General features: G+C 37.3%; 7 protein-coding genes, 1 long non-coding RNA gene and 1 other non-coding gene across 10 annotated transcripts in view; 3 read left to right on the forward strand and 6 right to left on the reverse strand.

Annotated features, from left to right (window-relative positions):
• The window catches only part of LOC115918739 (stress response protein nst1-like), a 7,704-nt gene extending 3,633 nt beyond the window's left edge, over positions 1-4,071 (reverse strand). Inside the window, exons 1-5 of the mRNA XM_030988846.1 lie at positions 4,035-4,071; positions 3,394-3,464; positions 2,522-2,662; positions 1,439-1,679; positions 281-703 (exon numbers count right to left, since the gene is read on the reverse strand). Of these exons, the coding sequence (XP_030844706.1) occupies positions 281-703; positions 1,439-1,679; positions 2,522-2,662; positions 3,394-3,464; positions 4,035-4,071 (913 nt within the window). The remainder of the gene's footprint in view (positions 1-280; positions 704-1,438; positions 1,680-2,521; positions 2,663-3,393; positions 3,465-4,034) is intronic.
• Positions 4,072-4,210: 139 nt separating this feature from the next.
• On the reverse strand, positions 4,211-18,148 carry LOC105438920 (zinc finger CCCH domain-containing protein 11A-like). Its single transcript, XM_030988847.1, has 11 exons — positions 18,025-18,148; positions 15,696-15,782; positions 11,515-12,759; positions 10,741-10,860; positions 9,877-10,033; positions 8,959-9,111; positions 8,042-8,197; positions 7,125-7,310; positions 5,938-6,377; positions 4,749-5,482; positions 4,211-4,415 (listed from the first exon to the last, which is right to left on the reverse strand). The coding sequence occupies exons 3-11, from the start codon at positions 11,566-11,568 to the stop codon at positions 4,211-4,213; spliced, it is 2,205 nt and encodes a 734-aa protein (XP_030844707.1). The 5' UTR covers positions 11,569-12,759; positions 15,696-15,782; positions 18,025-18,148.
• Positions 18,149-23,357: 5,209 nt separating this feature from the next.
• On the reverse strand, positions 23,358-42,497 carry LOC583254 (branched-chain-amino-acid aminotransferase, cytosolic). The gene is made up of 10 exons (XM_030989450.1): positions 42,339-42,497; positions 33,327-33,410; positions 31,038-31,238; positions 30,072-30,182; positions 29,478-29,597; positions 28,101-28,264; positions 25,973-26,201; positions 25,329-25,397; positions 24,611-24,757; positions 23,358-24,090 (listed from the first exon to the last, which is right to left on the reverse strand). Exons 1-10 carry the CDS (start codon positions 42,384-42,386, stop codon positions 23,995-23,997), a joined length of 1,269 nt encoding a protein of 422 aa, XP_030845310.1. The 5' UTR covers positions 42,387-42,497; the 3' UTR covers positions 23,358-23,994.
• Positions 42,498-48,308: 5,811 nt separating this feature from the next.
• LOC100891962 lies at positions 48,309-62,764 on the forward strand. Its single transcript, XM_030988848.1, has 12 exons — positions 48,309-48,421; positions 50,090-50,260; positions 53,223-53,357; positions 55,053-55,158; positions 55,858-55,969; positions 57,826-57,903; positions 59,017-59,135; positions 59,625-59,743; positions 60,429-60,504; positions 61,105-61,176; positions 61,678-61,817; positions 62,439-62,764. The coding sequence occupies exons 2-12, from the start codon at positions 50,093-50,095 to the stop codon at positions 62,589-62,591; spliced, it is 1,278 nt and encodes a 425-aa protein (XP_030844708.1). The 5' UTR covers positions 48,309-48,421; positions 50,090-50,092; the 3' UTR covers positions 62,592-62,764.
• A 5,361-nt stretch (positions 62,765-68,125) lies between these two features.
• On the forward strand, positions 68,126-95,492 carry LOC594151 (tetraspanin-11). Of its 2 annotated transcripts, none has more exons than XM_793600.5 (8): positions 68,126-68,206; positions 86,077-86,196; positions 87,241-87,438; positions 88,002-88,076; positions 89,201-89,305; positions 90,350-90,535; positions 92,529-92,612; positions 93,389-95,492. In XM_793600.5, exons 2-8 carry the CDS (start codon positions 86,116-86,118, stop codon positions 93,431-93,433), a joined length of 774 nt encoding a protein of 257 aa, XP_798693.2. In that variant the 5' UTR covers positions 68,126-68,206; positions 86,077-86,115; the 3' UTR covers positions 93,434-95,492. The 2 variants fall into 2 exon arrangements, with proteins under 2 accessions (XP_798693.2, XP_003728549.2); XM_003728501.3 differs by lacking the exon at positions 68,126-68,206 and adding an exon at positions 81,380-81,495.
• A 1,230-nt stretch (positions 95,493-96,722) lies between these two features.
• LOC115925491 lies at positions 96,723-98,260 on the reverse strand. The gene is made up of 2 exons (XR_004064751.1): positions 98,098-98,260; positions 96,723-97,111 (listed from the first exon to the last, which is right to left on the reverse strand). It is a non-coding gene; the product is annotated as an uncharacterized LOC115925491 (long non-coding RNA).
• Positions 98,261-99,327: 1,067 nt separating this feature from the next.
• Positions 99,328-105,505, reverse strand: LOC115918740 (proton-coupled folate transporter-like). Its single transcript, XM_030988849.1, has 5 exons — positions 104,974-105,505; positions 101,758-102,042; positions 100,743-100,952; positions 99,761-99,892; positions 99,328-99,428 (listed from the first exon to the last, which is right to left on the reverse strand). The coding sequence occupies exons 1-5, from the start codon at positions 105,503-105,505 to the stop codon at positions 99,328-99,330; spliced, it is 1,260 nt and encodes a 419-aa protein (XP_030844709.1).
• A 7,791-nt stretch (positions 105,506-113,296) lies between these two features.
• LOC115925492 lies at positions 113,297-119,108 on the forward strand. Its single transcript, XM_030989451.1, has 3 exons — positions 113,297-113,458; positions 115,516-115,653; positions 118,352-119,108. Exons 1-3 carry the CDS (start codon positions 113,404-113,406, stop codon positions 118,567-118,569), a joined length of 411 nt encoding a protein of 136 aa, XP_030845311.1. The 5' UTR covers positions 113,297-113,403; the 3' UTR covers positions 118,570-119,108.
• Positions 119,109-122,064: 2,956 nt separating this feature from the next.
• TRNAK-CUU lies at positions 122,065-122,137 on the reverse strand. Its single transcript has one exon. It is a non-coding gene; the product is annotated as a tRNA-Lys (tRNA).
• Between the last annotated feature and the right edge of the window lie 22,042 nt (positions 122,138-144,179).

The following is a 144,179-nucleotide window of genomic DNA, read 5'->3' on the forward strand; positions in this document are numbered from 1 at the left end:
CAGTTAAGTACAAAAAAAAGTTAATACCACAATGAAGATGGAAAATGTAATTGCAATTTTCAGTAAGGGCAATGTCCCTGTAACATCATAAACTTTCAACTAAATGAAACTCTTGGGATTTAAATCGGTGGACTGGATTAACAAAAGTTGTATGAAGGCTACTGATTGAATTAAAATAACAAAAAAACAATTCTGGCCTAAAAACAGTCACAATTGTCAATCAGGAAGTTTAGTGTCCCAAAAGTTTCTGCGTTTAGACATACAGCTACTTGATACATACCTATGTTAGTTGATGATATCCTTGCAGCTTGGTTGACTGGTGCCGACTCCCAACTTGGGCCAGCATCCCTATCCGCTCCTGTAGTACATGTAGCTGAAGAAAGGTTACTAGTCTCTGGCTCCTGGACTGGTAAACTATCAGTTCTCTCACTACCTTCCTGTGCTGAATCCTGTGCAGTAACTTGTGAGACTTGAGTGGCACCAGTCTGCTGCTGCTCCCTGAGTTGCTTCTCTCTCCTGATCTCAGCCAGAGTCTTGATCTTGATCTGAGAGGCGGATGCGGAGTCTGCCCTCGAGGTCACCTGACCACCAGGCCGCTTAACGATTGGCTTGGAGAGGGCGTCGTCCGACGAAGAGGCCGTGTTCCATAACCGCGCCCTTCTTTCTCGGCGAATTTCGTCCAAGCTCTTTATCTCTTCCTCGACTATTGTAAGAATAAATGAAGCCCATTTTTTACAGGAGGAAATGCAAATTGTATCTTACAGTAGTGATCCAACATAAGATCTGACTACAATTACTCAAGGCTTACTTTGTTAGAGTAAAGGTCACATTTAGATTTTAATTTAGGTTCAGGGTTAGTGATAGGTATAGTCTTAGGTCTTTGGCTAATATTAGGAAAGTTGAAATTGACCATGAACCATTTTTCGTCCATTTTGTTCACAACGCAGTGTTGTTGCATTCTTAATTATTTTGTTTCCCAGTGAATTTGTCTTTTTTCAAGGTTCATATTCGCCACTAATTCATGCAAAATGAGGACGTGCAATTCATATACAGCAATCATGGAAAATTTGCTCAACCGTAAGTGTACAAGATAAAAAGCCTCACACAAATATAAATAAACACTACTAACTTGACAAATAACAAAATTACAAACAACCGATAGCCAGTCTTCCGTGTTCATTGTGGTGGAGCCACTGCATGAAATTTCCACAATAACAATAATGTCATATTGAAGACCGTTAAAGCCTATCTGCACTAGTTTGGCCAGGAGGGATTAGATGGTCACTAATGGTCACTGACAGGTGTTTATCAAATCAGCTCTCAATTAACATAAGAAAAAGGGAACCATGTTGGGACTAATGGTCACCAATTAGGCATTGTTTGCTATATAGAGGGCGCAAGTAGATTTAGGTAGTGCAGTGGGGCTTTCATACTATACCTTTTGTTGCTGTTTTCTTTTCTTTCACCGGCGACTCCTCTGTCTTGGCTTTTTCAGGGGAGCGGCTCCAGATCTTAGATCTTCTCTCCCATCGCTTGTCCGCCTCTTTCCTGTTCCTCTCCTCTTCCTTTATCTCCTCGTTCTGCTCTTCGCTTCCGGACGCTCCACTCTCTTCGCTGGACATGTCAGCCTTTTGACTGAGCCGTTGCTTTTCAGCTCTGATCTCAGCTAGACTCTTGATCTAGTGATCATAAAAATAACAAAGTAATGAACATTACTAATGATCATAAAAATAACAAAGATAGTACATTACTAATGATCATAAAAATAACAAAGATAGTACATTACTAATGATCATAAAAATAGCAAGGATAGTACATTACTAATGATCATAAAAATAACAAAGATACATGTAGTACATTACATTTTGACCTAGACTGCTGCAAAATACACAAATGTGAGCCGCTTTCTGTTGCAGTATATTTTACACAAATGAGAACTATTTAAAATATAATATACATGTATGCATTAAAATCTCTGAAGGCAGTGCATATTGGAATTTCTTTTTTTTTGCATTTAGCCTTTCACAATTTCACTTGAACAGGTTCATAGATGGAATATTGTGTCGCTAGAATATAAGTGTGTGGGGATCTACCATTCAACCTTTGCATTTCAAGTCAAGTGCTTAAAAACCACTTGACTATAGGCCTGTCTTCATCAGTTCAAGATTGCCAAATAGCCTGCTTTTTTTGATTTTACAAATAATCCCGAAGTTACAAATGGCGTTTTCATCAGCTCGAGATTTGACCTCATAACTTGAAACATGAGCTCGAGAAATTAGCTTGAGATATGAGTGCAAGCCTTCGGCTGGTGAAGAAGCACCGGACAAATAGCGGGATATTTTGCAAACTAGCCCAAGATATCTCAGGATAACTATCTCGACCAAATATCCCGCGAATTGCAACTTCGGGCTGACGCAAATTAACTGGAAAATTTGCGATCGGGATAGTTCAAATAGCGGAATATTTGGCAATCTCGAGCTGATGAAGACAGGCCTTATGACACTCTGCATCATCTACTGACCTTGATTGCTGGAGCGTCATCCTTGGTTACGTCTTTCTTTTGTTTGATAACGTTGAGGACCGAGGCGGTTCCCTTGTTGGCATTCTCTACAGACTTACTGAGGTTCAGACGACGTACCTTAACCGCTGGCTTCTCACTCACCTAGAGACGTGGACGAAGACATTTGAAATTTGTGAGGTTTTGTTTCCCTTGAAAATGGTTTCTCAATGAAACATGTGCTAAAGGAACCTGTTATTAGAGTCCACCTGCCTATGAAGACCACTTTTCGTATCACCCTTGGGTGGTCTTTATAGACAGGTTTCCCTGATTGTTCAATATAGATGTTTGTTTTTTTTTTTTGGGGGGGGGACTGTGTTGCAAATTACATTAACAAGGTGAATATGGTCAACAAGATATTGGTAAAAATTGTCAGCAAAAATGATCAAAGTCTTGGCTATATATTCTTTTGCTTCAAGACTTTGTTCATTATTTCAATTCCTTTTTTAGTGTACCCCAAAGACTGACAGGTTCTGATGCAAAGCGTTTCTAACTTTTTTGTTTTTATGCACATAAACTTGGGGAAATTGGTGAGATTAAAGTAATTTTATATTTGGGGATAGGGAGGAAGCTATGATGCAAAATGAAGCAAAATCTCAGCAACATTTGTGTGTTTTTCTTTGACAGAGGGGACAGTTTGTGTTCCATTTTCTACAGACTTCAAGATGTGCACACTGCCTAAATCAATGCTCCCCTGCCCCTTACAACTTTCCAACTGTAGAAATAAGCTTGTGTTTTAATAGGCTTAAGCCATTCACGATACTATTTTGTTACCAGAACTCTACAGACTAACTTTATCAAGTTCCATGAATATTACATATTTCAAAGCTTCTTACCTTTTCAGTGTCTTCACCGCTGTCTATGGTTATCCGTTGTCGTATAACAGATCCCTGGTTCTCTTTCGAACCTGCAGAATAAAATGAAGTTCTTGTCTTTGAAACTTCTTGTCTTTGAAATTTCTTTAAATACCTTTACACAAGGAAAATAAGCTCAGAAGAGGTGTCAAACTCTCTGAAAATACACAGTAATGAACAGTGCTACATGTTGTATTCTATCAATCTTAAGCCTATTGTAATGCACACTTTACATGAAATAAAATGTGGGGGGAGGGGGGAATAAGGAGGTGTACAATCCTCTCCAATGTCCATATCGAAATGCTATATCAGTTTGGTACACAAAATCAAACCAAAACAAAGTATTGTTATTATTATTATTTTTTTTTTTTTTTTTTAATGATACTGGTGCAACTTGTTATGCTAAAAAATTAGACCATTGTTTGGATTTAAACTTCATTGGTGACTAATGTCATATATAATGTGTACTTAATTTCAATTTTGGCGTTACATTTGCCCTTTCATTTCTTTATTTTCTTATTGTTTATCCTTGATTTGTTACTCTCTTTATTTGTCCTTAAGCTATATTTTTACCAGTCTTCTGAGTGCATCAGTTGGTTTGGGGGAGGAACCATTACGATTACAATGATTAAGTTTGCTCTCTTCTTCCCTGGGCGCCATCTTTTACACTTAGAATATTGCTACAAAATTTGTCTTTGTGTAATTTTGTTCTCATTTTGTAATCACCATGATTATATTGTCATATTTCTTGAAAGTGCAGAATAAATAATAAATAATAAATATCTAGACATAAATCAGTTCATATTGTACCTCTAGCACTAGCAGCTCCTGGTGGCTTATAGAGAGCAATTTCTCCTCTCCTCTTATTCCTTCTCTCTGCAGCAGACAGGACTCCTTTTCTTTGAGCTCCTTGCACACTGTCTCTGTCTGGAGCCTCACGAGACTGGGATGAGACTGGTAGGCGGCTTTGCTTCGCTTGTCGTATCTCAGCAAGAGTCTTGATCCTGAAATATGAATTTTTAATCAATACTACTGAGCTGAAAAGATATCATCATCACCATCTCATAATCATCACTATCACCATCATCTTCGTCACAATTACCATCGTCATCAAAATCATTACAATCATCATCATCATTATCGCTATCATCACTATCATCACCACCACCACCATCAACATCACCATCACCACCACCAACACCACCAACTTCACCATCAGCATTGTAATCTCTACCGATTTCATGAAATGTATAATATTTTGGCAGTTGTCTACAACTTCTTGATATTCCACTTCTAGAAAACTTTGAGTCAACTTCCATACATTTCTTAAGACTTACTGAATCTTTTCTGGTGCCTTCTCCTCATCACTCTCGATATCAATATCACTCAGCTCCTCCTCCTCCTCGTCTTCCTCCTCATCTTCCTCTTCCTGCTCTTGTGAAGATGATTCCTTCTCCTTGTCTGAAGCCCAATCCTCACTTTCCGAGTCTGAGACGGCATTTCCGAGCCTCCTCAAGAGTTTGTCCCTCTTGATATCTGCCAAACTTTTTACCATAATCCCAACTCTGGGATTATCTCCCTCACCAGCCTCAGACAATGGCTTGCCTAACCTAGCAGTAAGCCGTCCTTTCCTTTTGGCTGGATCAACAGAGCTATCGCCAGCTGCATCTGCTACAACAGCAGAGAAAACCTTTCCCAAACGACTTGCTAAAGATGTCTTCTTGATGGCAGAAGATTCATGGACAGCAGTCTTCGAGTCTTTGACGTCTTCACCAGTTCTTATAACCTGTCCCAATCTGGCTGACAGACGCCCTCTAGGGCCACTTGAGGAGGAAACCTTATCCTCGACCCGGTCGTTGCTTTCGGCACGCTTTCCCAGCCGATCTTTCAGTCGGTCCATCTTCATTTCCGCGACAGTCTTGATCTTGATGGAGTCCAGTCCTGCCGAGGTCTCTGGATCTTTCCTTGGCACCCTCTCTCCACCTCCACCCATCATAACCCTTCGTGTCAAGGTCTTCTTTGGGGCTTCCTCCAGCTGGTCCTTCTCTGCTTCAGGGTTTCTTCGCAAGACCTACAGAACGCAACAATGAAAGCATGAGATGAACCCAATCACAGCAAAAAAGTGGAAGTTACAAACTGATTTAGCCGAGGACGCAGGTTTGAAACCGAGTCACGTCTTTCGGATGGTGATGTTAAAGGTCGGTCCTTAGACGTAAATAATAGAAGAAGATTGTAATAATTCTGAGCATGTATAAGTTTTTTTCCTCCTCAAGTTCAACATATAAATATTTGAAATGTTTTGAAAACCTTGTACAATTTTCTACATGTACATCATCTTTAAAATTTGAACAGTAGGAAACTAATGAATGAAAACTTAGACTGAAACCAATCCTTCTACCCCCGTACCGACATCAGCCGGTTGCAAAGAATTTGTTTGCATACTGGCTCAAAACCTGTTTACAGACTGCCTCAAAAATCATTGAAGTTAATGATACTGTACAGGGGTACACAATCACATACTCGTACCTTGAGCCGCTTAGCGATGTTCCCTGTCTCTTCATCTTGGTCTAGACTGCTTCCCAGCCTCTTAAACCTATCCTCTCGTAATTGGGCTAGACTCCTCACTCCAGGCTGTTGGACACGCTGAGAGACATTCACGACCTTTGGAACCCCTGTCTCTTGATCCTCTTGGTCTGGCCTGCTTCCCAGCCTCTTGAATCTATCCTCTCGTAATTGGGCTAGACTCCTCACTCCAGACTGTTGGACACGCTGAGAGACATTCACGACTTTTGGAACCACTGTCTCTTGATCCTCTTGGTCTGGCCTGCTTCCCAGCCTCTTGAATCTATCCTCTCGTAATTGGGCTAGACTCCTCACTCCAGGCTGTTGGACACGCTGAGAAAGACTCACAACTTTCTGACTGACAGGTTTCACCAAATGCTCCTCTATCTTTGTTTTGCGAGAACCTATACCAACAAATGATGGGGAAACAAAGAGATATAAATTCTACAAAGCAGTCTCACCAAACATTTGCCTTTAAGAAAATAAGTATCATAAACAGATTAAACTGAATATCAAATTTGAATGTCTAAAGTGCCGTCTGTTTCAGTCAAATAACAGGTCTATCAAAGTTACAAGGTCATATTGCCTGCTAAGAGTATTAAACCCATTCCTATGTCATTAAACACACAATTTGTGCATACAAATCAGCGGTACCAAGGATATCTCATTAATGTCACATGTCTATCATTATTTATGCATTCTCTTGATAAACGTTATGGATCGGACAATCTTGTTACATAGAATGTGGAACAATAAAACAATAAATATAAACAATAATAAATAAACTCCCATTTTGATGAGAGATGTATTTAAGCAACTCATATTTCTGCATAAAGAGTCTCTGATATAATGTTAGTTAGTTAGTTAGTTTATTTCTTTATTAAAAAATCACACCCGTCATCAGACGGCCGGCCTAAAAAGGCCTATGAGTGATACATCAAAAATAACAGTCATAAACAATTTGACATGATAACATAGTACAAATATAAGTATAACATAATTACAATCACAGGGAAAAAAAAAGAAAAAAAAAAAAAAAAAAAAAAAAAAAAAAAAAAAAAAAAAGAAGAAAAAAAAAAAAAAAAATGCGAAACTAATTTTCTTATAGTTACTACTCAAATTGGCAACAATCCTCAAATCGGATGACTTACTGTTGTTACTGACAGCAATTATTCTCCTCGACGAAGAAAGAAACATCTGTTCTTCTTCTTGTTCTATATCTTCTGCATCTTCCATCTCTATATCCTCCTCCTCCTCTTCTTCCACATGCCCTCTCTCTAAGTTCTTCGCTCTGCGTATTTCAGCCAGAGTCTTGATGCCAAACGAACTAGGCTTTTCTGCTTTAAAAATCCAATTTAGCAATTGACATGAAGCAACAAGGAGTAAGAAATTAGTTTTTGCTTTACTTTCCCCATTAGCTTGAGTTATCACAATCTCAATCTAAGAACTTAATTCATTAAAAATTATCAAAATTAAGCAACTTTGGACGCCTGGGATAATGATATGCTATCAACATAAAGCAGAGTAAACAAATGAAATGTTATTTGTTGGTTATTACTTTTAAGTTGGACCATTACATTCAATGAATCTTGAATTCATTATAATGAATTCATTATAGCTCAGTAACAGAAACCTTTCATTATTGCTCTCAGGGGACAAATTTTCCCACAGCCCATCTCTATATTCGGAGTTGAGACATAAAGACAATTTCACATAGATTCATATTATTCTGCAGAAACTGGTGTATATACTTTATAAAAAAATATAAATTGGTGTATACTTTTACAGAAACTGGTTTATATTTTGCACAGATTGGGTTGTATTTTGAAGACATTGGCCTGTATTCTGCAGAAACTGTTCTATATATTTTGTAAAGACTGGCTAATTCACATAAATTAGTGTATACTTTACAGAAATTGGCTTTTATTTCGCACAGATTGGCTTGTAATTTGGGGGAAATTGGCTTGTATTCTACAGAAAATGGTTAAATCTTGCAGATATCGGCTTATTTTGAAGACGATGGCAGACGTTAACATCCATTTTTTTAAACACAAGCTATTTATCTAACCTTGAGTCATGACGGGTCTTGCTTTGATGGTAGGTCTGATTGTGGTCTGTCGACGTGGTGAGATCTTCTCCTGACCTAGCGACGGTCTGAGCGGGGAAATGATGACTTTCTTATTGGGGCTTCCATCTACACTCATCGTACCAAGGCTTTCGTCATCTAAACAACATGGGTTCAATCAAACAAATTGTATGGTTTTAGTGAACTGTAAACAAACAAAAAATCCATTAACTTTTTCCTTTATGTCTGCTGATAAATGGCAACATACAGGGGGTGTACCAACAATTTTAAACAGTTCAATCCAAGCCATAACATTTACATACTATATTAAATAATTCTACTAATTTGTGATAAATAGACGAGCAAGGCTTGGAAAATATGGTTTGAATTTAAATCCATCAATGTGTATTGTAAAGTTAAACATTTCAAGGTTCCCTCTTTCGGTCTTCATCAGCTCGAGATTGCCAAATAGCCAGCTATTTCTGATTTGGGAAATAAGGCCGAAGCTACAAATCGCGTCTTCATCAGCTTGAGACTCGACCTCGAAACTTGATACTCGAGCTTGAGAAATTAGCTTGAGATATTTTGCTCAACGTTCACGCATAGTGTGAGTCTTCGGGCTGGTGAAGACGCACAGGACAAATAGCAGGACATTTTGCCAAATAACGGGATATTTTGCACACTAGCTCAAGATATCTTGGGATGACAATCTCGACCACGTATCCTACTAATTGCAACTGCGAGCTAATGAAGACACAAATAAGCTGGATAATTTGCGATCAGGATAGGTGAAATAGCAGGTTATTTGGCAATCTCGAGCTGATGAAGACAGGCCTTATGATAAGGTCCGAGGAATGTCGGATCACAAACAACACACAAGATTACTCTGACTAGATTTGTTCTTTTTGTTTGTTTCTCACCTTCACTGTCCATCGGATGGAACACGACTGGACTGACCGTTGGCAGGGCTGGCAGGTCATCCAGGGACTGGACGGCTGGAGCCTGGACACTGGGTGCTACCATTCTGGTTGCAGGGGTGGCTGGACTGAGCGCTGGTGGGAGGGGCTTGGTCACTGGGAATAGTTAGATGAAGTATGTTACAGTTAAGGCCCCACTGTACTACTTGTAGCTATTTGCTCGCTCTATGTAGAAAGCAATGCCTAAGCGGTGCCTGTTGGGTCCCCCATGATCCTCTTTTTCTTATATTAATTGAGAGCTGAGTTGATGAGATAGCCAGTGACCATGCTGGGTGGTCTTATCCCTCCTGGCAAAACTAGTACAGATGGGCTTTAAAGCTAACATTCAGTTTGACTTTATAAGGAAAATTTGAAGGAAACTGACCAAATATAGTATGACATTCTACACACAATACATGAATAAATGTCACTTTTTTATAAATTTATTTCAACTTTTTTGCACATTATCATCTGCCAAAAAAAATAGCAATTTTGTTCATTATATGGTTAAGTCCATGGCATGTCCTATATGTTACTAACCTAAAGAGATTTCTTGATTTGTATTATGAAATTCTGAATATAAATTGACATAAAATATCATTTTATTGATGTTTTGTCTGATTCACAGTCATCACATATCCTGAAATCTGAGATGTGGGTGATAACATAAAGGACAAAATAGCAAGGACTTGCCAAACTATTTGTAATTTTACTTCTTACAATGTAATTTTTTTTCTTTATTCATTAACTGAAGATTTTCATTTCACATTCATATCAAACAAAAACAGATAATACATTAGGAACTCTAAACAAAGGTTTAACAGTATATTTGTTGTTATCTTCTAGTCAATGCAAACATAAAATTGTCCATGTTCACATTACCTGGACCAACAATGGTTGGTATCCTGTTGATAAGGGATGTGGAGGCCGACGGTCCTGATTCTGTGGTTTGTCTCTTAAGATGTCTGAATGGGCAGTGGGGTTTCTGACATCCTGTCGGTTGACTCTCCCAGAAGCAGGCTATCTCAGAACGATTCTTCTACAAATGCAAACAACAATTTTCAAATATAATGTACTTTTTTTTATTGTAAGAAAAAAAATAGAATCAGAATTATTATATTTGATTAGATTTCTGAAGGAAAAAAAAATGTGTCTGGCAATGAGGATCAGTCTGGAAACAGAGTTATAACTAAAAGCAATTGTGAGACATAGCAAATACAATAAGTACTATAGAAATGCCTGGAGGATTATTCCTCTGAATTCACTGTTATCTCCACGTTGCATTATAGGGGGCCTTGTGGGGCAAAAAAAATTCATCTAAAAATGAATCTCTCAATTTGACCAGTGACTAATAGTTTTTTTCTGATATCATTTAGTATGTGTAAATGGTCAAAAACGGAACAAAGTCTTATGTTGTACATCAAATTTTATGCAATGAGGTGTCGTGGTTGAGTGGGTACCTCCCTTGACTGTGGATCACAAGGTCTGCGGTTCAGGTCCCGCCACGACACTTATGTCCTTTGGCAAGACATTGATCTACATTTGCCACGTTCAACTCATGTGATGTAAATGGGTACCTGGCAGGAATTGATTCCTAGCTAGAAAAGCTAGAGCGCCGTAATGGCAGCCATGCTATTGCCAGGGTAATAATCGGGAGCACCAGGAGTGTCAAGTCCGATGAGCGCTATACAAGAACCAAATACTATCATTATTGTTTATCAATCCAGCATTCTATCAGAAACTTACCGTTATCTCCATGTGTCTGTAGGCACAGCTTGGTCTGTAGCAGAAGCCTTGCTTCCAGTTGATACAGGTCACTTCATTGCCTCGAGCTTCTTCAACATGACGGTAAGGACAGGCCGGGCCCTATACAGTAAAAAATACACAGAAAATTTGAAAGTATATGACATCACAATGAAAGTGCATGACATCACAATGCAAGTTTATGACATCACAATGTAAAAAGCCTAATCATCACCATCATCGTTAATCATGATAGTAATCAAGATTCAAGAAGAAATTAAAGGGGATTCAATTCATGCAAGAATATTCTTTTCAACACCATTAATGAGAATTAGCAAGAAATCTCATCATGGGAAATTTAAAATTTCATTTCCCCTTCCAGATAAAGCAAGAAAGCTTTTTTTTTTAATTTTAAGAAGAAAAAAAATTATTTAAAAAAAAGCATCAAAATTAATGTGGAATGCACACAAAAACACTCACCTTAATAATAGATCATCTTTACATGCATCAATTTTCTATTATTTTTACTTAAGATTTTTAAACTTGGTGAAGGAAATGTTTTTGGAAATAAAAATATGAGAAGATGATTCTTTAAAAATCAATATCCTTACCTAACTTCTTTCAAAAGCATAGGGAAAACATGGGGAACTTATGAACATACGTACATTACATGTACAGGTATGTGAACATACATATGTAAAAATTCTGTAATTTTTGATCCTTTTAATTTTGTATAAATCTACTTCCAATTCAAGTGTTACTAAGACTGATCCTCACCTTAGCACAGTTAGAGTAGTAGAAGTAGTAGCAGTCATCTCCCGTAGTAGCCATAGTGACTGGCTGCTGATGCCTTCCTCAGAGCTGAATGACGACAGGAACAAGATGTAAGTAACAGGTGTCGATTGCCGATTTGGAGTGCTAAGAACTTCACTGATTTGACCACCAGCGATAAATGGTGGCATCCAGATGTGGAGGTGTAAATTGGCAATTTGAAGTCAGTCAACTTTGGAGTGCTGGGAACTTTGCTGATTGAACACCAGAGCTAGATGGTGGTGTCAAGATATTGAGGTGTCGATTGCCGATTTGAAGTCAGTAACTTTGGAGTGCTGAGAACTTGACCGATTGACCACTAGAGTTAGATGGTGGTGTCCAGATGTGGCAACCTTCCTTTGCCGCAACAAAATAAAAGTCTGTTACAAATTCTATCAAATTAGTGTTGATTGACCGGTTGTTAACGATAAGAGTCTGGTGTGGTGAATGTTGAATATACTTTCAGTTGTTGCCATACACAATAAAAGATGTGCGAATGGTAAAGAGATGGATGTTCTGTAGATGATGAAGCCTTATGGCCAAAGTTCAGTATATCCTCTCTTTTTTTCTTCTTTTCCTTCCTATACTTTTGAGGGGGTGGGATTTCAAAGCTTTGTAGCATCAATTGCAGATGAGATGAATTCGTTCTAGTTTAGGTCCAACATGAAGACTACCAAGTTGTCACGATGCATATTTAGGAGAAATATTTTATCCAGAAAGATATAAAGTTCAGTTGCAAAATCTCCAAATGAATTCTAGACTACACTGTAGGATGAACTTAATAGTAATGATGAAAGTCTACATAAAGGTGTAACTTTGAAGTTGAACAGGTAGAAATCAAGATGAAACAGGTCCTTGAAGAAATGATGAACAGGATGAATCCAAGACTAGCAGGTCATCAAAGATTTAAGTTAAATCAAGCTGAATCCAAGACTAAGCAGGTCCTCAAATAAAATTGAAAGGGGGCGAATCCATTTTGAACACGATGAATCCCAGATATGGATCCTCACAATCGTTGAGCCGGCTAAATCCAAGGCCTTTACAGCAATGTTGAGCAGGCTGAATCCAAGGCTAGGCAGGTCCCCACACGGATGATGTAGAGGCTTGATCCAAGGCTACGCAGTATAAGTCCTACGACTAATAGAGATGCACATTTAACTCCGATATTCCGCATTCACGTCTCAAGATCGGCCTGATGAAACGCAATCGCTACTTCCAAATTTTGAAGGTTCCCAAATATATACGATTTATCCAAGAGGAACCTTACACGCGGTTTTCTTCCCAGTAACATGTACATGCATAATGTACAAAAGGCGCACGCGGAACACGAGGATGTGAGAACGCGAAACCGAGAATAGACAGAAAGACTTTCTGCTCTGAAGATCCCGCGGCAGGTTTACCACTTGCGTATTATTCACATCATATGCGTTATTCAGCGTAACGGATGCCCTATTCCCTGCGGTATCTTATCAATCATATCCGGTTCATAATGCGATTAAAATATATTGATTGCCCCACAAAATGTGCAAGGTTAATATAAAATCACTCTCTTAAATTTGTAAGATCTTTCTTCTGGAGGCAAGTGTGAGCTATTACGAATGAGTAGTAAAAGTAGACTATTTCTACAAGAGCATGAACATTAGCCTAGTCAATCTATGCGTACTTTGTCCATCACAAAAATAAGAAATATTAAAAATGATCATGATAGAAGTTGAACAACGATCGGGTCTTCTCACGCGTATATCACACCTCAGGTAACGACCGACCTAATACTTGTTCATGGTTGACCGGAACTATTAGAAGCAAAGCTAACAACGGTTATTCCTGATAATGATTGATTCAGTTTTGCGAGCAGAATGTCCCAAATTCTTGGGCGATATCGGGGCCAATTTTCACACAGTGTCAGAGTCAGTTCGGGGTAGATGCTGATCAATTTCAACTTTACGTTTCAAACAAAAATAATGGTTGGCCACCTTCAAAATATGTTGGGGTAGGTAACTGCTTGTGGACATGTGCTACCATGTTACTGCCAATTTTAAAATGCTTCACAGAGCAGTTCCCATCATGTTTGGTCACTGGACAAGGGCTTAGAAGGCCATCGATTGCTTGTAGATGTGACATTACAAATAGATGCTAATAGCTGCTAATCTTGCTAAATTTATAGCTGTTTATCCTGCACACATGTACAAATATATACACTTGCACAATGCCTGTCGTCAGCAAACTTACAAATTTATGCCACATTTTTTCTTTTTTATCAGCATTTTTGTATTGGTGACTGTTCTTTGCAGTATGTCTTTTGAATGAAGGTGAAATTTGAGCAATCACATGTCCGTAGATCAGCAGAATAAAAAAAAGTTGCATTCACTATTCCACTCCAATGTTCTATTCAAAAGATAAGTTTCTCCAGATTCCTCAATGGTTGTCCATTGGCCAACAAGCCCCCTACGTACTTCCAAAGAATCACAGGTTGAATGCTTGTTGTACCCTCGCACAAGTACTGCAGTCCACAATTCCTCAGAAAGTTGCAGCAAGTCGGTTTCATGTTTTTATTTTTCAGTAAATCCAGGAATAGAAACACTTTTTGCCAACGGTCAATAACAGAAACGAGGAAGCTCGATGTATCACAACTGTCAGGGGTGATGCCTGTGGGGCTTCTCGAATAAGTCTATGGCTTCTTTAGAAAGCCGCACAAAGTCTGCTTGAAGCTACCATTTCTCGCTTCATACATGTGTAGCATGTATTTATATGTCAACGGCCAAACACAGAAATCGCGACATTTCCGGGCGGTAGACGCGGCTTCATTTACGGTAAAGGCACTCCGCCTCTTTTGATACGGTGTCCCTACATTTCGCTTCAAATTACAAACGGCTCAACTATTATCGGACGCTCCGAATTTATTTTTTATTTTCCTCGATATTGCTGGAACTCACACTTGCCTCATCCCCATGTGTGCTACACTGTAAAGCCCTTCTCTACTCAATAAACAGTCCTTTAAAAACACAATCCCCAGTGCTCTAGGCAGAACTACTTTAATAGCGTCCAGATCCATAATTCCTTAAGATATTACAATATAATTCACCTCTGCTGCATATTCCCTCATATTTTATTCAATAGAAAATTATGTCTTCATTGGGATATCTTCTCTTATGCGCTTAGAAATATGATATTAAGCAGTTAAAAAAATGTTGTGTCACTTGCGTTGTATTATTATTATTTCTCTAATACTGGTCAAAAATTATTTGCCTGCTCCAAAAATCCTCTTTATTAGTGCAATCTCCCTTCATAATAACTGCCCAAATTTTAATTTTAATCATAAGTTAGATCATCATTTACAAAAAGTGGAAAAATAAAGTGCTCTAGTTTACAGTATGTTTAAGATCCCTTTACTTACCTCATTCCACATGCATTTTTACAATGTAAACATAATAGGATATTAATTTGATAAAGTTTGTTCCTCATACATGTGCTTGACCACACATCTGTGTCAACAATCTAGATTGGGGGATAGGGTCCATATAGTTTTTACATGTAGCTGTTGCAGTTTTCCTGTTTTAGAGTTACAGTTTCTAAGAGTTTTGGAATTACTGTATGTTAGTTTCAAACAAGGCCCTAGCGGGGGAAAACTTATCTTCTAGCAAAAAACCTGGAAAATCAAACAGGATTTAATTCGACTAGAAATGGAGGGAAACGTAATTTTCAATTTTGTGTCAGGGACCCCTTTCTTTCATCTTTCCTAATGAAGAGAGCTGGATCAGAAACAGAGGGGGGGGGGGGGGGAGAGAAATATAAAGAGAGAGGCAGGCAGACAGAGCAAGACAGATAGAGAGAGAGAGAGAGAGAGAGAGAGAGGGAGGGAAAGAGAGAGAGAGGGAGGGAGAGACAGAGACAGAGACAGAGAGAGACAGAGAGAGACAGAGAAAGAACAAAAGCATTAAAGAAAATCAGCTTGCAGGCGAGGATGGGAAATAAGACTTCCTCCTTAGGCAAGGCTATAATGAGCAGCACCCATCTACATGAAGGTGACTTTCATCCCATCTCTAAGTGATCTTCATCCATGTAAGTGACCTTCATCCATTATCAAGGTGACCTTTAGGAGAAGTGGAGCCCAGTTCCTCCATCTTCATCTCTACCTTCCCTCTACTCACTTTAAGACCCTGCATGCTGGATGTGATTGGAGACGGCTGTTTCTTGTTGTTTCACGCTGATGTTGAGCTTTAAAGGCTTAAATACACCTGTTAAATCAAAAAGAAAATAGAACTTTAGGAAGTCACGGTGATGAAGTCACAGGGGAAATATGGTGAAAGAAATTTTCAAAGTAACTCCTATTTTAGTATATAACACGTTGTGTGTCCAGACAGGATTATCTGACATTTGATTTTTAACAGGAATTTTGAAAAATGTTTAAAAGCAATGCTTCTTAATCTTTTAAGAATACATGCATGCATGTTTCATGTTTGACACTATTCTAAAGTCAGAGGGAAAGGTGCTCCTGTAATCAGTAGGGGCGCTGGCCCGAGAATAAGGATCTTCCGCATAAACGAGGATCATTTTTGTGAATGCGGACAGATGCGTCCGCAAAAATAAGGATTGTCCGCATTTTTTGCCGACGATTCTGATGCGCGCGTTGGCGATGCAAAAAATAGATTCCACAGTGATTTCTTGATGCATTTCACATTGACTTTGTACAGAGACTTTCATGTTGTGAGCGATAAATCCTTGGGAAGACGGATAACCCATAAAAGTAGACGGTGAACTGGGGGTATTTTATTACCTTTACCTTTACCTTTACCGCAAATACTGGAAGAATGCTGAGACAGCAGTCGAGCTTCCAGGTCTATCTTCTTGGTCTATCTTCTTGCACTCATACTCTTTAATAATAATTCTCATTATATGCAAGGGAGGCAGAGGGGCAAGAGGTTGCATCTTGACTGGACAATGTACCATGTACAATGTCCCAGGAGCAAAGAAATTGAAAAAATCAGTTCGAGTATTGAGAGATATGACACTGTTCCTTCCAGCAACGATCAAGCCTGGTTTTGAAGGCGTCTATGGTGGGAGCCTGAACTACTACTTCAGGCAGAGAGTTCCAGTCGTCAATCACTCTGTGACTAAATGTGTTCTTCCTTACATTTGTCCTACACCTCGGCTTTGAAAGCTTGAGACTATGCCCTCTTGTTGGTGTGTCTGCTAGTTGGAAGAAGTGGTCAGGGTTGAGTCTGTCATGCTCATAAATGATCTTGTACACCTGAATCATGTCTCCTCTCCTTCTCCTGTACTCAAGGGATGGCAAGTTTAGGCATTTAAGTCTCTCTATGTAAGGTAGGTGTTTCATTGTGGAGATCATCTTTGTTGCTCTCTTCTGTACTCTCTCCACAGCTTTTGCGTCTGAAATGTACCTTGGCGACCAGATTACATTTCCATACTCAAGGAGGGGGCGCACTAGTCCCTTAAACAGCTTGGGAATGGTGGATGTGTCATGACACTGAAAGGCACGTCTGATGCTGATCAGGACCCTGTTGGCCTTGTTGATGGCATACGACACATGGCTGTGGAACTTCAGTTTGTCATCAACAAGTACCCCCAGATCCTTCGTCTCTCCAACTGTTCTCAGGGCTGAACTCCCGATTGTGTAACGCCAGATCCGTTTTTTGCATTACCAGCGCGCGGATCAGAAACCCGAAACTCGCAGAGCTTCATTTTTCAGGAAGCATTTTGTCCGATTTTACGAGAATATCCTTATTAATGCGGACGATCCTCATTCTCTGGCCAGCACCCCTACTGGTAATCTGTATTTTCCCCGATTTGAGCTTGACAAATTCAGAGATTTCAAATTCAAGATTTTCCACTGGGAACTTCACCAGGGAAAAAAGGTTTTAAAGTTTGGAACTATTATAGGAACTGAAGTAGACTCTCCATTTTTTGTCTCTCCCTCACTCACACTCTCTCTCTCCAAAGTAAGATGGGAGAAATCAAAAAAAAAAACCAAAAAAAAGAAAAAAAAAAGCTGAAAATTGAAACAGTGGGAGTGTGGGACAGTGAAATAGACTATAAACATCCTTGCGACAAGTTTTGTCAAAAATTCATCTTCACATTCAATCAAAATTCACAATCTTGACAATTAAAGGCACAATTCTTTCTGGAACTAAAAGTTAGGTCTAGAGGTCTACGCTTAAAATTTTATGATCGAACATCTCATTTTCGTTATTTTCAAGAAATCAAACCATTCCATGGCACTGCCACAATTCAAAAAGTTCTAAATGACGAGACGAAGAAAAGGGACTGTTGCATGCTGATAGTACAGTAAATGCTACAGAAAATGGTACACACACACACACTCAGCTCAGCTCACTCAGTCACTGGCACTGTGCACTGTTGGCAGCTCAGTTCCCCCTCTCTCATTCTCAATCTCAATTCATAAGCTAGCCGATACATTTTTACAAAAATATAGAAATAACAGAGTGGCTAAATATCTACCTTTCAAAAGATAAATTGCTGCATCATGCTGATGATCCTTGTTCCTGTTTCATGGCCTCTTTTTTTTAGCAGGATACACTTTGGCCAAATTACGTCGGCTTGACGTAACATGTATAAAACGAATCGTCACGCGTCGCATCCTTGTTCTATACCAAGCTCTAGTCCCAAAGTAGATTCGCCTTCACAGTTTCGCTCTAAGTTGTTGTTAGGACGAGTTGAGATTCGACAGAGAGCACTTGCATATTGACAAAATTGCATTTTGTTCTGTTTCCCTTCCTTTAATACGAATACTTATAATGATTTGCTAATGAGGATATAGTGCATGATTATATTTTATTGTAGCTTAGTTTGGTTTTTAGTCCATTTTGATAATTCTCTCCCCTCCCCTATAAATTGTTCATTGACCTTCATATTTCATTTCTTCCTTTCACATGCTACTCTATGATGACGTAACAAAAGATGGATTTCATATCTTATGCCTAAAATTATTGCTATCATTCTTTCTGTCTCCCCCATTTTTCTTTTTATCTCCTTGAAAATTATTGATAAGCCCGGCCTCATTTCAGAAACATAGGTAAAAGCTAGCTATATTCTGATGTGCTTTTTGGTCTGTCATATACATCTATGCTTTCAAATATCTTTTTTTAACTACCGGTATGTAAAACAAATACCTTGATCTCTTTCTCTCTTTCTGAAGAATATATCCAATCACATATTTACCGTTCTTCCTCTGACTATCTTGTCTGCCGATCTTTCTTTTTCTACTGCAAATCTTGATTTGTCCGTCTCTATTTCATCTTGTGTTATGTCTCTATATTCTATATTTTCTCTGTATGTCATGTCCCAGTAAGTCTCTTTCTTATTTCCTCTTTCTCTACTTCTATCCTTTTCTCTGTCCCTCTCATTCTCTCTCTCTCTCTCTCTGTCTGTCCCTCTTTTTTTCTCTCTCTCTCTAGTCCCTTTCTCTCTTTCTCTCTCTCTCTCTGTATTCTGTCTCTCTATACCTCACTCTCTGCCTTCCTTCCTCTCTCTATTTTGTATCACTATATCTCTTTCTCTATCCCCATTTCAAGCTACTTTCTTAAATATGGCAACTATCCACTGTCCTTACCAATATAAAATCATGTCGCAAAAGAAAAGATGATCATACAGCATGACATTAAATATATATTCTTTATTTTTCACATCTCTCATATTATTCGACAGCAGTGCAAACGTAAAATATATACAGTCAACAGAATGCGTGTAAGATACCAAGTGTGTGCTAAAAATATGACTTATAATACCGGTAAACCATTACCACGATATTGCAAGTGGAATATAATTCACTTAGAAGGACACAGTGTTACATATAATATTACACCAAAAATATATCACTTGCTTAAGTTAAATAAACACCTATTGTGATTCATTAGTCAGCCACTCTGTACTTTTCAGTTGTTTTGTTGATATGCCAGGCTAAACCTCTCACAATATCAGCCTCGAAAGGATTGGTTGAATATCTTAGACACGTATATGCGACCTCATCCGACAAATTAAGGAGATATAATTCCTGATAATATACATTCTTGCTGTTATGTCAGGCAGAGTCTTAGACCAAGCACATGAATAAAGATTTGTTTACACCTATATATTTTTAAGGATTTTGGCATTTTTTAAACATTCTATATCTACTTCTATTTTTACAAAAGTTCCATATGTGATACAGCATTTTGCACACATTATTGTCTCACCACAGCCAAGTGCACACACAAAAATAAAACCAACAAAGCTCATTTGAATTGAAACCCCTCTACCTTATCTAAAGCATGAGCATATCGTTACAAATATCAGAGAAAAATGAGAAAATAAATTTATACTATACAGTTGAAGACACAAAAATACCAATAATCTGAAGAACATCTGAATTTATTCTTGTTTCTTGTTTAAAACGTAATAAGCATTATATTGAACGTACAAAACTGAATAAATAGCTTTAAAATATCTGTAACGTTTATCTCCATTTTCAGCCTTTTCATAAACACATACATTTATAAAACAAAAAGAGAAGAAGTTCAAATTCCTTACTGATACACTATAGTCTAGTTTCCCATGAAAATAATTCAACAAAAGTGAATCAGGCACATATAAACACACATATAATTGTAAAATGACACTGTTATCATCATCATTGGATACAAGTCCCCACAACTTCAACTTAATCAAAATATGAAATCAATTTCCCAGACTCTATATTGTTTCCTCCATGAAAAAGTTCTTGATAGACATCAAAATTTCATTAAATTTTTTATTCATTTATTCATAACGTAACTTTAAAAAAGTATAGAGGAAGAGTAGTGAACATATGATCACTGTTTTTTTGTTTCCTTCTAATATTAGATACACATATCTAAAACTTATAATTACACACATGGTAAATTATGTTTTTCAGATCAAAATCTTCGCCGTATCAGAGCTGCCATCAAGTAAAATAAATACATAAAATATTGAATTAACCTCTTTAGCTGCTTGTAAATTGATTTATTCACACTAAAAACTTTATCAGCTGTGCAAAGAATTTTTTTTGAGAACATATTTGCCGAACTTTTGCCCAAGCCTCAAAGCACACAAACCTGCGGAGAGGGGAATCCCCAAAAATAAAAAAGAGTCTACTACAACAAAATGACAGTTGATCATACCAGATGTGAATCAAATACTGTGGTACCGGTAATTTGATCTGAAAGGAAATATCAGAATTGCTTATGTGCCCTAGATTCTACCCATACTTACAGAATATTTGTAGAATTTCATCTGAATTCCTAATTGATTATATGATTTTCCATGAACATTTGTGTTATGAAAACACCTGATTTTCTTAATCATTTGCCTACTAGTACTCAACAAAAATGAAAGCAGCACACCAAAATATTTTTGTAAGAATACACTGTGCAATAAATTTAGCAACAAATATATAGCAGAAATAGTACTAGCAAAGAATATTGACCACCTTGAATACTTTTGACCAGAATAACCTCATATATTACTATTTGATAATTCCTTATTTCTACACTAAAAACAAATTTGTGCATAAGGCGACTTAAATATTGTAACGCAAACCATATGAGACTGTTACTAATATTTAAATAAATGAATGGACAAATGAATTCAATGTATCAAATGAGAATAACCGTCCATTTCCCCATTGCTGCACACAAACCATTTCATACTTCTTCCAAGGGCAAATGTACAGGTTTTGAATTTCTGTGTGTGGACCACCCTGCAGAGATCCTGCCATTTTTAAAATTTTGTTTTGGGTATTTAAATCATTTCATTGAATCAAACAAACAGCAAAGCACATAATGACATCTGCTGATCACATTTACATAAAAGGAACAGTATGATTCTTTTTCATAACAGTACATGTATGCAAGATAATGAATATGTTAAAAAGAATATAACAATAATAACCAAACAATTTAAAAAAATTAAAAAAATTAAAAAACATAGTCGTTTCCATTTTTCCCATTGAAGGCATACTTCCCAATTGCGCGAATCCATTTCCAAACAAATTTCTTATGATTTTTCTCAATAATCCCCTGATTAACCATACCACAAGTGTGTTTAATCATGCAATCATAAATAATGTATGCCTTTCCAAGAAAGCAATACATGTATATATGCCAGATACAATGCTCCTTTATCTTTTGTTATAGTTTGAATATGCTCAATTGAAGAAAAAAAGGGTTTCTAGCACATTTAGAAAACCTCAGACCCTTTAATTGCATTCTTTCAAAGCACACATACAGCTCAACCAAAACTCGTGATCATCTTGAAGCCTCGTTCACATTTGGCGCAACAAAATCATTTTTTTGTATAATGACGTTATATGATGAGTCAAACCTGCTTTAGCGACACCTGCATAGAAAGACCACCTGTCTACAAAGACCACACTTTTGGTATACCCTTGAAAATGGTTTCTCATTGAGACATGTGTTAAAGGAACCTGTACATAAAGACCACCTGCCTATAGAGACCAGTTTTCTTGTCTTCCTTGGGTGGTCTTTATAGACAGGTTTCACTGTACCATAGAGCTCACTGAATACATGCAGGACCTTTACACGCAGTTGCCAGTCATTTACACGTTTTAAAAACGTACTGCCGGCTTTTTTGAGGCAGTTCACCTCGTCGTATCTGAACAAGCCTTTGGGCGTGTCTCTTTAATTCACATTACCGTTCACATGCTTCCCAAAAACAAATTACAATCGAGATTTCAACCTTGACCGGCTGAAAGCTCGATCCTGATTGGCTGATGGGGAACATGTGATTCAAATATGAATCAGTCATACATGTCGAGGTGATAATAAGCACTAACTCTCAAGAATGATTTGTGGCTGAAATAAGTTAACTGACAAAGATGACTAGCATGAAACTTGCCATCATGAAGGCCTTTCTGATATTTAAACGATAAAAAGGCCAAAAGTGGGACTATAATAATGATATTTAAATCATTATTTAGCTGTTACAACAAATTGATCGAGACACACAAAAAAAGATGCACAGCACGCAGAGAGCACAAATACATTATAAAAATAAAATTTATCTCATCTTGTTCCAGCTTCTGTAGGCATCCACATCAGGATAAAATAAGGAACAATATTTTTATTTTTGGTATCGCCTTCGCCTTTCATTTTTACAATTTTCATCACTCCTTTCTTCTTTTCTTTGTAACATACCGTCTGTTGAGAACCAGAAGGGTGTTAACTCTGTGATAAAGGAAATGATTTAATACCCTTCTGGCACTCAGGATACATCCTAAGATACAAACACGTTGCTTACTCTCAATGCAGTTCAGAATTCATGCAATTTTCTTTGCCTTTCTCTTTTTTATATGGAAGAATCCCACAGCTAAACTAAAAAAATATGCCAAAAAGAAAAAAAACTTTTATGACTCCAACTGAAAATAAACAGCTTCAAATAAAAAAAAAGGTTAAATACTTTCAAGAGGGCAAGAACACAATTTGTAACAACTTTTGTTTCATTTCCTACAATTCTCTTATGCAAACAAAAAACCAATGAATATAAACAATCCTTTTGTGCAACAACTTTACAGTGAGCTTAATTTATAGTAAAAGTTAAAACCAGTACCATGTCACTAAAAAAGGTCTGAACTAAACGTAAGGTGAATGGAAACATGAATGCATGTGATATCACATAATTTTTTATTGCTATTTCAGGTTTTATATACAAAATACGATATCCAGAAATAGATAAAGCAGGGTTAGACGCTAACAGGTGCCCGGATTCAAGGGCGTCTACAATGTAAGTCCGGAGCCCCCAAGATTATTAATTTTTAAATTTTTTACATAGGGCCCATCCGTAAGGACTTTAACAATTTCAATCGAGACCCACATCCAAAAAAAAGTTAGTGTGGGGCCTTGGAAACAGAAAGGGCCAAAGCAGACATGTTAACCGACGTTTCTCCACCTTGAGAAGCGCAACTTTCAATGATTTTGACGTTTTGTTTACCAGTTAACCCTTGGCATACCCTGTATGAACACTACATGAATTAGAGGATTCAGTAGTCGAAGGATTGAGAGAAAAAGTTAGAGAAGCATTATAGCCTGAATACTTGGAAGAAAGATATGACATGAAAATGTAAAGATTGCCTGACCTAGCAGCTAGGCAAAAACAAAGCCTAACTATCGAATATTACCGATAAAGTTAAAGGAACATATCACCATGAATACAGAGAGGGAAAATATAAATAGTCTAAAAAGATTGCACAACCAAGTCATGAAGCAACTGCATAGTACATTATAAGAACGAGCCTTGACTGAACTTGAAGCACTTGAGATAACAAGGTGTTGGATCAGGGGTGAAGTCGGTTACTATATCGATATACAAACGGTCATCCGTGGCAAGGACTGGACCCATCTCGATGACCTTTGATCTCAAAGGTCAGTGGCCTCTGGGGATGAGGAGGGCTTCTGTTCAGTTGACCTTGATGCTGGTCGTCTCCTCGTCGCTGAGCTCGAGGTCGATCAGCTCGTCGATCTCCATGGCCCAGGGGTGGCTGACCCTACCGTACTGTGGGGAGAAGAAGACACAGAAATAATAGTGACGATGATTATTGATGATTCTTTTACCTGACTGCTAAGAAAGCATGTATATGCTTGTAAGTAAAAACTAGGGGTCCAATGGCTTCAACTCCTCTCTAAGTAACTTAATAATGAGGATAAATGCCTTACCAAAGGGCAGCGAGAGATATTAGAAAGAGATAGGGAGAGACAGAGAGTGAGACAGAGAAAGAAAGAAAGAAAGAGAGAGATAGATGGAGGGAAAGAAAGAGATAAAGAGAGAGATTATACATACCTGAATACCTTTGAGACAGAGATAAAGACCGAAAGAAAGAGAGAGAGAGTGAGAGAGACAGACAGACAGACACGGATAAGGAGAAAGAAAGAGATAAAGTGAGGGTGTACACACCTGAATATCTATAAGACAGAGATAAAGGCAGAGAGAGAGAGTGAGAAGGAAAGAGATAAAGAGAGACAGATAGAGATAAGGAGAAAGAAAGACAAAGAAAGAGAGGGTGTACAGTACATACCTGGATATCCATGAGTGTATTGTAGAATCTCTTGCACAGCTCTGCTCCATTATCCATGGTTGGGATATCAATCATATCTCCCTTGAACAAGACCTTACCGATGGGACACACCACGCAGGCAGTACCTGCACCAAAGAACTCTACGATCTGTATGACATGAGAAAACATATACCTATTGAATCACAAATTTTGCTCGGCGTAAAGGTCGTCTGTAGAGCTAGTTAGCGTGAGTATGGTAAGGTCGAGGTAGTGACCATCTGAACGATAGTCGTGTTAGCTACGTCAACCTTTACGCCAACTGATTTACTCCTGGATTTTGACAGGAGGGTAGCGTTAGTTGACCTTGAGGATGCTCTCGCTTTCACAAGGATTATATAACCTAACTTTTAAAACTTCCGGGGTCAAACCTACAGTGTTCAGCATATGTAAATTTTTTGATGTCTTAAAGCGATTTTCTGAATGGTTTAGGAATAAAATGAAAATTGAATTTAGCAAGGTTTAGATGTGAGAGCTGGGTTGAGGTCGACTTGTGCGGGCGCCACCCCTTCCGAAAGTTACGCCGAGTAAGACGAGGTTGGTGGAAGGTCGTGTTAACTTAAAAGGACAACTAATGGTGTAAGTCAAATATTTATGGAATATTTATTGCTGCAGGGAAAAACTTATGCCGACTAGGAAGCCACGTCTGAACATGGCTATAGCAGTAGATCATCTAACTTACCCTCTTTTCAGCGAGAGCCTTCTGGAATTCAGCCATTGTGATCCTGCGCTCGGTCACCTTGAAATCTCCCTGTTAGAAGAAAGAGATAAAGTAATAATAAAAGATTATTCAAACAATTTATTGCTGTCTGCAGCCTCGAGATCACTGGAGCGAAGATAGGTGACGATGAATTGCCAGAGTCCCTATTCATTGAAGGATTAATCTTTTTGTATCCAGACAGATTCTTTCACCTTTTCTGACCAGGAGTGTGTTAATACCAAGCTTGTCTAATAAATGTTGAGTTTGGTAGAAGCTTCATAAAACTACATGCTATGACTACTCCAACCAATGAAAGTTTTCTCTAATAATAAAAGGTTTATTTACAAGTGGACCATACCATGCTACTTATACAAAAGCCACAGCCGTGATAAGAAATAGAAATAAATTTCTTGCATGCCTAGCAGAAGGATGCAAACATACATTTTGGTCACATGTATCAATGGTTTAGTTTTGTTATGGCGACCCCACCACAAGCCTCCTGCTTTTAGAGAATTTCACCTCCTTCCAACACAACATCGTAAATATCATCAATATTCATGAGGTGTTCATTTTGTTTTTGTGAAGGAAATAAACATTTATTGAACGAATCGAATAGAAATACGCACCCATTCCCTGGCAAGATCAAGCAAGCTACGACGGGTCACGCCGGGGAGGATCGTTCCGTCGAGGGGAGGGGTGATCAACTCCCTCTCGCCCGCCTCGTTGTCCCAGTAGATGAAGATGTTCATGGTGCCCACTTCAGTCAGGTAGTGCTCCTCTTCATACAGCCATAGGATCTGCTGGCAGCCCTTGGCCTCCGCGTCGTGTTGGGGTTTGATGGTGGGGGCATAGTTGCTGAAAAAGGAGAGGAAAAGGCAATGTGCGTTAACTACATGTAACATTGATGATAATATAATAATTATAATACTACCAATCATAATGATGATAATAATAATACCAATCATAATGATAATAATACAACATACAGGTGTAGTAGTCAAATGGAAAGAACATTCCTCTCTATAGATAGGTTGTCTTAAATGTTTGGAGGTGTTTTAGTGTTTAGGTTTAGGTTTAGGTTTGTTTCCAGTACTGTTCAGTGTTCAAATTTATCTTTTGAGAAAAATGCTTTTCATGGGAAAGTGGTCATTAAGCACACATACATGTAGCTGCATTACTATCCTGGCTGTGTATTAAAAGCTGTGCTATTGATTCTCAAAATTTCAAACACTACTGTACAAAACTCAACTGATTTCACTAAAAATCGGTACTTTAGTGACAATTGATGACACCTAAATAGTAGTAAAATACAATTCAACTTACCGATGTTAGAAAGAATAATTAAAAAATTCAAATTGTAAGTCTACTGTCATACTTGCCGATCAGCCACATCGGCCACATCAGCATGATTGTGTGCATTTGTGTATAATGAGTGTATTGACTATTCATGTGAACAAATGCTGCCTATTAACACATAGTGCAGTGCTAGAGGTCAATACGCATTAGCATTGACTCTCTTTGCTTTGCTGGAGTGGTCATTAAGGTGGTTACGACCAAATCCATTATCATCCATCGCATTCATTAGGACGTGTAATAAAAACCCAGCTATCAAAGATGCTGGCAACCCTTGACCCAGGTGTGAAATTGGGCATTCACAGAACAAGCATATAAAGCATGTAAAGGAGGGGGAGGGGGAGGTGTCTGTGGGGTGGGGCGATCTGATACATGCTACAATTACATTACCAACAGATTTTATTTGGTCAAAGATACAGGGTTATGAAAAGAGTTGCAATCGCACGTCTGTTTAAAGGGAAACCAATCTTTGTAATGTGTTCAATACTATGAAAGCAAAAACATGAGAGAAATTCTCTATGATTCTTATAACATAATATCTGGTAGACTGGCCACACTTTTACTGGAGTTTCACATGATTAAGAAATAATTGTATAATATCGTATATTATTTTGTATTATATTAACCACACATGTGGCTGCTTTGATCAGTTACATGTAGGAGGCTAGAACTATGAAAATGGAATCTCATATTAAATTTACTAGTACATATTTCCTGTCTGTAATATTACATAACATCCTTAAATCCTTTCAATGTCATTTGTATCATACCCTATCTACTACCAGCATAAATGCCAGAGCGCATTATCAGAGCCATTCGGCTAATGCTGGGAGTAATAATAGTACATCGCTAAGAAACATTAGTATCAAATCATAAGCTCTATCTAGGTGTTACTCCCATTTTCATCATAACTATCATTATTATTATTATGATTATTATCATCATTATTATCATTACTGTCATGATTATCATTACTATCATGATTATCATTATTATCATCATTAATAATATTAATATCAATTATTGATTACCATTCCCCCCCCCCCCCCCCCCCCCATTATATTATCCTCTATTTTCCCTTTTTACAGTTCAGTCAACACAAGAATGTCTGATTGTGAGCTAGTCTGCATAGCCAGACAATATTTTTCATTTCATTAACTAATTCATCATGCTTGTTCATTTGTTTTTATTTCCATAACAATCAAAATAAAAAAGGTTAAACTATTCATGATACATCATAAATAAATATATAAATGGTGGAAGAAAACGGAAAGAAAGAAGAAAAAAAATCGGGGGGGGGGGGGGGGGGGGGGGGGATTTTTTTTTTTTTTAAATCACAAAACGATTAAAATCGGAGTAATTATCAGGCCTGAAATACCCTCTATAGGGCATGGTCCTTACCTGCCCATCTTAGCATAGCCGACGCCTCCATGCCACGCCCTGACGTGTGCAGTATCAGCGTACAGTGTCACCGGGCTGAATGTACCTGTCTCGAAGTAAGGCCCAACTGGCCCCACGATGCAGTAGAGAAGCGCATGCTTGGGGTAGTTCACACCAAGGGTTGGCTGGAATAATAATTCAATTTCAATTTTCAATTTCAATTTATTTATGTTTCCAAAAAAACATTACAAATCGATTATAAACATTTACAACAAGTGTTGAAATATTCATAAAGTGCACATATCCATCTATCCAAGAAGTGTCATAGTCACATGGTTTAAAGCTTATCTGCCGTAGTTTACAGGAGGGATTAGACCGCTCTGCAAGGTCACTGGACAGGTGGTTATCTCATCAACTCAGCTCTCAGTTAACATAAGAAAAAGAGGATCATGGGGGACCAATGGTCACCGATTAGGCATTGTTTGTTATATAGAGGGAGCAAGTAGCTACCAGTAGTGCAGTGGGCCTTTAAGCATGTGACTTCAAATTTAAAGAGGGTAGGTTTCAATCCCTGACATGGCACCAATGTCCTTTGGCAAGGCATTAATTTACATTTGCCCCTCAATACCCAAGATAGAAATGGGGACCCGGTAGAAAGACGAAAGCATTTGTGTAAGTAATTGCCTATGCTCCCATAGTGACCACAGGGTAGGAATGCTCCCCAGGGAGTGGAGAATGTGCACATTGTGCGTGAATGAATCTGATGACGGTGCTAATAACATCTGTAAAGTGCTTAGAAACGGTATTCCGTATTAAGCGCTATATAAATCTAGATTATTGTTATTATTATCATCTCTGGAGATGCTCAAGGCATCTTTAAAATGATTTTAGTTCAAAAGCTCCAAAGTAAATCAACATAACTATATGAAGTCAATGAGCAAATAGCTGAACTCTAAAAAGGGAAACTTAATTGTAACTTGCAAACATTATGTGGGTCTTCAGTATGGTTTTGAAAATAAGAAGGGTATAACTATTGGCTTCAAAGAGAAGAGAAAAAAGGAAACTTACTCTACAAAGAACGAGCTGCTGATGCACATGCTCTACATGTGTCCCCCAGTGTCTAGCTAGACGATAGGAAATTACTATTTCCCTAATCTGAATAACGTTGTACAGTCAAACCTGTCTATAGTGACCAAAGTAAATCAACATATTTAAGTACAGTGAAACCTGTCTATAAAGACCGCCCAAGGGAAACACAAAAAGTGGTCTTTGAAGACAGGTTCCTTTAGTACATGTTTCAAAGAGAAACCATTTTCAAGGGAAACAAAAAATGTGGTCTCTGTAGACAGGTTGTCACTAAAGCAGGTTTGACAGTATAAAGAATTTTGTTTATCTCACCTCAGTTCCGATGAACGTGGGCCTCATATAGAGGGAGCTAGTCCTGCTATCCGGTACCCAATCTTTGTCGGCTTGAACGAGTCTAGCCATACATCGAATCATCTCTTCACCACTGAATCTCTGTGTGGAAAAACACACATAGAGTAATGTTAAATTCTTGAAATTGAATAAAGTTATTATTTAGAAATATCAGCTCTCTACTAAGCAAGCACTCTTTCCCTTAATTCAACACATGTATTTAATTACCTGACAATCAGGCACATAAATAAAAAGGCCAAAATAATTTGGATTTTTTTTTTTTCTTCCCTGACTGCAAAAATGAATGGCTCGTTTGTCAGATTTCCCCCTCATTTTCAGGATACATGTAGCTGCAACCCCTGTCTACTTTATAGCAGTAATGTAGCCCGTTCTGCACAGTTGTTCCTTTACATATATGGTCTTAAGAAACAAATTGCACATCCTACAATGTTTTGGGGCCAATGAAATACTTTATTTTTCTGTGACTGGATAAAAAAAAGGAACAAACTTATTTTCCAGGTTTCCCCAAATTTCAGGACAGCCGGACAGCCGGAAACCCTGATTTCATTAACTTACCGGTAATGAAGCCCGTTCAGCACTGTTGTTCATACGTTCCATGTTATCATACGGTCTGAAGAAGCGAATTTTACCGTCCTCCCCCTTGTAAGCCTTCATTCCTTCAAAGAGCTGCAAGGAAATAATAGAAAAGGATTAATAATTAAATTAGTTTATTAATTCAAACAAATCATTTCATTTATTACAGGCATTGCGATTGCTTCCTATGCTCATAAATAAATATAAATTCAAATGGTAGAGAAAATAAAGGCATCAAAAGCTTTCTTCCTCTTTATTTTCTATTTTCCATTTTTTTTGCCTTTAAATTTGAGTGAAACTTTGAGGTCTTAGCACCCAGATAGTCTTTCTATACAAGTGAGTCCCTTTGACACTTGGTTTTTGAGAGAAAAAAGAAGCACCATTACAATGGAAACTAAGATGTGGTCTTTATAGACAGGTCGCCACCAAGGCAGGTTTGACTGTTTTGGGGGTGCTTATCATAATTCAAAACTTATACATAAAGCAAAATGGAGCATCATTACAATGGAAACTTAACATGTGATCTTCATAGACAGGTGGCCATTAAAGCAGGTTTGACTGTTTTCGGGGTGCTTCTCATAATTAGGAACTTTATACCCAGATAGCAAAGTGTAGCATCATTTAAATGGAAACTTAACATGTGGTCTTTATAGACAGGTGGCCACAAAAGCAGGTTTGACTGCTTTGGGGGTGCCTCTCACAATAAGGAACTTACAGAGATAGCATCTAGTAAAGCATCATTACTATGGAAACCAAACATGTGGTCTTTATAGACAGGTGGCCACTATAGCAGGTTTGACTGTTTTCAGCGCTTATCATTCAAAACTTACACTAATAGCAAAGTGAAGCATCATTTAAATGGAGACTTAACATGTGGTCTTTATAGACAGGTGGCAACTAAAGCAGGTTTGACTGTTTTCGGGGTGCTTCTCATAATTAGGATCTTACACAGATAGCATAGTGAAAGACGGAGCAGGCCGGATGAAGCGAGAGGTTCCTGAGAGGGGTAATACGAGGGGTACTCCAGCCATCCCTCTCCGTCCATGGAACGGTCAGCATGTGGTCACTCATGTTGTGGCCAAAGACGAGGTTGTTCTGGTCAGGCTTGGGCTTCAGTACCTTGGAATGCTCAATCTGAACCTCAGAATACTGGAGGTTGGAGAGAGGGAGAGAAAGAGATAGAGAGTGGAAGAGAGAGAGAGAGGGGGGAGAAGGGGGAGAGGAAGAGATATACAGACAGAGAGAGAGAGATAGAAGGGGGTAGTGGAACAGAGAGAGGGAGATAGAAGGGGGTAGTGGAACAGAGAGGGGGAGATAGAAGGGGGTAGTGGAACAGAGAGAGGGAGATAGAAGGGGGTAGTGGAACAGAGAGAGGGAGATAGAAGGGGGTAGTGGAACAGAGAGGGGGAGATAGAAGGGGGTAGGGAACATAAAGAGAGAGACAAAAAATAAGTTAACTTTTAAAGATTTGCAATGGAAATTATTTCAGTCATTTATCATCAATTACATGTACATGTATGTAATAAATCAGAAAAATTAAGGCGAATATAAGGTGAGGGGGGAAATGAAATTAAAATGGCTTAGTCCTTTGTTCAATTGTGTAAATGGTTCGAAAGTACATGTATCAGGAAAACTGTTACATCTTTCCACACATGTACAACAGTCAGTGAAAACTATCATACTCGATTAATTGTAATATGCACAATTTATTCCATACTTCTATGATTTACATAACTCATTGAATTGAAACCTACATGTACATGTAAGTGAAACCACTAACTATTTACCTCATCCTATTAACCTTCCTCCTTCACAATAATCACAACAAGTTTCCTGGTATTATGCAGACATTAGTGGAGGGGAAATACTCAGACTAGATAGTTGTGCGCCAAAAGAATTTACTTTCAACTTCAACAATTTTTTCTCTTCCTGTTTACGACTGCATTTGACGTCAAAAGATGTGCATGCACTTTGCAAAAGCTGCAAACATAATGGCAATTGAAATTAAACAAGTTTTTACTCTTTCTGCCCTTTATTTGCATTCTACATTGAATGCACAATGTTCAAACATCACCGCTAGTTATTTAGGCCTGTTTTCATCAGCTCGAGTTTGCCAGATAATTTGCATCCTCTTCAGCCCGCAGTTGCAATTAGCGAGATATTTGGTCGAGAAAATATCCAGAGAGATCTTCATCTTGTTTCCAGAATATCCAGCTGTTTGGGAAACAGCGGGCTAATTTGCGCCGTCCGAGCTAGTTTGTGATGAGCTCCTCAGTCTGGTACAGATGCAATTTCGAGCTTTGGGATAATATCCTGAGTCTGAAAATAGCGGGTTATTTTTTAACTCAAGCTGATGAAAACAGGCCTAATGAATAGGAATACGGGTCGAGGTCACACACTTGAAGCCCTCAGAAAACAAATTCATGACACATGCCAAAAATGCACGATTAAAGGCAAAGTAGAGTTCAGGGCCATGTTTCATAAAACTTGTTATATCGATAATAAGTTACAATAACTGTCATAAGCTACATAAATTGTGGCATTTCATTGGCTAAGAGCTTATTAGCCATATTGGATTTACCACTTGTTAATAAGTTTTATGAAACTGGACCGAGGTCAAGCGATTGCACTGTGAAAGAAAATGTGTATAAACGATTGGGAAAATTTGATCATGTAGCACGTTTGTGTGTAGTACGCTGTGAGATTTTGGAATCATCAAAATAATAACAAATTTGCGAAGTCTTTTATACATCATTTGCACTTTACGCATCAATGTGTATATGGGACTACACAAACACGTGGCATGAAAGTGTTGTCCACAACCTTTAGCTATTACTTGTCAGACATGAATTTTAAATATGAAGGCATTTGAAGAGCCATCCTTTTCAGGGGACTTTTTTCTATGACACTCTTTAAAAAGAATCAAAAAGTTCAGGAATTATACATCTTTCCATAAACTTGACCTTCTCTTTAAAGGTACTACAGTATTTCCCATTTGCAGACACCACCAAATTCTGTAGAACTTTGCAGGAATTATGAATATATGTAATGTATGTCCTATCTGTGACATTTAAACGTTAGCTGTGTCCTAATATTCAAATTCTACATGGAAACACGTTTAATTTCTAGACTTCACTGTCAGACAGAATTGATTCGCCCGTCGCCCCCGTGTATATTTAGCCTTGTACACTACATTTAAGTTCATAGGGGCGCAGTGTTACATGAATGTGATCTCACCTTGAAACTGTCGTGATTGGAGTGAACACATCGTACAGCACATACTGATACAGCTGTCTGGCTTGTGTGCGTCAGCCGTAAGATCTAGGGATAAAAATGAGAGAGAGAACAAAAGCTGGTGTTAAAAATAGAGGTGTAATATAAATAAAGGGAGAGCCAAAAATGACAAGAGCTTTGGAAAGCTTAAAGGGATTTTGGTAGTCAGGTTCCGTGTGCAGAAGGCCATAAATCGATGACACCAGACTTGGGGGAAAGTACCATTAATGGGTGTACAAGTCTTGCACACAGCAAACCAATAAGCCTATCAAGAAATATCCCCTAGTCTCTTGAGGCCTGTCCTCATCAGACCAAAGTTGCAAAATAACCCGCTATTTTAGCTAGCAGTAGCCTCATCTCAAATTAGCCAGCTTATCCTGAGAAATATTGGTCTTGTTTCCAAATATTTGGGAAATAGCAGGTTATTTTGCGCTCGTTTTCATCTACCGGTACACGCAATTTCGAATCTGAAAATAGAGGGTTATTTTGGCACTTCGCTCTGATGAAGACATGTAGGCCTTAATTTGGAGAGTCTTGGGCAAGTGAAAAGTAGAATAATGGCTTTACCATATTAAAGGGGAATGGATGAAAAATGCAATGCATTACTTAAAGCATGTCAATCATAAAACTGAAGGCTAATGTCAGTAATGTCAGTATTTCCATTGTGTCATAATATATATTCAAAATATGAGCTTCAAATAGTACACTGCACTTCTGTAAAGATATTATTAAATCACAGTGCAGTGATCTGCAAGCACGGAATCCAAACTGGCAAGCCATTGAATATGCAATTTATCAAACATGGCAGACAAAAGAATACACTGCTGAATTGCTGATGCAAGACTCCATAATTAATTTTGTTATGAAGAGATTGGTACACCAATGAAATGCTAGGCACAAATGCTATTACAACATAACGTTTAATCTAGAATTTTTTTTTTTAAAGCAGGGCACGATTTTGAGGTTCACATCACTAATCATCCATAACGCAAAGAAATAAATGTTTTGTTCACTATCGTTTGTACATTGTAAATCACTGTGCAGTGATCTGCAAGCGCGGAATCCAAATCGGCAAGCCATTGAATATGCAATTTATCAAACATTGCAGACAAAAGGATACAACTGCTGAATTACTGATGCAAGATTCCATAATTAACTCTTTTATGAAAGAGAGTGGTACACCAATGAAATGCTAGGCACAAATGCTATTACAACATAACGTTTAATCTAGAATTTTTTTTTTTAAAGCAGGGCACGATTTTGAGGTTCATATCACTAATCATCCATAACGCAAAGAAATAAATGTTTTGTTCGCTATTGGTTGTAAATCACGGTACAGTGATCTGCAACCGCGGAATCTAAATTTGGAAAGCCAATGAATAAGCCCAGTTATCAAACACATGGCAGACAATAAGTAGAATACGACTGTTAAATTGCGGATGCAAGACCCCAAAAATTAATTATTTTATTATCAATAACAAGGGCTCCTCCCTAACAAGGTCATGCATACAATGTACATGCAGAGGGCACCAGAAAGTAGAGCACCGTCACCTGATAATGTAGCCCTGGAAAATCCCAAGAGAGCTCCAGAAAAATAGTTACAAAACTAATTAATTATATAAAATTTGAACTGCAAAGTACACTGTAGAACCATATGTTTACAGAACACAGAACACTTCTGGATGTGTTGACAAGTCACTTCAATGTTTATTGGGAGCTATTTAAACTTGCAATATACATGTACCTTGTGTATGTGAAGCTTGTATTTCGAATGTACAGAAGTATATAGCAACATGGAACCTCATAATATGGAACAAACTCTAATGTACCCCTTAAAAACAACAGCACTCTTATTATTTGTGAAGGATTCTCTATGGACACACTAAATCAATTTTCTAATTTTTCCCTAAACATCTGGTGCTAAGCTGTCGACAGCTGAATTTGAAGAGAGTTTTTGTTAGCTCATGTTATCAAATAGTCGACCTGTACAATGTCTGTGTGTACAGACAGTACACCAGACTCTTCAAAGTGAAAACACAACTGAATTCAGTCAAAAGGTAGTAGATACACAACAGTGACAACACATATGCTCCAGCACCAATTGCTCCACTGTAATTTCCTACACTAAACTACCTTCTTAACCTCCACCATGGACCCAACAGTATTCACATATTAACCCTATCGCTGGAGATAACCTAACACCTGACTGCAACCCTAACCCTAACCATGGTCTTGCCCTAACCCTTCACTTTTGATGGGAAAAAAACCAAACACCTGGGACAGTTGTCACCTGAGCAAATATTGCAGCACTCCCTATAGTTTATGTACAGTATGTTCTGGAGAGAGTGTGTAGGAGCAATAGACCAGTTCACGGTTAGCACATTACTGCAATGACCCCGACTATCCACAGATCTTCAAAACATGAAGAGGTCCCACTTTGTACATTTTGAAATAATCACTCCTACAGCGATGGAGGTGCTATATAAATAGCCTTTGTTTCCCCTAGTTTTTCAAAGAATACTTCCACCTGTGTATCATGGAGTGCACTGAATGTGCTTGAATGAATAATGATTACATAACTTTCTTGTAAACGTATCCAGTATTTCGTCTCCGTGTATTTCAAAATTTGTTCTGCAATGACCTTTATCTGCTCATGCTCAGACTGCAACCGTGAACTGGCTTATTAAGAGAAAATGCTGAAGGGTCACTGGTACCATGTACTACATGTACTGTACATGCACATTATACAAGACCTTTATCATAAATTTTATCAATACAAAAGACTCATTTCTATACCAAATTCGCTTTCAGACAATCAAAATGCAACGATTTCAGTAGCTCATAACAGTTATCGCAACTTGCTATTGATATCAAGTTTTAACCAAGCCCGGGATTCTGTACTCGGATTAGGTTTGGACGGGGGTGCGCTGCTCAAGCCTTGAAACTCCTACCCGATTTCAAGGGTCATTTTGACAGATTTTTGTCAAAATATAGGCCCATTTTGCATTTTTCACAATTTGAAATTTTTGGAAAACTGACTCATCTTTAGTGATATTTTTGTAAAAAATGGGACCCATGTTTAGGGATTTTTGTGTGAAAAAGAGACCCATTAGAGCGGCACATCCTGTATGTCTTAAGATGTGAATACCCCCCCCCCCCCCCCCCCCCCCCCCCTCTCCCGTTACTAAGAAACAGAGCCCTTTGGCGTCATACAACAGGGCTCCATATCAACAAACTAATAAAAGGGAGTCCAGAAAGAACTTTTTACTGTCTATTCCATGAGCCCTAGATGTAAAAACATCAACATTTCAGGGGTCCAGACTTAGATTTGGTTGCCCATGAGCTCCGGATGTCTGTTAGTGTCAATAAAGTGATAAAATACAAAAAATTTGTGAGTATAAGTGGAGCAAAAAACTGTTTTGCTCTTGGGTCGACATTGCTATACAATACAAAGCCAAACTGTGAGCTTCAAACATTTTTTCTACAAAGAGATAATACACTCCCAGTGAACTCTAAAAATGTCTTCTTAACTTTTTCTTCTACAAAAAGATAATACACTCCCAGTGAACTCTAAAAATGTCTTCTTAACTATTTTTTCTACAAAGAGATAATACACTCCCAGTGAACTCTAAAAATGCCTTCTTAACTTTTTCTTCTACAAAGAGATAATACAGTCCCAGTGAACTCTAAAAAGATCTTCTTAACTTTTTCTTCTACAAAAAGATAATACACTCCCAGTAAACTCTAAACAGGTCTTAACTTTTTCTTCTACAAAGAGATAATACAGTACCAGTGAACTCTAAAAAGGTAGGTCTTCTTTAATAATTACTTAACGCACGCCTACGTACCATACTTGCATTAAATAGGGTGTGCATTGAACCAAAGCATGTATTTCAAAATCATGTTAAATATCACAATCATGGCTAAATAAAGAAACAGAAACATACAGAAAAGCAAAATACTATGCACATCCTTTGGTCTGCATGGGCATGTATGACTCTGCAAATTCACCAGTTTAATAGGGCAGCTTTACTATCCTCAGGAAACAACCAGGAAATATAGCGTCGATTACATCCTGTGGGCGCGTTCTGGGCTGGACCAATCACAGCGCAGGATATGTGGGCGTTGTCTCATTAGCATAACAACTGTCCAATCAGGCTTGAGAATACCCCAGTGGATTGCATCATTATCATTTCATTGATGCAAGTCACGAGTGCCAATGTTTACTTCAGAATGACTATCAAATACTTGATCCCGACGAATAAATACAGACAGCTGATAGCTGAGAATTTTGTTATCATTATGTAAACATCACTAATAAATATTGACAAATACTTCAAGACCCTGTAGTAGGTATTTTATCTGAATAAATTCTTTATTGATAACCTCAGAGCTGTAAAAGTTACTGCTTTGTTTCTTTCTTCAACAGGTCATCAACTATGTACAGCTCATTTATTAGCATCAAATCTACATTTTGTAAATGCAGGGTACACTCATAATTAGGATTTCAAGGTTTTAAGTGCCAAAAGTTCATGATGGACCTACATGTACATGTAATAATATGTGAAGGAATAGCTTGTTGGTTCACAGCGAGTTTCAATTACGAAGTAGAAAACGTACCATAACAACGGTTGCAATAATTCATACAATGTAGTACACAAATAAGAACAATTAGTAAAGTAGAAACAAACTAACAATTCAAGTGGTGCAAATGTGAGATACTTCAAGACTCAACAAAACAGATTATTAAACTTAAAAAGGGATGTTACAGAATCCATTTTGTTTCAAACATTCAAACACTGTTTCTTTGGGTTTTAGCGGCCTAGTTTTATGCTTTCACTTCGACCAAAATTCTACAAAAGCATGGTTAATTTCCCACTCAAATTATCTATGTACCGGTACACGTACAATCTTTCCCTCAGTCTTCTCAGATCTAAAACAAAAACCCTATCAAATAGAAAATAAAAGTCACGAAGGAAAGCAACAGAGAAAAAATTCAATGAACTTGTTACACGTTGGATTTTGGATTTAATTTGAATTGGCCGACACATCTGGTTAACAGGTTTCCCTTTCATTCCTTACCCCCTCCCCAAAACAAACATTTATTGCAGTCGTGGTTTCCTCTGCCAGACAAGGTCACGGTACGACAATTATATCCATGCAGTCTATTCACAAGCTGTTTCTACTGCATCGAATGCTCATTGTTATGCAGTCTATTCTAAATTTAGATTGAGGGAACGCAGAGAAACCTCATTCCTGCATACATACATAAACTGTCCACTTCAAAGCTGAATGTGGTTTAAAACCCAAGCAATACGGTATCTCAGAATTTAACTCAACTACATTGTACATGTTCAGTTTCTTATATCTCATGATTCCTGAAGGCATTAAATCTTGTATAATGAATTTATGTACCATACGGTTTATAATAGTTTTGTACTACCGGTACTTTATTTTTTGTATTTATTTTACAAATGTTATCTACAAATTGTAGAAGAATCTGTTATTCGGCATACAAGCCAATGAAGCCAGCACATAGCCTTTACTGATTTTAACCAAAAAAAAATCAATAAACTGTTTTTAATAATAAAAACACTGTAGGAGTGACTACTTGTACAGAATGCAGGGGGGTGTTTCACAAAGATTCTAAGTTGAACTTAACTCTAAGTTGGACTTAAAACTTATGGAGAGCCATATGTAGCCTTAAAATATATTCAAAAGCTAAAATTCAAGTATTTTAGACTTTTCATAAATTCCACATCAAGAACATGAAATCTCCCATGATAATAGAAAATATGAATGATTTGAATCAACATTTTATGCCTTTTAAAATAACTTTTACAAAATATTTTCAAAGATGATAACGGCTTTCCATAATTGTGAAGTCCAACTCATAGATACATGTAAGTTTTACTTAGGATCTTTGTGAAACGCCCCCCCCTTGTATTCAGGGCTCATTGGAGATTTACATTCATAATTTCTTCTTCTTCCCCCCCTCCCCCCCCCCCCCCCATTGTAATGATTTATATTTGTATCAGCTGCAATCACAGGATCTCCACAAGTTTCCACAGATTTGATGGTCTATGTTTGCACAGGACATGTTACAAGAAATTGGCCTGTTAACAAGTGGACTCACATGTCGTAGAACACAATGTAAATAAAGTGACAACAGGACAAAGTATGAGTAAGACGTTTTGAGAAATCTACAGGCTGGTAAACAGAAGTTTCTTAGAAATTGGTTGCTCTGCAAGAAACCATTTCAGCATTGAAATTTTCCATCTTATTATAATGACTAATTTTTGTTGCTAAAGCAGTCTATTTTGGTTGCAACTTCTAAGTCTAAGTCCAAGTCAAGGCAGGATAGGGCTAGATCTATAATTTTTTATTTTGTAAAATACATTTTAGTGATGTACATGTTGATAGGCTTGCCCCTCTAAAGTGTTGGGAGCCCCATTTTTGCCCCAAATTTGATGGTAAAATTTCACCAAAATTGTATCATAATTTGAAAGAGCATGTACAATGTACATTAATTTAAGACATACATGTACTTCTGCAAAGATTTCCCCAAAAAATGTGTTTGAAGACAATTATATTGATAAAACATAACAATACAATTTTATAACAATAAAACATAACAATACAATACAATGGAGAAAGTTATTCGAGATGCTATAATTACACACTTACTAAGTAACCGTCTACTCTCACAAAATCAACATGGATTTACCCCAGGAAGGACATGTGCAACTCAATTACTTTGCGTACTAGAGGAATGGTCGCGAAGGCTCGATGAAGGGAAGGCGATTGATGTTTTATATCTCGACTTCAAAAAAGCTTTTGACAGTGTTCCCCATGAAAGACTCCTACTCAAACTAGAGGCACATGGACTTGAGGGTAAACTCCTAAACTGGATTAGAGCATTTCTGACAGGGAGAGTACAGAGAGTCTTCGTTAACGGAGAATCTTCCAACTGGTCTCCAGTAACAAGCGGGATACCGCAAGGCAGCGTCCTTGGACCGGTCCTCTTCCTGGTCTACATAAATGACCTTCCACTTGACGTGAGAAAGAGCGAAGTAGCCTTATTTGCTGATGACACAAAGCTGTATAATACAGTGAGCACACCAGCACAGATTAATGACCTCCAAGATGACCTAAACAACCGGCACAGATGGTCTGAGAGATGGCAGTTGCCTTTTAATGAGGACAAATGCAAAGTACTCCACATAGGCAAGAGAAATCCTGAAGGGAACTACCGCATGCAGGGGAAACTTCTGCAATCAGTGAAAGCTGAAAAGGACCTTGGAGTGACAATTGACTACCAGCTGAAATTCCATCAACATGTATCATTAGCGGTCAGTAAGGGATACCAACTACTGGGAATAATGAAAAGAACTTTCTCCAAACTGGATACGACAAGACTACCGATTCTATTCAAGACCCTAATTAGACCACACCTAGAATATGGGATTGTTCTTTGGCATAGCAGATTTAAAGAAGATGCAAAGAAAATCGAAAGAGTGCAAAGAAGAGCTACCAAATTGGTTCGAGAAATCAAGGACCTCCCATATCAAGAAAGACTTAAATACATGAACATGTACTCTCTGTTCTACGGAAGAAGAAGAGGAGACATGATCGCAGTCCACCAGATCATGCACGGACTAGTCGACATCCCACAAGATCATTTCTTCTCCCAACCTGCAAGTAGAAGTAGATCCACGAGAGGGCAATGTCTCAAGATCCAGAAAGAACACTGCAGACTGGATGTTAGAAGTAAGTCTTTCAGCAGACGAATAATACAAGACTGGAACAGTTTGCCAGAAAATATTGTGGTCTTGGCAACAACGGACAAATTCAAAAGACACGTAGATAAGCATTGGTGGGAGTATCGCTTCGATCTCCCATGACTCTCTCTCCTGTGCATGCGCATACACTCAGTAATAAATCCAACAGGCTAAACCTACATTATAGAAGCAGTGACCGGGAATTACAGGCCAACGCCTTCTACCCGTACTTGATGATGATGATGATGAAGATACATAATTTGGGTTTTGTGTTGTACGCAGAAAGCCTAAATTTTGTATACTTTCATCAATATTCAACTTGAATACCTTGAATACCAAAGCTTCTGGAAGAAAGCTGTCTCCAGCTGCCAAGCTTCCAGGTCTAGCTTTAACATAATTAATTGTATAGTTATTACATGTATATACTGTAGTGTAACTAGACCTACAGAACAAGTGTTCAAAAAGTCTGTTTTATTCAGGCATTAGTAAAATTACCAACACTCGGTACCTTCAAAACAGTCTTGAGCTATCGCCTCAGGTGTGTGAGACTGTTGTGTGGGTATTTACTCATGCACTCACTCACTGCACTGCTGTGTAATAAATGGCACACGTTTCAATGGGATGTCCAGTAACAGTCCATGAAGTTAGACTTTATGACGCATCCCATTTAAAAGGTGTGTTATTAAAGAATTAACACATGATGTATCTATGTTTCAAAACCGTCATGGGCATGGCAGTTTTGAGAAACAGACTCCAGGTTCTAATAATCTATTCTAATTGGATTATCCTCGGACTCCGGGCCTCCTGAAAAGGCTGAATGCTCACAAATTAATTTTTAACTGGAGGTCAAACTTTCAAAGCATAGGCCATAGGGCCTAGTCTTTTTAACTGCCTTGAGCTTTAAAATCAAACATAAATACACGTAAACCATACAAATCAGATCAAGGTAGTATGAAAATTGAAAAGAACATTGTCAGCGGATATGTTGTGTACAGTATAGAGTTCGTCATCTTCTTAGCTGCTGCGCTGCAGCTGCAGAGCTGAGCAGAGTGGCATTCAGTTTCACCGGTATGATGCCGGTAACTTTCCACGGCTATGACCGGTCTTTGACTTTGCATCTGATCACTTTTCATCCACGATAAAAACTCACCAAACACCACATTTATCTTGTAATCATTATCCACATCATACATACCTGTCTGCCTGATTTTCCAATAGATTTGATCACACTGGAGAAAGCCATTTCGATGATAAACAGTCGGAATCTTAGATCTCCAATCAATTTGTTGACGTAACGTAGACGTGATATCGCACGAGAACGAAAGTTGTAGCTAGCTACTAACGGGATCTCTGTGTGTGTTTAACCGGTACCGGGTACTCTCCGCTAGCTAGCTGCACTGTGAAATGTGTGTGTGTATAACTTGAACACGGCACACATGCATAGCTTGTATACTTGAGAGACATCATCTGTGACGCAATACTATTTCAGTTCATGTGGTCACGAAACAGGATTTTAATACGGATGGGATAAATAAATATTTTCTAAAAAATTATGTAAACAAAATTAGTGAGCCTAATCCTATGTTTCTATGATGACATTTTCCCCATGTGGCATGAAGTAAGTTGGTGAGAAAAAATTTAAGAGGGTCTGCATGGGCATATATTTTCTTTTAAAGTCGTGTATTCTCCTTTTTTTTTCTTCTTCTTCTTCTTCTCCTCCTTCTTCTTCTTCTTCTTCTTCTTCTTCTTCTTCTTCTTCTTCTTCTTTCTCTTCTTCTCAGTCTTCTTCATCATCATCATCTTCTTCTTCTTCTTCTTCTTCTTCTTCTTCTTCTCCCTCTTCTCCTTCTTAATTCTTCTTTTTCTTCTTCTTCTTCTCCTTCAGGCTCCTCCTCCTTCTTCTTCTACTTCTACTTCTCGTTCTTCTTTTTCTTCTTCTTCTTGTAATTTCCAAAGGGCTCCATTTAGATAAATTCACATTGAAATGCAGGTGGCATTTTGAGCATCTTGCATTTCGCTTGACTGACCAATTGATTTTTTTTTAATCGATCGCTATGAATACTGGTCTGGAGCTTATTTCGGTTGATTGATTTGTTCAGTTAAATATCGATAAAAACTATCTCGCTTGTCTAGAACTTAGAAGATTTCACCAAGTGCACTGTAATGACACAAAAATATTTTATAATAGGCCTAATTTATAATATGCCCATAATTTATAATATGCCCATAATGTGATTCAGAAACTAACAAATGAGAGAGAGATCAAGTGAGAGAAAGATACAGCGTGAGACAGATAGACAGATATATAAAAGAGAGAGAGAGAGAGAGAGGGAGAGAGAGAGAGAGAGAGCTGAGAGAGGGAGAATACAATTAATGAGAGAGGAGAAAGAGAAAGACAGAGATACAGACAGAGAAAGGGGGAGTAAGAGAGGGAGAGAGAGAGAGAGAGAGAGAGAGAGGGGGTGGGAGCCTGGGGATGGAGTGGGGAAAGAATTTCAGAGCATTGGTATATGCCCCCCAAAAATATTGACTGTACGAGAAACTGCGAAAAAACAGTGTAAACTATATTTTCATTCGTTTAATTTTGTATTCTTTAATTTCCTTTTTTTCCCCTTCTTTTACTTTTTTCGTCCTTCTCTCTCTCTCTTTTTTTTTTTTTTTTTTTTACCAAACATGCACTTTTGTCTACTTTGCGATTAAACCCGCCAAATCAAATAGTAATAAACTTGCAGACAGGCAATTGTGACGTATTGACGAGCCCCCAAGATAGCAGCCAATCAAAAGGCACAAAGCCTCATTATGGAGCCGACACCTCTTCCAGACATATCCCTCGGCAAAACCTTCCAACCGTGATGTCAGCTATTCTAGATCGCAGACACAAATTATTTGAAACTTCGAAATTTATATATATAATTTAACAGTAGCTAGACTGAAATATTTTTTATTAATAGGCCGTTGAATAAATAAAAAAGAGTTTTATTATTACGGCCAGTTTAAAAATTGGGCGAACGTGCAATTTAAAATGTAACCAATGATCGATGGATTTGACTGAAAAAGACTAGTTTCTCGATAAGAAGGTTGCTAAATGCTTACTACGCGGAGCGATTACACTGTTTGCTCAACATGTTGCCCTGATAGACATGTCTTCCAAGTACTGCCCTTACACTTGAAAATTTTCCATTGACGCCGCTTGTTTCTTGTTTACATAATGTGCTGATCTAACCATTAGTATAGGTTCATGATCTAACATCCTATTGAACCCTAACGATGCAACCGCCGGAAAATCTCATTATTAGTGATGTTTACATATTGTCATTAATTAGAGGGATTTGTTATTGTTATTATAATGTGTGGTGTGGGTTTATGCGTGTGGTTTCGGGAAGTTAGAATAAATATTAAACTTCCTCATTATTCAAATATAATATATTTGAATAATATATTCTACATTATTCTATTTGTTGTTGTTTTAATTGTTACAGTTCAGGTTTTTGGAAATATATATATTGTTATTATCGAAAAAAATATTATCTTGACTAAGTCAGCATTCAATACAATTCCAGAGCAAACAATCGGCCTTCATACAAACATATACCGTATTTATAGTCATTATACATTCAGAATTCAAATTCAGAATTCAATAGTTTTTATCGAATTGCACTTTTGCAGTGATTCTGAACTTTTTTTAAATTAATGATTTTGCCCCATCTCTTTTCTACATTCCCAGGAGCGCCTTCAGATACTCCTGAAAAACTGGGGTTTTTTTTTTTTTTTGGGGGGGGGGGGTCATGACCGTGATCAAATTCACATGGCGGCACCGCCCCCCCCCCCCCCCTCCAAATCAATTTCCCGCAGGGGCGTACGTTGATACAGCTTTTGAAAGGAGAGGTTGCCAACCCCCACCCCCACCCCAGGGGGGTAGTCACATAATAAAACATACGGGGGTGTGCCGCTCTATTGGGTCACTTTTTTTTTCCTGACAACGTACTTTTTTGCTAGCTTCTTTGCATGGATCTATCGCCCTCTATAGTTATAGTTCAATCCAACCTATCTACGGAGATATAAACAAAAAAATTGTTGCCTCTTTAAACAGATTCTACACCAGTGGCATTAATTGCCAACTAATTATTGTACCCACCAAAAGAGAAAAGAATCCCTGTCAGCCTCCAAATATTATGTCTACTGAATTTATTTCAATCACAGTATATTAATCACACTTGTTCATAGATGATACTTAATAGCAAACTATCCCCAAAATAAAGCAAACAAATCGGATAACCAAACTGGTGAAAGTTTGCACAAATTCGAACAAAACCGAAGAAAGAAATCAATGTTTGAATTGCAATCAAATTCTTAGTAAAGTGCAGTTACTTCACATAGGCCTACCCTGACACGATAACAGCCATATACAGCTGACAACTCCAATGGGGAAAGAGAGACAGAAAATAATAGAAATAAGTTGGAAGTATAAATAATACTATATAGCAGTAGACTTTATTAGATAGTTTGTTTTTAAAGGCATATACGGCTTGTACGGCCTCAAGGTCGCCCCTCCTGAAAAAACCACGGCGAGCTTAACTCCTGGCTTTCGGGAAAGGCCGGGCTTTAAAAATATATATATATTACTGGATTTACTATGGAATCAAGCCAACAGCATGGTAAACATTATAGTTCAGTTCAGCTTATAATTGCGATATCGAAGTGACTCCAACAACGGAGGACATCTGAAAATAATCCACACACACCAAAAAAGATAGGCCGAAGCAAAAATACAAACAAAACAAACATAAACAATCGAAGCTAGACCAAACACACAAAACAAGAGATGCCTCCGATCAATAAATTGCTTAATTTTGATGATTATTAAAATGGCGAAGTGATTTCATATCCTCTACCGCGGAGAGATAGACCTAAGTAATATCAGAAAATATTTTCATCTTTTCTTATCGGTTGTGATGTTTGTATAAACCATTATAGTCTATATGTCTGCAAAGCGCGCCGATACGGGCCTAGATCACAACAAATAAATGTGCTTAATCCAATCAGTTTAAATTTGTTATGACAATAATATAAGGCCTAAGTCAGGCGCGGATCCAGGGGTGGGCAAGCGGGCCTTGCCCCCCCCCCCCCCCCCCCCCCCCCCCCCCCCGCAAAAAGAGAGAGAAAGAGAGAAGGAAAAGAAGGGAAAGAGGAAAGAAAGGGAAAGAAGGAAGAGGAAGAAAACAAAGAAAAGGAGGAAGAAGGAGATCAGGGGGCCCAAAAGGGCCTTGCTTCCCAGGCTGCTGCCTCCCCCCCCCCCCATTCCATAAGAGAGAAGGAAATAAAATTCAAACGGTGGTTTACAAATAATGCTAAAAGGCATAATTTCCGAGATTTTTCCACACTTTTTTTAGTAAATTATACTTTTTCATGCGTTCGTTGGAAAATGACAAAGTCCTAAATTTACAGCCAGGCAAGAAATATGCTTTTTGAGATGCCTACATGTCAGGGCCCGCGGAACGGCGGGGATCGGGAGCCTCGAGCTCCCCCCCCCCCCCCCACACCTTTTTTTGAAAAAGTATAGTGAGAGAAGTAGAAAGAAAGAGAGCAAGAAAGAAAGAATAGCTAACTGCCAACGTCACGGAATAATGAGGTATCAAAATCTGACCGGGATTGAATGCCTAAAACCCCTAAGCTTCCGGGGCTCTGCCCCCTGGATTTCACTTAGGGCCCTACGGCGGGCCCTTAGTTTCCTCATCGTACCGTAATTTAGTGCCTAAAACCCTTGAGCTTCCGGGGGCTCCGGCACCTGAACTCACGCCAATTAGTGTCCTGCCAGTGTCACAAATAAGGTATAAAAATATGTTCATCTGACCGTAATCAAATGCCTAAATCCCTGAGCTTCCGCGGGGACGGACAAAGTATCAAAATAGGTTTATCTGACGAAGAAGACGCGTAGCCAGGGGGGGGGGGGGGGGGGGGGCGGTCCCCCCAACTGAAAAAAACGCCGGCCAAAAAAAAAAGAGGGGAGAAAAGGGAGAGGACTGAGGAAGAAAAAAGGAGCAGACAATGTCATGTTTGAAATTCAGACATGGATTAAGAGTCGAGAACGGTACAACGAATCGTCTTCTTTCTCTAATAATTTAATGAAACGTCAAAGCTTCCGCGCTTCGCGCAGGAGGGGGGGGGGGACTGAATCGTCAGACAAGGATTAAGAGTCGAGACGGCCCCTACAACGAATTGTCTTCTTTCTTTAATGATTTAATGAAACGTCAAAGCTTCCGCGCTTCGCGGAGGGGGGAGGGGAGGGGAAATTCGCCCCTCCCTGCCCCCCCCCCCCCCCAATTACGTCACTGCTGGTCACCATTTTGGCCCCCCCCCTAGAAATCCTGGATCCGCGCCTGGCCTTAGTAATTTACTTTTTACCGTGATCAAATATAAATATTTTCAGAATACGTCCCCTTATTATCAGCATCATATACTCGGGAAGACAGAGGTTTATAATAAACAAAATTATGAAAATTATAATTTTTATTCTTCAAAGTACCCGGCTGGATTATGACACCGTGAAACAACTAAGTCAGGTAATTTTGATTTTGATTTCAAGATCACTTATCATGGATTTTATTAATTTTTTGCAGGTTGTCACAGCGATCGACCCAGTCTTTTTATTTGGGTCAAGGCATTTTTGTAATGCCTGGAATCCCAGGACAGGGCGACAGGTGCGCTGCTCAATTTCCTGCGATCCACAAGCGCGACAAAAATACAAGATTGTAGCCAAATACTTTGTGTAAATAAACTGTATATCCAATGGTGGTTGGCGCCGCTTATTTTTCAAAGAAATGAGTTGTGTCTGTATCACATGATTCAACCTCAGAAATACGTGCATGCACCGTGTACACAAGTTTCGCAATCACTTCACATGCCCCGAGATCACGAACATCTCGCCACAAAAAGTTTCGGTAATAAATTATTCGCCAACAACATTTGCTGAGTGAAAATATTTGTTTTGTTTCCCCCCCCCGCAAAAAGAAATGCGTAAGTACTTATATGTTTGCTCAATTTTATGAATTATATAGAATGTTGAGCTTATTTATATAGAATTTCTCAGAAATTCAGTTGTGGGATAACAAGTATGACGAACATTGCAATGGTGACGTGGCCGTATATAATGTGGTCGAAATGTTCAGTACCTTTGCTGACGAAATAAATCAGCTGAGACTTGGAGCGCAGTGTTGACGACAATTTGATTGAAGTGCGATTTATTTATCAATAATTTACTTAGATCAGCAAGCTGAAAGGGTAAGCATTCATGTTTTTTGATCATCTTTATAATGCATTTGATAATTATGAAGCTAGAATGTGTTGTTTAACTTAAGAGCAATAAACAGTGAGTGCTGCTGAGGCTAACTTTGAGCTGACTAAGTTTGTTTTGGGAGTGATCAGCTACTGAGCTGAGCTGGTGATAGAAAAAGTGATACACACTCAGACGGAATGACTAAACAATCTGCATGCATGAGAGTTATCATCGACTTCAGTGAGAGTGAGCAAATGGTTTGATCGAGATCTAAATTTCTTGTACTACTGGTGTAGGCCTAGGTGAAACTGAGTTTGTGACTGTGAGGCTGACTTACTGTCAGTGTCACTGAGACTCTGAGCTGAGTCTCAGTTTGGTGAGTCAAATTTTGTTTATAAATCAAACACAAGCCAGTCGAGGCAAAGGACAAGCCAAGCTAGGCCTAGAAGTCTAGGCTAGGCTAGGGCATTTAAGATTTTGTCATCCAGATTCCAGGCAATACGTTACAGGCTTGCTGATGGGAGCAGTTATGAAATATGATATTGATATCACAAAGCTTTAGACTTGCCTTGTTTGGGTCTGGCATGCCCTAAAAAAAAATAATAAAAAAATTGCTGACTTTTTTTTTTTGCCGACTTAAAAAACAGTAGAGGACCTAGGATAGAACCTTGTGGTACGCCATGTAACAAAAGAAAAATTGGAGGAATTATTATTATAAACTACATATTGAAATCTATCAGAAAGATTACTTTCAAACCAAGATGACAGACAAATTTGAGTGTTGTTCAGTTTCTGAATGGTGAGTCAACACACCATTACTGAGCTGGGAGACATTGCCAGGCATAGCGCCAGATGGAGGGGCATAAATCGAAACTTAAAAAAAATAAATTAAAAAAAAATATGGCGGCAAAAAAGTGCGCTTTATACACCGTTAATTTCGGTACATGTGATTGACATGTGATTTTCATGAAGAAAATAAACATTGACCCCTGCCAAGAGCTTGTGATGTCGATCATGCATTGCCAGAATTTAATGCCAGTAATGATCCGGTGTAAAAATTGGAAAGGCTGATTATGCCTTGCCAATTTGATGCTGATGGCAGTAGGGGTTAGTGTATTCAGCGACACTCCAAGCACATACCTTTCTCATATTATCTCTACAGTACTCTTTCATTTGCTCTGGCTATAATTGCTCTGGGCTTTATTTCGTCAAATGTCCAGGGTTAGGTTGCAGTTAGGTTTTAAGTTGGGTTTAGGAAACTTTAGGGTTGGCATTGGGATCAGGTCCAGGCTGTACATGTAGGAGAATAATTCATTCATTACATTTTTTTTTTATATCAAAGAAATAAATAAATCGTGCGTCCCAACATAAAGTTGAATTGTGCATGATTTACAATTAAAATGATAAAATATAACATGAAACATATTTATACAGTAAAAAGAATATAAAAATTGAAAATAACATTAATAGTATACCAAATGTAGGAGCAAAAGAAAAATACATTACAAAGAAAAATTAATGTATTCTCTAACATAATAACAGAATTTTCTCATTGTCATGGTAAAAATGTAACACACAATCATTCTTTTTAAATACCTATGTGAAAGGCCCCTGAGTGTTTTGTCTTGTAATACATTTTATGTGAAACATTTTGTTTCCCCGTGTGCTTGTAGATCATGGGCAAACTGACGTGTGAGTGTCTCAACATCAACATCCACACCAAGGGAGATGACCTCCAACCCCTGGACCCCACCCTCCTGGGTCTATCCATAGACCAGCTGAGGGAGCCCTTCTTTGAACGGGACATCGCCGAGGTGCAGCTGGATCTGGGCGGAGTCACAGAGGTAAATACGCTGGTTCAGAGTTGCAGTCTGAGCATGAGCAGATAAAGGTCATTGCAGACCAAATTTGAAATACACGGAAACAAAATACTGGATACATGCTCATGAAAGTTATGTTATCATTATTCATTTATGCACTCCATGATACACAGGGGAAACAAAGGTTATTTATGTAGCACCTCCATCGCTGTAGGAGTGATTATTTCAAAATGTACAAAGTGGGACCTCTTCATTTTTCAAATATCTGTGGATATTCAGGTTCACTTGGGACAAGTGCTAACCGTGAACTGGTTTATTTTTGATGATGGAGGATTATTGGATAAAGGATGGGCAGTTCACGTAGGGATGTTTCCTCTCAGAAATTCCTTGTGACAAACTTTCAGAAAGTTTATGGAGAGCCATTGCCGAAAGGTTTCTGTCAGTAAAAAACTCTTAAGATGCTTTTTCTTCCTAATATTTGCATCATGGATTTTCAGTTCTAGATCTCTATCTTGCTAACATACCTCGTGTTCCAGTTAGCATAAGTGTACACGTGGGACTACACATGTATCAGATCTATTCATTTAAAATTGTAAGATTTGAAAAGAAAATAGTTTCATCATTGACTGGTGTGTAAACCTAAATTATTTTATATATGATGGACTACACATTTCAGATAGTAAATATACAAGTCTAGTGTTTGTCTCGCCTGCGTAGCAAAAAAGCGAGACATAGGCGCCGCTTTTCCGGTGACAGCGGCGGCGTCAACATCAAAAACTTAACCTAAGGTTAAGTTTTTGAATTTTTGATATAATTTTGTAATTATAAGTCCTTAGTGAATGAAACTTGGACTATAGGGTTATCAAGTATCCCCAATCGTGTGACTTGAATTTCAGGTCACAAAGTCAAGGTCAAAGGTCATTGCAGGTCAACAGACTTGGACTATGTAGTGGCATCATTATCAAAAACTTAACCTAAGGTTAAGTTTTTGATATAATTTTGAAAGTATAAGTTCTTAGTCAATGAAACTTGGACTATAGGGTAATCAAGTATCCCCAATCATGTGAGTACAATTCAGGTCACTAAGTTAAGGTCAAAGGTCATTTTAGGTAAACAAACTTAGACTTTTTTGTGGCATCAACATGAAGATTTTGAATTTTTAGCATAGTTTCAAAAGTGTTTGTTCAAATTCCATGAAACTTGTACCCAAGGGTTATCAAGTATCACAAGTCATAATGACACAAATTTCAGGTCACAAGGTCAAGGGTCATTTTAGGTCAGTAGACTTGGATTATGTTTTCACAACTTAATATGAGAATAAATGAATCAACTTTTGTTATTTGTTCATGATTCTTAATCAATATTCGCTTCAAAATGCTGATAATATTCAGAGGATTTCATTTTTCGGGGCCTGCTAAAAGTGCTAATGGGCCACCTTGCCTATAAATAATGTTCCAACCTCAATTTTTCATCATATCGAATTGCATAATGCAGGCAAGACCGCCGAGAGCGTTTCCCTTGTTTAGGATTATCATTTTGTCAATTGTGTGTAAACTCACATTTTAATGTACATTTTGGACTACAGATGTTTCATACGGAAGTTATGTGTAGTTGATCTACACAGGGAGGTGAAAGAAAAGGAGGCGAAACTCTTGTAATTTATTCAAACGCATTCTTGAGTTCTAAAGCGTAACAATGGGATGTGTAACATTCCACTTGGCTTTGAAGTTCCATGCTCCGAACCGCGCTTCCACTGCGGGGACTTTCGGAAGCCAGGCTCCAGTTTTACATTAATTACAAAATATTAAATTACCGGCAAAATTTCAGTGTAAATCAAAAACTTTATATGGGGATTTTATTGGGAATAGTGCATCAAACAAATTTTCAAATTTAAAACTCCGTCCTTCCTTTAATTTGTGTGCCAGAGTTGGTAAAAGAAAAATTACATCCTGTCAAAAACTCAATATTTTAGGATGATGCACTAATTTGTGCATGCTTTAATGTCCCGTTATTTGATCCATGGTTTACAATCTTCAATAACATTAAGTTTGCTAATGCGTGTTTTCGCGTGTTTTTTGTATTTTTCAAGTTTAAAAAAGGATGAAAGTACACAAGTTTGTGTTCGCTTGTTCTACTCTTTACACATTCAACAATGGATGAGAAATCATTGGAAGGGACAGCGAACAGTTGCAGTGATACCATTTTCTGATGTAGGAATTCTAACTCCTGAAATTTCATGCGCTCTTTTATCTCACCACCTGGTCAACAGTTGCAGATTAGCGCATAACTTTTCGGCGGCTTGGAGCATGGGGTCAAAGGAGAGCGGCTTGATTCCAGTCCTTCTCTATCACGTCCCTGATCTACAGTACATGTTCCTTTAAAACTAGTTGGACAATGAGTACACAAATGCTCTGAAGCCTACATTGTATGGGAGGAGAAAATGGCATGCAGTTTTATACCAGCTAACCAGGCAGCCACATGTGTTCATGTCCAACTGTGAAACATATTTCCTGCCTGTTATAGCTATTATCCTCTTCCTGCTTAGGCTGCTGTATGGAAAATTTCATTTTCAACTTTTGACATGTCTGGTAGGCTACTTCTAAAGTACTCTTTGTTCTGAAATTGCAGACATGTTATATGATTATGTTTAAGAAATTATACACTTGTAATTACATGTATAGAGCTTTTAGATTAATGTAACTTGCAAATGGTTGAAACCTCCTTAACCAGTGTTTCTTAGATACTGTATGAGTAAATTAAAGCTGTTTTTCAGGGGGAGGGGGGGGGGGGGGTGGTATTTATGTGAGTTTTGTAAATCTCTCACTACTGCAAATTTAACACAGCATGTCATCAAAATGTATTTGGGCCTATAATTTGTGAACATATCCATACGCCATAAAATCGGCTTACACTGTAGCCTGTTGTATTCTTTTATTTTATTTTATTTGCACACTCATTAATTTTATACACCTTTTTTACACTACAGGAGCAGAAGTACCTGGTGCACAAGACTACAGTTGGAGATTGGTGTATCAGGACCTGTGTTAACTGCAAGACACCATCATATGCTACCCATGCTACTAAGGGTTTAGAGAGGGTGTTAGTTAACACCAGACTTGTGGTAAGTTGTACAAGTATGTACTATAAAGCTTAGATTTGGTGTAATGTTGGTGTTTGTTTAAAAAAAAAACGAGTGTCAATGATTGGTGTATAACTACCGTAATTAACGGTGTATAAACCGCCCTCGTGTATTAACCGCACCCCTCTTTTTCAACCTAAAAAAAAAAAAAAACGACTCTGTCGGCAGCAAACAGGCGGGAAGGCCTTTCATTTTATTAACTGCGAGGTGCAGCTGAATGTGTAAGATCATTAATGTAAATTAAAAAACAGTAGAGGACCTAGGATAGAACCTTGTGGTACGCCGTGAAATATAGAAGAAAAATTGGAGGAATTATTATTAGAAACTACATATTGAGAACTATCAGAAAGATTACAATCAAACCAAGATGACAGAAAAATTTGAGTGTTCTAGTTTCCGAGTGATGAGTCAACACACCGATTACTGAGCTGGTGTGATGTTGGTGTTTGTTCACATCGTGAGTATCAGTTGGTGGTGTTTTGGGACCTGCAGTAACTGCAATACACTGGCGTACTCTCCATGCCATGACTAAACTAGAGTAGTTGCCATTGAGCATTAAGCTAGTCAAATCACTGAAAAGTCGCTATCCATACCATCTATGTTGTTGTATGATCTCTGTCCTATCACCAAACTGACTCCTATCTATCTTGGCCATTTAGACATTAGAAAGTAAATTTAGTTTTGTTTCCTGTTAGGTATGTTGTCGGTAGACCTGGTAAAGGTATTGTTTATATGACTGGAGTACAACACTGGATTAAAGAGCTTCTTCTGGTACATAAAATAGTGCCTGCTTTTTTTCATTTCAAATCTATGGATGTAGTTGTATCACTTGTTTTGTCTGCATGCAATCAATATTTGTTTGATAAATATAATGGACATAAAATATATTGATGCAGCTACCCTGGTTAGATTTTCTTTCTTGTCTACGTGCAGTGTGTTTACAGAAAACAAGGTGTTTTGTGACTGATTTATTTTCTTCAGTGTAGAACATTGCTACTTCAAGAAACGTATGCATGTGTTGATCTTCTTTTGCAGGAATATGATATCCTGTTGAAATTTTGTTTCAGGAGTTTAGTTTCCCCTGCCTTTCCCTATGTTCAGTCCTATTTTTAGATATGACTTTATGAAATCATTTCTAGATAAAAATGAGTTTACTTTAGTTCTTGAGTGTGCATACTGTATGCTAGTCTCTTGATCTACAGGTAATGGAAGTAGAGGAAGAATTTGTTGTAGTCTTCTCATGTTTTTTGGAATGCTCAAGTGGATAGACATTTATCCATTAAATGCTGAACGTTACTTAAACATAAAAGCATATAAGAGAAATCTGGCCAGGTTGGGTAGCTATACAACCTAAATTGAATATGAAATAAAGTATCCCAATAATGATACCAACTATGAATGTTAATGGAAGCTTGTACAGTTGTTGAATGAAACAACTAAATTAATGGGTCTTTTAAAATTTGTAACTCAGGGTAGGATTTTTTTTATACGACCAATTAAAGAGTGCTTTGATTGGCTAATATTTTTCTGCAGAGTCTGACAAACTCTGAGGTCAACGTACGTTCTAGTTTACTTGTAAACATGGTAAACCACACAATGTGGTCCATTGTCGCAAATGAGTTAAGATAGGTTTGAAAACTTTGAATGTATTTGCTATATATTTTCATTTCCTCACAGAGCGATGAAAGGAGACAGGAGAGTATCCAGTCCTTGGATACGTTCTCATCTCTGTACAAGGTGGTCTTGGGGGACAGCGGAGAAAAATCTAACAGTTCATCATTAGGTGAGTGCATTTAGTTAATGTGTTAATGTGATTGTGGTGGAAGGGGGGGGGGGGAGGAGGGGAACAGGTAGAAAAAATTATAACTACATTGTTATTAGGTTATGCATTCGGTCTGTGTGTGGATGTGGATGGTGGGAATGGGTGGAAACAAATTGTAACTTTATATGAGGGCTTTGGAGGGGCGGAGGTAAATGTATTAGAAAGGGAGGGGGGGGGGGGGGGCTAAGTATAATCAGTAGTTAATAAAAAAAGTGCGGCTAAGGCAACAATTATAACTTTATATGGGGGGCTATAGAGGGGAGGGGCGGAGGTACATGTATTAGAAAGGGGAGGGGGTAGGGGGATAAGGAGAATCGGTAGTCATTAAGAGAAGTGCGGCAAAGGTCGGGGGGAGGTGCCATGGCAAAAAAGTAGTTAATAAGAGAAGTGTGGCTAAGGTCAAGGGGGGGGGAGGAGGGGGTGGGATGATTGTATAGGTGTAAGCCCTATGTTTAAGATGGTGTTGATTAAATCTTCTATGTACATAAGTCTAGCAGGTCTTATGACTTGGAGGGAAATGATGTTGGTAGGATCAGATGTGTTTTTACACTTTTATTAGGGGTATCTTTAGATTTTTGCAAGGAAATGCAATTTATTTTCATGATGGGGTCTATATAATTTTTAAATAATTGATGTAAACTATTTTTTATTTCTTAACAGTACATCCGATGACAGGGAACCAGGAGGTCATAAGAAAGACCGTAGCACAACTGCAAGATCATCTCAACAAATATATCAGCAGAGAAAAACTAGCCATGGAAGAGAGAATAAGGTAAGAGAAAGAGAAAGAGAGAGGGAAAGAAAGAAAGAATGAAAGAAAGAAAGAAAGAAAGAAAGAAAGAAAGAAAAAAATGGGCCAGTGATGGATGTGGAAAGGGGGGGGGGGGGTAGGACTTGAAAAGATTGAAGGACTGTAGCGTAGCTTTAAGACCATCTCAAGATATATATCAGCAAAGAAATAAGGTAAGAGAGAGAGAGCAACGGAGAGGGAGAGAGAGAGAGAGAGAGAGGGGGAGAGAGAGAGAAAAACTAAAGAAAGAAAGAATAAAACAAACAAACGAAGAGAGAAAGAAAAAAAGGAAAGCCCAGAAAAGCTGCCATCAAATGTAGAACATGTGAGAAAGAAAAAAAAGTCTACTGAATTTGTGAGCTTTAAAAAAGTATACCTGTTGAGTTATAATGACTGTTTTTTCTCAGAGAATCCTTGATGCTGAGATATGTATTGAAATGTTATGAACGACAGTATTTGTATGGACAGAATCCACATTGCCAACATGATCTGTTGCAATGTCAGGCAAGTCCCTGATACAAGCTTTCGGTTGTCAACGGCATCTTTTGTCGAGCAGTATGTTTAAAATCTGAAGGCATTGTGCCAACTGGCCTATTGATGTTCATGTACATGTACATGAACTATTGTTAGTTGTTTACAAAATTCCTGTGACCAGTATTCACCTCCATACACATGTTCATGTACGCATCAAAATGCTGCACATGCTATCATTAGCATCTGGTGAAAACATTTTGTTTATCTCAAATTCCCAGCATTTTGTTATGTCTAGACTCCCATTGTCATCTGTACAAACAAAGATCTTGACAGAGCCCTTCCACATATTAACCCTTACATCACCATGATTCAAAATCTTTGATTGACTTAGTGTATATTGCATTTAGTTCTGGTGATAATGTGGTTAAGTTGTTTTTATATCAGAGCAGGGAATTTGAAGTTTGAAGAGGGTAGTTTTCCGTTGTTGACATAGAAGTGCATGTTGCATAGTTATATGTGTACATTGCATAGTTATAGGTGTACATGTACATGTTGATAGCAGGAGACGAGTGACATCTTGTATATACATGGACTCCTTGTCATTTGATTACGTTTAAATTCATTTAAATTTGAATTACTACCATTGTATGTTGAGATCTAATATGGCTTCGGAGCATTTTATATTTGAGGATTACGTGCCCATGTAAGTCTGAATAATCCAAATTGCTTCAATGTTCTAGTTTTCCAGATTTTTTGCTTTTCAGAAGTAAACTCTCCTGCATTTAAAGAGCCTTTAAGTTTCATACTTCAAATTTTGTGAGACACTAGTAAATTATGTTGGTCTTTTTGGATGAAGGGCTGATATTGATTCACCCTTCTTTGTTGAAATAGGCCTTCCACGTATATTCCAACTCTCAAGATATAGATAAAGGGTTGTTGGTTTGATTGGATGTAGAGCTCCCATTTTACTTCTTATTTTCATTAAAATGGGTCTTCCATGGCCTGTGTAACTTACATACTGTATTTCAAACTTTTAGACATTCAGTGAATGCACTGAGCACTACATTCAATGCCTAGAAACCTTTCAGAAACATGTTAAAGCGGTTTTATTTACAAATGATATCATGTTATTAAAATTCTGGAGAGAGTTTTGTGTATTTTGTTTTGTATAGCACCTTGAGTAATTAATTAGAAAAGTGCACTTTATAAATTTTTATTATTATTATTATTATTATTACAGTTGCCAGCCAGGGTTAAGATATCCTAAGTCCTTTGGAAGCGCATGGAGAAGTTATATCATAATTTTATAAGTGCTCTACAAGAACAGAATATTATCATTTCACCTCAATATTTCATTCTTTCAGGAGATACAGCGAAGAACAGAAAGCAGCATTCAGCAACCTGCAGAAGAGAGCGTACCAGGATAAGAATGTCATGGTTGGGTAAGTTTGGAGGATGAGACTGAGGCTAAAATGATGAAATAGAGATTAGAATAGCAGTTTGTGACAACATTCGGTAGCTCTTAAAATGTAAGATAGTCCACATGAAAGCCATTTAGGAACAAGGGATGAAGACTACATGTAGACTTCTGCTAGATAATAATCTGTAGTGCAATAAGGCATCAAAAGTACTAGGTGTAAGAGAATAGAAAGTTGAATAGTACTTTCCAGCACCTTTTCTGGGATAGCCCAGAACTCTGGTTGCCAGCTAACTGATAGAATCAAGTAAAGCATTACATTTTGCCCTTGGTGATTTGTTTTATTTTTATGGTAGGATCTAATGACTTTTCGTATGTGCTGCCCTCTTGTGGCCAAGAGAGGAAAACTGTATTTTGTTATTTTTGTAAGAAGTAAGAGAGCAGTAGAGAGCAGGAATTTGTATGTTTTCACCATGACCTCATTGGTTTGAGAGTACAGGGTTTATATCATAACCAAGTGCATTGGGTGAGTGGGATAGTGCAATATCTTTCATTTGATGGGATCTACACGTTTATGATCTTGTGGCATTTTACAGGCTGTTGTAACTTTGTGCCATAGTAGCCAGTGATTTGCTCTTTAGTCTGTGCAAGTGGAATTTCGTATTTGTTGTATTTTCAGGGGTTGCTTATAAAACCTTTGGGAGTCTATATTCTTCCTCTTGTATCCTAGTGAATGGGGGCTCATAGGTGTGCTTGCCTTTAATGAGAAATTCCTGTCAAGAATAATTCACAGATTGAAACCCAACTTACCATAAAAGGTGTGCTTTAAAAATAGGTTGTCATCGTAGAGGTTTCGTGGTCGAGTGGATACGTTACCGGACTGTGGATCACAAGGTCCATGGTTCGAGTCGCGCCGCGGCACTAATGTTCTTTGGCAAGACATTGATCTACATTTGCCGCACTCAACTCAACACAGGTGATTTAAATGGGTACCTGGCAGGATTTAATTCCTTAAATGCTAGAGCACCGTAATGGCAGCTATGCTAAAGCCAGGGTAGTAATCGGGGGCGCCGGGAGTGTCAAGTCTGACAGATATGAGTGCTATACAAGAATCCAATATTTTATCGTTTCATTACAGTGTCATCTTGAACGCTGAAGAGAGGAGCCTGGAAGATTCGTTATCAGATGCCATGTTGGATAATACCCTAACCCCACCCACCACGCCAATTACAAGGCCTGGGAATGTGCAAACCAGATGTGAGTGATTATATCATGAAATGAAGAACTATGAAAAGAGAAACTTTCACCAAATTTTTTAGTGGTTGAGTTTGTTAACATTTTGTAGAAAACAATTTGATTCCTGGATGAAATTTTGAAATTCATGAAAGCTTCATTAGCACAGAACAGTCAATAATAAATTCACTGCAATTTCTGATATAACAGTATTCTCAGATTCATCAACACTTTGCGGACACAAATTTAATTATTTGTATTGTTTTGGGGTAAAAGTTTGGCTTAGAACCTGAGGGTGTGGTTATGTTATCATGCGCAATATATAGTTTCTGCATTTTTTGTTTTTACCTAGTAAATGTTTTTTAATTTATTCATTTAATTTTGTTTATCTCTAATTATTCTTGAAGTAGCTGTTGTAGTTTGACATTCATTGCTTGTTATTTGCTTATTGTTTGGTCTCTGTTTATATGTTTTGTTGTTAATATGTGCTGATTTTTGTGTGATTTATTTTAGTTGCAGCATCAGATAAACTTGCCTCATCCGTACCAGCATCGAGAGCCCCTATCAGAAACTTTGGTCCGTCCATGCCTATTAAGAGCAGACCTATCCCCCAACAAGCTCGTAGAGTGCAGGTATGATCACGATACTTTGGTGGTGGTGATGATGATGATGATGATGATAGTTGTGTTAATGACAGTAATTTTGATGATTGTGCCGAGTTGTTGTTGGTGGTGGTGGTGGTGTTGGTCATGATAATGATGATGATGATGACGATGGTGACGATGGTGATGATGTTGATTGTGCCGAGTTGGTACTGGTGGAGGTGATGTTTGACGGCCTACATGCATGTATCATTCATTTGATGCTATCGAGGCCTGAGATTTCTTTCAACAAGCTCATAGTGTGCAGGTATGATCACAAAACTTTGGTGATCATGCTGATGACGTTCATGACGAAGGTTGTGGTGGAGGGGATGATGATAATGATAATAAAGATGGTGGTGGTGGTGACTGACTGTGGTGGTGATGATAATTATGATAATGGTGGTGGGGTTGGTGATGATGATGATGATGATGATGATGATGATTGTGATGGTGGTGGTGACTGACTGTGGTGGTGATAATTATGATAATGGTGGTGGGGTTGGTGGTGATGATGATGATGATTGTGATGGTGGTGGTGACAGTCACATGGTGATGATAATTATGATAAGGTGGTGGGGTTGGTGATGATGCTACTGGTGGTGGAAAATTCTGATTTTTAAGGTTCATGTACAGAAATAGTAATGATGTTGTCATTATCATCATCTATTTACAGCACAGCAGTGTTGCTAGATCCGTTCCCGCCCATTCTGCACACCGAGATATCACAAGAACCAGCTCAGATGCAGACAGTAAGTGTCTCCCAATTTTCCAGGATTTTCAATAGAGGGAGTGCGCCTCAAGTATCACAACTGTCTGTGTGCATACCTTAACCCTTAAAAGGCTGGTGTATTATGGTGCTCAGAGGGGTGAATGCCACCTCCTGCCCTTTCTGACCTCGGTCATGGAGTGATAAAAAAACTTTCCCATCTTTTTCATGGGAGGACATCTTCTAATTAATGTTTTGTTTCATATCTATATGATCTCATAACTGTTTTATAATTATCGCTACTAACTTATTTGATATTGCTATGATTCTCCACTGTGTACAAAGCATGTGGAGAAATGCCCATTTATTGTTGATTGATTTTCTTGTTTATTAAAAGTAAATCAACATGTTATAGTGTCTTTTTTATGCTTTATAAGTTTTCATTTGGCTATTCCATTTATTTGTTGCAAATTTGTGTCTTCAAATGAAATTTGAAAGCTGGAGTTAACATGTTAAATCTGATGTTATTTTGGTATGACACACATTTTTCAGAAGCCCAGTTCAAGTTTAATACCAGAGAGTTAATTATCAATAATGCAATAAAATGAAATGTTGACATTTTCCAACTTGTTTTGTTTTGCAGCCATGTTTGATCTGGAGGGGTTTACCCAGGACGAAGAACCATTCTTTGAATCAGATGAAAGCAGTACAGACGGTAAGAATCATACTCATCACGACCCTCCCCTGGGATAGTTGCCCCCCCCCCTTCCCCTTAGTACAATTGCCCCCAGGCATTTGGCCCCTTTGGGGTGGTATTCATATGAAAGCCATACAGATGGTAAGAATCGAATCAGAAATACTACAACCCGACCCTATGAGAGTTTGCCCCTATAACCTAAAACTACAACTCCCATTTGCACATAGTGACCTGTGTTAAGTACATGGTGACTGGCCTACTTACCTTGATATCCTTGTCTTTCTATGCTCATTACTCTGCCACTATACATTTTCTACCAAAATTATTTGGCACATGTCATTTATTTGTAATCTTGAACATACAGTGTGATTTGTTGGATTCTGCGAGTAATTATTTTCTATATTAACCAGAACTTTATTTACCGGAAGTTTATCTTTAACGATGGTGATGCAAGGATGGCGTAAATTATGTGATCAAGCCACTGAACCAAGACACCTCTTTTTTTCTTCTCCTTTTTAGATAACTCGCTAAATGATGAGAACCTTGCCCCACCCATGACGAGAGACAGAGTGCTTCATGAGTACGCAACCTCCGTTCCTATCTCCATGCCGATGTGGAAGAAGGAGAAGCACTCATTTGAAGAGGTAGCAGAGGAGAAGGTATGGGTTCAAATATCGATGTTAAAGGGATAGTTGAGGTTTTTATTAATTTAATTATTTTAAAGCGTTTCTAAAAGCATGAAAGAGAAAATTGTAATATATACCGCAGACCCAGAGCTCTATAATTTAATATGTATGTCACAGCCTGTACTCTACCCCATCTCTTCCCTCCCAGAGCTCCTCGTTTTCTGTCACCTTTTCTTTCTCCCTCAAATTTCCTTTCTGTTCTACTCCATGCGACTCCTCTCTCTCTCTCTCTCTCTCTCTCTCTCTCTCTCTGTCTCTATTTAATTTGTTCTTTTCTGTGTTTTTTCCTCATACTCCATTTCTGGGAGAGAAAGGGTGAATGTTCAGAGCACTTTTATTTCATCTATGACATGCATTATGCACATTGTCGAGATTCAATTTATAATGCCAGTTTTCAAATTTACATGACAGTTTTATTATTGCTATTATTGTTATTATTATTTTCTTTGTTTCCTCGATTTGTATGTATATATTGTTTATGTTTATGTTGCTTGTATATGTATGTCACTCGCCCGTGGAGGACGAATTTCTGTATTTTTGAAATCAGACAATAAATTAACTTGAATCTGAATTGAATCTTGAATCTTCTTGTAGGTGCCGATGCCGGAGCCTGATCGGATGGTTGCCAGCATGAGGGCACTGTCCTTCAGCGTCAACGATGGGACGGAGATGTTTGGCGACCTCCCGAGGCCGAGATTAAACACCGTCGGAGAAGTGCCGATCAAGAAAGGATCGCGAAAATTGTAGCTTAAATGTAGATTATAGCATGTAGATTATATTGCGTAGATTATCATCTGTTTTGAACCGGAAGGACGTTACCTCGTAAACTTTAACAGAGACCAGGGGGGCGTTTCACAAAACTTGTCATCAGTGACAAATGACAATTTGTGTTATAAGCTACTGAAATCCTTGCTTCTGATTGGTTATCAGCAGACTTTTCACTGATTTTTGTTATTTGTCATTGAAAAAAGGCTTTGTGAAACACCCCCCCTGATGTCCTTCTGGCTCCAAACAGACGTTATAGTATTGTCAGTTTAGAGCTGAAAGGGAATTGATTCCACAGTTACTGTGGATCAAAGCCCTATACTGCCATATTGCTTAGAGTATATACAGTCAAACCTGTATATAGCGACCTCCCAAGGAAAACACAAAAAGTGGTCTTTGTAGACAGTTTCCTTTAGTACATGTTTCAATGAGAAACCATTTTCAAGGAAAACAAAACATTTGGTCTTTGTAGACATGTGGTCACTAAAGCAGGTTTGACTGTATTCAAATATACTCATTATACATATACAGTGTACTTGTGACAGAAGTTGAGCATGGCAGACCACCGCGCACAAATGTCCTTTTAGGAATTAGCTGTAGAGGAAAACCAAAAATGCCAAAATCGCTGAACACATGTTTGCTGATAGAGCCTTCCATGCGGAAAGATACATCGTTATGGTCTAGATTTCTAGCTGTGAAAATCCATCTTACAATTGCATACGTTATAAGCTTGCACAAAAAAAAAACATGCCAAAATATACTATGTAGAAAATAATACGGGGAGACATTACAGAAATGCCAAAATTGTGAAGTACGTGTTAACTGATCAAGCCTTCTACGTGGAAACATTCATTATCATTAAGGCTGCAAAGAGTACTCAAATATTCGAGTACTCGCACTGTTGACAACTACTCGAGTACGATTTATCATACTCAAACAATTTAGGCAAAAAACATGGCCTCCGAGTATTTGAGTATTTGCCTGTAAGCATGGGAGTGAATTCGAGTACCTCATTACACGGTTATGCACTGCCTTAATCATTATGGTGTACCTCTTTGTCTATTTATTGTAGGGAAGGATTTGTCAGGGTTTCAATGGTGATGGAAAAACATGAAACAAAAAACCCAAATTCATGGAAATTGATTATTGGTGTGGGCCGTGTGTGGCTATGGCAGCCTTTAAGTTTGAACTGACAATGGGCGTGGTATTTAGATGCTGCAACCCATACCAAAAGTGAAATTATCTTGTTACAGCAAAAGGCAAAAAAGTGTCATGGAAAGTCATGGACTTCAGTTTTCTTATTTCTGTGGGAACCCTGAAAAGTAACAGCAAATCAAAATTCCTCTCAAAATGATCTTACCTGAAACTGATTTGAATTTCCCCCATCGGGAGAAGGGCATGCTCTACTTTCATGATAACTGTTCAAAATTTTTTGATATTTTAATGTATAGTCTATACAAAAGATTACTAGCAAATTTTCTACTTCAGTCCCATACATTGCAAATAGTGTTACTATTTGCAATGTATGGGACTGAAGTAGAAAAGTTGAAATGTCAGCTGTATTGGGGTCTTCCTTACAAATGTAAATTGTGTATATTTGATAAGAGACAAGAAGGCATTATGCAAAGAGAATCGAAATAATGATTAAAACCAAATTGTATAGAATGAAATGAACACAGAATTAAATTTATTGAAGAAAAAAAATCTTAATCAAAAGGCTTTAATGTTGCATAAATATTTAGGTGAGATAAGTCAAAGATATTGTATGTGTAATATGTTGAAGTCAAATGAGCGACTACAAAATTTAAAAGTTGTTAGCACTAGTAAATTGGCATTTTTTGATGAAATCAAAACTTTTGGTGAAGTAAAACTTTCATGTGTTCATTTGATCATGAATAGGGTTTTCAAGAATTAAATCCCCAAATTATTGAAGTCATCATTCAAACTTTCTTGTAATCGAGCGGGCTGTTTGATTTATATAGGGCAAGTAAGTTTATGAATAAATAGCCTGTTCTTCTTTTAGACATGATTTCTTGGAATGTTTGTTGAATATATTGATATTGGTTTTCTGTAGGTGTTTATGCATACTTACCATTGCATGACGGTCAATAGCATTGGCTATGTACATTGTACTTTACACTCAAGTTATAAAAAGTGTGCACAGACTTTGTAATGTTGCATTTTGTATAAATATAGCCTCTACATATGGACAGTTGATTTATTTTGCACATGTATATCATGGTGAGTTATTTTATAAGGAAACTAAATCTTATGACAAATCATTAATTTTCTCTTTAATAATTATGTTCTGTTGAATTATTGTGAATTATTTTTAAGGAACTTAAATCATATGACAAATCTTCCTTTTTTTCTCTCAAATCTCACTTTTCTCTATAATAAATTATGTTCTGTTGAACTATGGTGAATTATAATTTGTAAGGAACCTAACTCATAAAACAATCATTATTTTTCTCTCAAATCTCACTTTTCTCTATAATAAATATGTTCTGTAGAACTATTGTGAATTATAATTGGAAGGAACCTTAAGCTTATGACAAATCATTATTTTTTCTCTCAAATCTCACTTTTCTCCATATTAAATTATGTTCTGTTGAAATATTATAATTCGTAAGGAACCTAAATCTTATGACGAATCTTCATTTTTCTCTCAAATCTCACTTTTCTCTTTACAGGTAATAAATTATGGTCTATTGAACTATGGTGAATTATAATTTGTAAGGAACCTAAATCATATGACGAATCTCCATTTTTTTCTCAAATCTCTCTTTTCTCTATAATAAATTATGGTCTATCTAGTGAACTATTGTGAATTGTAATTGTAAGGAACCTTAATCTTATGAAAAATCATTATTTTTCTCTCAAATTTCATATTTCTCCATATCAAATTATGTATGGTCTGTTGAACTCATCCATATTCTAGAAATAACACGGTTAGTTTTGCCTAGTTTTGAGTACCTTCACGGCCCTATTTCACAAAACTTGTCATCAATAACAAGTAACAGTTACTGTTATAAGCTCCTGAAATTGTGGCATTTGATTGGCTGAGAGCAAATTTGTCATGGAAATTTATCATTAATTATTGATAACAAGTTTTGTGAAACTGGGCCCAGGTGTTATTTATGTGATTTATTTAAGAAATGCGTACACACGATCAGTATTGCTAGATTAGCTCAAGGAAATTGGGGTGAATGAAATTATTTTGTTGTCCCTTTTGATTTTTGTCATTACTGTATAACCTTTGACCTTATCAGTAAGCTTATGATTACTGTAAATGCATGTCTTGGTGTTCAATATGTGTATCATTATGTTTGCATTCATGGTCATGTGACTTTAATGTTATTGTATATATTATCTGTTGACTGCCAGAAGGGGTGTTAAACTCATTTACTTTTACACAGAGTTAATTAATGTCCTTCAAGCTCTCAATGGATAAATTATTGTGGATTGTCACAATTGATTTGTGATTCAAGTAACTGTGTGTGTGTGTTATAGCACAGATATTGCATAGTTGCTCAAATATTGCATATTGTTGTACAGGGGAAGTGCTTTTACAAAGGGAATGGGGGATGCAAACTAAAAGTAAAGAGGAACAAAGAGAAAAAGTTTTGAAAAAAATAAATTTGGAAATGCAAATAAATTGAAATGTTACAAAAACATGCAGGGGACTCATTCACTAAAAAACATATTTTTATATATTTTTTCCATTTTTAAATGGAGGGGAAGAACAGGGTACAAATTATAAAGTTGTGAATAAGGTAGAAAAGAAAGTATAATGGATAAGGAGAATGAGAAATGAACAGGGAAGGATAGATAGAAGGTCTCAAGAGTTGAAGGATGGGATGATAGAGGAACTAGAGATGAAAGGAAGATGAGCAAAAAGAAAGTGATACAGAAAAATTAATGAGAAGAGGGGAAATGTATTTCATACAAGGTAAACATAATTTGTCAAGGGTAGAATATTTTTGTTGGCTCAATGGTTTAGTTACGAAGTTGTGCCTGTAAATTTGCTCTCCTGGTTATGTGTATATGTTGCTTGTACAGGCAAACCTGTCTATGAAGGCCATGCCAGAGAACAGAAAATTGGCCACTGAAGACAGATGTCCTTTTTTTTGGACAATTTGTTTTCTTTCCTAGAAGGAGAAAACAAATAAGGCGACCTTTATGGACAGGTGGCATTTATAGTGCGACAGCCACTAAGACGAGTTTGAATGTTCGTTTTCAAACCAGTGTTGCAGGCTAAATTAATTTACGCGCTTTCTACAGGAATGCGTTTGGCCGAGTCTGGAGTAGGCAGACTAATCCCTCTGCATTGAAAGAGGATAGGAGGGTTAGTCTTCATACTACTATCTCCAGACCTTGCCAAACACATTTTTTTGAAAAGGAGAGGGGGTTAGTTTATGTCGGCACCCTCTAGTTTGCTCTGCTGATTTTCCATCTTGTTAGTCCGCTTCCTAGTTGCAATTTTATAGAGTATGGAATTTATGAGCATATGAAGCTACTTTGCCCATTTATGATTTTGTGCCTTGATTGTATTACGTACTAAAACAAAAACAAAGAATGTTGATAAAATGGTATGTTGTTGAAGGCTGCGTATGAGAATAGTCTTCACATCAGCGGTCTGTGTTTGTATCAAGAATGAGACATTAAAATGGCCATATATGGTGTTTTATTTGCAATAATACATCATTTCCTTTCCACTGTTTTTGTTATGAATGTTGTGATGTCAAAGCTTTGATAGACAGGGATGAAAACAGAGAGAGAGAGAGAGAGACAGACAGACAGAGAGAGAGAGAGAGAGTGCTTCATGTAGTACTAGGTGACATTGAATATAAATTGTGATAGAAATGAAGAGGGGAGGGATGGGAGGGAGAGAGAGAGAGGAGAGAAGATTAATGAAGAGGAAATAAGTGCTATGTATATGTGAACATGATTAGAAAAAGAGAATAGAAAGAGGGGGAGGGGGAGAGAGAGAGAGAGAGAGAGAGAGAGAGAAAGGATAATAAAGGAAAGATATCTTGCCATTGAAAATTACAGAGTTTGAACATTATGAGAGGCCTTCAGGAGAAATAAAGAAAGAGAGAAAGAAAATGAAGAAAGAGAATATGCAATGAAGTTGGAATTTACATGAAAGTTAATGTGGTAATTATGTTGGATAAATGCAGGTTAGAATCGTTTGGAAATGATAATCATGTTGATCACATAATCCCATTTGCGGGGAAAATGAAATGCTATCTTTTAATCACACATGATTATTTATATGAAAAGAAAAAAAAATCAACATAATATATCTTTCTCTTTACAAACGATTTACCAGAAAGTCCTGTAACCTCATAAAAATAGACCAACATTGAAAGTAGTTAATTGATTATTTATGAGCGCACCCTTTTATCAGGCATTGCATTTATGCTCGAAAGGTCGACTGTTTCAATTTAAAGCCACGCCCATACAATAAAGCACAACGCTGATACCGAAAACCGATCCATGGATCGTTCACGCATCACGACAGGTGTAATTGCATGAATACTAGTGGCGTACTGGAAGATCAAGACCATCTCGTCAGCAGCTCTATAATCAAGGTAAGAATTTCCACTTTTTAGTACTCCTTGCGATGATATGCGATGTATGTTACCATCACAGTCTATCTTACCAGTAATTTCCCAATAATTAAGAGAGATAGATAGTGTTTTAAACTTGTTATGATTCAAAATCTGTCACTCCGTGAGTTTCGTTTGTGTGGCCGAGGCCAAGAGTGAAAGGTGGAGTGCATGGACTGTGGACTGTGCCCTATGATCTGGCGGAGGGGAGCGAGAGTGAGCCTTGGAATATACGCGTGTTTCGATTCGAGGTCAATTGCTTTTGCCATTTTTGTTCTGTGACAGGGAAAAAATTAATATTTATTTTTCGGGGGCTACTTTTCAACCTTGCCTGCATGAAAATAACATTCTAAAATTTGTTTTGCATTGAACTCTATGCAAATTTACTGGGGCTCTTTTCTGATTTTCGGGGGCTCTTTTAGGCATTTCGGGGGCTAATTCGCCCCGAGCCCCCGTGTATTTTTTCACTGTTCTGTGATTTAATACTTTGCAGTATCATAACTGAGGATGTGTATGAGACAGAAATAATTGTCTGGTATATTTTGATATAATATCTGGTGAAGCGTGATGGCTCAGTGGTAGAACAGTGCAGTGGTCCCGAGTTTGAAACCAATTTGATGTGCCAGTGCCATTTTGTAATGCATTATTCCTCATTACCAAGTTCCTCGGAGAGGACTTAAAGACCGTCAATACTACTGGGCCAGAAGGGATTAGACCACAAAGCGAGGTCACTGACAGGTGGCTATCTCATTAACTCAGCTCTCAAGTTCAACTAACATAAGAAAAAGAGGATCATGGGGGACAAACAGGCACCGATCGGGAAAGTTTTCTATATAGAGGGAGCAAGTAGCTACACGAAGGACAGTGGGGCTTTAAAGCTGTTGGTTCACTGGTTACTTACAAGCTTACGGATGCTTTCTTTACAGTCAGGTAAAATCAACACAAACCATTTTAACAAGGGTATTTGTTGAGAGTTTCATATCGGCTGAACAGGTGTTGTGTGACACCAAATCTCCTCCCAACACTAAATCTGTAGAACATGTAATTCCACCTGCAAACTCAATGTAATTTAGAGGGCATCTTAGTAACTGGAAACTTTTGCTCAGTCAGCCTGTCTGCCTGATGTGTCTGCCTGATGTGTCTGCCTCCCTCTCCTCTAATGCATGAATAAATAAAAGCAGAACAGTAATATGATATTGATATGGCAGTTGCATGGTGACAATTCCTGTGGTAATATTTATGTAGCACTTAGGCGCTGTCGTAAACAGTAATGAAGTGAAGCATCCTTGACTGTCTTAAAGGTAAAGACCAGTATTGGAAACGCCCCAATTTCAAAAAATGAAATGCAAGCTCTTATTACCAATCATGTGAAAGAATATGTTTTGAATAATACCTGATGATAAAAATGTTGACGGGAAACCGCCTACTAATTGATATATTTGGTAAATTAGTGTATCTCTCGCCTGTTGAGAGATACAAATGCACGTGTTGCACACGTGTGTGTAGTCCCATATACCGTACATCTTTCTGTGTACAGTGATTCTAACTTCATGAAGACTTGGCCAAATTTCTTATCATTTTGATGATTCCAGAACCTTGCAGTACATCTATGCTAGATGATCAACCTTTCCTGATCGATTTCACAATGTTTCTTTCACAATGCAATCGCATGACCATAACTGGTCTTTAGCTTTAATACCAAGTGTAATGAAATACAGTCAATCAGGGATGCTAAGCTTTATTTGATGTGATAATTCTATAGCTTTACAATGGAAAATGGTAGACCAACAAAAACAAAATGGAATAAGTTCCGCTGAGACAACACCTAGCTTCACTGAATCCCTCTCTTCTTGGAGGAGAGTTTCAAGCCATGAAATAATAATAATAATAATAATAATAATAATAATGTGAAAATATGTTTTAAAAGTCCTCCAAGCAGACTGATTTTTCTATCAAACGATGGAGAAGCTTTAATGATTGGTCAAAATGCTGAGAATCATCTTCCATTTCCCAAATTAATGAATTTATTTAATATCATTCGATGATGATGATGATCCACATCACTTGTATGGCGCCATCTATCTGTTTCAAACATTCAAATGCGCCTGCTCCTCCAATACTTATGGACTACACATTTGCTTGAAAAAAATAGTTTTGAGGCCTGCTTTAAAGCTTTTCTAGCTCGTCAGTGTTTCAAAGAACGGGAGGGAGGTAGTTCCAGAGGGGTGGAGCAACTGAAGAGAAGGCACGATCACCATACATCAGGAGTTGTGTAATCTAAGTCTGATGGGCAATTCAAATTTAATAGTCGATTCAAATTTAATAGTCAGAATGCAAAAGAGTGCTCTTTAGAGTCAGAAGGATGTTGCAATGTAATTCACTCACTTTATTACCGTAAACACAGAGTTAAAGGTAAAGACCAGTTATGGTCATGCGATTGCATTGTGAAAGAAACATTGTGGAATCGATCAGAAAAGGTTGATCATCTAGCATCTAGCATCTGCAAGGTTCTTGAATCATCAAAATGATAAGAAATTTGGCTCATTCTTCGTAAAGTTACAAGCACTATACACAGAAAGATGTATATGGGACTACCCTATATCTCTCACAGACCATGAGAGAAACAAATTTACCAAATATATGAATTAGTAGGCGGTTTCAAGGCAAATTTTTTATCATCATGTATTAGTCAAAACATGTTCTTTCACATGATTGTAATGAGAGCTTCCATTTCATTTTTTGAAATTGGGGCGTTTCCAATACTGGTCTTTACCTTTAACATCCTTTTGCTCTGAACAGATCGTAGGCTAATGGATATTTTAAACGAAAAAAGAAAAAAGAAAGAGTACCAGGAAATGGACATGATATGCTTTTAAAAAGAAAAAGGTTACGGATGTATAACTATTGTCTTAAGATGAAGAATAAGATCTATACAAATAAACAAAAACGCTGAAAAGTGAAAATATATTATTTGATACTGGGTAATTATTAAGTCAAGGGCCATTTTGGACTTCATGTTTATTGATTCGTTTGAAAATGAAATATCTTATTTATTTATTTTAGAAACATTCTTATCATATTTCGGGAAATAGGAGTGTAATTTACTTGTACACGTACAATTTATTGACTTGATATTGTTTTAAGATTTATTTTTTATAAGGAATGAAAATATTAACTTTATGTGGTGATATACTACATGTAGGATGTATTATTTACTGACATTGAGGATGATTATTATATTAATTAAATATAAATGTTGCTATTCAGCGACTTTCAGTCTATTTGCATATCCTTTTAATCCATAACTTACATAGAAAACACTTATTGGTTGTATTGAGCAAATTAGTTACATTCGTGTTACATGCGAAGTGTTCTAATTCCAATTATAACAAGATTTCCTCAACGGTTAACAGATTAGACAGCTCCCATCTTTTAATCTTCCTTTTTTTGCGGCTGATTTGCCTCTCGTATATAATAGTATACAGAGTAAGAGGGGAGGGGAAGGGGGTATTTAATGCAATGTAGATCAAGGTCTAGTTTTCCACATCAATATGAAGAGGATTTAGGAAATTAGAACCTGGCACTTAATTCGGATCATCAAAAGTTGCCCCTTCCTTTTCACATTTTCGTCTTGGAGTGTTTGTTTTGTTATGAGTGGGTAGCGGAGGAAGTTCAATTTCCTTCACTCAGTCTCAGACACCCACTTTCATAGTCTAGTAATCAGACCTTGACATTTTGGGATCATGGATTTCATTTCACATCTAGTACACCATACTCAATTTAGTACTTGAAATGGTTGTGAATTGTACAGTACAGTGTAGTTGATAAGATTTTTAAAAATCCCTTAAAATATCAATACTGATTATCGATCAGATATTCAAATGATTAACGAGGATCAGATGATGAAGTATTTTTGAAGGTAGTACACCTTTGATATTTGAATAGTACGTCCCTATTTTCACGAAGTGACGGTAGTGAGGAAAATTGCATTCAATTTGCCTGACGATTGTCCTCACTACCGTCACTTTGTGAAAATAGGAACGAGTTGTTGATTAGGAAGATATAAACTATTTTAAGTATCACTATCAATAATGATTATCAAACAGATATTCAAATGATTAGTAAGAAAGAGGCCACAAATTTCATTTCACATATTCGAGCATGGTACACCAACGATATTTGACATGGTTGTGAATAGTGACAGTATTTGATAAGGAAGAAAATCATCTCAAAGTATCAATAATGATTATCAATCATATAATGAAATGATTAACAAGGAAATAAAATGAATTTTACCATCATAGAGAGTGGCTACAATTCTGTTGTTGAAAATCGCAATATTTTTTTACTGAATCATATAAGGGCATGGTGCCCCAAATATACATACAGTGTACATGTAGTAGAACAATTTTAAAGTCTCCTTTAAAATGACTTGAAAATTCATCAAGAAGTAATACATTCGATCTTTTAATGCATTTTCACATCTACATGTGCATTTACATGTACTTATGGTTTTGTTTAGGGGTGCTATTTCCATTTCTAAAAAGGAATTTATTGTAGCAGTTTTTTTTACCATGTCATTCTTTGAGTGTTGTAGAGCTAAAGTGCTTACAATCTGCCTTTATTTTCTTTGTCACTGATATTAGTACATATTGAATGATTATTCATTCATTTATGCATTCATTCATGTCTAAAATATATTCCAATAATACATGATCATGATGAATTCACAGCATTGTAAATTTATGAAAGACTCTGGTAAATTTGTTTCAGCTGAACGGATCAAAGAAAATTTTATGATAAAAGGAAATCGTTAAGCAGTAATGCAGCATAAAGAATACTATGAATGGGAATCGTGTTCAGTCACGTCTGTTATTATGTTGCCACACGTTTTTATCACACGTTTTATCTTCCATCGTGAATGGAGATATTAAAAATTGACAGCTTTTCTTTGGTTTATAACCATGGCAACAACAGATAATATAAGTGCGAGCCATCTTTTCGTTTGGGAAACTGAGTAGAAAAACTGAAGAATACCATCATTATTCACAAAGAAATTACTTTTAGTCTTCAATTCATCATCTTTTCTAGCTGCCCTGGGGAAATTTTGTATTACTCTAGTAGACTTGTAAATGTGTATGGATAATCGTGATAATGATTATTGTGATGGTGACAATGATGGTGATAATAATTATAATACTGGTTAAAGCAATGATGATGATTATGATGATGATGAATGATGATGATGAATGATGATGATGATGATGATGATGAGTATATATTTAATAAACAAATATTTTAGAATAGGAATGTTGGATTCTTTCAGATCTTTGGATATAAATCCTTTCTCTAGTGGGTAGTGATATCTTAATTTGATTTTTTAGTTGACTTAAAAAAATTAATTCTTGTTTTAGTCTTCCTCCAGTTCCATGCAGTAAAAATCACTCCATGTTTTTACACCAAATTGGTATTGAAAAAAGGTTGAAATATATTACATCGGCTAAGTTAGCGTCCCCACCCTTTCCCGTTTGGCCATCATGACCTTTTCTATAGATCTCTCTCTCTCTCTCTCTCTCTCTCTCTCTCATTCATTGTCCCTCTCTCTGTCTGGCTTTCTCCATAATCTATCTCTCTAAGGGCGTGTTCATGCTTAACTTTTTCTGGCCAGAATCAGGCATCTGTTACGCGTTTAGTTTAAAACACTGTTGCGTCCATGCTCACTTTTGTAGAATCACTGAAAAACGGCGATCACGATCGCCGATCGTAAACTCGCAAAAAGATGGGGTCAACGCACTGACCTCGAGTGGGTCTACGTAGCATGCACGGTGCAGGCTTGCGAATCCAGCTGCTAGGCCAATCAAGGCCACACAGGGAGAATTGCCTGGAGGAGCCAGAGAAGTGAGCATAAACAGTACACAGTGGAACTGCGATTACGATGAGCGTTTACGATGTGCGTTTCAGATCGCTCATTCTACCTTCAAAAGTGAAGCATAAACGCGCCCTATGTTTCCCTTTCCTTTCTGTCTTTCTCTTTGCCTCTCTCTAATCTTTAAAACACTGTCTCTGTCTCTTTATCTTTTGCTCATGTGGTACATGTACATGTATCTTTCCTCCTGCCAATCTCTTTCCTTCTTTGTTTCCTCCTTTCTGTTTATCCTCTCTACCTCTCAAACCAGGGCCATGTATTATAGAGCCTTTTGATTCATCACTAGGTTAATATTGAGCATAAGTCTAGGGTTCGATCGTGCATTGATCAAACTTAAGTTCTATCATAACTCTTTATAATACACGGCCCTGGTCTCTCTTTGAGACTTCGTCCCCCTTTCTCTCTCTCTCTCTCTCTCTCTCCCCCCCCCTCCCTCTCTCTCTCTCTCTCCCCCTCCCCCTCTCTCTCCCTCTCTCTCTCCCTCCCTCCCTCCCTCTCTCTCTCTCTCTCTCTCTTTCTCCCTCTCTTTTTCTTTTCCTGCCTTTCTGTATTTTGCTTTGCTCCTGACTGGTCATCTCCTTTTCTCTCCTGTTCTTTTTCCTTCTTTTCTTTTTCCTTTCTGTTAACCCCTCTCTATCCTTTAAACAAGGTCCCTCTGATTTTTTCTCTCACTCATTATCCCACTCTCCCTCTTTCTCACCTTCTCTCGCCCACTCCCTCTCCACCTCTCTCTCCCTTTTCTCCTTGTGTTGGTATATGTAGGCGTGTCTGCACACCGATTTCCGGTTTTCCGTGTTAACTAGTTGTACTAGCGCGCGCACATGCGATCTATACCGCTCAGCGGTGCATGATGGGTTCGGGATATTTGACTCTGTACTTTGGTCTAATGAAGACGGTCGCAAACTATCCCGCTAGTTCGGAAATAGTGGGATATTTTGCAAACTAGACCGAGATATCTTGGGATATTATCCCGACCAACTATCCAGCTAATTTGCTACTTCGTTCTAATGAAGACGCAATTAGCTGGATAGTTTGCGATCAGGATAGTTCAAATAGCTGGATATTTGGCAATCTCGAGATAGTGAAGACGGACCTTGTGTGATGTGAAATCCAGCTTTGAGGTTTTGATTGGAATACAGAATGTCGGGAGGGATGAGTAATTTGGAGAGTGGGCTTGTAAACTCTGTAGGATCTGGTATTAGTGGTTTCCTCTCCTGCTGCATTCTCCATCAAAATGTATTATTATTATTATATGGTAACGATAACAAGTACCCCCGTCAATGGTTTGAGTTGTACAGGCCTACACTTTAATACACCTACATAGCCCCCACAGTAACCACTAACATCACACATCCTTGAACAAGTCATGAATGTGAGTTATATGTCTACTAAACTGTTAAAATATTACAGAGAAACCCACTTTTAACAGTGACGACCTGTATTTAAAGACCACATTGTTTGTTTCCCTTGACAATGGTTTCCATAGAAACCTGTCTAAAGGAACCTGTACACAATGACCACCTGCCTGAAAAGACCACTTTTCTTGTTCCCCTTGAGTGTTTTCATAACATACACATGTTTTATTGTATACAGTTTTCACTGTATTTTCAAAATATATTTAGTTTATCCACAAAGAAGAGAGAAAAAATATATTTTCCCCTCAGCTTATTTTCCACAAACATACACATCATTATTACACTGACAATGTTCTTGTATGTAAGTCTCAAATGGTTTAATGTTAATACTACATGTGCCATTCAGAGATAGCTTTTTTGCAAACTTTTATACAAAATAATATAATCTAAGAAAATGACAATCTTTACAACAAACCTTATATATTCGATCAACCCCACTCCCTTTAAATTGTATTTCAGTAATGCTTCACCATTAAAATGAGATCCAAGTAGAATAAAGTGAGGTTGCTCATATAAAATGTGAATATTTGCTGGTATGCCAGTATATACTCATTTGTGGATTAGCATTTTTCATTATAAAAGCCAAAGGTATCACCAGCAAAACTGCTTTTGATGTAAAAACATTGACATTTTGTAGCAGTGATTTTTATGTATTTATTACTTTTCACCAGAGCTTTAAAACAAAAAGGATTCTTAAAGCTATACTGCTTATGATTCCTTGAGATTTCTTTTAAGAAAAAAAAAAAAAAAATTCTACATATCAGTTTGATTTAATTATTTCTGTCTTAAACTCAATCCTTCTGCCCTCATTTTCATAAGAGAGAGGGAGAGAGAGAGAGACAGAGAGATGTCTCAGTTTAGGGTGAGAGTTCATTTATAGTGTTAAAGACCAAAGTTGACAATAAGAACTTTGTTTGTTTTACAAATATGAAATTCAATGGCATAATCGGAGCATATATCTGTTGTAGAACTGTGTGAAGCTTAGATCAGAAAAAGGACAGTTCACAGTTCTTCACACATTCTCTATGGTGTGTTTTACTGTTTGCACACAAGCTTGTGGATGTGTCCTTCCTAACCCCTTAGCCAAATAAAATGATAAATAGAACATCAACTTTTACCACAAAAGACTTTTTCTTTTCATTGTAGTCTGTGTTTGCTTATCATTTTGGCAACCTTTTGAGAAAGACAAGGACAAACGTCTCCACTATGAGTAATGAGTATGTACGACCTGGCCATAATGTACTTACTCATTTTCTTTTAAGCTACTCATGCTGTTTTCACACTGGCAAAATTTTGCTTAACCCCGTACTATAGGTGGGGTTAAGGGGGGGGGGTGGGTCTTAGCCCCACCTATAGTCCGGGGTTAAGCCTATTCCACTTTCTGTTCAGACTCGTATTTACCAAAGTGGGCTAACCCCACCTATAGTACGGAGTTAACTAACCCTGCAAAATAGCAGGGCTAACTCCGCAATTGTGTTGCTAACTCCTGCTAACCCCGCAATTGCGGTGCCAAGCAAATGAATGAGAACAAAAATGAAAAATAGTCCGGTACTACGCAATGGAGCGTATCGCAGCTGGCCAGATGCGAAGTAAGGAGCCCACTGTCTAATCATATAGTCTAGGGCTAAGAATTGCAGTGAGAACAGCATGAATTTTCTTATTCCGGAATAGGCGCTAGTACGGGACTAAAAACAGCGTGTGTGAAAAGCAAAAAAAAATAGTCCGGGGTTAAGGATAGTACGGGGCTAAGCAAAGTACGGGGTTAAGCAAAACCAGTGTGAAAAGAGTATAAAGATACTTGCTTTTAGTTTTATGGCCATTGTAGACGGGATTCACTCTTGGGCAAGCCTTTTCACAGGAGGGGAATTATTGTATGAATAACATATAAATTCACAATAAAACATACTTGTAAAAGTTGTTCACAATATGAAATACATGTAAGTGTATGTGTAAAGTATTGAATATTTGAGATATAAAAACGATGAAAAGATCTAAACATGTCATTTTTCCAGGAATATGGATTACTTTTAACCTATCATTGGCTCATGTGTTCATCTATAGAAGAAAGAGAGCGAGATAGATGGAAGGGGGCAGGGAATAAGGGAGGAAGAGAGAAAACAAATGTATCAGCAACTTGAATTGCTGTACAACAAACAAAAGATTAAACAATTTGTCCAGGTGTCAAGATTCTCAAAGTTGACTGCAGAAAAAATAGCTTAAAGGTAAAAACCAGTATTGGAAACGCCCCAATTTCAAAAAATGAAATGGAAGCTCTCATTACCAATCATGTGAAAGAATATGTTTTGACTAATACATGATGATAAAAAATTTGCCGGGAAACTGCCTACTAATTCATATATTTGGTAAATTTGTTTCTCTCATGGTCTGTGAGAGATATAGGGTAGTCCCATATACATCTTTCTGTGTATAGTGCTTGTAACTTTACGAAGACTGGGCCAAATTTCTTATCATTTTGATGATTCCAGAACCTTGCAGATGCTAGATGCTAGATGATCAACCTTTTCTGATCGATTCCACAACGTTTCTTTCACAATGCAATCGCATGACCATAACTGGTCTTTACCTTTAAACACAACACTTTTTTTTCAATTCACAAATTGTAATTTTTTTCTTCATCAATTCTGGTTTTACACTATAACAGCAATGGAGAATCTTTCAGGTAATCCGACTAGTTGCTTTGAGTTTATTTAAATTTCAATGTATAATGTGATTCCAAACAACAGCCAGTTCAGGTTTCAACAGATAATTGTTGATGACAGCTGGCCCACCAGCAGTTCCTGTATAAAGGAGTGTCACCAATTGGCCAATCAAATTGTTCAGATGATTTTATGTTGCACTAATCCATTAAAAATATAAAGAAACTAGACATTTCTAACACATGTAACATAAGAAATTTGTGGATCTCACAATGTATTTAAAGTGTACACTTATATCGGAGAAAGGTGGTATCGCATGACACAAAAGCAAGTAGATATAAAAACAAGCCCTACACGAATTAAATTAAAAAAGAAACAACACTGGGTGTTACTGCACTGTTCTCTAGCAGATTAACGATCAACTGATGATGTGCACTACCAAAAAGATATTGTTCATGCATGTGCTTCTCGGCTTTATCTCGTGGGTTCCTTTTTTCAGCCAAATTACAGGCTAAATATGAATGACGAGTGGTCTTCCCTCTTATCAAATTTGTGAACTGAGTCTAAAATGATCAAGACTAGTACTTTCTCCCACTCGTTCTGTACTACTATCCCTACTAAATGCTCCACTGATCTTTTAAAGGGTAGGTATTTGGAAAATGTCATTGATTAGAAATCTCCTTAGGGTGTTTATTTGTAGGTCAGGCTATTTGTAGGAAACTAACATGATTTATGCTCAATAAACAATAATTGTATTTCACAAAATAATATTGCATTTGTAAAATGCTACGGATGCTGTATCCATAGTATCGTATGATCTTTATTTGAACTGTGAAAGATGTCTGTTTCACATGTATATGGTTTATTATCTACATTGTACGCTAATGAAGAGACATAATATATTTAGAGAGAGAGAGAGAGATACACACACACACACAACAGATCTATATAGGGAAAGGAAGAAAGAGAGAGGGGAGAGGCAGAGAGACGGAGAGAGCAAGAGAGTTAAAACATTTTAAATTTTATTATTCTGTATTCTAGAACAGGGTATGCTAGATTGATTGTTATCTTTGTTTGTGTGATGTTTCTTTTTTTAGGGGGAGAGGGAGGGGGAGGGGGGGGGGAGGAATTAGACACATTCACTCATGGAGCCACTGTACATATCGTCCTTGTTTTCACGAAGTGACGGTAGTGAGGAAAATCGTAACGCAAAGTGAATGCAATTTTTTTTCACTACCGTCACTTCGTGAAAACAGCGACGATATATAGTAGAAAAGTTGATAGCTATACTATATTCATTGACTGAGTAGTAGGCGGGCAATGTATGTTCTGTAAATCTAGATGACATTTGATAGGGCAAAATGAGTCATACATGGTCTGGTATTGGTAACGCCTAACGGAAGCTTCTGAGGCATGTAATTCTACTTCAATGATCATGTCCTACTTAATACACATGTATAGTAGCTTCAAGTTCAGACAATAACTCCTTGTTCCTACAGGTACGCCTACAAAGTAATGTTTAAGGGGTTTGGGTCATTAATGGAACTCTTTAAATTTTGAGAAAATCCCTCAGAAGTGATTGATGACGATGATGATGATGATGGATGATGATGGTGATGATGATGATGGTGGTGATAATGATGATGGTGATAATGATGATGAAAATTATGAAAACGTACTACGACTGCTGCTACTACTACTACGACTACTACTACTACTACTACTTCTACTACTAATTAAATTAATAATTAATAATAATGAAATACCAATTAGAAAAAATGGAATAAATGATGATGATGATGATATTAATACATGTATGATTTACAGCACTTACATCTAATACCAATTGTCTTGTAGCACTTTACAATTAATAATGAAGAGATTTACAGAAGTATATTTAAATTAGTAAATAAAGATAAATACATATGCTTGCTCTTATATTCATTGAAATCATTTACGGTATGTGTGAATATACTAGAATGTAAATATCATTAGAAATTCAACAAAACTGAAGATTAGATAAAAACCAATCGCTGTAGTCATAAAAATGATTTAGGGAAAAAAGATACTACAGTTATTGGTTTATACCAATTATTGCAATGTCCTTGCCAATCTGCAAGCCACAATATGCCTGGAAAATTCCATGACTGCTTAATCTAATCTCCACTCTACAGTTCTGGTAATGCAATTATATCTTCATGAGAAAATTGGTTTAAAGCGAGTCAAAATTATACTGGAAATGGCGTTTGGAGCAGCACACTTTCACAAAATCAAGGGAAAGGCAGAAAAATCACTGATTGACAATTCAAATTAGGACAATACTCAGCTTTGAATATTGATAAACTCATTTGGCACAAATCACATTTGCAATCTGAACAATCTGAATATATTTCCTGCGATAACCTGTGCTAAAAAAAATGCTAATGTTTGACAGTGGGTGTGTGTGTGTGTGATTAGATTTTTACAGACGCAATTAGATATGACTATTTAAGTGTAGGACAAACATTAACACCACCATCTGAAAGGCGTGACTCACTTTCTAACCAGATGGGTCCGATCTGAGTTGGTTTGTAGGCAAAGTCACAGAGAGCTGACCATTTATGTATCAAACTCTACATTTTCTTTGACTTGTGTAACTAGTTTATACCATTTTTATATATGTTTGTATTTTCATTTTTATTTGAAATCCAACCTTCATTATTGGTTGCAATAAAGAAATAGTAATAATAGTATAAATAGGGATAGTGATAGTAATAGTAATAATGATAATGATAAAGATATTTGACGATGATACTACTACTACTACTGCTACTACTTCTACTACTACTACTTCTACTACTACTTCTACTACTACTTCTACTGATAAGAATAACAACAACAAAATGAACATTACCCCTAGACCAACTCACATCTCCTTATCACATCACCCTCCGATAACACTAAAGGTAATGGGAGAAAGCCTGCGAAAAGAGACTACATGTAGGCACTCTACCAGCTAATACACATTAGCATGTGCGTGGGAGATACAATGAACCGAACGTGGGGCCATTAAATGAAAGGAGTATGATAGGATATCATTGGAGTATAGCCCTTTAAGTGGGATGGGCTATTGACAAAATTCCAAAGCAGCCTCAGTCCGTGTTGCTCTAGTGATCGCGGATAGTATAGTGTGAGCAGTAAACAGATGTGTAGTGGCTGTCGTACTAAAAGGGTGTCTTGCAGATCGGAGCGTGTTTTTGGATTGTACCTTGCGAGTGGATATAGTGATTGATTGTGAGTATATTTCTTCATAGAAATCATATTATTGTAATTGCTTTGATGACCATGTTAAAGAGGAATATTTTGGCATAAGAACGTAAGAAGTATTATTTTGTAACATAGCTTCTTCTTTTCCTTCTTGGCGATACTTCTCTACATCCTATCATGAACTATTCTAAACGGGTAGGGATAATAGTGTTAATGATAATGAGTGGATTATTTGGGCATAAGAAATTAAGAACGTATATATTCTTGTTACTCTGTTTTTTAAATTTTTGTGACATAGCTTCTTCTTTTCCGTCCTGGTGATATTTCTCTACATCCGATCATGATCTAAACGGGAAGGGGATATGGAGGTGTGTCGATCAGGTGGGGTAGGGCTAGGTCTAAACGGTCTCCTCCTAATTGATGTGGAATAAACAGTGTCTTATGGAGGACTTGATTACTCTTATTGAGTTTACTATGGGTACCGGTAACAGACGACTCCATTAATTAGAAAGTATTCAAAATATCAATGTGGGTTAAAATTGGTTTGATGCCAATCATGCCATCACCTCTCGACTGAGCTTCAAAAGCTTCTGATGGCTTCATATATAATCTGTCAAGCTTAACAGACTATTAATTAATGCCATTACAAATAGTGCAGGTACAATATCCGGTACAGGTACAATGATACTACACATTGACTGGGTGTATGCATGATAGTTCAAAATTTCGTAAAAAAGGAGTAAGTTTTGGGGATGTCTGTGAACATTTCATTGTGGAGGGATTTTTAAAAGGTTTTTTTTTTTTAAGAGAAAGAAATTTCACTTAGAAGGGTCATTTATTTCACAGAGGAACCCTGCAACTTGTGTAACATAAGACAAATAGAGTACATTTAGGGAAAATGTTGTTCGATACGCCCAAATAAGGTTATATTTAGAGCACATCATGATAATGATGATCATAATGGTGGGTCTTGTTTAGATTTGACACTCCATGATTATTAATCCAGCAATCTAGCATGGCTGCCATTATGGGGCTCGAGCATTTCAAGTACAGTAATTAATTCCCCGCATTCTCCCTTTAAACATGAAGTGGGTGACACTAACGGGATGTAATTGAATTAAAGATAAACTTGAGTACTGGTAATGCGATAGCATTGTGAAAGAAAAGGTGTGGAATGGATCAGAATAGTTGATCATATAGCATGTAAGTAATGGTGTGTAATGCAAGGTTCTAGAGTCGTCAAAATCATCATAAATTTGGCAGAGTCTTTGTAAAGTAACAATCACGTACACAGATAGATGTATATGGGACAACACACATGGTGTCGGGGCTAGTACTACACTGATTTCCTTATCTTTCTATGCTCATTACTCAGCCAGTATACATTTTCTTCCAAAATTGTTTGGCACATGACATTTATTTGTAATCGGAGTAAGTTTCATTAGATTCTGTGAGAATTCATTTTCTTTTTTTACCAGAACTCAAGTTTATCTTTAAGGAGATGTTTGATTGTGACTATAATTAGCGGTAACACTATAGTATGTCTTGGCTTGTCTTCCACTGAATTATGGTCATAATCAAAGGAGTTGGTTACTGTACATTTTTTACAAGTTTCCCTTTGTTCTCCTTTAAACAAGGACATTATTGTTAAAATATAACCTTTTGAAAAGATCAGTGTATGTGACATGTGAACCTTCTAATACCATACTTTATAGCATCAACAGACTCCTGGGTCAACTTGCCAATAATTACATGATATTACGACACAGACAGGAACTAATTCCCCCCTTCCTTTCCTTCGTTCATTAAGCAGTTGGCAAACTGTCATTGAATTCTTATAATCCTTAAAGGTACTATCCTACACGTATTTACACATACATGTATTGGACTCTTGGAAAAATTCAATTCTAATTGTGCAGGGCATCGAGATAATGCTCGAAAAAAGCCCAGGTGATATTCAACTCTAAAGTCTTTCTGTGACAGTGAAACAATATTTGCGCTGAAAATGTGAAAAGAGGACCCAGACTTGAACTGCTCCGAGTGTTGCCACACATCCAGGGTACATGTATTTTCAATAAACATAACAATCTTTGTTATGGGTGGCGTGACCCTTTCAAAATAGACAAGTGAGAAAATGTACTCGAGCTTCTAACTCAAAAGAGCTGAATATTATTGTCCCATCATATTTCAAGGATGCATGTAAGGCTGTGTTGTTCTGTATTCACACGTATTCATTCACACGTTTCCAAAAGCATATTGTGTTCCTGTTCATTACACGTACATTGGTTTTCTACAGTGATAATGTCACATGTGTACTGGTAGATCCTCCATAGAAAATATGATGTACATCTGTACATGTACATTGTGCTTAGCCGCATCGAATTGGATGAGCAATTGATAGAATTGATTTTAACACCATAGCATTGGCAGTGCACATGTGGTGGATTATTGGTGGGAGAGAGAGAGAGGGAGGGAGGAGAGAGAGAGAGTGAGAGAGAGAGAGAGAGAAGAGGGGTGGGGAGGGAATTGAGAGTCATTGAGAGAGATACATGTAGAAAGAGACAGAGAGAAAGACAGAACAGGGAGACGTCCCTGGACAGAGAGGGAGAGAGAGAGAGAGAGAGAGGGGGGGGGGGGGGGGGGGGGGGGGGGGGGTGGGGGGGGGGGGCGGGGGGGGGGGGGGGGGGGGAGGAGGGGGAGGGCCAGTGGGGGCGGGTCGAACGGGAGGGGGCAATTGATGTGAGAGAATTAAGAGTCACAGTGGGAATTTTTATTAAGGCCTACATACGGTAGTCAGTTATATATGCCTCATGATTATAAATGTACAGGGTGATACTAGCTTTTTAATGATAAACTAATACACAACCGTATCATAATTTGATACTGCGCTGGTTGGTCCCAGCAGCATACCATAGAAGCCATGTAACCAAAGATGAATGTTTCAATGGCCTTGTATCATGTGCTGATGAGATGTAGTTCATCTTTTCATTCATGTAGTCTATAGTTTCCAGACATTCTTGCTGATTAATGTGACCATCATCAGGCTATATACATGTACATGATATATATCTATGGATCAGGGCCCCATTTCACAAAACTTGTCATCAGTGACAAATGACAATGACAACTTTTTGTTATATACATAGTGAAATCCTTGCTTCTGATTGGTCATCAGCAGATTTGTCACTATTTTGTTTTCATTTGTCATTGCAAAAAAGGCTTTATGAAACAGGTCCCAGATATCATAGTCATGAATTTAATTTGATAGAAAGATCAATACTCAAAATATTCCAAGATTCAAAAGACATATAGCCTGGCTTTGAGGTAACGTTTCAAGGGGCTGGTGTGGATAGCCTTCATGCTCTTTTAGAAAATACCCTTCCATTGTATGTATTTGCAGCATCTAAAACAGAGGGCCGTCTTCACTAGGATTTGTATTCCACTTGATAGGTCCTAGCCTTAGGCCTTGTTCAGGAATGATTCGGCAACTGCAGCGTTTTTGTGTAAACCCTGGAGGTTGTGTGTTCCAACAGGTTGTGTATCCGGACAGTTGAACTAAAATAGCAATTTTGAAGAAGTTTACAAGCAATATTTCATAAATCTCTTGAGACATATGTTGGACAATATAATGAAGGACAAATATTCATGATGTGCTACCGGTATATTTTCTGTTTTAAATCAGAAGGCAAAAGAGAAGTCTCTGTGTTGATTAGGGCTGCGACGAGTAGTTGAATGCTCGAGTACCCGCACTGTTGACACTACTCGATAACGATTTCTCGTACTCAAATATTCGGTAGCAAAAAAAAATCAAAAAATCAAAATATTCAAAAAAATTCAAAAAAAAAACATGGCTTCCGAATATTCGACTATTCGCTTGTTAGCTTGAGAGTGTACTTGAGTACCTCATTACACTGTTGTGCAGCCTCAATGTTGATCTACATTTGCTACACGCAACCCAGGTGATGTAAATGGGTACCTGGCAGGAATTAATTCTTTGAAATGCTAGAGCGCCGCAATGGCAGCACAGCTAAAGCCGGGGTCATAATCTCCAAGTTTGGAAGCGCTTAGTGATTCTAATAAGCGCTATATAAAAACTGAGTATTATTATTATTATTATTATTATTATGTTTGTTAAGTGTCCAGAAACACAACCCTCATCATCCTTTTTCAAAGCAAGGCTTTAAAGGTATGGTCATTCAATTGCATTGTGAAAGAAACGTTGTGGAATCGATCAGAAAAGGTTGATCATCTAGCATCTAGCATCTGCAAGGTTCTGGAATCATCAAAATGATAAGAAATTTGGCCCATTCTTCGTAAAGTTACAAGCACTATACACAGAAAGATGTATATGGGACTACCCTATATCTCTAACAGACCATGAGAGAAACAAATTTACCAAATATATGAATTAGTAGGCGGTTTCCTGGCAAATTTGTTATGATCATGTTTTATTCAAAACATTCTTCAACATGATTGGTAATGAGAGCTTCCATTTCATTTTTTGAAATTGGGGCGTTTCCAATACTGGTCTTTACCTTTAATAAAATAAACTATAATTGCTAATTTGTCTGCTGCCTCTTAACTCTCTTTTCTCTCTTTTCTCTTCAGTTTTTATCAAGCTCTTGAAGGAGAAGAATTATCAGAATCATGGGTGACCTGAAGAAAAAGCTTTCGTGGGGCGGAAACTTCTGCCGCGGAATTCTCTGCTTCTTCAACTTCTTCTTCTTGGTAAGTTTAAATTAAATTGCCAATAGTATGTGGGTCCTCTATAGTATGTATCATAAAAATACACACTTTGAAAATACCCCGGTACCCTTAAAATAATAACTTCACTATATAATCAGGGCCCTGTTGCATAAAACTTACCATTGCTGGTAACTTTGCCATCGATGGTGACTACCATGGAAACCTTTGATTGGCTGTTGAGCCCTGTTACCATGGTAGTTACCATTGATGGCAAAGCTACCATCAATGGTAATTAGTTTTATGCAACAGGTCACTGTACTGTAATGCCAGAAACTGTTCGTAATTCCAAAAATGACAGAGGAGGCTCTATCACTTTTTGGAATTATGAATCTTCGGAATTATGAGCCCCATTTCTTTTCAGAATTATGAACCTTTGGAATAATGAACCCTATTTCATTTCAGAATTATGAACTTTTGGAATAATGAACCTTATTTCACTTTCAGAATTATGAACCTTGTCCTTTGCATAAATATACCCTCATAAACACACAACAAATGGTCATAATTATAAACCTTACTGCGAATCTGACCGACAAACTCCCATCGCATGCACTGCAGCCAAATTCCCATATGATGCACCCTATATGAAAATAGACCATTATTACTGTTGATTGATCAGATGGACAGATAAATAAAAGATCGTTGTAGACAATGTCCATGTATAAGTGGCCATCTTGAAAGTGCTTTATTCTGGTATCGCTCCGCCAATTGTGGCCTCATTACGCACATCAATGAACTATTGGTGTTGTTAATATAGTACCACAACAATCACAAATGCACGATACCAAATCACGTGGCTTAATTCCATTCAGTGAAAAAAATACATGGGGGCTAGGGGCAAATTAGCCCCTGAAATGCCCCAAAAAGCCCCCGAAAATCATAAAAGAGCCCCCCAAATTTGCATAGAGTTCAATGCAAAACAAATTAAAGAGTGTTATTTTCATGCAAGCAAGCTTGAAAAGTAGCCCCCGAAAGTTTTTAAGTATTTTTTTCCCCTGATTCCATTTCTCCATTTTTAAAAATCAGTTGGGAGGCGTCATTCTCATGGCCCTTGGTATCTGGGTTCTGGTTGACAGCGACTCCAAGCATCTGACCGCCATCTTGACCGACAACCTCCACCACACCGCGGCCTACATCCTCCTCATCGCCGGCGTCTTCGTCATGATCGTATCCATCTTTGGGTTCTGCGGGGCCAAGATGGAAAATAAATGCTGTCTCGGAATGGTAGGTCATCGTTTATTTCAAATTATGGGAAGTTAATCTGTTTCATCGCAATTGAAGACCAAGAATGTAAAAAAGCGTTTAATATAAATTTTGAACAAAAATTGTTTTTGCTCAATTCGTGGTGGTACAAATTCGCAAAAGGATACAAACATTCGTCGGTTCTTGGTTGCTTACTAACCAGCATTTATGCTTTCTTAGCAGTCAGGTAAAATAATCACTACTACTACTACTACTACTACTACATGCTATGTCTATGGATGATACTTATTGTGAAATCTTTAAAAATGAGACCAAAATTTACAGCCTGAAACATGTTTTTTTAATAAGTGTTTGGGAACTTGCTGGCACATAAAAGGTTAACCATAAGTTCGTTAACCATGAAAAAGTACAGTAGGTATTGTTTGTTCAAATCCTTTGTTAAAATTCCTGAAAATTACCCCTTTTCTTCGTGAAATTTCTTGCTGTCATGCAAGACAATATAAAGCGATACCACCTGTGTTCCAATATAGAAAACAGTGGGTTTAAGTCGACTTTGACATTTATTTCTTTGATTTTATCCACAGTATGTCTTCTTCCTGGTTATCATTTTCATTATTGAGCTGGCTGCTGGCTGCATCGCCCTCTATTTTTACGTCAAGGTCAGTGCTACATTGGTGAATTTTATGTTAAAGAAAGGGAAATTCAACCCTTTTCTAAAAGAAAAGGGAATTTTTACGAAGGTTGGATTGCCAAAGGTCAGAAGTAGATTTCTATGTTAAAGACGCATGCTAGTAGAGGTGGGCTGAGGATTCGATACCGTTCAGGTGTTTACCCAATAACAGGTGTCGCCACTTGTCAATCACCAGGATTAGCCTTCAGTTTTATAAGAGACCTTACGTAATGCTGTGACTTTTCCCTCCCCGGAAGACCCTCCAGGAGACTAGCTAGGGTGTATTTCTTGATTGGCCCACAGGTTCGCTGTGTAAAGACTTGTACACCTGTTAATGGTATTTTTCCACCTAGTCTGGTGTCAGCGAATTATGGCCTTCTGCACATGGAAACCGAAGACCATCTCCCTTTATCTTTAATGGCTGGGATATTTTGTTGGCCTTTCAGCGGGGGATGGCACACCCCAGACCCCCCTAACTGAAGAGAGGAAATCAGTTTTGAACTTTGGCTGATATAGATAGCTTCTATAGATGTGCATAACATAATAAATAGAATAAGCCAATTATATCATGTCACTTGTTCATAGTGTGTACTTTTAAAAAGCCATGGATTTAATGGTAAATATTTATAATATTTTAATAATTAATGCTTTGTAGTTCATTCTCCCCTGAGATTCTTTTATCACAAAAGTATTATTATAGCTGAAGTATGAGTCCATTTTTTAATTCATCAATTAGCCATTGTTTAGCTGTGCATTTAAAGTAAATGTGTCATACTTTATCTATTTATTTCACATGGTGCATTTTATAATGTTTTAGCTGCAATACTGAATTCTAACGCGGTCAAATAATATCAATCATTCAAACCAAGTTTAGTGACCACCTGTCTACAAAGACCATATTTTTTGTTTCCCATGAAAATGGCTTTTGATTGAAAAATACGTACTAAAGGAATCTGTCTGACAAAGACCACCGGTCTATAAAGACAACTTTGTGTTTCCCTGGGGGGTTTGCTATAGACAGTTTGACTGTAACTCAAATCTTGTATCCATTACCTTGAGCCTCTTTCCTTCCCTTCCCTGAATCATATAACATATGTTTGCTGCCCTCTATAGACTGATGTTGTGAAGGACTTGAACAGGACATTGACGAACAACTATGGAGGGGAGGATGGTGGAGACGTGGCTATCACAAATTCCTGGGACTTCATCCAATCCTCAGTAAGTCCTTGGGCCTGTTTCACAAAGCCTCTTTTCAATGACAAATGACAAAAATCAGTGACAAATCTGCTAGTAACCAATAAGAAGCAAGGATTTCAGTAGCTTATAACAAAAATTGTCATATGTCACTGATGACAAGTTTTGTGAAACACTCCCCTGTTTATATACCATTCTGTATATACAAAAATGGATTGATTGTTTCTTCTAAATTTTAAAAATAGAATAATAATCATAATGATAATAATAGTTATGGTAATATTCTTGATAATCACATTATTATATTCTCTGAAGCTCTTTTTCAAATATTCATTCATTAATTATGAAGAATAGTTTTTAACATGAAATGCTATTTCTTGAGTTGCCAAAAGTACTAGCAGTATACTATTGATAACAATAGTAATAATAGTAATCATATTAGTAATACTGCTACTACTACCACTTCTACTTCGACTACTACTACTAGTAGAAGTAATAATGATACTAATTAAAATAATAATAAAGATAGTAATGATAATGATAATAATAATAATGATAATAATAATAATAATAATAATAATAATAATAATAATAATAATACCAATGATAGTGATACTGATGATAATGACAATGTTTATGATAATGATGATAATTGTACTGATAATGATAATAATGATAACAATGATAATAATATCAATAATCCCTATTATAATAAAATCTATATTTGCATCCTTCATTAATGAGAACCTGCCTTATACACCAGCTCGTAGTCTAATATCATCACACCAGCATATGCTTAAGATCCCCAAGACGCAAGTAGCCTGTGGTGAAAGGGCCTTTTCAGCTGCAGCACCTTCTCTTTGGAATAATTTACCATTTAATTTGAGAATCATAACTTCCTTAGAGACCTTTAAATTCAAGATGAATGACACTATGACACTCATCCAAACTCTCTTATTCTTTCCATTTTTCTTGTGCGCCTCAGAATAGAATTGTCTAGATAGACGGCGCTATATAAATGCCTATTATTATTAACCTGTTCTAATACTTGTATTTTCTCTTCAACAGTTTGAATGCTGCGGAGTAATGGGCAATGCCTCTTCAGCTGTGACCCTCTATGAGAAATCCACGTGGTACAAAAACCAGACTGACTCACCTAAAAATATCGTGCCTGCATCTTGTTGCATGGACCAAGACAGTCTTGCGGCATGTCAACAGGCCACAAGCAACTACGCCATGTACATCTACAAACAGGTACACTATTGATTTAAAGAGAAGGTTGAGTTCTGGGAAGAGGTGAAAAACAATTTGCGAGCGTTATCATTGTATTATGCAAGTGTGGAAGGACATCAGATAAAAAATGATCCATGAAAAGTATGACTCTTCAAATGCCTTAGTATTCTAAATATGGCATGTAACACCATACAAAATCGGGACAGATTTGACGCCACATGTTTGTGTAGTCCCATATACATCTTCCTGTGTACAGTGCTTGTAACTTTACCAAGACTGGGCCAAATTTCTTATCATTTTGATGATTCCAGAACCTTGCAGTACACACCAATACTTATATGGTAGATGATCAACCTTTTCTGATCGATTCCACAAGGCTTCTTTCACAATGCAATCACATGACCAGAACTCAACTTTATCTTTAATGTTTAGAAAGTATAACATTGTGCTTGTTTTAATAGGGAAAAATTGGGAATCAATAGGGAGACGTGAGTAGGTTAAATGGACTCAGACCGACCCCGGTTCGAAATGAGTCGCGTTGGATGGTGACGTTTTAAAAGGTTGGTCCCCAGATGTAAGTTATCATATCTGATTGATACACGTCTGTAAAAACCCAATCGCACACACTATTATTCTTTAAATGTTATTATTATTTCTTTTGTGAACCAAAACTTGAGGTTGAATTTCAAATAAAATAACAAAAAACAGATAGATAACCATGGTAGTATACAAAGTCAAGGAAATTGTAAGAGTCTGATACATGAATATATGAATAACAATTTGCTGCAATCAAATTAATGAAGTTGATAATAATAGTGAACTCCCATATGATTACTGGCTTTATCTAAGATGCCTAAAAATGACGCTCCATTTTTAAAAGTGTAACTCCTGGGGGGTGTTTCACAAAGCCTTTTTTCAATGACAAATGACAAAAATCAGTGACAAATATGCTGATAACCAATCAGAAGCAAGGATTTCAGTAGCTAATAACAAAAATTGTCATTTGTCACTGATGACAAGTTTTGTGAAACGCCCCCCTGATCATTAGCAGAATCAAGAATGACCTCGTATGTGGCCTACTTTTAAGAACGTTTTCCAAGAATATGACCCGTTTTGCATGAAAAGGTACAAAGTGGCCTTAAATATTGCCCTATTTTGGGCCTATCAAGTACACATTTTCTTAAAGTACCGGTACCCTTTTTTGGGGTGAAAAAGGGAACAAAAACTTTCATTTGTTTGGATCGTCTTGAGAATATGACACTTATTAACAATTTTTTCCCTCTTTCATAAAAGGGTCCTTTTTTTGTAATGACATATAATTCAATATTCACAAAAAACATCCCCCATATACTACCTTTGTATGCTGCCATGATAATTAATCTCATTAAAATTCTTTTCTTATGTCTTAGGGTTGTTTATACTAATAATATAATTATCAATCTTATCAGTATGATTATCTTTCTTTATGTCTCTGAGTTGGTGATGCTTTCATCATAATTATGAATCATATTATCATAATTATTTTCTCTTCTTATTTCTCAGGCTTCTGTATGCTATCAATATTATTATCCATATTATCAATCTTATCATTATAATTTGTTTGGTTTGTTGATAAAGCATGTGTAAGCTTGCAAGTAAGCAACCAGGGGACAGACAGCTGTAAGTCTGCTCTGAGTGGCTTCATAATGGGGATCAATGCCTTACCAAAGGGCACTAGCGCATTGACTTAGTTTTGATACCCAAGACCTCCCGGTGATGACACCACTACTCTACCACCGAGCCATCATGCCTCCTTAAAGCCCATCTGTACTAGTTTGACCGGGGGGATTAGACCTTCCTGCGAGGTCACTGACTGGTGGTTATCTCATCAAGTCAGCTCTCAATTAACATAAGGAAAAGAGGATTATGGGGGACTAACGGTCACCACTTAGGCATTGTTTGCTGTATAGAGGGCGCAAGGAGCTATAAGTAGTGCAGTCGGGCTTAATTAATCATTTCCTTTCTTTTATCTCAGGGTTGTTCTGAAGGCGTGAAGAATAAAGTTGCACAATATGGAACTGTTCTCGGTGGCGTGGGAATCGTTGTCGCCATCATTCAGGTAAGTGAATTTTAGAGTAAAAAAAAAGGTGACGTGCCCGACAAAAAGGCGTCAGTCATGGCTGGCAAAACTCACCAAAGAAATTGGGTATTGACCAACAGAAGTAAGGATGCAACACACCCCATTAAAAAAATTCTGTCGGCAAAGTCAACAATTTTATAGGCCGTCGGGGAATATAAAGAACTTGAGGACCTTTTTTTTTGCTGTGAGAGAATGATATGGACAAATGTCTGCAAAGATGAAAACCAGACTACTGTATTTTTTTATTACTTGACCGCATTTCGAAAATTGTCAGCTAACTATTCTGCGAATTGGTCAGACACCCCCCCCCCCCCCCCCAGCACGTTTCATTCAAAATGGTTTGTTGGCACAGAAGTGGTAGAGAGTTCCCTGCTTAAGCCCATTTGTCAGGTACCCGGTGAAATATTGATTTTTATTTCTATCTTTCTTTCGTTATGGTAAACATGAATTTCTGTTTTAATATGTGTATGAATTACATTAACTGTCATTATTATAATGATACATGTTTGCTTGGTTTTATTTCATGTAATTAACTAATATTTATCCCCTTTTTTATTCCCTCCCCCTCCTACATTTCTTTCTTCTCTCTCTCTCTCTGTCTCCATTTCTTCTTTTCTATGTCTCATATCTCTGACCTTTTTATCTCTCTCTCTCTACCTCCCCCCCTCTCTCTCTTTCTCTCTCCCCTTTTCACCCTCTCCCTCACCCTCTTCCACTCCCTCCCCCTCTCTCTCTCTCCTTCCCTCTCACTGCAGTTGATGGGAATGGCCTGTGCACTGTGCCTCTGCAAGCGTCTATAAGGACAACAGCTCCCTCTAGAGGCCACTCTACAATAATCTAGGTCTTTCTCTTCTCAAGGGAACTTCTGAGAAGCACTATTTGCATAATTCTACCTGGAATTTAACCTCTATATGAAGGCTATTGAACATGCCTGATGAAAATAATCTCATATATAAGTAACTTGTCTTCTTCACATCTGTAAAATAAATTTTTAGTGATACTCAATTGCTGAATGTGCTTGGAAAATGCCTGTCTAGAAACTGAAGTTGATATCTTAGACCTCGGTGGGACAACAAATTGTCTTGAAATGTCAATTCACTGGCCTTTTTTTATGATGAAAATCTCGCCAAACAAGATTATGTCCATAAATGATTGAAAGTTAAATTATTGAGTATACGGGGCAGCCAATTATTTTTTTTTAATGCTTTAATTTTTTATTCATAAGGTAATTACCAATATTAATTGAATTTTAACAATTTTATGATGCGATTCTCTTCTCCATTTAATAAATTGAAACTTGCCAAGCCCCAATGCACTGCTGCAACTAAATTTTCATGGATACAAAAATATGTTCCATTTTGATTTCTGTCAACAATTCAAATGCAAGGCATCCCTATTTATATCATATTTTACCAAATACAATTTAGGTCTAGTTTCCTATCACATTTCTTTTGTAAAAACAAGTAGAAAGACTTGCCTCCTAACTATGAATTTTCCCCTTTTTACCCAATTCTAGATATCTTACAAACTCAGACTATAATTCACTTCATAGCAATTTATATTTTGCATCATTTGTAGCTTTTCAAAATACATCTGGTGTTGTCACATCTTCCTTTTAAAAAATACCAACAAATTTCTTTTTTTCTTTCTTTTATTCCAATTTCCCATTGGAATTGCTCCTTTGTTCTCTTTATTTTTAAATTTGACCAATCTGATAAGAAATGACAGGCTTTCTGTTTCTATTGACATTGGTTACCGTACTAATTAGTTAGAATCTGGGAATTCATTTTTTTTTTTTATTGGGGGGGGGGGGGGAGTTTGCCTTTTTATATGCTCAAGAGTTGCTGAAATGTCTTTCTACTTCTGAATTCTCAGGCTGAATCTTAGGCTGATACAACAACTGTTCAGAGACAGAAGGGGCTTGACATTGAGTTAACGCTCTTCTGTCTCTCAACAAACCATGTGTTTTATTTTGTTATTTATTTAAGGGGAGGTAAGGTTCATTTCAATACTAATTGTGGCTGAAAATGCTGAGAATATCATTCATTTTTTCAGGATTTTACTTTTTTCTATTAAATTCCATCCTTCTATTTTTGTGTATATTCATTAGATACTTAGCAATACAATTCTCTCACTATTATGAATGCCTGTACTTTGCATGTTATTTGTATTTATATGATAATGGTTATTTTTAAAGTGTAAATTGATCAATGTAGAAATTTAGGCTGAAGTGTACTTATTATATTCATGAAGGGCTAAGGAAAATAACACTGAAAAGAAGTCATTGTACAATTTTGAGAAAAAAACGGGTCTGTATTTAGTACATGGAATTTTATTTTCAAGCTGAAAATTTGCTGAACATTTCATCAATTTTAATGTATAAAAAACAAACAAAAACAAAGAGGAAGAAAAGGTGAAATTTACATACAAGCGATAAGAAAAATGATAAGTACGTCCATCTTTTTACATAATCATTGTATTCAGAATTTCAATTTGTAATTTTTTTACATTCGCATACACAGAGTGAGATGAACTGCACAAAATCATGAGCACCATACAAGATATATCCCTTTAAATTATACAGCAATAGAAACCGAGTACATGTACAATTTTGATTTGTAGACTTTTATCAGTCAAAAGATGACACGTTTTGCTTTTAATGGTTCAATAGTGCATGAAGCATTTACAATGTAGTATTTAATTCTTAGTAAATCTAGCACCGTCACTTCTTTTGATTTTATGCTTGCTATGAGATCATATTTTTCTGTTTCAGGGACTCAAATATGTCTCTACACTTCATTATGCTCATGTCATGTAGCAGTACTGAATAAAACGTGTAGATTGCAACAACAACAAAAATAGAGCTTGTTGTATATTCTTCTCTGTCATCAAATATATACATTTAAAAACTTTGAAACAATGAGTACAAAAAATGGTTGTAAGCAAATCAGGTTTTAGGTATAGGCATAAGTTGTAACCCTCCTATATATCTCATATGTGAAAGAATACCAGTTGATCAGTCTTCGAGACGGACGCATTTAGAGGACAATCAAATGTCCTTAAATATTGAGATAAATACTACATCAATGTTTAATTGGGTTTACGGTTTCACATGTGAGAAGGGAGGAAGTCCTGAAAAGGAGCGCTGGGTAAAAAGAGAGAAGAGACAGAGAGAGAGGGGGAGGGGAGGGAATGTGTAGATAGAAAGGGAGCAAGGATGAGTACAGTAGACAGAGAGAGAGAGCGAGAGAGAGCGAGGGAGTGAGAGAGCGAGAGAGTGAGAGATGAGTAGAGAGAGAAAGAGCGAGGAAATATCGTGTATATAAGTGTATGTGCGTGCGTTTGAGTGTGCATGTGGGTAGAGAGAGAGAGAAGGGGGATAAAGACGTGTGAAATTATTTGTATAGTTTCCTACAAATAAATGCCTTGGCTATTCACGATATTAAACAATTTAATAGAAGAAATAGAAGGGGGCACCAACGGTTGAGTTAAATACGGCACTCGCGAAACAATGTTACTAAACAATAATCAAATATAAAAAATCTCCACAACAGTTTTAGGCTGGGCCCTAAAGGCCTACATAACCTTCAGAATAATGATCATGTGAGGTTAGGTCTGGATCAGGTGTCGTGGTCGAATGGATACGTTACCGGACCGTGAATCACATTCGGTTCGAGTCCAGCCGCGGCACTAACGTCTTTTGGCTAGACATTGATCTTCACTTGCCAGGCTCAATCCAGGTGATATTACTGGGCACCTGGAATGAATTAATTCCTTGAAATGCTAGAGCGCTAAAGCCAGGGTTATAGTCGGGAACGTCAGGAGTGTCAAGTCTGACAGATATGAGCGCTATACAAGCACCCATTTAAACAAATATATTATGCCAAGCGCTAATTCTTTTGTTTAAAACTTTCTTTTAAGTATAAAATAGTACAAATATGCATTTATATACGGTTTATATACTTGACTACAGGCGCGAATGTCTTGGGTTCGAGTCCCCACGCGGCACTAGTGTCCTTTGACTTTGCCTAGACATTGAACTCTACTCTCAACCTAGGTTTAAAAATGGTTACCGGAACGATTTTCTTGAACGCTGTCCGTTCCGAAAACGGTAGCCTAGCTAGAGCCGACTAATATTGGAGCGCATCGGGCAACTTTCACCGTGACTACGGAGCTACATTATACAATAAGATGTAAACGTAATTTTTGGTAAATGAGGTATCCACAAAACCCTTCCCAAAAGATTTGGGAATCCATACAAAAACCAACATGTAGGCCGAGATGGATGCACTGAAATGACACACAAATCAGAGATGAGCTCTGTGTTTGACACCGATGATACTGATGACGCTCCTGATCACTATGGAAACCAGTGGATGCCATCCGAATTGAACGCTGTCTCTGTTTATCAACCATCGTCATCACCTGGTATTTGTGTGTAGCCTAGGTGAGTTTCCGTGCCATAGCTTTGAACAATCCTGCACAAAAGGACAACGAAGAAAGATTTATAGACTAACGTTATTGGAGAACCATCGTGAACTTGTGATTTATGCCAATCAGACTCGTAGGCCTTCTGGTCATTTCCAGAGGGTTCAACTTTTGTTTGATTGATTGATTGGTTTCTTTTATTATACCATGTAAAAATAACGAAGCATAATACAGTTCACTTTTCATTTTCGTATTTAATGATTTAAAGAACATTCTTTCAAAATTATTATTGATTATTTATTATTGTAGACATGTCATGTTTACAAAACATGAACTGAAGATTTCAAAAAACACGTCTTGTATGGAAGTAAAATGATCCTCAATCATAGTAATCAATAATAATTATGAAAGAATGTTCTTTAAATCATTAAATACGAAAATGAAAAGTGAACCTACTTAAAAGCTAGTAACTAAAACAAAGATCGACGAGACTGATACTTGTTTTTATATTAATTCGCTTATGTCTTTCTTTGTTTTGTCGATCTCCTGGACTGTCGATCTAGTGGACATCAAGTTGGAAACAAAAAATCTTAGCTTTTTGCATAAAGTAATTGTGACAATATGATTTTTTTTTCATAGATAAAGTTTATATCTTCTCAGAACTCTAGTGATCATCTCTATGACTCTTTAGATTGATCAATACAGTTCTGAGAATAGGTAAACTATAATGTTCTCACAATCACTTCATGAAAAGCGGTAAAAATGTTGTGCAGGTAACTTTGATATTGGCGCCGATGAGAAACGCTCAAAACTTGACAAGATATGAGGAATTTTTTTGACAGGGGGTCTTTTTATGCATTGTGTGGTCGTGAAATTAAGCTGTTTTGAGATTAAATACATTTTATGTTAGCACTATAAAGATGATTTTATTATCATTATTATTTTATTCTCGATAAATGTAAAGCATCAAAATATACTGCATAATAATTGCAGTATGCCTTATAGGAGATGAACGAGAAAAAGAAAGGAATTTTACCCGTTCAGAATTGTAGGAAAAATCAATAGTCCAGCCAAAACGTAAAATGCTAGAGGCGAAAAGACAGACACTGTTGAAGCGTAGAGGGCGTTTGCTAGAACCGGTCCAACGAACTGGGATATATTCACCATACAACCAGCCAGAGCAAAGACAGACCCTGGTGTAGATATGAATGAGAAATTAGAAGGTAAAGTGTAAATTCGTTATCATGATTATTACAGTCATTATTAACATCAACAAATCATGCTATTGTTGATCATAATCATAAATGTTATCAACTTAATTTTCATGAAATCTTGATTTTCATCTTCGTCGCCACAATTATCACCATTACTTATATAGCATATCCCAATTCACCATCATCAACATCATCATCATTATTATACCGATACTTTGGTTATTATCATTAGTCATCGATCAATGACATCGCTTTCAATGGTATTCTCATTAGGACTTCTTTTATCACTATCGTCATTAAACATCGTCTTCATCATATAAAATCATCATCGTCTTCATCATCATAATCATCACCATCGTGGTCATCAACAACATCACCATCATTATCATCATCACCATCATCGTCATCATCATCATCATCATCACCATCATCATCATTATCATCATCATCATCATCATTATCATCATCACCATCATCATCATCATCACCAGCATCGTCGTCATCATCATCACCATCATCATCACCACCATCATCATCACCACAATCACCATCACCGTCATCATCATCATCATCTTCATTTTCATCAAGATGATCATCACTATCATTATCATCATCATCATCATTAGGCCTTTCCAGGCGCGTACGGAGGTTGGGGGGGGGGGGGATTTAGGGGGTTAACCCCCCTTTGGTATTTTTTATGTGTGTATTTTTAGAGGACCCCCCCCCCAATATATACCAATGGCTGACCTAAAAAACTAGACTTTACCCCCCCCCCCCCACATACGGAGCAAAATGTCAAATTTTCAAATTTCGAGACAAAAAAAAAAAAAAAAGTGTCCTCTTACCCCCCCCCCCCCCCCCCCCCCTACCCCCGCTTATTCAGCGGCTGGCTGAGTCGTTGCAAAAAATTCGGCCCGATTTAAAAATGTTAACCCCCCCCCCCCCTTGAAAAAAATCCTGCGTACGCGCCTGGGCCTTTTATTGTCGTCATTATTATCATCAAAACACTTCTCCCCATCAAACAAATTCTTCTTGAAAGATCACTATAATTCCTATAAGGCCAACCTACCCTGTTCATGTTCATCAACGAGTTTAGAAAGGACGCCTTTCATAACAGGCGAGATGAGACATCCTATGCTGTATGGAACCAGTGCTATATAAAGATTTTTTAAACAAATGATAAAAAGTATTATTATATTGTGAGAGTAGTTACCTTTATTCAATATTTTTAATGTTTCCGAAGGAAACTATGATTATAATTATAATAATAATAAAAGATGACAGGTGCAGGCACAAAGGAGTCAGTGGAAGATCCCAGCCATTCAACAAAACCTTTTCTTGGTCATAATTCTATTTTGCCTCTGATACAAACTTAGTACATCATTTTATGTAAATTATTTGATTTATATGTCTTGTTATTCTTGTATATTCGTTTACCAAAACGGAACAAACAAATAAACACATATACGACAAATTCACTCTTACCTATGAATAGATACGGCGTAGAGGGCGCTACACCTGTCGCCACGCAGGAGGCTGCCATGGCCAACGTTCCGCAAAAGATCATCCACAAATCATCCATACAAATTCCGAACAGTTTCACAGCTACTGTTACACCTGTATAAAAGGCAAGATATAGAGTACAGTTCAATGGTTGCTGTAAAACTTCGATTTTGTTTTCATGTTACCTCGAATACCTCGAAAGAGGATGAGAACAAATAAGGAAGAGAGTATAATTTCAACAGGCGCTAAATCCTAAATCGTTTCATTCCAAAATGTACCAGGATAGAGAGAATAAGAGGGAATGAGAGAGAGAGAGAGAGAGAGAGAGAGAAAGAGGGGATAGAAAGTGAGAGATATAAAGATAGAGGGAGAGAAAGAGAACAAAGTAATAGAATACCAAAAGCACGAACAACATTCACGACGAAATCCGCGACGAAATATGCGACGCGACATATTCTGTCGCAAATAATTCATGACGAAACTCACGACGTCGCGTATTTCGTCGCGAATTTTAAAATTTGCGACGTTTTGAATTTGGTCGCGAATTATCCGCAATTTCATGATGTCCCTTCTGGGCCACCATAGATTTCCTTTAAGCTAGATTTTTCGAATTGTGTAGCTGTGATGCAGGCTAGTTCTGTTGATTAGTATTTTTTTAAAACCGAAACCATTTCTGATATACTATCTGCGATGGGGAAATAAAAACAATTTGTATAAAACAGAAAAACACATCGAAAAGAAAATTACGAATGCTGGGTACATTTATCATGAAAGTTATGCAATCATTATTCGTTTATACATCAATTGTGGTACATAGGATGAAGTTGTGTTTTTTAAAGAAAGAACAAATATTCATAATACATGTAAATAAACATTAATAACATCCCTTTTTGTGTTTATGAAAGAAAAATACATCCATTATAATTCATTATTAGTTTATTGAAAAATAAAATGAATGTAGTACCGATGACGGGTAAGATAGCCACAGCGGCGGTAAAATAGCCCACAATACTCGGGCCCCAGCAGAACGGTGGACCGAGCCCATAGGTGGGGACGATCTGAAGCCCGTTGATCACGGTATTCAAGAAGAGTTCGGCGATAAAGAGGAAAGCGATCTTCCAACGTCTGCCGTTGACGTTGATGGAAAGCAAGCGGTAAATCCCGCGAAAGATATCTGTATGAAATGAAATGAACCATCATGCCAATAACAATTATTTGTAGAAGGATTTTATATATGATATATAATTAAATAAATATTATATATTTATTCATCATTATTACTTTTTTTTTATTTGAGGGGGGGGGGGGGGCTTGGGGTTCTGCTATAAACATATGCTTTGCTTAAGTTCAATTATGAGCAAGAAAAGTTTTTTGGGGTTGGATAGAAAATTTTATTTTTTAGATATGTCATTATATTGTTGTTGGTTGAAACTAATGATCAGTGCTAGTCGCCAGGAAGTTGGTGATCATAATCATACAAAAATTATTGTTGTAAACAGACATTACGGGCTACGCAAGTTACGTCTGTCATCCATACTTAAAGTATATACTTAAAGTATGGATGGCAGACTTCTCAGCAGTCACTTCTATCAAACCAGAGCCCATTGTTTCCGATAATTCATCAATATATCAACTTAAAAACTTTGGAAGAACGAGAACAAAAAGGGTTGTAAGCAAATCGAGTTCCAGGTATGGACACACGTTGTAACCCTTTTATATCTCATTTATGTTTTGTATGAATTCAGCATTTTCAATTAATTTCATCTGTGCATATAGATATAAAGACGCACATGTTCAAATTATTTACTGCAATTAATAGAAAGATATTATGAAATATACATTCTTGGATAGAAAAATCCATGTTTGAAAAAATTGACATATAGAAACCATTGAATTCGAAATTCAAATTAAATTCAAATAACATACGGAAAAACATTCAATAAGAGAAAATTTGCAATAAGGATAATCAATTCTCTTACCTTTGATGTATTCAGAAAATGTTTCCTCCGTATCTTCCTCTACCGTTTCGGGCGTGGTCAATGGACACACGGCATAAAGTAACCCTGGCAACGCCACGCCTAGCGAAGTACAGAAGGCCACGCCTATACCACAGTATTGTATAATGAAGCCGTTGATTGGCTGGATCACTCCGGAGCCTAGAACAAGCGCCGCCTCCGCAATGACGAGACGCCATGTTCGCTGCTCCACACTAGTGACGTCAGCGATGTATGCTGATGCTGTACTGAGCAAAAGTCCATATCCACCTGAACGCGAGATCAGCGAAATGACAAATGATTGGTTTTTTTGAAGTAAATAATTCAATTCGATTCAATTAAATTTATTTCAACCATAAAAATACATATGCAATAATTAATATATTTACATGAGGTACGTAGCCCCTAAAAACAACATTAACGGGAAAACAAATATAATTATACAAGAAAAAGATTATAAAAACCTATTTATTATGTGAGCATAAGACCTTTACAGCAGAGCACCAGCCATGAGCGCACATAGGACACGGCGTCAAGTGACACTGCGTCCCTATGCGGCCCTATACTAGCTGGTGCTTTACAGTATTATAAACAATTACAAAACACGTGGAGCAAATTATTCAGTATCTAATTGGGTGTGTTTATTATTACTGCATGAACATTTCATTCTTCATTTTTAAAATAAATTTAACACCAGTTTTACTTGTCTAGGTCATTCCATAACTTAATTCCATTACAACGTAAGGAATGTTGACTGATTGTAGTTTTGATGATGATGGTGACGATCAGCCAATTCAACATGAAACATTTTAAATAATTTTACACAGATTTCCTGGAGCTTATATTTTGCTTCATTTTTCCTACATTTTCTCACAAGCTCTTTGATTAAATCGTAATTCTTGAATTCTTGTACGCTTGTACGCTCTATATTAATGCTTTCATCTTCGTAGTTTTGCTAGTCGGTCTCAATACAAACTAAAGGTCTTTTTTTTTCTTTTTCTTTTTTGAGGGGTGGGGTCAAGGGGTCACGAAATAGCCTTCCTTTCGGGGGAAGCGAGCCATTTCAAGAGGAAACTTTCGACTCACAGCTGAAGCAGATATTCAAGGGGCCGGGGTAGGGGAGCAGGGAGGGAGGGGGATGTAGAGTCCCAGGTGAAATGACGGCTTTCCTTTCGACGGAAGTGCAACATTTCGGGAGGAAGTTCATGATATTTTAAGATTGTTATATTATATCTCACACAGACAAAGAATATCCGGTCCCCTTGAGGTGATCGTTGCAAAAAAAATTTCTTTAACCATAATATTTCCAAGAGAAAGGGGAGGGTATGAAAATGAATGTCTGATTTTCTACAAATATTTTGCTGAACATTGTTGAATTGAAAGACAGGTGAAATGGGAAATATCTATACAGAATTGCTTTGAGACAATTCATGTAGCTTGATGATATCTATGATTGAAAGGTTATCTCTATTATTCTCATTAAAGTAAAATATAGTCTATGATTCCTAAACTACAAAATAGTCAATTTTCTATATAAGCGAGAAAAGAAAAGGTTGTCTTAGAATGGAATAAGAGTTGCATGCAAAGTTAGACTGAGTTGAATCAGGAATTAGGCAGCTATGGATGGATAAATATTGCAACCATGACTTCAAATACGATGGGGTGCTCCGCCATATAATGTTGTTATCGTTATTAAAAGAAAACCATCTTTAAAGGTGCTATGCTCCATTTGCATGTCATCAAAATGTAAAGATTAAATTCCAACGGCATTTGAAAGACAATACTTATTTAGAACTTCTCTCAAAACGATGGGGTTTCAAAATGGCTTTTTTGTGGGGAAATAATGACCAAAAGTTGTCGAATCAACAAAAGTGATTACAATCAACTAAACGGGTTCCCTTGCATAATTTCAACTGCTAACGTTTAAATTTCGCAGTCAGGACATACATGATATATTCATAATTCCTGCAAAGTTATACAGACTTTGATGTTGGCTGCAAAAGGGATTTAATATCTTTAATGCCCTTCCTGATTAAGGTGAAATTCTTTCACATTAATTTGGCAATAACAAACCAACATCCCATGATCGATCTATGTTTCCTTTTATCAAAGTCCAGACGTATACAGGGTGGGCCAAAAAAAAAGATCTACAAATTTCAACGATATACAGTGCGTCCCAGAAAAACGAAACCGAGAATTATCGATGTTTTATCATAACTTAATCGCAAATATAATTAAAAAATGACACATGTTTATAAAGGTTAAATCCCCCTCTTTCATATGATGCAACTCAAATGATGCATATTTCATGCATAAATGATTAAAAACAATTTGAAGAGAGGACCAAAACGTCATTTGGCGAGCTGTATCTGAATTCAAAGAGAAAATCACACTTCTAGTAAGTTCATTTTTTGCCCTTTCAGATGACACCTCAATCAGGAAAAATGAGCCAGGAATAACAAAGTTTTGTTTGTTTAAAGTAATACTTGCATTTACATAATTTGATTTAAAAACGAATTCGCGTTCATTGGCTGCCTGCCGTAGCAACAAACAGAGTTGACGAAAGTGTTTGTTGCTACAATGAAAGAGGAGGATCTAACCTTTACAAATATGTGTCATTTATTAATTATATTGTGATTAAGTTATGATAAAACATTGCAAATTCTCGGTTTCGTTTGTTTCTGGGACGCACTGTATAATGACTCACTGCTTATCACCACAGCTGATCGTGTGGGTAGTCATCCTGCGCAAATTTCTCCCTGCTTCAAGCATGACTATATACGGTTGCAAAGAAGGTAGCAACAGAATAGCCATAGAATCAAATCGCCTTACCCCAAATTGTTGATCTTGGTGTCATTTTGTTTAGAAACGAATTTCCTTCCAAAATTAATAAATGACGTTGGAATTGCAGATCTCTGGTGTAGAGTTCTTGTTTTGGCCACCCTGTATACTAGCTGAAGACGTCATTGTTATTTTCATTCATGCATCTATTTTTTTTGGGGGGGGGGGGGGCGAAGAAAGTTGAAGCGTTTTAGGCATTTAAAAATGGCTGAAATCAGAATATCACAATGTTACTATTTAAAAAAATGTTGTTGGCTATTACGCGCTTGTTAAGATATGCGAAAAGTCTGAAAAGGCCTTGATGTTGTTTTGTTCATTGTTACCATAGTTACAAAGAAAATAAAGGCATGCATGATATACCTGCAAGGCCCTGTAACGTATCAGCAACAAAACACACCCATATTGGTAGATGCGCGTAGAAGATGGTGACGTAAAGCGCGCACTGAATGACCAGACCAATGATCGGCACGACGAGACCGATCCTCCGTCCAATGCGATCGCTGAGTGATCCAAAGAGTATCGTCGAGAAAATGGCGGGAAAAGTACTAAGTGCGTTCAAGATCAGCGAATAAAGCGATAACTCGACTTGAATCGCCTGCTGCAGTTGAATACTACTGCTATTCTGGATGGCTTCGTCGCATTCCGATGACTCGTTTGCGCCATAATCAGAAGTCTGGTTGAATTTATCATGCGCGATGCGGGCGCGGAGGTACTGCAACCTCGTCACCAGGAGACCGGCGCTAGCCATGTTGGAGAGAATCAGCAGAGGTTCGACTGTGATCCACCGGCCTCGGGCAACCTCCCGCCCGGTCTTCTCCAAAGTGTATACATCGGTAGAAAAGGAATTCACGTCTAAACTTGACGTGAACGAAGTTCTCCTCGCTCTAGGCATGTTCCTAATCACAAAATAATGTTCATATACAAGCAAGATCCTCTCAAACAGAATGAAGCCGCTCACAATGCAATAAGGGCATTACTAGACACTGTTTAGACACTGTTTGGTAACTAAATTTGAAAGCACTCTTTAACGCTCATCGTATTAAGGCGTCTATCCATTTCGCTAGTCTATTGATCACGTTGAAACCTTTATATCCGTAGTTCCGATTTATATCCAGAAAAAATGCATACTAAACAGTTCTGAATCGGTTGTGACATCAGTTGCATGGAGACCTATGGCACAGGTATGAACAATGTTCAGAATTATATCGCGTGATATTATATATATACTTCCAAGAATGATAATGTTTTGGTAGCAGTAGTCATACAACGCTTCGACCTATATCCGTTTTGGTGTGCTTCCCAACGGAAGCTGGATCGGAAATCAAACCAGCTCATAAAAGTCTTTTTTTCAAGAATTCAACCTTCATCTTGCCATTTCTGATGCCAAGCCAATAACTAACACGATGGCAACTAGTTTCGAAAATCAAGTGATGTAATAGACCATTTTTGAAATGTATAATTCAATGCACACTTTTATAAGTGCCTCGTTTCAATCACCTGTTACGAATAATTATTGTATTCAATAATTGATGCTAGCTAAGACAAGCCTTAAAGGGCCACTCTAACCAAAACAGGCTAACAAAATGAAGGGAAAAACAAATACATTTAGAATAATTTATGACGGAGATTCCGAACGTGACAATTATTTTCTTACAAATCATCAATAATTCTGGAATCTACCTTTAAACATGACGACTCAGAACGCTCAGAAAAAAAGTCCAGTTTCATGGCTGTATTGCGCAATAGCATATGACGTCACTGCAGGAGCCTCTTCGGTGAAAAGGAGGGTTATTTAGGCATTAACATTTCTTTAAAAGGCAAACCATGATATTAATTGAAGCAAGAAAAAAAAAATTCATCCGAAAAATAATATGCACTTGATAATCCCAGTACGTTTCTGGCAATTTCGCCATTCCTCCAAGATCGTAAGATCCTTATTAAATTTTGTAGGAAAAATCGGACATTCCCGCAATGACGTCAAATGCGTCATCAAGCCACTTGACCGTAATAACTATTACCTTTTTTCAAGGGGCGTAGCTCAGCAGGCATGAGATCTGTGAAGAATGGATGGTTATTATCATTTTTTGTCAATTTAGAGATTTTCTGAAACATCAGAGGCTGGAATATTAATAAGAAAATGCGTATTCATGTTTTGAAAGGCTATGTTAGTTGGGTTAGAGTGGTCTTTAATGTTTGTCCTACGCTACCACATGTAATTTTATTCAAATTCTTTATTCTTATTTCAATAGCGCTGCGTGAACAATGCGAACCTGACAATGACGTTTTACGTAATCCGAACGTTATTTCTATAGGATTAACCCGAATGTTTCGAAATTGAACCGGGCTTGAATTGTCGAAAATATTGGCGATCATATTCCGCTATTATCTAAAGCCCAACAGTTGTTGAGTGCAACATTATAAAGGATCTAGGAGTTTGTATAAATTTGGGCAAAATAATAATAATATAATTCATGTCATTGCTATTCAGAATTCTGTATACCAGTTTACCATTTCGGAAAGTTTGCGATTCCTTGGCTTTCGTAAAGGTCGGGTGACATCCAAATTGATTCCTGTTGATTTGTAGGGCTGCATATACAACTCCTATCTTGTTTTTCAAACATCTAAATATATTTCATAGATTCTAAAATATGTTTTAAAGTAATTTTCTCAGACCTGCTAGGTTCCACCCTCAAAAAATGCCCCAGATCTCATTCATCTTGTGATAGCATCCGTCAATGATTAGTGAGCTAATAAAAGACGGTGGTATGTAGCTTCACCAGAGCTGATCACCCGTTTACAATAGTTAACATAGGAATTGCTATGTCAGACGTACTGAAGCATCACCAGGAAAAGAAAGGTAATTTGGAGGTATTGTATGAAAAAGTCTTAGATTTGCACGACGAGAACGTGGACTGCTAGGGTGGCATCCTTTTAATGCAATGTGACGTCCTTTTAAGGCAATCCATAATGCAACTTTTAAGGCCCGGCAGTGCCTTAAAAGGACGTCACATTGCCTTAAAAGGATGTCCTACGTAGCAGTCCACGTTCTCGTCGTGCAAATTTAAAAGTCCTTAATATTGGCCGACAGTTGGACAACTCTTTTGCCTTTATTTATTCTCAGTTTCCGGGAGAGGTGAGTTATATGTATGTGTGCGCGAGTGTGTGTGTGTGTGTGTGTGTGTCGTAAAAGTCTGCTTCAGAATACTTCGGAGCACAGAATAAGATGAAATAGATGACTAATTCCTTGAGACTAGTGAAACCTCAAATGTTCACCCAGATCGAGGGCACGAGCAGGAAATGATGATCGAGTCATTCGACAAACATCCAGACTTGGCAACGCAGAGCGCTAAGAGGATTGCGGGTTGCGGACGCTGAGGAAAATAAGTTTTTACTTAGTTTGTCTTTGGCATCAAATAGCACTTAATATTGTCCAACATAGGCATTTAAAGAAACTTCTTCAAATTACTTTTTGAAATAAACTGTTCGGACATACGACTTGTAAAGGAATACCTAATGATACAGTGAATAGCATTGTTGTATATTCAAAAATGATTTAAGAGCTGTATTAAAGGTTGCAGAAACTACAAACATCAAATCCGGACCAAGATTGTTTAAAGGAATAAACTGTGGAATTCTCTTTCAAATGATATTATACAGTGTAATTCGATACAAATTTTCAAAAGGAGACTTAAAAGCTTTCCACTGAATAGTTACTATAGGCTATTGCATTCCCCAATCAAATATATTTTGTAGTGTGACTTTATGCAACTTTGATTGTTTCTTTTTATAAACATGTATGTATTTATCAATGTTTTGCGTTTAAAAGTGATTTTTTGTATTACTGAATCAGTTATTGTTATTGTTGTTGTTTTTTTCTCATAAAATAATAATTCATAATAATTACTTTTACAGGGGGGCTTACAACCTACAAGCTCTGCTTTTTAGTCGGCCCTCCTTCCCTTTCAATTTCATGTTTATTTTTTTTAATGTATTGTATTGTGCAAATTGATCTATATGTATATAAATATGTGAATATGTTAAAATGTACCATCATTGTAAATATGAACGATTGAAAGAGGAAAAATAAATGAATTGAATTGAATGGAATTGACAGGAACTATTTTAAATATATATACTCAAATATGCCCCTTGAAATATAATAGAGTCAGCAACTGACATAATAGTAAATTTTCTATCCAACAAAAATCACTTAAAGGGGAATTCCACCCTGATATTAAGTTGGTTTTAATAGAAGCAGAAACATGAGATTTACTGGTTAGTCAAAGTTTGAGCAAGAGCCTATTCGAAATAAGAAAGTTATGAATTTTTTAAGTGCGATCACTCGAACACAATTTGGCATCTTTGTGACGTATCTTTCGAGGTTTCCTCCCAATTTGACCAGGTCTAGAAACTTTTGTTTTTTTTTCTTCTCCTAAGACTATTTTCAGTCTTCAGTCTTAAAGGACTTGATCTCTGCCGGGAATCGAACCCGGGTCGCTAGCTTAGAACGCCAATGCCTTAACCACCAAACCACGTATACGGGCCAGTAGTTTCGATGAGACTAGATTCAATTAACCGGCAGGTGAGTTATATAAATGTGCGTGTGTGTGTGTGTGTGGCGTAAAATTAGAAGTCTGCATCGGAATACTTTGCAACACAGAACAAGTTAAAATAGATGACTAATTCCTTGAGACTAGCGAACCCCCGATTTTTCATCCATAGAGTGCTATTTGATGAATATTATTCTTTATCTCTGAAGACAAACATAAGTGAGAGCTTTAATTTTCCTTAGCGTCCGGACACACATACCGCAAATCCTGTTAGCGCTTTGCGTTCCCAAGTTGGATAATTTTCGAATAAAGGTCGTCAGTTCATCGTCAGTTCCTGATCAGGAAAAGACGATATTTATTCGAAAATCATCCAACTTGCGATCAGGAACTGACGATCTTTATTCGAAAATCATCCAACTTGCGATCAGGAACTGACGATCTTTATTCGAAAAAATCATCCAACTTGCGATCAGGAACTGACGATCTTTATTCGAAAATCATCCAACTTGGCAACGCAAAGCGCCAACAAGAATTGCGGTTTGTGTGTCCGGACGCTAAGGACAATTAAAGCTCTCACTTATGTTTTTCTTCAGACATAAAGAATAATATTTATCAAATAACACTTAATATTATCCAGCACAAGAGTTTAAAGAAACTTCTTCAAGTTATTGTTTGAAATAATCTGTTCGGACGCACAACTTGTACATGGATACATAGTGAAACAGTAAATAGCAATGATTTATAAAGATAAATATACAAACATTATCTAAAAATTGTATTGAAGGTTGTTGCAACTACAAACTCTGGAACAAGTTTGTTTAAAGGAACTATTTTAAATATCCTCAAATCAGCTCGGTAAGAAGAAGTGTCAGCGACTGACATAAGACTAAACTTTCTATCATTGATAAAAATTCACCTTAAAGTGGAAGTCCACTCTGATATTAAGTTGGTTTTAATAAAAGCAGAAAAATGAGAGAAACAGCTCAGTGAAAGTTTGAGCAAAAGCCTATTCGAAATAAGAAAGTTTAGCATGGTGCGATCAATCAAGTCACAAATTTGCCTTAATATCTTTTTAAAATTTTTAATACAACCCCTGTATAAAGTTTATTACGTCTTAAATAACTGAGACAATACAAACTTATGACATTTTCTGTATTTAGCGCAACTGGAAGAGTAGCTCACACGATACGTCACAGTATTGCCAGTTTGTGTTTCACTGATGAAAACTTCAAACAACATCAAAACTTTCCTATTTTAATCTGATACTGCTCGTACTTTTACTGATGTCTCTCATCTTTCTGCTTTTATTTAAACAAGAAAATATCCGGGTGGAACCCCCCTTTAAATGTAAAACAAAACTGAGTATAGTCCCTCTATGGACCCCGCTAACTCTTTGCATATTTTTTCCCCATAAAAAAGTTACAGTCATTCTCTTGTTGTGTCCCATGTATGCCGATTCATGCTGGCTACATATGAAGATGTGCTATATATGCGTTGAGTCACGGATCAAGGCTAAGCCCTTGTCAATTTACACCTCGTATCCGTATGCTGAGATAAATTATCGAAATCCAATATTTTTGAGGTAATCAGCGCTGGGGGAGAGGAAGGGGGAATATGATTTGGTAAATGCCCCACATTTCGTCACCCCCAGGGTTTCAGGGTTTGCTGCGTTTCGAACGGAAAGGGGGATTTTCTGCGTCAGAGGTTGGCAAAGTGAAAGTTTTGTTTCCCGTCGTATTCCCGGGTCAAGCTCGCTATCCATCTCTCTCTCTCTCTCTCTATCTCTCTCTCCAAAGTGCCATATCGATTGACTTTGGCAATCATGCTGTTCCACAACCCTCGGTTCTTAGCCTTCTCTATTAGTACCACTCCCAGTTCTTTCACTCCTCTCCCTTCCAACTATTTCTGCAGACTGTCCATTCAAAGTATCCTCCTTCATAAGGACCGCTATTCATGAGGACCATTATTCAGAAGCACCGTTATCCATGACGCACGACAAAATGAATTGTTCTCATTTATGAATAGCGGTCCCTACAGATAGCGAGCAAACCATAGACAATTTACCTCGCTGTTTATAAGGACCGCCATTCATAAGAACCATTATTAATACGGACCGCTATCCATAACGCGTGACAAAATGAATTGTGATCATTTATGAATAGCGGCCCCTATAACTAGCGAGCAAACCATAGACAATTTACCTCGCTGTTTATAAGGACCGCCATTCATAAGAACCATTATTAATACGGACCGCTATCCATAACGCGTGACAAAATGAATCGTGATCATTTATGAATAGCGGCCCCTATAACTAGCGAGCAAACCATAGACAATTTACCTCGCTGTTCATAAGGACCGCCATTCATAAGAACCATTATTCATATAACTCGTGACGAAATGAATATCGATCCTTTATTTAATAGCGGCCCTTATAAATAGCGAACAAACCATAGACAATTTACCTCGCTGTTTATAAGGACCGCCATTCATAAGAACCATTGTTCATATAACTCGTTACAAAATGAATAGCGATCCTTTATTTAATAGCGGCCCTTATAAATAGCGAACAAACCATAGAAAATTTACCTCGCTATTCATAAGGACCGCTATCCATAACGCGAGACAAAATGAATCGTGATCATTATGAATAGCGGCCCCTATAACTAGCGAGCAAACCATAGACAATTTACCTCGCTGTTTATAAGGACCGCCATTCATAAGGACCATTGTTCATATAACTCGTTACAAAATGAATAGCGATCCTTTATTTAATAGCAGCCCTTATAAATAGCGAGCAAACCGTAGACAATTTACCTCGCCATTCACAAGGACCACTTTTCATACGGACCGCTATCCATAACGTTTGACTAAATGAATAGCGGTCTTTTACAAATAGCAGTCCTTAAAATTAGCGAGTAGACCCCGTATGCCCAAAAGGGGAAAAAAAATAATATGACATATTATATTGGAGGTTGTTATTTTTAGCGCGGACTTCACACTTGACTATTGACTTCAGTAAATCAACCCACAAATTTATAATACTCGTATATAAGTCTCCTTTATTCTCTGCGTCGGGATATATATATATATATATATATATATATATATATTAATAATAATTATGATAGACGTTATGCTTTCCTAAGTAACAATCATATCAGTTTCTTTAAAAGTTTATATCATCATCCAGAATATTAGATTCAAATATTAATGCTACAACAAAAACAAATAAGGTTGTACATTGTATTGTAAATTGGGTTAAAGGGAACTTTCTCCTACGTCAGTCGAAAGTTCCTTCCTCCTCATACACACATTTCGAGTTTGGTAAATGGCCTATGAACAAATTGCCTTTAACCCGGTATACAATACATTGTACATCCCTTTTTCTTTATATTTTTGTTGTAGCACCTGTGTGATGATGATAATAATAACAAGAAATATTTATAATAATAACAACACGATACTAATATTACTGACACAACAATAATGATAATGATTATGATAAACAAGAATATTAATCATACAAATGATAACGATAGAAAAAAGAGACTTTTGTGGACTTATGTTGTATTTACATTTGTTTTCACACAGTCAATAGTGTTGATTATGAAACAAACACAATTCTACTGGATCCATTAGAAGGGGAGGGGGAGAAAAGAGATAAAAAGGGCGGAGTGGGTGAGGGCCTGTATGAATTTGTATGCTTGTGCCCCTCTGCCCCCTTTTACGAACCGTGTTTTCAAAGGGTAAGACGTAGGCGTATTATTAACAGGATATCACGCCGACGCCCGATACAAAAACAAGGGGGTGGGGGTGAGAGCATGTAGAAAAAACTAAGACAAATTGAGGCGTGGCACCACTGATTTGGCACATGGTTGTACTCTCTAGGTATGTTGAATATTTTATCATGTTGAAATAGGATTATATTCTATTTGACCATTTTAGTTCTAATCACCCCAAATATCATTGTCCATTACATATAGTACCATCACATATTACAACCGCACCGTTTGAAAACTCCATTATTCATGGAAAAGAGGCACACGAAACAAAACTTTAAATCATTTTGGCCGTCAGAAATTATGAGATGAAAAAAAAAAGTACGAGCGCGCGTCAGTTCCAGGTCCCCCTTCCCACCCTTCAAATATTTCAGTGAATGACTTTGTCGATCGTGGACGTGTATTTTCAATTTCTTCCCTTCTGCTCCTTTTTGGTCGTCGTAAACGAATCGAGATAGAAAATGGCTTCCACTTTTGGTTTTATAACTATCTTAGGCGCTTGTCTACTTGTTACAGGTAAGTTCGCTCCATTGTTTACAGGTATATTATGGTTCAATAACTTATGCTAAATCATTGAAAGGAATGTTACTTTAAACAAAAACATATGATATATTATTCAAATGTAGGCTTCTGTATCTAAACAAATATGATATATATTTCAAAGGTATTGATTCAAATATATGTCATATTTTTTAAAGGTATGTTATATAATTCAAAACATATGTAATATTATTTTAATGTATGTTAATCCAGTGTTCAAAGCTATGATATATTATTCAAAAGTATGATATATTATTCACACCTTATTTATGTTATATCATTCAAAGATATGTTCCATTGTTTAAAGGTAACTTAAAGCCTATGTACGCTGTTGAGGTTTAGTTTATTAACAACAAAAATAATAACAAGTAAAAAAAAAAAAACAAAAAAAAAAAAAAACCACATAATGTATCAAGCATGATTACATAAAATATAACAATATAACACAAAATCGATAACATTACACATGAATAATATAAATATTGTTTTACAAAGTATGTCGTATACAAATGGAATAAAATATTATGTGTACACTTTTGTTGTTAAAGGGGGTACCAGAAGTTAGCACAAGTGCTAGTCGAGTCTGGTTCCCTGTCTTTGGCAAGAATTTTAAAACTATTTTTTAAAATAATTTTTTACTATACTACATTATATACATGTAACATAAACTATATAAGTAAACAAAGAAATAGAATAGTACTTTAGAAGTATTCCTTACTTAATATACATGGAAGTCAAATGTGTGTTGACTTCCGTATCAATACCAAACATTCAGTAAATAAAAAATATATCATTATCTAGTGATCTTTTTAGAAATTTTCTAATCTGAGATTTCGTTTTGCCATTTTAAGAAGTTTTAACTTTTGTTTAACTCAAAGTATTTAGATGTTTCTTTAACCCCTTCCGAAAAGCATTTTTAGATCGTATTCCTCTTAAATCGTATGGTATACTATTCCATATTTTCACGCCCATAAATGATATTGAAAATTGACCTTGTGTGGTTTTGCATTTAGGCAGATATAGTTGTCCTTGTTCTTTGCCCCTTGTGCCATATCTGTGCTCTATTACCTGACAGTATTCAATTAAGGAGTGAGGAAGATTGCCATTTAATAAGTCATAGATGAAGGTTGAGACAGATAGGAAATGAAGGTTGTAAATATTTAAAACTTTTATCTTTTGGAACAAGGGTTCCGAATGGGTACTTCTTGAGCTAAAAGTTATCGCTCTCATTGCCATTTTCTGGGTAAGGAAAATACAATTCAAGTTGGTTTTGTATGTGGTTCCCCATACTTCAATTCCATACAAATATGTGGCTGGATTAACGCTTTGTATAATAGCACTAAAATGTTCTGTGGGAAATAATGCCTTATTCTGAACAAAATTCCGACTTTTGAACGAATATTTCGATTTACCATTTTTATATGTTCAATCCATGTGAGATGCTTATCAATTTGTAGTCCTACAAAAGATGCCTTATCTACTTCAAGTAATTTAGATCCAGATATTTCAAGAGCACCTTTTACTTGGACAGATCTCCTTTTGCCCTTTATTATCATATAATTTGATTTGCTTAGGTCAAGAGATTTGGAAAGAATTATTGGAACCATATACAGATAATAAGAATAAAACATTGATTTGAATTCTTTTCCTATCCTTTTAAACGGCGTATAGTATTTAATTATGAAATAGCTGGTTTGCTAGTAGAAGTGTAAAAGCAGTAAGATGCAAGCAATAGCCTAGATTAGATACCCATGTCATCCTGGGCCCCGTCTTACAAAGAGTTACGATTGATCCAAATCAATCGCAAGGCATCCAATCAATCGTAAGTTTGCAATATTCTATCTCTTACATAGTTGCGATTGACATCAATTGCAAATAAGTTGCGATTTATATTAACTCTTTGTAATACAGGGCCCTGTACCATGTTTATACACCTGTACTTGTAAATAAAGATATATAATTTATATGTATGATTTATAAATCATAAAATGTTAATCAGTTAAATATAATTATTGACGGTTATTTCCTTACAGTTACGGCTTTAAATTGTTATACATGTAACAACTGTGCCAAGACAGCGACCAACCTCCAGCAGACCAGCCGTCTTTGTCCCGCCGGAGTGATGGGCATGGCTATCCCTCAGTGCTATCATGAAATGACAAGCATGGGCAGTAAGTTTCGTTCTTTGTTGGATGATTTGTTTTTATCTCACTGCTATTAAATCCCCTCTGCACTACTTATAGCTACTTGCGCCCTCTATATAGCAAACAATGCCTTATCGGTGCATGTTGGTCTCCCATGATCCTCTTTTTCTTGTGTTAATGGAGAGCTGATTTGATAAGATAACTACCTGTCAGTGACCTTGCAGGGAGGTTTAATCCCCCCTGGCCAAACTAGTACAGACGGTCTTTAAAGAATATGTTTGCTTGTCAATAAGCAGTCAGCGGACCGACATCTTTAGAGCATGCCGAGGGCTTGGTAATGAGGTTGAATGCCTTAATAAAGGGCACGAGCGCACTGACTTTGCTTCGAACTCGGAACCTCCGGGTTTCGAGACCACTATTCTACCACTGAGCCATCGCGCCTCCTACGTGCGAGACCAAACTAACTCTTGTACGTCAAAGATCATGAAACGGAACTGAAATGGGTGCGGAAAATTGCCTAAGTGGCAGACAAAGGGTTATTAAAGAGCTCATCCATTTCAAGCCATACTATACTAGAAGCACAACCGCAACATCCCCTCTAGCGGCATCTATTAAAGGTCAGCTGTAATTCGCTGCTTCCCTAGCTGCGATGTTGGTTCTCTCATCGAAACCTCCGTCTCCAAAGTAGAAATTAGGTATTTGGTTACGCACTGTTGGCAAAGGGACCATGAGATGGCGTCGTGCAATAAACCAGTTCAGTATCGCTTTAATATTGGCATAGTTTATGTTTGCGTGACAGCGCCCTTCCTCTCAACGCGTACATAATATGTGTGGGCACAAATCCCGGATGAGAAGGGGGCTGGGGGGGGGGGGGATGGCGATCAAATTTGTTCAACGATTTTTAGTCTTTAATTATGGCAACAAATAAATCACGGAAAACTGTTACATGTCAGGCACTGTTTGCATTCCCAGAAAATTCCTTTTTCTTTTCGTGTTTTTATATTTTGTAATTTTATTTTATTTTAGAAAAAGGGAAGCGTCAAAAGTGAATGTGATAACCCCTTTTTCTTCTTGCTTGTCTGAGAATTTTATGAGCAATTTCCGCCCATGTTCCGTCCCTGATTTTGAATATAGGACCCCAAATAATGACGTCAGGTGCTTATAATTACCCACTGTCGGTGATCGTCGATTCCACATAGAAGTACGCACGCACGCACACCCACTTACACATGGACACGTCCGCGTATGTGGCATGGTTTGGGGCACACATTAATAGCATTTGAAAACACTTCAACTTTTCTTTGCTAGAGTATTTGCTTTTGTTTTTGCATTGTGTGGGCGGGCGAGCGTGCGTGTAGGTGTGGGAATGTTGTGTTTCGATTGTCGTCTTCCGGGTTTTCTTTGTCGAGATCAGTGTGTGTATCCCCTTAACCCATTGCCTATTGAAACCTGGTGGCCCCTGTATTAAGCCTATGGCAATCAATTAATTCAGTAGTTAGCGGGTAAAAAATATATATGGAACGTGATCGATGCAAATGAGAATGTTTTTGATTGGCTTTATCAACATTTCTGTGAATGTATTTCAAAAAGTTCAAACGAACAATTTGAAAGCTTAAGTAATTTTTTATATATAAAATATTTAGCACGAGTGTTTATCAACCTCTAACAAGAAAATACAATCAGTTATAATGATTTACAAAAGCAAGGTCCGCTGCCTTAAATAATGTGCAAATTAATATCTCTAAAAATAACAGCGTTATTGGGTTTTTTTTTTGGGGGGGGGGGGGGGGATGGGCATCCACTGGCTCCACCCTAAACTGAATACCTCACTGAATATAGGACCATAATTACTTGCTTCATGCTAAAATTGTCTTAATAATGCAATTATGTATTGCAATTACCCTTTTTTGGGCAGCTTTAGTCTATAGCACACAAACGATAGTCTTTTCTTGTGTTAGTTTCGGGAAAAATAGTTATGCAATTCATTATCATAACAATAGCTAATGTGTTCTTGAATTAAAGAAAATTCTAAACTTATTTCTCGGTTCTAATTTCTTCATAACTAGAATTAATTTAATTGATGTTATGATCTTCATCGTTATTACTATCACTGACATTCTAGTGCTAATAATATGAAGTAGAAGTCATGATTACTCAACCTATCCTCAAAATGTCTATCTAACTGGGCATATGATGTATATAACTTATAATAAATTGATATCATGATTATGATTACTTGCGCCATCATTACTTTTTTAATGATCCTCCTGATCCACACTTTTGTTGTAACGATAACAACTTTGATACTCTATTTTTGACTCAATCATTATTATTGTCATTTTCATGAAAACGGCAATTAAAGAGAATATAATAGTATGATAAGGAATACCTATCATCGTTAATATAATAAAACTGTTATCATTATTATAGTTATAATGACTGCTTTAATATTCGAGTCATAGTTGTTTTTATAGGCTCCCGGGGAGGTTACATCGGGCTATCACCCCTCGGCACGCCTCGGGGCGATAGCACGATGTAACCTCCCCTTGAGCGTATAAAAACAACTATGTCTCTCACAGCAGTCATTATTACTATACTATTACATGTACTATTTATAATTATAATTACCTTTGTTATTATCATTTTGTTCTTATTGTTACTTTAATTATAAAAATTGATAAGTGAATACGAATTTTCATCGTTTTTATCACTGTTCTTTTCTCAGCATTAAACCGGGGTTGCACAAACCGCTCCGACTGCACCTCCCGATCCACCCAGCGTATGGAACGTCAATGTGGTCCCGGAGTACAGCCCCCTTGCTTCGCTTGCTGTGAAACCGACAACTGTAACGTTGGAAACGGCGCCGCCATGACAACGGTATCCATGGCTACGTTCCTTCTCCTTCTCGTCCCATCCATCCTCTCCATGTTTGTCAGCTGGTAGAAAAAAATTCTTTTGAAGAGGAAAACCGGACGAACAGGGAAATATTCCTGTTAAGGGACGGACTGCATGCAAACACATGGGCGGGGGGATAACAATTTTTTTTTGAGAGCCGGTAAGAGTGTAAATAATTATTAATCGTCAGACTATTCGCTTTGTATTGTTTCTAGATTTATACTTGTTGTAAAGTGTGTAGCATTGTTGTTTGCAAAAAAGTATTACCATGAAAAGGCAGTGGACAACGATAGACAGCAGGAACGCAATACTTGGATCGTGTCATGTGAGTGTCTTCCGAGGATATGTTTCTTCATTAGGGATGTCTTTTCTATTCTCCCAAACCATTTAACTTTCCCCCGTTGTCTATCTCACTATCTCCCCCCTCTCTCTCTCTCTCTTGCCCCCCCTCTCTCTCTCTCTCTTTCTATTTTATAATGGAAAAATTGACCTATATGTACCCTCGGGTCAACGTCACTTACTAGTCAAATTTTTTGTTGTTGATACTTCGTAAAATGGTTCTATGATCTTTGTAAAGCATTATCATTGAAGAAGTAAATGTGTCTAAATATCTCTAAAAGTGTCTAAAATGTATGACAAAATATGTTTACATATGTCTGTGTCTTATTTGGGCTAGTTAATTATGATTAAAAGTCAACAAGAACAATATCGGCAAGAAAGATAACAACAAAACCGACACCATTGTTATTATTGTTATTATTATAATTATTATGATTATGATTATGATTATTATTGGTATTAATGTTATTGTCACTGTTATCATCACTGTATTTATTTACTTTCAGTATAATGCTATAATTATTTCCGTAGTCATCATTATCATCAAAATTGTAATAATTTATTATCGTTTATACAACTATCATCATTATCATTAATTTTGTTATTAATATTATCATTATCATCATCATTATTATTCTCATATTCTTTATAATTTAATGATCATTTTTCTTATTAGGAACATTATTACCGTCATTATTATTATCATTATTATTATTGTTATTATTATTATTATAAATAATGTTAATATCATAACTATAGTGATTATTGTTAGTAGTAGTACGATTATTACAGATATTAATAATTCATTATTATCATTGAGTTACACCACCTCATTCGAAATTGCTTGAAGTTAAATCATAACTACTTGTGCTAAGACAGCTGTGCAGAAGATTTGTTTTTTTCGTCGGGGGGGGGGGGGGGGTACTTACGGGTAACTTCCTATCAGAAGGACGAGAAAATAGAAAATTCCTTGCCCACTGGTTTTAACTTTTGAGGACAAAAAGAAACAATAAAGCAATAACTTTTAGATTTAAGTTAATGTGTATTGCAGCGTGTGCTTTATATATGTTTCGTGGTATTCAGAGCTTGGCAGAATAGTGGCAGGAAAAGGGTGAAAGGAAGGTATGAGAAAATAAAGGACGTGTATGGGAGCGAGAAAGGATTATTTATTTATATATATACACACACACACACACACACACACACACACAAAGGCGGCCATCCCTGTGGGCAGGGGGGGGGGGGGGCACAGTGCCCCCCACTTTTTCAAGCACCCGAAAAGTGCCCCTTTCACTTTGTAAGAAGTGCCCCTTTTTAGATAGGAATAGTGCCCGTTTTACTTTGACAAGTGCCCCTCAAAACTCATCTCAAAACATTCCTTTTCAAGTCTTGATCGTTTTTTCCTGTTTACACGCGCCTTGAGCACTCCACAGAGTGGATTTGGCGCGATATAAGTTACATTATTATTATTATTATTATTATTATTATTAATTTGTAAAAGTGCCTCTTCCCATTTACAACTCTGATAAGTGTTAGACATGGACAGAAATAGAAATAATTAGGTACAGTGAGAAAGAGAATGACAACTAAAAAATGGACAGAGGAAATAAGAGATGACGAAAAATGAAATTAAAAGAAAAAGAGAAAAGAGGGGAAAAAGAAGCCAGAGAGACACTCAGGGAACTAAAAGAACTAGGGGTAAGGAAATTAACGTGATGAGAGAGAGGAAAGAGAGCGAGCGAGAGGAGATAGGGAAAATTTGTCACCGGAAGCACTGATTTCCATGTCAAAATACAATAATTTGATTATACATGTGACTGTCAAGACAAATCCAGGTCATCACTAAAAGCTTATCATGATACAGATGTATGTTGTGTAGGACTAAGGGTAAAAATATGAATAGCAACTGGTTGTGAAAAATTACATAAAAATAAGAAATTTTTAAAGTAGGCCTATATCAAAAGACAGCAATGCATGAACATATTTGTTGAATGCACTCCACAGTGAGCAAGGTGAGAAAGAAGAGCTGGTGGCGTTTCACAAAACTTGTCATCAGTGACAAATGACAGTTTTTGTTATAAGCTACTGAAATCCTTGCTTCTGATTGGTTATCAGCAGATTTGTCACTGATTTTTGTCATTTGTCATTGAAAAAAGGCTTTGTGAAACGCCCTTCTGAAGGTAATTCAAGGGGGTTGGGGGGAAGAGAGAGAGAGAGAGAGAAAGAGGAATAAAGAAAGGAAGAGGGCAATGGAGATACAAAATCAATGATCCAGCATCCCTAAAAGAATTCAAAGAAAAGATTTGTTTAAGGTGTAATTTTATTTTACTAAAAATTGTCTGAAATTCAGACAGCATTTTCATTAGATAAATAATAACAATATTTCTAGTATTTTAGTACGGTATTGCAAAACATAAAAATAATTTAAACTAATTCCACCACAATTTGCGAATGGTTGAAAGTTATTCACACCAAGGAAGACTGTAGTCTTATAGCTCCTTGCTAAACTATTCGAATCAAAATGTCAACATTAATTTAGAAGACAGGCCGTATTAATCGATTCAAACTTCGTCAACGACATCTTCGAGCGAATTGCCGGCGAATCTTCCCGCCTCGCTCAGTACAATTTAGATGAAATTGAATCGGTTCAACAACTTGTTTCTAATTTAAATAAAAATAATGGAATAAAACGGTCATTTATCAATGAAAAGTCGACTTAATTTTGTTTAAAATTATATATCGGTTTTATTTCTTGATTCGTTGATGTTCTTAATTATAAAAAAAAAAAAACTCACAAAATACTATACAGCATGTAAATTTAGCAACTTAGTAACCATATTTAATATATATTTTATTTCCTATGTTTACATTGATATACACCATGATTTTCGTTTTATATATCGAAAAAAATATTCAATTTTGGAGGATTTACTCTTTGACGAGTAAACCAATTCGAATGATAGAGAAACTAAAGATCACATACATGCACGCAGTTGGTGTGCATGTCTAGTAGGTCCATGGTTAATTAAATGGGGTACGTTTACGCTCAACTTTTGCTGTTATATGGTTATTCCGTGTAAGTTTTTTCATCAATCAAGAAGCCTAAGAATTTTGTGTGACTGTGACTACTACCCTTCTCCAATCTAATATGCTGAGCGCCTAGCTAAAAGGCAGAAGGTCCCATTATTATAAGTCTTTGGTATATGACTCGGCCGGGGTTCGAAACCAGGACCTCCCCTTTAAGAGGCGGGCGCTCTAACCACTGAGCCACCATGCCAAATTGTTTTTGTTTTACCTGATGAAGGAAGAGGTTTTCGGAAATGACTTGTGTGTACTATAATAATAATAATAATAATAATAATAATAATAATAATAATATTAACGTTTTATTTACCCAGGGTTGCCACTTCAGCTATGAAACTGCTCTTCCAGCGGGCCTGCATAACATAATATGTTATTACTACCCTTCTCCAATCTAATATACTGAGCGCCTAGCTAAAAGGCAGAAGGTCCCATTATTATAAGTCTTTGGTATATGACATTATGAGTATACATATGTGTAGACAAATCCATGTTATTAATAAAACCTGACTATGATAAAGATGTATGTAGTATATAGACCCAGGGCATTCTAATCGATTCAAACGCCGGTTTAGCTTAAATTAAACTAAATCGTATTTAATAACAATTCGATTATTTCTCGCGCGAACCACCCCTCCCCCTTAACAAAAGGAAAACAAAGTGGTGCTCCACAACCCCCCCCCCCCCCCCGTTGAGCAAACACAATAATAATAATTAGTGCTCACTCCCCCTTCCACGTTTCGATTCCATTATTTTTATTAAAATTAGAAAAAATGTTGTTAAATACGATTTAATTTAAGCTAATCCGACGTTTGAATCGCTTAATATGCCCTGCCTTCATGTTGGTGGGAATAGTTTAGCAAGGAGGTATGAGACTGTAAACTTCCTTGGTGTGAGTAACTTTCAACCATACGCAAAGTGTGGTGGAAATAGTTGAAGTTATTTTTTAATCTATTTACCAACTTCTATGCTTTGCAATACCGTACTTAGATACTTAAGTTATGTTTACTATATCTAATGAAATGCCGTCTGAATTTCAGACAATTTTGAGTAAAGAAATTACACCTTAACAAATCTTTTCTTTGAATTCTTTGAGGGATCCTAGATTGCTCAGTTTGCATGAACGTTTAATTGTTGAAAAATTGTTGTACACTTTAAGTCCTCTCTATATATAGTATGAATTAGAATATTATATTTTGTTTGGTCTCTATATATTATTATTAACGATTATTATTAAAATTACATTTTTTTCTTGATAGAGATTGATGACTTTGAATACCCCCCTAAATAACTAACGATTCGACTGACAAGAGTTTGTCCCTGCAAAAAAACAAAAAAAAAGCCTACGGAGTTTATTTCTAATCAAAACAGGTGCGAACGTGTTGATCGGGCTTATCATTCCCAACCCAAAGCTAAGACGAGTCCCCATTAAATAATCGCCTATGAAAAAGCCTTGAGAAGAGTTCTGTCAGTCCTGGGGGCTGTGAGTTGGTCTAGCGTTAGGCTCGATCACTGTCTTGGTCAGCTCTCTGAGGCTGTTCACACCGGCAGAGATAGCGCGGTTTAGCGCGCGCTAGACCGCGCTATCTCTGCGGTGTGGAAGGTACAACGTCGTTTCGGTCCGCCCAACAGCGAGCTATGGCGAGCCGAAACGGCTTGCCACTGGAGCACTTCTTGGGGGTGGTCCACGAGAGAGAGAGAGAGCGCGGTCTAGCGCTCGCTAGGCCGCGCTATCTCTGCCGGTGTGAACCCGAGCTACGATAGCACGCCGGAAGTCATCGTTCTACACGCCGGGAATTTATACTCATTCTATTTTGGTGCGATCTGAATCTGAATCGGTACAATTCAACACTCCTAGTTCGAAATCTTTGACCGCTCTGACCTCATGACGTCACGCGTCATGACAACAGGACCTCTAAAAAAAGGGGGTGCTACGATAGACCGCGCTATCTCACTGCGGAGTGGATCCGGCGAATGCCAATGGGCGGACCGTGGGTCGCGCTACGAAAGCGCGATCCACGGACTGGCTCAGATGACCCCGGTTCGAAACCGAGCCACGTCTTTCGGACAGGAGCGAGGGCGGTCCCCAAATGTAGGTGATCATATCTGACTGATACATGTCTGTATCAAAATAACAAATGCGTGGCTGTTTTCGGAGGAAACGCAGTAAACAATTTTCAGTTTAATCTAAAATTAAGGACGCATGACACATGCCTGGAACTATTTTCAAACTTTCTTTATTATTACAAATGGATTACTCATTAAAAGAGTTAATCCGCCAAAATTCTTCGATTTTAAAAAATACATGAGGTAAAATGACGATACCTTAGAGCTATTTTAATTTATTTATAAACAGTAAAATACATATAAAATATGGTTTTTGCTAAATTTACATGCTGTAAAGTAAGCTGTGAGGTTTTTTTTTAATCAATAAGAACATCAATGAATTAAGAAACGAAACCAATATATTTTTAAACAAAATCAAGTCAATCTTGTTTTTGATAAATGACCGTCTTATTCCATTATTTTTATTTAAATTAAAAAAAAGTTGTTGATACGATTTGATTTTATCTAAACCGAAGTTTGAATCGATTAATATGCCTTGTCTTTTAGATTTGATATTTTCGTGGGAATAGACTGTAAACTTCCTTGGTGTGAGTAACTTTCAACCATTCTTAAATTCTGGTGGAAGTAGTTAAAGTTATATTTAACTATTTACCAGGCGTTATGGCGTGCGCCTGTAATCCAGCTAACAGTGGAAGTTACAAACTGATTCAGCCGAGGACGCACGTTCGAAACTGAGTCACGTTTTTCGGATGGTGACGTTAAAAGGTCGTTCCCCAGACGTAAATAATCATATCTAATTATTGATGCACGTCTGTAAAAATCAAATACACACACATACACACACACACATACACACACACACGCACACACACACACACACACACACTCACAGGCGCGGATCCAGGATTTCTTAGGGGGGGGGGGGCCCAAATTTGAAATTATGCGAGCCAAATATTGGTACGTTATGGTGACCAACAGTGACGTAATGCGGGGGGGGGGGCGAGTTTCCCCCTCCCAGGCTTTGACGTTTCATTATATTATTAGAGAAAGAAGACGATTCGTTGTACCGTTCTCGAAAATAATTCTCGTCTGAATTTAGTTTTTCTCCTCCCGCGCAAAGCGCGGAAAATTTTACGATTTATTAAATTATTAGAGAAAGAAGACGATTCGTTGTACAGTTCTCGACTCTTAATCCTTGTCTAAATTCAGTCCCCCCCCCTCCCCCTCCTGCGCGAAGCGCAGAAGCTTTGACGTTTTATTAAACTATTAAAGAAAGAAGACGATTCGTTGTACCGTTCTCGACCCTTTATCCTCGTCTGATTTCAGTTCCCCCCCCCTCCCGTGCGAAGCGCGGAAGCTTTTACGTTTTATTAAATCATTAGAGAAAGAAAACGATTCGTTGTACAGTTCTCAACTCTTAATCCTTGTCTAAATTCAGTTCCTCTTCTCCCCCTCCTGCGCGAAGCGCGGAAGCTTTGACGTTTTATTAAACTATTAAAGAAAGAAGACGATTCGTTGTACCGTTCTCGACTCTTAATCCTCGTCTGAATTCAGTTTCCCCCCCCCCTCCCGCGCGAAGCGCGGAAGCTTTTACGTTTCATTAAATCATTAGATAAAGAAGACGATTCGTTGTACTGTTCTCGACTCCTAATCCTTGTCTAAATTCAGTTCCTCTTCTCCCCCTCCTGCGCGAAGCGCGGAAGCTTTGACGTTTTATTAAACTATTAAAGAAAGAAGACGATTCGTTGTACCGTTCTCGACTCTTAATCTTCGTCTGAATTCAGTTCCCCCCCCCCTCCCGCGCGAAGCGCGGAAGCTTTTACGTTTCATTAAATCATTAGATAAAGAAGACGATTCGTTGTACTGTTCTCGACTCCTAATCCTTGTCTAAATTCAGCCCCCCCCTCCCCTCCTGCGTGAAGCGCGGAAGCTTTGACGTTTTATTAAACTATTAAGGAAAGAAGACGATTCGTTGTACCGTTCTCGACCCTTTATCCTCGTCTGATTTCAGTCCCCCCCCCCCCCCCCCCCCCCGTGGGAAGCGCGGAAGCTTCTACGTTTCATTAAATCATTAGAGAAAGAAGACGATTCGTTTTACAGTTCTCGACTCTTAATCCTCGTCTGAATTCAGGTTCCCCCTCCCGCGCGAGGCGGAAGCTTTTAATCTTCATTTAATCATTAGAGAAGAAGACGATTCGTTGTACAGTTCTTGACTCTTAATCCTTGTCTAAATTCAGTTCCTCCCCCTCCCCTCCTGCGCGAAGCGCGGAAGCTTCTACGTTTCATTAAATCATTAGAGAAAGAAGACGATTTGTTGTACAGTTCTCGACTCTTAATCCTCGTCTGAATTCAGGTTCCCCCCTCCCGCGCAAAGCGCGGGAGCTTTTAATCTTCAATTAATCATTAGAGAAGAAGACGACTCATTGTACCGTTCTCGAAAATAATCCTCATCGGAATTTAATTCCCCCTCCATCCCGCGCGAAGCGCATAAGCTTTTAGGTTTCATTAAATAATTAAAGATTCGTATTACCGTTCTCGCCTCTGAATCCTCGTCTCAATTCAGTCCCCCCCCCCCCCTCCCCTCCTGCGCGAGGCTTTGACGTTTTATTATTAGAGAAAGATAACGATGCGTTGTACCGTTTTCTATACTCTTAATCCTTGTCTGAATTTCAAAGAGGTGGGGTCGAGGCGGCGGAGCCGGCCCCGGAAGCTCAGGGGTTTTAGGCGTTTAATTAAGGTCAGATGAGCATATTTTTGTTTATACCTTATTATTTTGTGACACTGGCAAATCACTATTTGGCGTGGGGTCCAGGGGGCGGAGCCCCAAAAAATCAGGGGTTTTAGGCATTAAATTACCGTCAGATGATCATCTAAGGGCCCGCCGTAGGGCCCTAGATGGAATCCAGGGGGCAAAGCCCCCGGAAGCTTAGGGGTTTTAGGCATTTAATCACGGTCAGATTAGCATATTTTGATGCCTCGAGGCTCTCGATCCCTGCCGTACCTCGGGCCCTGACATGTAGGAATCTCAAGAATCATATTTTTTTCCTGGTTGTAAATTTAGGAATTTTTTTATTTTCCAACAAACAAATACAAACGTATAATTTACTAAAAAGTGAGGAAAAATTTCGGAAATTATGTAATTTCAGCATTATTTGTAATACACCGTTGTGGAATCAGAAATAAACCACGTTTGAATTTGATTTCCCCCAAGCCCCCCCCCCCCCTCTATCAGTACGCCAGTATCTCCTCTTTTCCTTTTTTTTTTCTTTCCCTTTCCTTCCTTCTCTCTTATTTTTTTTGATTGGGGGGGGGGGGGGGGGGTTAACAGCCTGGGAGGCAAGGCCCTTTCGGCCCCCCCCCCGATCTCCTTCTTCCCCCTTTACTTTTCTTCTTCCCCTTCTTTCTTTCCCTTTTCCTCCTTTTTCCCTTTCTCCCTTCTTTTCCTTCTTCTCTCTCTTTTTTTTTTTTTTTTGCGGGGGGGGGGGGGCCAAGGCCCGCTCGGCCCCCCCCCCCTGGATCCGCGCCTGCACACTCACACACCCCAACTGTTATGCTTTACAATACGGTACTATACTACTAAAGATATTATTATTATATATCTTAGGAAATACTGTCTCAATGCCAGACAGTTTTTGAGTAAAAATAAATACACCTTAACAAATCTTTTCTTTGAATTCTTTGAGGGATCCTAGATTCCTCAGTATGCATGATTGTTTAAATATTAACAAAATTTCGTCATCAAGTCCTCTCTATATGGAGTTTGAATTAGAATATTATATTTTGTTTGGTCTTTATTAACGATTATTATTTTTATTGATTTTGTTTTATAGAGATTAATGACATTGATTACCAAAAAAATAACTAAACATTCGACTGACAAGAATTTGTGCCTGCAAAAAAAAAAAACCGCCTTCGGAGTTTATTTTTTATCAAAACAGGTGCGATCGTGTTGATCGGGCTTCTTATTCCCAAACAAAAGTTTAGAGGAGTCCCCATTAAATAATCGCCTATGAAAAAGCCTTGAGAAGAGCCTAATTCTGTTAGTCCTGGGGGGGGGGGGGGTGAGTTGGTCTAGCGGTAGGCTCGATCACTTGGTCAGCACTCTGTCTTCCCCTACGAACTGGCTCAGATGAAACCGAGCCACGTCTTTCGGACAGGAGCGAGGGCGGTCCCCAAGTGATCATATCTGACTGATACATGTCTGTATCAAAATAACAAAATTACACACATACGCATAGGTGTTTCCGGGGCCCCTGAATTGACGCAGTAAACAATTTTCAGTTTAATCTAAACATGAGGACGCATTACACACCGATTGACAAGGGTTGTGCCTGAAAATACATGGTCTTCAATCTTTCTTTCAGGCTTTTCACACACAGCTAAAATTATATAAACATGATTAGTTTAAAGGGCTTTAAACGAATCAGTTGTACATACAACATCAACACACAGAAATTTCGGTTCGATCGTTTATTGTTTCGTGATTAACTACTGCTCTTAAAATGCGCAGGAGTGCCATTGCGCATTGAAGGTCAGGTCATATCAAACAAAGCACACGCTCCATCCAGTTTAAACACGTTTAAACCGTTCAAACACAAAATGTCAAGCTCTCTAGATACGAACTTCGTATCTGCAGTCTGCTTTGAGGGGCGTATGAATCGCGACTTCGTATCTATCCGAACATCGTATAAACGATATTCACACAGGGAAAATTTTCTTTAAAGGTGTTTAAAATTGTTGAGTTAAACATGTTTATACAATCATCTCTAGTAACGAATGTTAATGTGTGTGACAGGTTGTATATCTTAAGAAGTGGATAACTCGTTAAAAGTTCATCCGCCAAAATTTTTAGATTAGGATATTGCCGGAGGCAATTAATTCGTCACATTAGATTTATTAATTTATTAACAGTAAAATATATATTAAATATGGTGTTTGCTAAATTTACATGCTGTAAAGTAAGCTCTGAGTTTTTTTAATATAAATAAGAACATCAATGAATCAAAAAAACAAAATCGATATCATTTTAAACATAATCAAGTCAACTTTTCTTTTTGATAAATGACCGTCTTATTCCATTATTTTTATTTAAATTAAAAAAAAGTTGTTGATACGATTTGATTTTATCTAAACCGAAGTTTGAATCGATTAATATGCCTTGTCTTTTAGATTTGATATTTTCGTGGGAATAGACTGTAAACTTCCTTGGTGTGAGTAACTTTCAACCATTCTTAGATTCTGGTGAAAGTAGTTTAAGTTATATGTAACTATTTACCAGGCGTTATGGCGTGCGCCTGTAATCCTGCTAACAGTGGAAGTTACAAACTGATTCAGCCGAGCACGCAGGTTCGAAACTGAGTCACGTCTTTCGGATGGTGACGTTAAAAGGTCGGTCCCCAGACGTAAATAATCATATCTGATTGATGCACGTGTGTAAAAATCCAATACACACACACACACACACACACACACACCACCTGTTATGCTTTGCAATACCGTACTATACTACTAAAGATATTGTTATTAATTATCTTAGGAAAATACTGTCTCAATGCCAGACAGTTTTTGAGTAAAAATATTTACACCTCATGTAATAAATATAAATAAAGCAGATGGCGTTTTGTCATAATTCTTGAAATTACTGCCAGCTACTTAATAATAATGAAAATAATCTTGATTTATATCTCGCTTAATAAGGAAGACCGTCTCGAAGCGCTTTCACGATAGTATTACCCCGGTCATCGGATTCATTCACGCACAATCTTGATCTGTATATCTACAGAGGCCGTAATTATATAACAATTTCAAATAGACAATATATATTACTGGGGTGATAATGTATTGAAAGCGCTTAGAGACGGTATTCCATATTAAGCGCTATATAAATCTAGATTATTAGTATTATTAAGTAGCTGGCAGTTAATTCAAGAATCGTAACGAAACGCCATCTGCTTTATTTTTTTATTTTCTTAATCAATATTCATATAAGAAATGTATTTATAAAATAAATGTAAATAAAATGCGTAGATATATAGACTTTATAAAATATGATATTCGAAATCAAACTCTATACAATTAATAATAATAATAATATTCCGATTTTATATAGTGCTCAATACATCGATCCAACGATGTGCCTAAGCGCTTTACAGATATATTATTAACCCGGTCATCGGATTCAGGCTTACCCGCACACAATGTGTGCACATTTAACACTCCCTGGGGAGCATTCCAGCCAGAAAGGACTTACTGTGTACTATTAGTTTTCTTTCAATATTTAAACATTTGTGCAAACTGAGTGATCGTGGATCCCTAAAAGGATTCAAAGAAAAGATTTGTTAAGGTGTAATAGTTTTTAATCAAAATTGTCTGACATTGAGACAGCATTTCATAAGATAAATAATAACAATATTTCTAGTATTTTAATACTTTTTTGCAAAGCATCAAAAGTTGGCAAATATTTACAAATAATTTTGTTACTTCCACCACAATTTGCGAATGGTTGAAAGTTACTCACACCAAGGAAGTTTACAGTATGAAAGCTCCTTGCTAAACTATTCCCACCAAAATGTCAACATTTAGAAGGCAGGGCGTATTAATCGATTCAAACTTCGGTTTAGATGAAATCAAATCATATCAACAACTTATTTAAATTAGAATCTAATTTAAATAAAAATAATGGAATAAAATGGTAATTTATTAATGAAAGGTTGACTAAATTTGTTTAAATTATATCAGTTTCATTTCTTGATTCATTGATGTTCTTATTTATTAAAAAAACTCACAGCTTACTTTACAGCATGTAAATTTAGCAAAAACCATATTTAATATATATTTTATTACATTTGTATAATCAACTTTCTCAAACCGAAATGAAAAAACTTCATCAGCTGATTTTTGACGGATTTACTCTAAGCATGACGAGTAAACCATTTCTAATGACAAAGAAACTTTACTTTTTTAATATATATTTTATTTCCTATTTATATATTATTCTACTTCACGTTATTCACTTTTAAATACTGAAAAAATTAGTTAATTTTGGCGGATTTACTCTTTGACGAGTAAACCAATTCTAATGATAAAGAAACTTTACTAAAAGACCACATACTTGCAGACAGTTGGTGAGTAATAGTCACATCTTCCTTAATAGACTGACAATTTACTCCGTCAAATACGCGTCCCAGAAACAGCCATTCTTATGTGGGTGATTTTGTGATTTTGTTCACACACATCAATCAGATAAGATTACTTACGTCTGGGGACCGACCTTTACCGTCCCTGTTCGAAAGACGTGGCTCGGTTTCTATAGTATTTTATATCTTTAGCGCAGTACCCGGATGACAGATCAATATCGTTTGTCATCCGGGAACTTCAACTGTCGATTCAATATTGCTAGATTATCGAGTCAAATTTTGTTAATTCGCTGGTCAGCCTAATATAGATAATATGAAAATATTGTATGGCTTTGTTTTCGTGTGATATTATATGAATATTGCTCTGTATCGTCTACGCGATGGCATCTTTTGATGTCGGCTAGTGAGATGTCGAGATTTAGATACTTCCTGAAGACATCTTTGATGACAAGTTGATCTGGGAGAAAGGGGGGGGGGGGGGTGGGGCTTCTGGGCCTGAATTCAGTGAAAGAGGTTGGAGGAATGAGTGAGGCGACCCTTTTCCCCCTTTATTTTTATCTTTTGTAAAAACAATTTTCAATTCATTTCAAATTTGTATTGACTATAATCCCCCAAAATAGGATTACTTTATAACAATGGATAACAAATTTCAAATTAATGGTGTTACATAATAGTTGAGTGCAAAAGTAAAAAAAAAAAGACAATTTTGTTGGCCCCTTCACCCCTTAATACACTGCAAAAACCAGGGTGTTAACTTTAACACCATGGGTGTTAATTTTAACACCATTCCGGTATCCGCGCTGGTGTTAGATATTTAACACCCTGGTTTTTGCAGTGTAGACACCGGACAGTGAATGCCTTAGATTGGCTGCCGTACATCTAGGATTATAATAAGAACGCCGGGGGTACGCTTCCCGACGCTTCCTATGGTTTCTCAATTCTTGTTATTCAATTATTGACAGGATACATGAATACTGGTTTGTTTATTTAGGAGCGCGAAGTATAGCTAATGGTATGCTCCCCCCCCCCCTTTTTTTTCATTTCTTGGGGCGGAAGAGTGGTTTTCCAAAAGGGGAGGGATAGTTATAGGGGAGACCGGTTCTAGGTGTCAAGGCCCGTTCAGATATGGCGCTGTTAACCGCGGCAACTAAAGCCGCCGCGGATTTTTTTTTTAAACGTGTAAATGGATGCCAACCGCCCGCAATTAAGAGGCTGCGCGTATTCACTGAGCTCTGTGTTATAAGTAACATAATTTTAAGTGCGTGATGCGTTTACACTTAACGTCATCATTAAAAATAAAATAATAAATAACACGCAGCGCTTTTTTCTACATCATATGTGTACGAGGCATATCACGTGTAAAGTGTTACAGAAGCATTTTATCTAAAACTATGCGAGAGAGGGAGCTATGGACTTTACCAGATCAGAGCCATCTAGCTATACCTAGACTTTGGCCAACCCGGTTCGAGTTGGACACAACATGGCGACTAACTGCTTTGTCTGGCCAGTAAAAAACAAAAGAATATACGCCATATTGTGACCCAGTGAAACCAAGTTGGCCAAACTCTGTGTATAGATGGCTCTGTAACAGATAAAGAATGTATTAGGTACCAACAATGACCACGTGAAGTTTAACTGTAATGGCGCACATAGGATTGGGGTTGATCACAAAAATACCTCTCCACTTGTCTTCGTCGTTTTCTTCTGCTTCTTCTTCTTCTTCTTCTTGTTCTTCTTCTCTTCATTATTGTTAATCTTCAAAGGGCTATGCCAGCCTATCACGAAGATATCTATAGAAAGATAACCATTTTTGTATGCAGGCACACTAAACACCAGGTTTACACCCTACTCTTTGCGAGAAGTGTAGTGTATGAACGTGAATAAGGTGTAACTCTCCTAAACACGGTGCCTCCATTCAATGTGCTAGTCCGAGGCACAGAGTGTTTTCCCCTGAACCCGAGCCTGCATCGATAGCAGAGGGGAGTCTGATTCAATTTGTGTTCAGTTTGATCCTCTTATATTGTACCCAAAGTGTTTCGATCCATTCATGAAGTAATAGGTTAATGCACTATGAACATGACGGACAAAGAAGGAGGAAAAATATACAGTTCCTCATTCTACCCTCAACAATTGATGTGGTGGAAAAAGGAACATCCCTTCACTGCTATTATGTAAAAATGTGTAGAACAGGTGTCACATGCATATTCACCCTTTTATATAATAGCGGTGAAAGGATGTTCCTTTGTCTACCACAGCAATTGTTAAGGGTAGAATGAGGAAATGTATATTTTGTCCTCTTCTTTGTCCATCATATTCATAGTAATGTTTGCATTGCCATTGAGTGTTCCCTGAGTCTCATTATATAGATAGGAATACAGGCGCCAAATGTTCAAGTGCTTTTCATTTAATTTAATTGAATTTATTTTCTTCAGCAAAACATACAAATCAAATTACATTTGAGTGATGCAACGTACATTACTAAATATAATAATTTATTTGAACGTGTACAAAATATGATAATAATAATAGAAATGTTGATAAAACAAAATCTAACTGAAAACACACTGCCAAGGGTGATTCAATAATACATCCACATATTCTCGTATCTCAGTAAGTGCTTGCCTATAATAGCTTGATAGCCCGGGGTAGGGGGAGGGGGGGGGGTGGCTTTTTAAAATCTAGACAAGCCCTCCTATTAATCAATCAAAGCGGCTAAGCGCAACAAGTCACAACCCAAAAAACTTTGTTTATTGTTTTATTTTCCTCACTATTTATAAAGGCAGAGATAGGAAGGAATAATTACAGGGATTCGATCCGTCTAGTTTAGTATCATCGTATGCTGACCTTACCGATTGAGTAAACGATTGGTTGAGGAAAGATGGTTATGCATGATTATTATAACCGTAAACCTAACCCTAACTCTAAACCTAATCCTTAACCTAATCCATCCTGACCTTAACCGTAACCCAAACTCTAACTTAACCCCATTCCTAACCCTAACCTCTAATCTAAATTACGATGTGTCATGAATATTCATGAGATATGTAGTCTGACCAAATAAACCATTACAACCATGGAAAACCATGTACCTACTGGTATAATAATAATAACAAAATTAAAAAACAAACGCAGCCGGGGTAGCGTGAATGATTAAAAAAATTACAAAAAATGATAATAATAATGGGAGCCAAATGTCTGCGCAACTAATATTTGATTTGGCTTGGAAATGACGAGTATTTTCTATTATATTCCTTTAATATTTAATCTGATGCCATTTCTTATGTTCCAAGGCAAATACAACGCAATTTTCATACGAAATGGTGGCCGTGTCATACATTGCAAAAAAGAAGAGTAGCCTAGTCTAAGCGCTTCTTCATTTTGTACGCAGAACGAGATTTCTATCATTTCGAGGCTTGTGAAAAGAATTTAAACAAAAGGCAAGACTTACATGAAAACGTATCGCTTTAATCATGATAACAGAGACGACAATTTTATGTTTTGTTTTAACAGAATCACACTGTTTCGCGTATGCGCTGACATATTCACTCCGTTCAGATTCACTCTTCCCGACATAAAGTACATAAGCTTAAACAATCAATAAATCGTACATTTTCATTTTGAATTATTCTTAACTTTTTCTGATCCATCTTGCCAAGAGTGCTTACGTCCGATTAGTTGTATCAAACAAAACACGGTTTCACTTTAAATCCATGCATATTTTGTATATCTTTACACACAGAAAAGCGAGCACTCACCTTTTATTCTTTAGAAACAGTTCGATAGATCACTTATGAAATAAATTTCCAGATATCTGATTAAATACAATCGCTAAAGTGACTCTCACACTCTGCCGTGTAGGCCTACCGTGTGCCACCGTGCGCGAAAATGTCTGCGGACGGTGGAGAACGGCGAGGGCACACGGTGGTTCGTTATCAAAGCGGGCAACACGTTAATAGGGCGTTGGCGCTTATTTACACCCGGTGGGACCCGGCGAAAGTTTTGGGCATGTTCAAAACTTTGGCCGGCTGGCACCGGCCGCAAGTAAGCGGCAAGAGGACGGTGTTGAACGGTATGAGGACGGTATGAATACGTTATGAAAACGGTCACACTGTATGAACACGTTCACAACACGCTCATAACCCGTTACAGAACGGTGATGTAAAATGGAGAGCGGACTGACCGTTGCCGTTCAAATCGGGGTATTTATGGCAGTCGTGTCATGACGTCAGCGTCAGCAGTCCGGGGACTCGCTCACAGGACGCTCCGAGCGGTGAGGGGACGCTAAGTGACTGGTAGGTGGCTGCTACAAACCCGGTGCACACGTTCGAGACCCGGTATGGGCCCGGTATGGAAACGGCCAAAATTTTCAACAAAAGTCAATCTGGGCGGTGAAGACGGTAAAAGCACGTTCAACACGTCCCGATATGCGCCCGGTGAGAACGGTCAGAAGATGGCAACGAAACTGTGAAAAGATTAATTTTATGAATTTTTTTCTGCGGCCGGGGACAAGTTCGCTCAAAACCCAACGTTCTGGACTCTGTTGTTTTTTTAATAGCCCGGCAGGTGGACGGTAGGCCTACACGGCAGAGTGTGAGAGCTCCATAAGGCTTTCGAACAAACTCAACCTCAGGCAATTTCAATAGCCTTCACCTCAATGCTTTGATATGTGTGAACTGAACAGTTTCTAAATACGATACAACGTACTATATTCCAAGTAACCAAGCGATCCCTTCTTTGTTGAAGAAATGATAAGAAGGGTGCATAGATCCTCTTCTGATCAAGAAGCCTAACACAATAAAACACAACAAAAATCTAGCCCCTAATTCCTCTGCCTAGTATATACAGTGAATATGGCTTTCAATCATTCAATATATATTGCAGTATTATTTTACATATTTTGGTACATATTGTTTTGATTTCTACCCTGGGCTCTCCCCAGGATAGCAGTGCTATAATTATTAAGAGTTAACCCTGATTAATTAAAAGTGTCAATCAATCAATCAATCAATCAATCAATTCATGTATACCATGTACCTGTAGACAAGCATAATATAGTTGATAACTGACAGTTGATAGTATATACTGCAAATTTGATGGTTTTCTTTTTCTTTTTCGTAACTCAAGAATGGAAGGTAGAATGGTTGAACAAGGGAATTTGTTGAAGGCTTCTAGATGTCACATTCTCAAGAAACATAAAAAGAGGCAAATCAATGTCCGATGGCACGAAATTAATCTACATTCGCCACTCTCCACCCAGGTGAAGTAAATGCGACCTGGTAGAAAGAAATTCTTTGAATGCTTTAGCGCCTTTTCATGGCAGCTCAGCTATAGTCGGAGTAATAATATAATACTTCTTATTAAGCGTAGTACAGTTTATTCGTATAGTAGCTGCGCTTTATAAATGAGTATTAAAAGAGTACAAAGCTTGGCAATAGGTATAAATACTTTAGTTATTAGCTGTATACTTCACCTTTCTTTGAAATGTATATTAGGATCAAAATTAATGTGCTCTTTCTTCCAAATATTCCTTTACTACACCGTGGACATTCTGAAAGTTCTGCAAATATTGTAGAATCAATCATTAAAGGGCGATCCTACCTTTGTAATACGATGTTAATAAAAGCTGAACAATAACAAAAAAAGAATGGCGAAGGTTTGAAATAAATCGGACCAGTATTAAGAAAGTTATAAATGTTTGAAATGTAAAAATACTAAATCTATGCGAATCTCAAATTCGAAATTCGGTCAGTGGATTGTGACTGTGGTCAACTACAGTTGGCCGTGTAAAGAAAAATATCACTAATTCCTGTGTTTCCCCTAAGCGCCTTTTCATTTGGGGCACTACTATAAATACATTATGGATAGCATATAGGTACTTTAAAACTTAAAGGCCCTCCTAAGTCATATATTTGGAAAATTGAAATTTCAGTCATTTTGTGTATTGAAACCAAATGAAAAGTTGTCCGCACAACATCACAGTGCCATTACCGATTCATACAGTTTAAAGTGCCCATATGTGTAGTGGTTTCAGCTTTTGGAATTCATAACTATTTTTGATCCGATTTCTTTCAATCTTCACCGATCTGCTGCTCTTCTTCTGCTTTCTTCTTGGGTAGTTGCCTATAAAGGTTGGATATTTCTTTCATGACAGGCCCGTAACCAGGGGGGGGGGGGGGGGGTCGGTCGGTTCAAAGGGGTTCGATCAAACCCCCTACGTTTTCTAAGGTAAAAAAAGGGGAAAGAAAGGAGAGAAGAAGAGGAGGGAAATAAGGAGAGGATAGGAGAAGAGAAGAGAAGAGAAGAAGATCTGGTTTTAAAGCCCTTCAGAGGATTCCCCACCACACCCATACACACCCACACCCCAATGATAAAACAGCTTAAAACCGGGGTCGTCCAGGTCCAATCCCCACTCGCCAACCATCTTTCAACGATGGGTAAAGCATGGCTCCCACTTAGCCGAGTTGGAGCCTCGAGTTGTGGCGAGCTGGCGCAAGCTTATGGCTAGCCGTTTTATCATTAAAACATATTTCTTGATATCAAGAATTCAAATCTTAATATCACGAAATCGAATTCTTGATATCACGAAATCGAATCCTTGATATCACGAATTCAATTCTTGATATCAAGAATTACCATTGCTTTACAAGTTACAACGTAAAATTATTTCTTGATATCAAGAAATATTTTGTAATGATAAAACGACTTGCCATAAGCTTGCGCCAGCTCGCCACAACTCGAGCTCCAACTCGGCTAAGTGGGAGCCCTGCTTAACAGGGGCGAGATTGCTCGTTCAATTGTTCTCTGCGCCGCCAGTGCCTAAAGCGCGGGTGTACTTGTATATAGACGCGTACCCAAGATTTTTAATGAGGGGGGGGGGGGGGCGGTTATTTTGTAAAAAAATCCAAGTCGAGACCAAGTACCTTCAAAATTTCATATCATGTCAGAGTATCAGATATTTTTTACTCATGGTGTTTGGGAAACTCAAATAAATAATTAATAATTATTTACCGTCAAATAATTTACTCGTAACGTTTGAATATTTGAGTTTGCAAAAAACTTTTCCAGATGCTCGGTTAGAAAAAATAAGACACCATAGTACCGCAATAGTACCGCAAAATAATGATAATGATAATTTGTTTGAAATATCAGCAGGGAATTCGATAAATATACATTCTCTGAAAGCAAGGCTTTTTATTTTGTTTTTATAAAAATGATACGAACAAAGCCACTATTTCTCATTTATTTGCAAGCCTATTTTGCACTATTTAGGACCTTTCTCTAATAAGTTAATGAAACATCAAGGGGGAAACTGAATTCAGACAAGGATTAAGAGTCGAGAACGGTACAATTAACGAATCGTCTTCTTTCTCTAATTTGATGAAACGTCAAAGGTTCCGCGCTTTGCGCGGGAGAGCGAAAACTCCCCCTCCCTGCACCTCCTCCCCACACCCCTAGGAGCGCGCTTTCGAGCTCTTTGTTTTAACCAAAAAAGACCAGAACGTAATTCTAAATTTCACAATTATGTGCGCTTAAGCAGAAAACAATTGTCAATTGTCTTTCAATAAATTTTGCAACAAACTTGCCTGGAAAAAAGAGAGAAAAACCATGCAAAAAAGGGCGTTTTAGGGTCTTAAAAAGCATGAAAACCTTGGGGCTTCAGAGGTCTCTGCCCCCTGAATCCCAGCCACACAGTAAAAACGCTGCTTAAAAAAAGTGATGTTCATCTTAAACAACAGTTGAACAAATTGTAAACAATGTTGCTCGAACAAAAGTAATTTTGTTAAACATTCGCTGTTTAAAATTTAAACACTGCTATATTTACTATACGAGAGCTTTTAGACAGTGTTGTTTACATATGACTCCATGTGTCACGTGCCAGTAAAGTGCGCATTGGCTAAAAGCTTAATTTCACATCATGGCCGACCAAGCTACCGACGCGTTTCTAAGTGACTGGGGATCCAATGGCTTAATTGAATCGTTTAAAGGAAGGTTTAATCACTTTTAACCAATTTGAAGTTTTTAACTTATAGCGTAAGTTCACAGTTAAAATTGTCAGTATCTGTACGCAAATGTCAGAATATAGGTAGACTTAAAATCGTCGCGTCATGCAGTGCGGCACTGATCGCGCACTCGGTTACAACGTGTGCTCAATTCCTTGCCATAGAGATTGCATGCATCCCTATATATGCAGTTTATACGTGCGTGCAACAGCTCCTTTTTAAACAACTTTCTTTAAACAACCCAGTTGGTGTAAACAACCCTCAACTGAACAACAGCTCCTTTTTAAACAACCGTCTTTAAACAACACCGGTTGGTTAAATTGTGATTTTAAACAAGTTGTTCAAAATGTTGATCAACTAAGTGTTTAAACTTTAAACAACTCGAGATGCTTAACATTTTAAACAACTCTCAGATCAGGTCACCCGTTAATCCGAGGTTGTTTAAACTTTTAAACAACTTGTTCACAAAAATGTTAACTGCGCAGGACGTTGTCCCTGGACCCCGCCAAGGTCCATTAGCCGTTTAAAAACGAACCACCTAATTGAAAAACTCTGGTTATGGGCCTGCATCCTGACAGACGGCAGGAAGTTTGCAGATGAAGATTCTTCCCACTGAAGCACAACCCATGTTATTCCAATTCTTTGAATACGTGTAACTCGCGACGCAGTTACCACCACCATTTGGTGCATACGATTGCCAGGAGGTGTAGTCGACTGGTGTCCCGTCAGACCAAAGAAGTTGACCATTAGGGTCTGCCCGATTAAGTCCGATCCAATACCATGTGTACCCGGAGGAACTCTGTAAGCCAGGGCAAAGAAAAAATAACAAGAAACTCAGTACTCAGAACAATCAGTACTATAAATCAGTTTGTGCATGAATATAAACCGATATAAAAATAGAAACGACTATTTTGTGTAAAGCAGGGCTCCCACTTAGCTGAGTTGGAACCTCGAGTTGTGGCGAGCTGGCGCGATCTTATGGCAAGCCGTTTTATTATTAATTGATATCAATAAATCAATTCTTGTTATCAAGAAATAATTTTATGTTGTAAAGCAATGGTAATTCTTGATATCAAGAATTCGATTTCGTGATATCAGGAATTCGATTTCGTGATATCAAGAATTGAATTCTTGATATCAAGAAATATGTTTTAATGATAAAACTGCTTGCCATAAGATCGCGCCAGCTCGCCACAACTCGAGGCTCCAACTCGGCTAAGTGGGAGCCCTGCTTAAGTTGCATGTTTTGTTTGATCAGAATCGTGCAGCTACGCGTATGCGCAGACATGGGCAATTAACCTGTTTTCGCCCTTCCCGACATAAGGTATTCAAGTTTAGACAATAACAAACTTTTACAATCTCATTTAGAATGATTCTGGTGGAGCGGGGAGACTGTTATGCTACAAGTAATTCCGGCCTTAGTAGTATTAGTAGTAGGTATAGCACACCAAACATAATTACAACAAACACATTTTATTTGATGGTTGCAAATGATCAAGCTTTATGAAAGCTTCAAAAAATAAAAAGACAGAATTGTGATTTTATACCATTTTTTTGATATCGCAAAATTACCGAAAAACCTGCCAGAAATGGTCAAATTGGCAAAACTTGCATACTTCGACAACGTTGACAACTTAATTCATCACTTTCTTGGACACAAATAATACATTAAATTATCAGACACTAAAATATCATCTTTGTGGTAAAAAATACAAAAAAGAAAAATCATATATCTATTACCGTTTTGAAAACAGAAGCCCACAAAATAAGTCATTTTTGCCATTTTTGCGAATCTGCAGATATAAAAAAGTTGTGAAAATAACTAAGTCCGCCTAATTAATATGCGCATATGTAATCAAATCAAAACCGAACATGATACATTAGTGAAACCTATGTATATCAGACAGGTATGGAAATATATTTCATTTGAAATTTAGAAAATCATGAATATTCATCAAATATGCAAATTAGGTCATTTCAGCTAATTATATATTCGCGAGAAACCATTCAACAGGCCATAACATTCCACAGGGACTGAATTTTAGAGTAGAAAAAACTTTGGTGACCTCAGTACAATTGTGGCTACTTTAAGTGTAAATAACAAATTGATTCAATAAGTGAAACACATGAGGATATTGCATTTTTGTAGGGGAGTTTTATACATTGAGGTGCATTTTCACCACGCACAATAGCAGCGCGAGTCAATGGGCGATCAGCGGGCCATGTCACACATGGCTGAAAAGACAATATTCTAATTAAATAATTAAAATATTTCCCACATGCCTATAAAAATGAAACTACACAGAATTGTAGTTAAAGGTATGCTTGAAATATATGTAAAATAAAAATTTAAAAATATTGTTTAGTTTTTGTTAAATACATTTACAAAAATTGCTATTTCTACCAACTGACTGCTGGTGTGTGTGTGTGTGTTCGCGGGGCAGACTTTTTGCACAGGCAGTGTGATCACCCTAGTAGTAGCTCTATACAGAGCGATTTTATTTTTCATTTCTTTTCACATAATATAAACAATGACAGACAATAAGACAATTTTGGTCATTGTAATGCAAAATGATTTGGTTACAGGAAATGAAGAAAAAAACGAACCTACTTGAAAGCAATGCTTGTTAGGTGTAGGTTCGCACATTAATAATTAAACGACTAAAAAAGAGCAGGAGTTCTTGAGCCATTTCAAATGGATATTGCAATCTTCAATTACCTTTTTGAAGAAGAGCCCAATTTTCGGTTTCTAGAATACTATATTTGTCATCATTTTGTATTATGATGATCATATATTTGAAATACATGTGTTTAATTTTAATTTGTATTATGTTTGTGAAGTTTTGACCGAATAAAAAAAAAAAAAGAGAAAAAAAGAAAGAAAGATGTATACACGAACGGATTATTCAAATGCGTACATTATAGAGAGTGACGATGAATGTCCGCTCTTCTACACTATGAATAGAAACCAAGTCTGCATGGCATGACTTTTCATTGGTCAGATTCCGACAGGTAGACATGGCCTGAGGAAAGCTGACTTCATTGTAGAAGAATTTGTAGCAACTTCCTTGGAAAGAGGTCCAGGACGCATCCGGACATTTCGCTGAAATAAATCCACAGAAAAGTTGGCTGTTGCAATGCAATGTGTTTATTAAAAAAAAAAAAGAATAATAGACGATTTTTGCGAAATATATCCCCGTCTATACATAGTATATGTTTTATCTATTTATTTCATTAAATAAATATTTCTTGAAATGACCACTGATAAATAATATTTTCTTTATCATTAGAATTTCGTTTCTTGATGAGACAGACATGATAGATTAATTATGTCGTATGGGACACAATGTACGAAATCGCCCCTTCCGATGACTGAACATGCAGTCATTTGTCTTGCAATCATGTGTCTGTTTAAAATCTGAATCAGGTGACTGTCAGCTCATTCAAATACTTCTAAGTTAAACAGTGGCGGTTTTTGTAATACTAATGGAGAAGAATTTAGGGATGAAAAAAGTAGCTACTCGATCCCAACAAAAAGTTCTACGCGTACTCACTTATCTGAGTGTAACAAGATACAACAGTGTTTGACCATTGACAATGATTTAACCAAAATAAGAAGCAACATGTGTGTTATAACATTAAAAAAAAGAAATGTGAAGTGCAGTACCGCATTCTGTTGTTAAGAAATTAATAAGATGATGTTGTCAGTTTTATGGGGGTCTAAGGAAGAGAAAATAAAAAGAAATGTATGTTAGAATAAAATTACTGAAGGGGGTTTATTAGGTATGGTCAATATACAGGCAAAATTCGGTTGTATGCGACTTTCCTGGATAAGGAGATTGTTTGACGATGAGAAAGCTATATGCACATTTTATTTTCTCATTGGTTAAATAGGGTTGGTGGGTGGGTGGAACTCTATTGATGTTCCAGTTTAATTGTAATAACAGAGACATGGAGAAACTATGCCGAATTATGCTTCTTGGTCAGAAGTCATATATGTAAATACACCCATGGTTACAAATATTGAAAATTAAATATCATGGAATAATAGTAATATCACTTTTGATATCCAGGTATTGTATTTCAAGTTATTCGAAAAACCTGGGATTTTTAAAGTAAAACATATTTTTAGTCAAGGACATTGGAATAATGTGGATTTCATGTGTCAAATATATAAGTTTCCAAAACTGTTGGTGTCTTTCAAATTTTCGAATGTAAAGAAAGCCTTTCCAAAATTATGGGGTGATTGAAAGAGTAAATAAGTATATTAGACAAAAGGTTGGTGTTTTATATAGATTAAGACAGTTTGTACCTAGAAATATTTTATTGTTATTGTATATAACATTAATTCAACCACATATGAAATTGAGGTTTGGGGAAACAATTATGAAATTAATGTGAAATGTTGATTCTTAAGGTAAAAGATGGCACTCAGAGCTTTCTTTCGGGCACATTCAAAACCAATATCCCAGGATTTAAAATTATTGAATGTGTATCAACTACATAAACTATCTATTTGTGTTTTTAGGCATCAATTATTGATAATAGATTGCCACCGTCCCTTATTCAGTACTGCTCTTTCGTAGAGCACATATATGAGAAAAGACAAAGAGAAAATAAAAAGCTCAGTAAGCCTAAAGTAAGGACAACGCAAGGTACTTTTTATGTGTCATACATAGGCGTATGCTTCTGGAATAATGCAAACTTCAATTACTTGTTTTCGTAGTACTCTTACTGCACAAATGTTAATAGAATAAATATGTTCACCTTCTAACCAAGCTTCCTGCCTTTTATTAGACAATAAACATGCACTTTATATTTGTAGACAGTTATGATACTTTACTGTATTATCTGATACGGAATGTCTATTTGAACACGTTAAGGCTTTGTACTAAACACACAAACATGTATTATGTTAGATACATAGAATAGTATGTAGCTTAAGTTGTTCCTATATTCAATAATTCATATTATATAAAAACATTGTTAAATGTTCAGATACTGTACGGTACGCGACATGATAAGCATTGTATGT

The sequence above is a fragment of the Strongylocentrotus purpuratus genome, unplaced genomic scaffold (assembly GCF_000002235.5).
Source record: "Strongylocentrotus purpuratus isolate Spur 01 unplaced genomic scaffold, Spur_5.0 spur5_scaffold_18, whole genome shotgun sequence".
Taxonomy (NCBI): domain Eukaryota; kingdom Metazoa; phylum Echinodermata; class Echinoidea; order Camarodonta; family Strongylocentrotidae; genus Strongylocentrotus; species Strongylocentrotus purpuratus.

Bases quoted from the DNA above. Each gene is read 5' to 3' on its own strand.
- LOC105438920 (XM_030988847.1), bottom strand. From the start codon at position 11,568: ATGGCTACTACGGGAGATGACTGCTACTACTTCTACTACTCTAACTGT. The intron at 6,378-7,124 runs GTAAGTCATCCG...TTGTTGGTATAG, and splicing joins AATTGCTGTCAGTAACAACA to GTTCTCGCAAAACAAAGATA. The intron at 5,483-5,937 runs GTACGAGTATGT...TGCGTTCTGTAG, and splicing joins ACATCGCTAAGCGGCTCAAG to GTCTTGCGAAGAAACCCTGA.
- LOC583254 (XM_030989450.1), bottom strand. From the start codon at position 42,386: ATGGCTTTCTCCAGTGTGATCAAATCTATTGGAAAATCAGGCAGACAG. The intron at 30,183-31,037 runs GTAAGATCCTAA...ATTTCCTTGCAG, and splicing joins TCTTTCACTATGCTATCTGT to CTCTTTGAAGGAATGAAGGC. The intron at 26,202-28,100 runs GTAAGGACCATG...CTCCTTTTTCAG, and splicing joins GGCTATGCTAAGATGGGCAG to CAACTATGCCCCCACCATCA.
- LOC100891962 (XM_030988848.1), top strand. From the start codon at position 50,093: ATGGGCAAACTGACGTGTGAGTGTCTCAACATCAACATCCACACCAAG. The intron at 55,159-55,857 runs GTGAGTGCATTT...ATTTCTTAACAG, and splicing joins ATCTAACAGTTCATCATTAG to TACATCCGATGACAGGGAAC. The intron at 59,744-60,428 runs GTATGATCACGA...ATCTATTTACAG, and splicing joins AACAAGCTCGTAGAGTGCAG to CACAGCAGTGTTGCTAGATC.
- LOC594151 (XM_793600.5), top strand. From the start codon at position 86,116: ATGGGTGACCTGAAGAAAAAGCTTTCGTGGGGCGGAAACTTCTGCCGC. The intron at 88,077-89,200 runs GTCAGTGCTACA...TGCCCTCTATAG, and splicing joins CCCTCTATTTTTACGTCAAG to ACTGATGTTGTGAAGGACTT. The intron at 90,536-92,528 runs GTACACTATTGA...CTTTTATCTCAG, and splicing joins CCATGTACATCTACAAACAG to GGTTGTTCTGAAGGCGTGAA.
- LOC115918740 (XM_030988849.1), bottom strand. From the start codon at position 105,505: ATGCCTAGAGCGAGGAGAACTTCGTTCACGTCAAGTTTAGACGTGAAT. The intron at 102,043-104,973 runs GTATATCATGCA...TCTCGCGTTCAG, and splicing joins TACGTTACAGGGCCTTGCAG to GTGGATATGGACTTTTGCTC. The intron at 99,893-100,742 runs GTACTACATTCA...CCTTTTATACAG, and splicing joins GGCTATCTTACCCGTCATCG to GTGTAACAGTAGCTGTGAAA.
- LOC115925492 (XM_030989451.1), top strand. From the start codon at position 113,404: ATGGCTTCCACTTTTGGTTTTATAACTATCTTAGGCGCTTGTCTACTT. The intron at 113,459-115,515 runs GTAAGTTCGCTC...ATTTCCTTACAG, and splicing joins CGCTTGTCTACTTGTTACAG to TTACGGCTTTAAATTGTTAT. The intron at 115,654-118,351 runs GTAAGTTTCGTT...TTCTTTTCTCAG, and splicing joins TGAAATGACAAGCATGGGCA to CATTAAACCGGGGTTGCACA.